General features: G+C 40.8%; 2 protein-coding genes across 7 annotated transcripts in view; one reads left to right on the top strand and one right to left on the bottom strand.

Annotated features, from left to right (window-relative positions):
* Positions 1–38,851: 38,851 nt before the first annotated feature.
* On the top strand, positions 38,852–114,162 carry LOC124262238 (platelet-derived growth factor subunit B-like). Of its 6 annotated transcripts, XR_006894529.1 has the most exons (9): positions 38,852–38,896; positions 48,052–48,752; positions 89,723–89,809; positions 99,100–99,376; positions 109,867–110,135; positions 110,875–111,104; positions 111,881–111,991; positions 112,955–113,104; positions 113,863–114,162. XR_006894529.1 is itself a non-coding variant. In XM_046696718.1 (7 exons), exons 3-6 carry the CDS (start codon positions 109,934–109,936, stop codon positions 112,958–112,960), a joined length of 549 nt encoding a protein of 182 aa, XP_046552674.1. In that variant the 5' UTR covers positions 94,750–94,855; positions 99,100–99,376; positions 109,867–109,933; the 3' UTR covers positions 112,961–113,104; positions 113,863–114,162. The 6 variants fall into 6 exon arrangements, 5 of the variants coding, with proteins under 5 accessions (XP_046552674.1, XP_046552677.1, XP_046552675.1 ...); XM_046696718.1 differs by lacking the exons at positions 38,852–38,896; positions 48,052–48,752; positions 89,723–89,809 and adding an exon at positions 94,750–94,855; XM_046696721.1 differs by lacking the exons at positions 38,852–38,896; positions 48,052–48,752; positions 89,723–89,809 and adding an exon at positions 95,459–95,474.
* Positions 114,163–133,121: 18,959 nt separating this feature from the next.
* Positions 133,122–144,179, bottom strand: part of LOC124262241 (tubulin beta chain-like) — a 20,763-nt gene continuing 9,705 nt past the window's right edge. Inside the window, exons 3-9 of the mRNA XM_046696723.1 lie at positions 143,321–143,431; positions 142,935–143,179; positions 141,829–142,036; positions 141,314–141,556; positions 140,471–140,656; positions 137,863–137,981; positions 133,122–133,461 (exon numbers count right to left, since the gene is read on the bottom strand). Of these exons, the coding sequence (XP_046552679.1) occupies positions 133,399–133,461; positions 137,863–137,981; positions 140,471–140,656; positions 141,314–141,556; positions 141,829–142,036; positions 142,935–143,179; positions 143,321–143,431 (1,175 nt within the window). The 3' untranslated portion in view covers positions 133,122–133,398. The remainder of the gene's footprint in view (positions 133,462–137,862; positions 137,982–140,470; positions 140,657–141,313; positions 141,557–141,828; positions 142,037–142,934; positions 143,180–143,320; positions 143,432–144,179) is intronic.

The following is a 144,179-nucleotide window of genomic DNA, read 5'->3' as shown; positions in this document are numbered from 1 at the left end:
AAGAAAGACTTAAGGGCCCTTATGCTGTATTCCGCGCTTGAGTGTACAATTTGTGTTACCGATGGGTTTTTAAGACTGATTTTTATACAGATCGGGTGATAGGTAGAGGCTGTATTAACAGTCTAACAACTCAGTCCATATTTGAAATGTTTACGATTATATTCTTCTGGAACTTTCTAGGACTAACCGACTTTGTATAAACGCATGTGTCATAGTGTGCAGACACGCCTAGGCTCTAGGCCTAATATACACACTGTGAGTCAGATGTCACAGCACACTATACCTGCATGATCATATAAAGATACCATGAATCAGCCAGATTGTGAATCAAAATGTATGAACTAATTATTTTTTACATACAGTCCGTTTAATTAGATTCTTGCTTGCTGTTCTATTTCTTCAAACACACGAAGACAATTTTGTTACATTTATTCGTTAAAACGAAACCCGTTTTGTCGGGCCAAATCCAGTGTTTAAGTGTACTCTTTCTTTTGCCAGGCAGTTTGTTAGGAAGTTCTTAATGCGCCAATAATATGACTGTGAACCGTTTATGTGGAAATGATCCATTCTGGATGATTTCAATGACGTCGACAGCCTTGAACGTCCGAACATCATCCACTAATAGTTTTGCTGCTTACGGCTGAATTCGATCAACGCCTGGAACAAAGTCATATACAAATTCTGTACATTAGCCGTGAAGATTGTGTTTCAGCGACCCATGCTTGTCGTAAGAGGCGACTAACGTTACGGCATCGGTTGGTCAGGCTCGCTGACTTGGCTGTCACAGGTCATCGTATCCCAATTGCGTAGAACTGTTGATCACTGGATTGTCTGGTCCAGACTCAATTATTTACAGACCGGCAGAATATAGATGGAATATTGTCGAATGTGGCGTTAATCATAAAACAAACATACAAGTGTGTACATGGAGCCGGTTGCTTCCATTTTGAATAGCAATTAAACTCAAGAGCATTCAATATGATTCATTTTATCAACTCAATGGATGTGTCGTATTTTATGGACCCACATACTTTCGTCACATTGAGTGTTCCCCATGCACATCTTTGTACTAGGGATATATCTGATTTGAGATATCCGAAGGCGTCACAGCAATTTATCCCGCGTTGATATTATACAATTATAGACTGGTGAAGAGGTCAATACCTGTTTATGTGGACCTGCGAAAAGCCATATTGACCGAGGACCTGTTCATAAAAACAGAAATTGACCGAATTCACCAGTCCATAATTGTTCTATTATGTAATTACCGAAAAGAAATCTTCTAAAATCCACGACATGTCCATTTAGTCAAGAAAAGTACTTTTAGTTTCACTACAAACCAATAAAGTTATGTCCAAAATCCTGTGACGTAAACAATAGAATGACGTCATAGCTTGACGTCATAGTAACTTAAGTCAATATGACTTTTGGTCGGACCTGAGTTGGAGTCAATATGCTTTTCTGTCGACGGTCACGTGACCACCTCTAGACCAATCAGGTAGTCCGAAATATATGCTTACATAATAATTCTTTATGTAACCTTGATCTAGTCTGATTCCAGAAAAAGCATCTCAACTGAAAACTTCTGTCATTTCAGGTACAAATATCATGGTTATTGCGAAACATATCAGTTACAAACAAGTGTCATATGTGAATTGAAAATCTACTCAATGCAGTTAATCGCTGACTAGGGTGCTTTCTGTTGTCATGTTCCCTATTACAAGTAATGTTACCGTTTTATATCAAACATCTATGCACCCTCACACACCTGGCTCGCGTGCACAGGACTGATTAAAAACATCAACAACAAAAACACTGACACAAAAGAAAAAGGAAAAAAACACCCCAAAATCCCAAAACCACCACCAAAAAAAAAGAGAAAAAAAGAGTCAGTGCCAAAAAATAGTTTGTACAATACATGTATGCGTCTCAAGAATTCTGATGGAAACCTACCCGTTTGTCAAATTGTTAATGTAATCGTATGCTGGGGTCGACATACCCACGTTAGCCTTAAAGCACCACCACTAATATGGCGTACGTGACGTATGAAACATACTGTGAGTGTCACAAGGCTTCAACACATAACTTGGGGCCTTTGAAAATATTTCACATGCTCTTGAATCAATATCAAATCCTTTCCTTAGAAATCCCGAGATAACCACTGATAAGCGATATGCTAAACTTGAATGATATCTCCTTTCTTTGTTGAGATAATTCCTTGGCGAGGAGGCCGCCGAGTTTAACTGATTCGGTCACGTACGGTTCAATATGACATTGACCTGCGAAGTTTATCAAGAATCTAAACCATAAAAAGTTATTTTTTTAATATTGTTCCTGTGTATATTTAATGGAACTATGTATAGATGTAAATCTTACAAGGTATACAGACTCCGATGTTTGAAGAGTGATTTTTGCATCGACGGGAAATGTATTTCACTTGATAACCTCGTGGTTGAGTATAAGAAACACGGTAATGTGTAATTGTTAAGTTCGTAATAGCCAATAGCTGCAGATATCACACCTGTTGTTGAAACAAACAGCCTTTATGAAAATATACGTTAACTTCGGTTGATGATAAATATCAAAACACATACTCATTCACACGTATTTGACACCGAAATTAATGTAAATATGAACACAATTAAAAAAACTTTAACATAAGAAAATATGCATTTCATGGAGTTAAATAATTAAACTATTTTAACACAGTTGATATAAGATCTATGGCGTAAATACCAGATCTGGATGATCACAAGTTTATATGAAAATGTGGTTAATGAAATTGAAGAGAAACATAATAATTATTTATTTGTGGACGTTTGGAATCCTAGAAACTTCGGATTGTAGCATAGTCGCGGGCTTTGGTTAAATTTGACATTTTTTGCTTGTTTTTGTAATGGCGACAAAGCGACAATGAAAAGAAACGCATAGGCGTTTTGTATTTCTAAAAATCTCTTAATTACTAATTGTGTTCAAACAATCGTCAAATTATGTAACAAAAGTGTTGATAACATGATTTTACACTATTGCACAAGTGATAAATCGCCTTTACCTGAAAATGCTGATTTTGATGAGATTTCTTACAAGAATTAAAAAGGCATCGCCACAACGCAACAGAAATCACCTTCCAGTTGAAATTGTGCGGCAAAGAGCATGCACTGTCTGGCTATGAAAATCCCGATTGCTTTCGGAAATCTGCATTTCGTTTTGAAGGAGCTTCAAGTTCAAATCAGTGCGCCACGCCTTGACGCTGCGACACGGAACATCGCCATTGAAAGAATGCATGCTTGAGGTTACCAATTTTCTGTTGCCAGGCGTGTGATCGTTAGTCTGAGCTCGACACCACTGCTTGCAGCTCGCTACAACCAAACAGGTATAACAAATGACCGTCTCCGTACAGGCAGATCTCGAGTCACCACTGCAGGCCAAGATCGGTACATCCGGGTCCTACCTTTGTGTGCTCGTACTGCCACGGATGAGAGCACAGCAGCCAGGGTGCCTGGACTTCGGAGGCTATCCGGTCAAACTGTACGGAACAGGTTGAGAGAGAACCAGGAGACCCGACGTCGGGACCATGCTACGTGGTCACGATCGCGCTCAACGTCTCCGTTATCTAAAAACTATCCACTTGGTTGTATAGACATTACCTTCCTCTAAACTGATGTAAAAATTCATTTACTAAAGTCTATTTGTGGGCGAGTTATACATGTTTGAAAATACAACAAAAAACATTTTCGCAACAAATTTCTGGGTTATGCGTTTCTTTTTTGGAACAGTATACTTTTGAAACTGTTTATACCTCAATGTAGTAACTCCATGAATTGGGATTCCGGGCTGTGATCTACTGTTTATAGCCCGATGTATTAACTCCATGCATTGAGTTTCTGTGTCGTGATATACAGTAACTATAGAGCCCAATGTATTTACTCCATGCATTGAGATTTCGTGTCGTGACAAACTGTTTATAGCACCCTATATTTCCTCTTTACTTTGAGATTCCGTGCCGTAATATACTGTTTATAGCCCAATGTATTTACTCTACACATTGAGATTCAGTTTCGTGATATACTGTTTATAGCCCCATATATATCTACTCCATACATTTAGATGCCGTGTCGTAAGGGACTGTGTATAGCCCCCCAATGTATTTACTCTACACACTGAGATTCAGTTTCGTGATATACTGTTTACAGCCCCATATATATTTACTCCATACATTTAGATGCCGTGTCGTAAGGGACTGTGTATAGCCTAATGTATTTACTCTACACATTGAGATTCAGTTTCGTGATATACTGTTTATAGCCCCATATATATATACTCCATACATTTAGATGCCGTGTCGTAATGGACTGTTTATAGCCCCATATATTTACACCATTCATTTAGATGCCGTGTCGTAATGGACTGTTTATAGCCCCATATATTTACTCCATACATTTAGATGCCGTGTCGTAATGGACTGTTTATAGCCCAATGTATTTACTCCATACATTTAGATGCCGTGTCGTGATATACCGTTTATAGCCCAATGTATTTACTCTACACATTTAGATGCCGTGTCGTGATATACTGTTTATAGCCCCATATATTTATTCCATACATTTAGATGCCGTGTCGTAATATTCTGTAAGGTAATGTGTGAATCAACTCTATATGTTGCATTGAGATCACGTACACAGTGTGATATTCTATGCATAGACCAACAAAGAGATCCCGTGTAATAATATACGGTGTATTGCCTCATGTACACTGTGAAATGTGTTTCAGCCAGGGCACGTTCCTAGTCCCATAATTGTTATGCATTTAAAATTGAGTTTAAGAGATGAACATATTTCAAGTCTAAAGGTGAAAAAAATCCTTGGTCCCCCGTCTTCATCCCCTTGAAATTCAAATGAAATTCATGGGTAATTTATATAGGGACGCTATCAATTTTTCTCCTTCAATTCAAATATATGGAAGTATGGGGAATACACTTTTTAACTATCGAGGGATGAGGGGTCATAGGAGCATAATCGGATGTACTTTAATGTGAGCTTCCGCTTTCAGTATGCTTACAATATCATTACAACAGCGACACAGTTATGAATTTAACACAACGTTTCAAAAACGTCGGCAGGATACGAAAGTACATCCCCCTTGTTTGTAGCCCTTGTACCATGGAGCTGACGTGGATTTCAACTTTTCTTGTCATCCTTTTCTTAGCGAGGTGTATTTGTAGTAACTACATTTATGGTTGATATTTGCAACATACTGTTGGAGGATGTATATGTGTCATGCAAGTGCCAAATCTGATTGGCACATCTAATTAAAAATGTATTATGAAAGTTTGACTTAATACCCAATGATGTGTACTTATGTTTAGATTGTGGAGATGTACTGTTTGTGATTAGGTGGTGTTTAGACTGTCAGGCGAGAGATAATTACGTGTGTTTAGACTCTAAACGTGATTAGATAGAACACATCAAATGCGTATTCCGTTTTGGATATAAACACGTTCGCACGCATATTGTATGTGTTTAAAAATGTAAGATCATTTACGTAATATTACACTGATGGGAACCAGGAAATAGCATCCGCATCGTTTTCCATTATAACGCGCACTCAGTGCCTCTACCAAGATCACCGGTGTGATCAGGAAGGCTTGTGTCGGACGACACTCACGCACGTCTGTAAGGGATTGGGCTCTGACCTGAAATGTTACAATTCACAGGAACTGACTACGTCATACTATGGTTTGTGTGTTTCATTGACGTGCGTGTTTGTTTTGTGTGTTTTTTGGTTATTTTTAATGTTTTTGATTTGTTGTAAGTTGTTTGATTGTTCCCATTAGTATTTTTTGTTGGTGTTTTTGGTTTTTGTATGTTTTTGTATTTCTGTATTTTTTTTTGTTTTTGTTTATTTTATTTCATTTTGTGTGTGTGTGTGTGTGTGTGTGTTTTCTATGACATCCATTCCTATTTACGATGGGCATAAGATATTTACCCCAAACTATTTGAATCTGAACACAATAACTTCATATCACTGAAAGTCTGTTTAGTATCTATCACCACTTTTATGAAGCCCAGAAGGTTTGTAAGTCAAACTCACTCACCTAACGCATACACCCAAAGATATACCGTGACACAACATATGTACATGTGCATGTACGCACGTGTTTGTGATAAGGTTTTTCTTGATAAAACCGTTAAAAAACGCCCTGAAGGTGCTCAGATTGAGGGAAGTATATATATATCAATCGACCATCCCGGACCTTGGCGTTGGTACAAACGTCTCAGTCCGCGGACCAATGAAATGGGTTCATTTTTTAAGATTCCCCTTCCTTGATCATTTTGCAACATTTCACGTAACATTCTCAACACAATCTTGTAATAAACAAAGTTATCTAACCATTTGTATACAACCGGAGCCCCCCGTCAGCAAAGCCAGTAAAACAAGGTCCTTTGAAAGGATTATCAAAAAACAATTTACTTGGAAGGAGGGTCTTTTTTACAAGATGCGAAAAGAAAAGTATCAGTGGAAGTTAGAGGGCATTTTGACCTTGTAACGTCACCACGTGTATACGTCCGTCCGGTTATGTATCCGTAAAGTGAGCTTCTATTCCTTGTATATCTAGATCTTTCACTGGTATGTCGGATATTCTTCTAGACGGGATATATAAACACGTTGACCCATCAACTCTCAATAACTTCCTCATCACGAATGTTCAAGTTACAGAGGCTCATTTTTGTCATTGTCATCAGCAGATTTTCAAACATGGCGTTCACTTTGAGCATAATGTACTAGGAGGCTATAGCTCGTCCAACTCTGGCTATCGTTGACGGCAGAAACTTTCCCTGACAAAAACACAAAGAACAAAACAAGTAAGTTGTAAACGTTCAAAGTAATGTTTTGGACTGATTTTAGATCACGAGTGTTTGTTTCCTTTGCTTAGTAGTGTATTGCGTGTGTCATCATTATGAAACAGCGCATATATTTGCCCCTGCTTTCAGTCACTTGTCTGTCTGGTGCTCACTCTATTATTCACAGGTTGTGATTTAGCTGGAACATTACTGACTCGGGCGTTACACGTGTTGAACCACTCACTTATTCTGAATTTCTCCTGTCAGTCGTCAACGCTTCTCTATAATTAATTGCATTACAGAAACTGATTTATGATTAGGCACTGCGTCCCTTCGTTTTCCGTTTTCGTGAACACGATCGCTGCATAGAAATAACGTGTTACCTTTCCAGATCTGAATTCGGTCAGTGTTGGTTAGGTAAATTATTAGTGTACCAGTCTTTAGGCTCCAAGCATCATGGTGGGAACAGTGAGAGCTTGAGTTCACATAGATAAGCTTTTTCCTGAAAGCGACACACGATGAAATAGCTCCTACGTAATATTTGACATTTTCCGCGATTACTGTACTGTGTCTGGTTACAGTCGTTCGTGGTAGGAGATCGTCACATTATGTTACAGTGAAGTAACAATGAAAGTATACCATACGTTTTACACGGAAATACCACGATTAAGGAAAGACTTGATGATCTGGCACTGAAAGTCACTTAATGGGCATTGCTAATAAATAATGTTTGTAATTACAAGTATTTGTGTTTTGTCATATACTCGAGCTCATGCCAATAATGGCTGTCACCCCTCCCCAGCCCAACCCCCACACACCTTACACCCCCACCCCACACCCCCTCCATTTAAAAACATTGTAGGAGGTGACAACCATTATTGGCATGAGTATATATTATTTCATGGAATCATCTTTTGCATATAGAATAGATAGAACATGTCATTAAACAGTCCTTTAAATTGAAGGGATACCTTGTATCACACCACACTTCTCTAAAAAGAAATAATCCATTTCTCTCAATAATACTAACTATCAGCCCTCAGGGAAGTTACCATATAATTTATTCAAAACAATAGTACGTATTTAGATTACAGTATTAAATAAAACAGTTCGAATGAATTAATGCAACGTTGTATTAAATCGTCTCTCGCGCCCTCTACCGGCATTATTTCAAGCGAAGCCCACGGAGTTATGGAGCGCTCTTTACGAATAACCTACGCGCAACTTGTGATTGAAACCAGTCCGCCAAACACCAACAACACCGTGTCCGACAGTGTTCGATGTTTTGACTGTTTTCATTCCATATATGGCAAATGGTCTCTGTTTGGAAGCTGTTCGCCTCAAAGTTTCAATTATCGATTTCAGGCAAGTCATACGGGATAATAAGTCTTTTATTGTATCAATAGGAAGCTAAAGTGAATGCATATGCCCCAATATATATACAAAATATTGTCGGAAATGTGTGAAATTGTGCCTTTAAAGTGTGCTAATATATGATCATGTAGATGTCATATACAGCAGTGCACACATGCGCAGAAGATCCAGTACAGTGACAAATTTGCACACGGAATTTTTTATGCTGAAAAACAGAATCAATGGAAGACTTCTTAATGAAATGAAGTAATTGAGACATTTCGGTCAATAATTGGATCATACCCTTTGACATAATGTTATAAAAGGTGTGTACTGAAAAACATGAAACTAAAACGTACGATACAACATAACTCAGTGAAGTGTTTAAGGTTTACGAGCCATCGACAACACGTCTGTTCCGCATTGTAATACAAAGAGTGGCGATATTGAACTATGAAGCTTAAAATGTCAAGTTCATTACGTTCGCTGTAATTGGGTTCTTAATCAATACTGAAAGCTCGTGCCAAAGAAAGTGTACACCGATGCTTCGTGGCGGATGCAAATTAAAGAGACAGTTATTAGATGGGGGTGTAACTGATGCGGGTGTCATGGTTGCGTTTTGGACCTTAAGTTTGCAGTAGGTCAACAAGTAAACATGGTACCGTTTTCATTACGTTTGTAATTATTGCACAAAACCGGTAATCAAGACTATCCTTTCTTTTCATAGCACCTATGCAATAATCCTTTGCTCTGATGTGCAGTTGGGGCGCAGTAGGATGAAGATGACTCGCCTCATGAACGTCTGTGTGATATTCTTCTCATTGAGTGACACGTGTACATCCTGGTTGAATTGATCTTCAGCAACCCATGGTTGTCGTAAGAGGCGACTAACCCTCTCTGACTTGGTTGACACATGTCATCGTATCACAACTCAGTGAATCGATGCTCATGCTGTTGATCACTTGATTGACTGGTCCGGCCTCGATTATTTATAGACCGTCACCATATAGCTTGCATATTGCTGAGTGCGGCCTAAAACTAAAGTCACTCACTTACTCACTTCTCATTTGTAAATACAGTAAACCGTGTTTGTAACGAACTGGGTTTTTGTCCCGACCACTTGCTGTTTACCTTAGTCGAATAAAACGGACTATGGTTAAAACGAACTATGTTTATAACGGACTATGGTTATAACGGACTATGACTATAACGGACTATGATTATTGCGGACTATGGTTATAGCGAACTATGGTTAAAACGGACTATGGTTATACCGGACTATGGTTAGAACGGACTATGGTTATAACAGACTATGGTTATAACGAACTATGATTATAACGGACTATGGGTATAACGGACTATGGTTACAACGAACTATGGTCATAACGGACTATGGGTATATCGAATTATGGTTATAACGAACTACGGTTACAACGAACTAGAATTAGTTGTCCCTTTGAGGTCGTTATAACCTGTAAATTGAATTGATGTTAATAGCGCGTCTATATTAAGTCCGACTGTATTTTGTCCATAAGGTTTTAACCGCACAAGTTGCACGATGCAACCTCTATATGCGCGATGGTTAAACCGAATGAGAATTGTATAGCATAGGTTTGACTGACAGTCATTTTTAATTTTAAGTATGTTTAGACTTTATGACAAACATTTACATACATGAAGCAAGGCGTGGGTGTGTTTATTACATTTTGATCATATGTCAACATATTTCCGTGAAAGGTGCCCAATGGTCACGTGATAAATTAAGGCGTTTACCTCGTAAAAATTTTGACGTTTTGTCAACCATTGGTTCAGAATAACAATAAGTAGCAACACCTCTCCAGTATGCCCCAAAAAGTTGATCATGCATAATGAAGAGGTGCTTCAACAACAACATCAATAACAACAACATCCGACATATTTTATCATTAGGTCTTTAAACATCAATGTCACTGTTGGTAACGCCTTGGAATATTTATTGCGATAGTATCGTGAAATGCAAGTTGGGAAGTTAACGAAACTAAAGGTAAACACTCTATATAAGGTATCCTTCTGTTAATTTCTTTTCACAGGAAAATGTCTCAGAATGTTTCTCTTGCATAAGGTTTATTGTGACCTGACCTGACCTTAAGTGAATTTAAAAAGTATCGCTCTGTCTTATGTTTCTCCCATAAAAGGAAAACGTCAGTGACAAACGTTCTGCGAACAGATGATCCTAGACACTGAGTTAGTTAACGGAGATTTGATACATGCGCCAGGTCTGGATGTATGTTTAAGAGTGACATATACGAAAGGTTAAAGTCAATTGTGGTGTGGAGTTACACCATTTGCGGCATTCGGAGAGAACTCTGTTTTTCATCTGCAACATATCTTTTCATTGTGGAAGAAATTTTTATCAATGACAAAATCTTTCAATGTAAATCCACATTAAACCTTAGTTAGAGTGAGTGAGTTTGGTTTTAGGCCGCTTTTAGTAATATTCCAGCAATATAACGGCAGGGGACACCAGAAATGGGCTTCACAAGCTGTACCCATGAAAGGAATTAAACCCGGGTCTTCAGCATCACTAGCGAACGCTTTAACCACTAGGCTTCCCCACAGCCCAAACTGTAGTCAGAATATCGAACGTTTGCTATTTCTTCAATGATTGATTTAAGTGAGTGAGTGGGTTTAGTTTTACGTCACTTTTCGCAATATTCCAGCTATATCGCGGCGGGGGACACCAGGAATGGGTTTTAACACATTGCAGTCATGTGAGGAATCGAACCAGGGTCTTTATTGTGACGAGCGAACGCTGTAACCACTTGGCTACTCCACCGCCCCGGCTGTTATAAGAATTCCTGTACGACACTAGCGCCGCAGATGTCTCCCTTGTGATTGTCTGTCAGTTGAAGAAACCCGATGAAATAACCTCTAGGGAATAACACAGACCTAGAAGCTGAGAGGTCAGGGTACAGGACAAAAGTTTTCCGTATGATTCATGTGCACTTGGTGAAACACAAAAACCAAGAAACTTGTCAAAACTTGCATTTCATTCAAGCAAGGAAATTTAAATGTATCCTATTTTAAGCAACCCTGTGTCTGTAGCCTTAATACACAGCTGGCGGAAGGCGCCGAAGGAAGCCACTATGAATGCCTTGTCTCAACATAGGAAGATTCGGGGGTAAGCGTTTTTCAGGCACTGAAAAATGATTTCAGTTTATATCTAATTATAACTGAAACTTGTTTTTTAAGCGTAAAGACAAAACAGAAGCTTCACGAAACTTACACTCTGGCGGTAAAAAACGAGGCATGTTAAATTTAAAACATGATACGCCAATCGAAAGAATTGTAGTCTGGTGTCAGCTGGTAGACCTTGAAATACCTGGTGTACTATATTATATATCATAGTCTCTTCATTTGTTATGGTTGGTGGTGCTGGTGAGATGGAGTGGATTGCAGCTGCGCAGTTATTCGTCTCATATGACTGACCCCATAAATGTCCCATTTGAAAAGCTTTATTTTAACTTTAATGTTTAGATGTATACAGGTGATAGCACTTCACACAGATAAAAGTGTCAGTCAATGGTTTCCAAGCTGCATTTTTTCTAATTTGAACAATGTTAAAAGTAACGTTTCAAATGTAATAATATTCTTAAATGTCGTTTCATAATATTTTCCGTTATACAAAATGAAAATTTATCTATTTTGGTGTTAAAAAGTAAGATCCTAAGACGCAGTTGAAGTTAAGGTTACGTAGCGGGCCATGAGAGACAAAAGTCTAAATGTATATCACATGTCGTATGTAAAACGTGAGTGCGCATCCGAGAAATGGATTTTGGAAGCGGATGTGAATGTGTCTCTGCCAAAACATGAAGCTATGTATTTGACAAGAAAGGTAGGATACTTTATGGGACGTTTCGGATTTGTTGGTTTCCAGTTTACTTGCTGGGTGAAGGGTGGTGCTGATGATTCTGTCGACTGGTGGTTGAACTCGGTGAATGATGTATAAGGTGCTGGATGTCTGTAGGGATAGGGGTAGGTGGTGAATGAGAGACTGACGGCTCGTCTGGTGAGGGTGGAGATTATGCCCGTTTTGGCTCTCATGGGTTGGTTAGTGCCAATCTGTATGCATTATAGCGGAGGGGATTGGTTTACAGTAGACACTGGTTTGGTGAGATTCTGGACACGAGGACATCTAGAAAGGGAAGTAGGTGTTCTGTTTCTATGGTAAACTGGAGGCGGGGGTGCCGTTGCTGTTGAAGGAGGATTGCTTGGTCTTGTTGTGCAATGACAAAGGTGTCATCGATTTTCCTGTACCAGCAGATAGGTTTGATGTTATGTAGATGGGGCGATTGGGTAGCCTAGTGGTTAAAGCGTTGGCTCGTCACGCCGAAGACCCGGGTTCGAATCCCCACATGGGTACAATGTGTGAAGCCCATTTCTGGTGTCCCCCGCCGTGATGTTGCTGGAATATTGCTTAAAGCGGCGTAAAACCAAAACTCAGTCAGTGTTATGTAGATTGGGAACAGATTTGAGCCTATGGGCAAAGCAATGATCTCACATAGCAGTCATCGTCTATGGTGAAGAAGGTGGAGGTGATACAGGCTGAAAAAGCATCCGAACCAGCACCAATCCGTGTCTCTCTCATCGTCATAGGAAAGACCACCCACTATAAGAGCCGTTTCCTGAGCGACAAGCCCTCATTGAAACCAACTTCACCGGTTCTACACCACTGAACAGCCTACCGAACGCTTATGACAGGAACACCTCAAAACAACAAGAACCAAAGGTGTTGTCAGCAAAATCCGTTGTGACTGCATGTGGCGAGTTCCGTGTAGTGAATCTTCCTGGCCCAGAAACGTCAGAATCAAAGAACACTCAACATCAACCGCATAATCAGGGGAAATCTCAGCCATCTCTGACCACATCAACAACCGTCCTGCCCAAACAACAATCAGTGAGACTATGTTGAAACATTATCAAAAACCTCCACCAATAGAAACCTGGCGGAAGCATTTCAAATCCGCCGACACAAGCCCTCAATCAACAGAGGCCGAGGATATCTCATCCCACCCGCCTACGATGAAGTGATAATACCACAGAACACTCCAGTTATCATTGAATACACAATGTCAAGCAGAAAGAGGTCAAATGTAAGATATGTTATATCTGGAATTACACCCTTTTAAAGGACAGATTCCAGTATTTTTGTTAGGTTGAATCCCATGCGGGATTCGAACCCTCACTCTCAGAGTCAAGCACCACTCAGCCACCGCAGCTTTCACAAAATTGGAAGCGAATAACTGTTGGTGTAGATCACGTTCTTTGTGTACCCTTTCTACATGTGTAAATTCTCACAGCTGCCTCGGCCAAAAACTATAAACATACTGTGTCATTTAGAAAGTGTTCAAATTTAGAATATGTTATCGTTTCTAATTAATCGTGTCACCTATGTATAATTTGCCTCGTGAACAATCGGCTGCCACCAGATGCTTCAATCTGCATTTATTACCATTATACATTGTGGTATGTTAATCCATTTCATTCATACCATCGCGTTGCCTTTGTTAATCCCTATATAAGTCTGTTCTGTGCTGTAGTACTTCTTTCTTGCGTGACAACCGTATAAAATTATATACCTAAACATCGCAACATAATATATATATAAAGACGTTGTCATCCATAAAGTATCCTAAAATTCGTATTACTCATCTTCTAAAATTTGACATTAATATTTGTAATGAGTCTGATGAATATTTGCATTCTGGAAAACCTGCAGAAGCCAGCGTGCACTTGCTAATGGCCCGTGAAGATCCTGGTTAGAATTGGTCTCCAGTAACCCATGCTTGTCGTAAGAGGCGACTAACGGGATCGGGTGGTCAGGCTCGGTGACTTGGTTTACACACGTCATCGTATCCCAATTGAGTAGATCCATGCGGGACTGTCTGGTCCAGATTCGATTATTTACAGACCGTCGCTGAATGCGGCGTTGAACAACAAACTAACCAACCAACCCATATTAACTTCATTGTACTACCCATTTTCAATATAATTCATTTCTCTCTGTTTTGTTCAGTATTGCACTGCGCACTACTTACTCAAAAAAGTGAACTTTGACATTTCCATCTTACTAATAACATGCGGTCATATCATATTTTGCCATACTTAACTTGACTTGAAAAGGTGACGCACGACCTTTATGTTCAATACTCTGTATATTAATAAAATATATTCATCATTTATTTACTCGGTGCAAATTCAAAAGATTTATCTTCACGTATTTTGGTTTTGATTCACATGGAGACTAACAAATGACTCACTCTGGAGATATTAGTCGATCCATAAACCAACTTGATAACAGTCCTAGTAACCGTAGACGATTCAGGAGTTGGTTCGTATTATGTCGGAAGATCCAATTTACAGATCAAACCATTCAAGGAGAACTCTCTCTACATGTTTTGTTTTGAAGGCACTTTTGAGCTCTTGAAGAGATGTGTAATCCAACCATTTGGTTTTGGATATGGTTTCGTAGCTTTATTCCTTCTTACTCAATCGGGGTACAGGTGGCCAAACAGTCTAATGAACCACATCATCCCCTGCAGAGTTATGCCCCTTAGCTTCCATGAACCGCTGGTCGCTCTGATCTTGAACACTCGTGTACCATGCCCGAGACTGTTGGGTTTGGGTTTGCTCCGAGTACAAGCAAACAGCTTGTGATATATCTGAAATATTGCCACTGTATCACCATATCAGTGACAATATCGGTGTTGATCGGATAGGAAGGTTAATAGCATTGATAAAAGATTGCTGTCGATAAATAGTCCATTAATTACATATTACTTTTTTTCTCAGATATATACAACCAAATTTCTTGTTTTCGGTATTTCAATGTTTGCTTTTAACGGTTGATGACGTCAGTTTATTCGAATGTTAGTGCTTCTGCTTTTTATTATCTGACTTATAATAACATTTCTGTAAAACGACAGTATCTCCGTGGAGATCCGTGGTTATCTACTTTATTGAGAGGAGAAAATGCCTAATCAAACATCCGTTCATAGTCTGTATAAGGTAATCGTGTATACATTCACCCAGTACATGCTCAAGACGTTACAAAGATATTCAGTCTCAAAATATCCTTAGTTTGTCCCACGTTGAGAAGACTATCTCAAACTTCCCTTCACTGAATTCTAAATTGATATAGCTAGTATCTGTTCCCGAACGAACCTGTGTTTGTGTCGACTACGATTAATAACACGAATTCGGCTTGCGCAGTTGCCTCGGTGTCTGTCTGCCACCACAGCTGTCTGCTTCAGCAATTGTCCCTCCAGAGAGCCACATGCCAGTGGTGGCGGGCAACTGACGGCGGGGGAAGCGTGGTCGGATTTACATAATACTTTACACACTTCCGTGGTGTTTCGGTACAGGAGTATCACGCATGTCAGAAGCATGCTAAGGCTGTGAATTACCTCGAAATACACAGTCGATTGTTTCTGAGTAGAGAAAAGCACTTGCTGAAAAAGAAAACGTTAGCGTATTTATGTATGTGTATGTGTGTGTGTGTGTGTGTGTGTGTGTGTGCGTGCGTGCATGTGGATGGATGAATGGACGTGTGTTTTGTGGGTGTATATATTGACGGATTGATGTGTGTGTGTGATGGATGGATGGATGTGTGTGTGGGGGTGTATGAATATGTGGACGGATGGATTGATGTGTATGTATGTGTGAGTGTGTGTGTGTGGATGTGCGTGTGTATGAATGTGAGGATGTGTGGACGGATGGATTGTTGTGTGTGTATTTGTGTGTGTGTATGAATGTGTGGACGGATGGATTGTTGTGTGTGAATTTATGTGTGTGTGGATGTACGTGTGTATGGATGTGTGTGTGTGGATGTGCGTGTGTATGAATGTGTGGACGGATGGATTGATGTGTGTATGGATGTGTGTGTGTGGATGTGCGTGTGTATGAATGTGTGGACGGATGGATTGATGTGTGTATGGATGTGTGTGTATGAATGGGTGGATGTGTGGACGGATGGATTGATGGATGTGTGGACTTATGAATGTGTGGATCAATGGATGGTGGCCTTTTACACAATGCATTCTCAACAGCATTACACTTCAAGGAATTTGAGAGTTAGGCTTATCTCTTTTAGCAACGCTAGGGATTTCACAGATTTCAGATAGGACTTGGATGAGACATCCAGTGTGTTTTGTTCCCTTCCTGAAGACCCCTCTTTCAAAATCCTTGATATTCCTATGCCAAACGCGTGGCATCGAACACTGTTACAGGTGGAACGTGCTAACACCCTCACCATCAGGTCACCCTATGTCCCATATATGAATTTCACACAGACAGTGTGAGACATTGACATACTGCGGGCGACACCTGTTGGGACACGCGAGACGCGAAATACGTGGGTACGTTATATTGCGTAATCCTTCGTGTGTCAATTACGCCCGGTGTTCTGGGAAGTGCAAAGTTTTGTCAAACCTGCGTACGGGATTGTGTCGACCGGCACGTGGTCTCAAACATTGATTGCTTCTCCGGAGCGACCCAGGTAACCAGCTGTCGGGGGCGACCGGTTCGTGTCACATTCAACCGCGGACTTTTTTCTGTGGCCTTTCTCTGTGACCCGCTCCTATATCACTACATCAAAATCGAATTGTCTCTTGTTAGACACGTCCTGTGGTAGTTTAGCATGAATGTGAAAGCATGAATGGGAATGATTGTAAACCCCTTTCAGCCAATAGGTGGCGCTGGATGTGAGAACCGTGCGCAGCGGTCACAGACGGGGAAGTGATTCGCCTCACGTACACCGGTATAACGACAGTCACAGGGAAAATTTCATTCAGTGAAAAACTCAAACAAATGACGCATACTCCCAAATCGATAAGAGTGAACGTGCAATGTTGAAGGCACGCCAGCTGTTTGCGGTCACGTCTACGTATGAATGAGTTAAATTCACATGGGAATTTTCAGATTGTCTTCTTATATTATGAAATAATATTTTGATTATAACTTTTGAACTTTAACTCATAATGTCCAACCAGCAACTGAGATTATTTCTTCCTAATATGCATCCATTTCAACTAAAGTAGACTCATTTTACTTCAGTTTAAAGCTTTGAGATTTGTTTTGTTTTCCTATTAATAATGTTGTTTAACACTTTCTAGAAAATGGTTCATTGTATATCCCAGTAGACCATTCATTGATTATTATAAGTAAGAACCACGGGGAAGAAGGTTCCTTGGGCGAATAATGATGAAGAAGACGAGTCAGCAAAAGAAGAGTTTGTGAATGGAAAATGTGATGTATATTAAAGCAAAAATAGATTCCAAATGATTTTCTAAAGGACATAAATACTTGTATGGAACTTATTGTAAGCCTGAAGTCATGTTGCCTTGAAGTTTACCCACGATCAGATGTTGCTTGTTTGTGGAACTCCTCACTTTTCTCGATCATTAAGATGTGTCGAACCCATCACCGCTGGATAACAAAGACTTGGCATGACAAGCTGAGCCATAGTCTTTCGTCCTTGATTTTGACCTTGGTGGAAACGTTCTTCCGACAATTATTGAGCATTCGTTTACTCATATCTTGGATGACCTGGTTTGAGTACACATTCCAGGATGGAATTATATCAACAGCCATATTTTGCCTACTGGACAGCTAGCTAATTGTAAGCTGAAGGGACCTTTATCAACTCGTAGGAAGTCAATGAAGAAGTCTATAGACGAGACCCGTGAATGGAATGACAACTTTCATATCGAGGACACTGGTATCCAAGCCATGGTAGACGCCTTGCCATGACTGGTGGTTAGGCATTGTGTTCCTTACCTGAACCTGGATCCGTGGTCACAGGTTCGAGCCGTAGATGTGGTTTGACTGCTCCATGCCTGTTCTGTCTTTAAACATGTAAAATATCTACACCGTGGGTCACGTTTTCTCCAACACAAACTGTTTGGGTTTAACTTGTGCTTGTGAAAATCTGAATTAGAAGTGGTCTTCAGCAGCTCGACTGGTATCGCTATTGTGGATGATCATGATGAAAATCCACGGACCTGTATGGTACAGACACGATAATTTGCAGATGGACTTTTGAATATGCGGCGTGAATGAATGAATGAATGAATGGATGGATGGATGAATGGATGGATGGATGGTTAAATAATGAAAACCAACTGCTTGGTTTTTTTCCAGCTTTGAGGGCGGTGGGGGTAGCCTAGTGGTTAATGCGTTCGGTCGTCACACCGAAGACCCAGGCTCGATTCCCCACATGTGTACAATATGTGAAGAGCATTTCTGGTGTCCCCCGCCGTGATATTGCTGGAATATTTCTAAAAGCGGCGTAAAACTAACCTCAGTCACTCAGTCCAGCTTTGAACAGTATATCATTTGTACAGATAATCGTACTCGTCTGTCTTCGGAGAACATGTATATATCAGGAAAAGTTGCTAAAAGTTATGTCATCCCACAGAGGAGGTAGATGTAATTATATATGTGTAAATGTACGGGTCAGCTTACCGCACCCGATTACGTCACAGTGAGGCTATATGTCGTCGCTACGAAAAGAGGCTTATCAAGGCTTCGTGCTTACTTACTTCAAATTAGCATAATTGACAGAATCAGCTTCATGATAAGGTCTGGTGCCAGGTATCTTGATTCTAAAGTTAATTACTGTTTTAAACCTATAAAAGAGCATATTTCAGGTGCAAAAAAAGAATTCCATATTATTGGAAAAATGCCTGAGTGTTTATAAGGAACCAAACTTCGTTAACTTGCGTAGCAATATAACTTATTATATTATTGGGTGCAAATTCATAAAAGCTCCTTCTATGCTTAACACTGCATGATATGAAAAGTTACTGCCGATAACTGCGCATTATGACAAGAGGATATCGCTTTCTTTGTTAGAACAAATTTGATGAACTCAAAAGGAAAAATTGAAAGAATGATACTTTACAATGTTTCTTTGGTTGTAACCCAGACGAGTCGTATTTACTTCGTGTATTGGATAACTGTCCTAAACGTCACCTGATTGAAATTCAATGCGTAACTGACAGTCAACAGGAATGTACACATATACTCAAAAGTCAACAGATGTTGACTTGACATATGCCACATGCGTAATAATCTCCTACTCGACAATGTCGTGCAGTGTCACATGGTACCATCGTGTCACGCCGAGCAATGTATCATCATATAATAAATGTACACAGAATACCGTGTCGTACCAAAGTAAGTACCACAACCATACCACACAATCCAAAATGCGTTACACCGTCTCATACCAAATATCTGGTACAATGCCAAACAACACAATCCATATAACGTCACACTGTGTCATACTCAGTCTTATACTATACCATATTACACAATCCATATCACGTCACACTGAGTCATATTCAGTCTTATACCATACCATATTACACTATCCATATCACGTCACACTGTGGCATACTCAGTCTTATACCATACCATATTACACTATCCATATCACGTCACACTGTGTCATACTCAGTCTTATACCATACCATATTACACTATCCATATCACGTCACACTGTGTCATACTCAGTCTTATACCATACCACATTACACTATCCATATCACGTCACACTGTGGCATACTCAGTCTTATACCATACCATATTACACTATCCATATCACGTCACACTGTGTCATACTCAGTCTTATACCATACCATATTACACTATCCATATCAAGTCACACTGTGTCATACTCAGTCTTATACCATACCATATTACACTATCCATATCATGTCACACTGTGTCATTTTCAGTCTTATACCATACCATAATACACTATCCATATCACGTCACACAGTGGCATACTCAGTCTTATACCATACCATATTACACTATCCATATCACGTCACACTGTGTCATACTCAGTCTTATACCATACCATATTACACTATCCATATCACGTCACACTGTGGCATACTCAGTCTTGTACCATACCATATTACACTATTCATATCACGTCACACTGTGTCATACTCAGTCTTATACCACACCATATTACACTATCCATATCACGTCACACTGTGTCATACTCAGTCTTATACCATACCATATTACACTATCCATATCATGTCACACTGTGGCATACTCAGTCTTATACCATATTACACTATCCATATCATGTCACACTGTGTCATACTCAGTCTTATACTATACCATATTAGACTATCCATATCACGTCACACTGTGTCATATACTCAGTCTTATGCCATACCATATTACACTATCCATATCACGTCACACTGTGGCATACTCCAGTCTTGTACCATACCATATTACACTATCCATATCACGTCACACTGTGGCATACTCAGTCTTATACCATACCATATTACACTATCCATATCATGTCACACTGTGGCATACTCAGTCTTATACCATACCGTATTACACTATCCATATCATGTCACACTGTGTCATACTCAGTCTTATACCATACCATATTACACTATCCATATCACGTCACACTGTGTCATACTCATATACCATACCATATTACACTATCTATATCACGTCACACTGTGTCATACTCAGTCTAATACCATACCATATTACACTATCCATATCACGTCACACTGTGGCATACTCAGTCTTGTACCATACCATATTACACTATACATACCACGTCAAACTGTGGCATACTCAGTCTTATACCATACCATATTACACTATCCATATCATGTCACACTGTGTCATACTCAGTCTTATACCATACCGTATTACACTATCCATATCATGTCACACTGTGTCATACTCAGTCTTATACCATACCATATTACACTATCCATATCACGTCACACTGTGGCATACTCAGTCTTATACCATACCATATTACACTATCCATATCACGTCACACTGTGTCATACTCAGTCTTATACTATACCATGTTAGACTATCCATATCACGTCACACTGTGTCATACTCAGTCTTATACCATACCATATTACACTATCCATATCACGTCACACTGTGGCATACTCAGTCTTGTACCATACCATATTACACTATCCATATCACGTCACACTGTGGCATACTCAGTCTTATACCATACCATATTACACTATCCATATCACGTCACACTGAGTCATACTCAGTCTTATACCATACCATATTACACTATCCATATCACGTCACACTGTGGCATACTCAGTCTTGTACCATACCATATTACACTATTCATATCACGTCACACTGTGTCATACTCAGTCTTATACCACACCATATTACACTATCCATATCACGTCACACTGTGTCATACTCAGTCTTATACCATACCACATTACACTATCCATATCACGTCACACTGTGGCATACTCAGTCTTATACCATATTACACTATCCATATCATGTCACACTGTGCCATACTCAGTCTTATACTATACCATATTAGACTATCCATATCACGTCACACTGTGTCATACTCAGTCTTATGCCATACCATATTACACTATCCATATCACGTCACACTGTGGCATACTCAGTCTTGTACCATACCATATTACACTATCCATATCACGTCACACTGTGGCATACTCAGTCTTATACCATACCATATTACACTATCCATATCATGTCACACTGTGGCATACTCAGTCTTATACCATACCGTATTACACTATCCATATCATGTCACACTGTGTCATACTCAGTCTTATACCATACCATATTACACTATCCATATCACGTCACACTGTGTCATACTCATACCATACCATATTACACTATCCATATCACGTCACACTGTGTCATACTCAGTCTAATACCATACCATATTACACTATCCATATCACATCACACTGTGGCATACTCAGTCTTGTACCATACCATATTACACTATACATACCACGTCAAACTGTGGCATACTCAGTCTTATACCATACCATATTACACTATCCATATCATGTCACACTGTGGCATACTCAGTCTTATACCATACCGTATTACACTATCCATATCATGTCACACTGTGTCATACTCAGTCTTATACCATACCATATTACACTATCCATATCACGTCACACTGTGTCATACTCAGTCTTATACCATACCATATTACACTATCCATATCACGTCACACTGTGTCATACTCAGTCTTATACTATACCATATTAGACTATCCATATCACGTCACACTGTGTCACACTCAGTTTTATACCATACCATATTACACTATCCATATCACGTCACACTGTGGCATACTCAGTCTTGTACCATACCATATTACACTATCCATATCACGTCACACTGTGGCATACTCAGTCTTATACCACACCATATTACACTATCCATATCACGTCACACTGTGTCATACTCATACCATACCATATTACACTATCCATATCACGTCACACTGTGTCATACTCAGTCTTATACCATACCATATTACACTATCCATATCACGTCACACTGTGGCATACTCAGTCTTGTACCATACCATATTACACTATCCATACCACGTCAAACTGTGGCATACTCAGTCTTATACCATACCATATTACACTATCCATATCATGTCACACTGTGGCATACTCAGTCTTATACCATACCGTATTACACTATCCATATCATGTCACACTGTGTCATACTCAGTCTTATACCATACCATATTACACTATCCATATCACGTCACACTGTGGCATACTCAGTCTTATACCATACCATATTACACTATCCATATCACGTCACACTGTGCCATACTCAGTCTTATACTATACCATATTAGACTATCCATATCACGTCATACTGTGTCATACTCAGTCTTATACCATACCATATTACACTATCCATATCACGTCACACTGTGGCATACTCAGTCTTGTACCATACCATATTACACTATCCATATCACGTCACACTGTGGCATACTCAGTCTTATACCATACCATATTACACTATCCATATCACGTCACACTGTGTCATACTCATACCATACCATATTACACTATCCATATCACGTCACACTGTGTCATACTCAGTCTTGTACCATACCATATTACACTATCCATATCACGTCACACTGTGGCATACTCAGTCTTATACCATACCATATTACACTATCCATATCACGTCACACTGTGTCATACTCAGTCTTATACCATACCATATTACACTATCCATATCACGTCACACTGTGGCATACTCAGTCTTATACCATACCATATTACACTATCCATATCAAGTCACACTGTGTCATACTCAGTCTTATACCATACCATATTACACTATCCATATCATGTCACACTGTGGCATACTCAGTCTTATACCATACCGTATTACACTATCCATATCATGTCACACTGTGTCATACTCAGTCTTATACCATACCATACTACACTATCCATATCACGTCACACTGTGGCATACTCAGTCTTATACCATACCATATTACACTATCCATATCACGTCACACTGTGTCATACTCAGTCTTATACCATACCATATTACACTATCCATATCACGTCACACTGTGTCATACTCAGTGTTATACCATACCACATTACACTATCCATATATCTTTTTGTCACACTGTGTCATACTCAGTCTTATACCATACCATATTACACTATCCATATCACGTCACACTGTGTCATACTCAGTCTTATACCATACCATATTACACTATCCATATCACGTCACACTGTGTCATACCCTGTCTTATACCATACCATATTACACTATCCATATCATGTCACACTGTGTCATTTTCAGTCTTATACCATACCATATTACACTATCCATATCACGTCACACTGTGGCATACTCAGTCTTATACCATACCATATTACACTATCCATATCACGTCACACAGTGTCATACTCAGTCTTATACCATACCATATTACACTATCCATATCACGTCACACTGTGGCATACTCAGTCTTGTACCATACCATATTACACTATTCATATCACGTCACACTGTGTCATACTCAGTCTTATACCACACCATATTACACTATCCATATCACGTCACACTGTGGCATACTCAGTCTTATACCATACCATATTACACTATCCATATCATGTCACACTGTGGCATACTCAGTCTTATACCATATTACACTATCCATATCATGTCACACTGTGTCATACTCAGTCTTATACTATACCATATCAGACTATCCATATCACGTCACACTGTGTCATACTCAGTCTTATGCCATACCATATTAGACTATCCATATCACGTCACACTGTGGCATACTCAGTCTTGTACCATACCATATTACACTATCCATATCACGTCACACTGTGGCATACTCAGTCTTATACCATACCATATTACACTATCCATATCATGTCACACTGTGGCATACTCAGTCTTATACCATACCGTATTACACTATCCATATCATGTCACACTGTGTCATACTCAGTCTTATACCATACCATATTACACTATCCATATCACGTCACACTGTGTCATACTCATACCATACCATATTACACTATCCATATCACGTCACTCTGTGTCATACTCAGTCTTATACCATACCATATTACACTATCCATATCACGTCACACTGTGGCATACTCAGTCTTGTACCATACCATATTACACTATCCATATCACGTCAAACTGTGGCATACTCAGTCTTATACCATACCATATTACACTATCCATATCATGTCACACTGTGGCATACTCAGTCTTATACCATACCGTATTACACTATCCATATCATGTCACACTGTGTCATACTCAGTCTTATACCATACCATATTACACTATCCATATCACGTCACACTGTGTCCTACTCAGTCTTATACCATACCATATTACACTATCCATATCACGTCACACTGTGTCCTACTCAGTCTTATACTATACCATATTAGACTATCCATATCACGTCACACCGTGTCATACTCAGTCTTATACCATACCATATTACACTATATCATATCACGTCACACTGTGGCATACTCAGTCTTGTACCATACCATATTACACTATCCATATCACGTCACACTGTGGCATACTCAGTCTTATACCATACCATACCATATTACACTATCCATATCACGTCACACTGTGGCATACTCATACCATACCATATTACACTATCCATATCACGTCACACTGTGTCATACTCAGTCTTATACCATACCATATTACACTATCCATATTATCATGTCACACTGTGGCATACTCAGTCTTATACCATACCATATTACACTATCCATATCACGTCACACTGTGTCATACTCAGTCTTATACCATACCATATTACACTATCCATATCAAGTCACACTGTGTCATACTCAGTCTTATACCATACCATATTACACTATCCATATCATGTCACACTGTGGCATACTCAGTCTTATACCATACCGTATTACACTATCCATATCATGTCACACTGTGTCATACTCAGTCTTATACCATACCACATTACACTATCCATATCACGTCACACTGTGTCATACTCAGTCTTATACCATACCATATTACACTATCCATATCACGTCACACTGTGGCATACTCATACCATACCATATTACACTATCCATATCACGTCACACTGTGTCATACTCAGTCTTATACCATACCATATTACACTATCCATATCACGTCACACTGTGTCATACTCAGTCTTATACCATACCATATTACACTATCCATATCACGTCACACTGTGTCATACTCAGTTTTATACCATACCATATTACACTATCCATATCACGTCACACTGTGGCATACTCAGTCTTATACCATACCACATTACACTATCCATATCACGTCACACTGCGGCATACTCAGTCTTATACCATACCATATTACACTATCCATATCACGTCACACTGTGTCATACTCAGTCTTATACCATACCATATTACACTATCCATATCACGTCACACTGTGTCATACTCAGTCTTGTACCATACCATATTACACTATCCATATCACGTCACACTGTGGCATACTCATACCATACCATATTACACTATCCATATCACGTCACACTGTGTCATACTCAGTCTTATACCATACCATATTACACTATCCATATCACGTCACACTGTGGCATACTCAGTCTTATACCATACCATATTACACTATCCATATCACGTCACACTGTGGCATACTCAGTCTTATACCATACCATATTACACTATCCATATCACGTCACACTGTGGCATACTCATACCATACCATATTACACTATCCATATCACGTCACACTGTGTCATACTCAGTCTTATACCATACCATATTACACTATCCATATCACGTCACACTGTGTCATACTCAGTCTTATACCATACCATATTACACTATCCATATCACGTCACACTGTGTCACATCTGATCTAGTACCTGTCACACTACACTATCCATATCGCATTACATAGTGTCACACCAAGTCTAGTACCATACCACATTGCACTATCCATATCACGTCACACTGTGTCACACCTGATCTAGTACCTTGCCACACTACACTATCCATATCACGTCAAGCTGTGTCACACCAGATCTAGTACCTTTCCACACTACGCTATCCATATCACGTCAAGCTGTGTCACACCTGATCTGGTACCTTTCCACACTACACTATCCATATCACGTCAAGCTGTCACACCAGATCTAGTACCTTGCCACACTACACTATCCATATCACGTCACACAGTGTCACACCAGATCTAGTTCCATGTCACACTACTCTATCCATATCACATCACACCATGTCATACGAAATATCTGGTACCATACCAACTTACACTATCCATATCACCTCACACCGTGCCACACCAAGTCTAGTGCCCTGTCACACGACACTATCCATATCACATCATTCCGTGTCACACCAAAATCCACAGAACCATACCACAGTACACAATTTATATCACATAACACCTTGTCATACCACGTTTAGTACCATATCACATTATATTATCCATAACACATCACACCGTTTATAGTTTTATGTCAGTGATTGTTCACTGGACTCTTTTCCAAGTGATGTGGTATATTGCTCCTTAACCAATATTGGGCAATATCATATCATCAGTGTTTCTGAAATGTAGGTTGAATTTCATGATCAAATTACCTTGCATTAATTGCAGAATTTCTGACTCGAATGCATAAAGAAACACATACACAGCGGGTGGAGCACAGTCAGTGCCCATGGGAAGGCCCGCCTCTTTGATAAAATGTCCTTACCTTACAAAGATGGGGTGAAGTGTTCAGATATAACCGCAGCACCGTATGCTCTTCACCTACGAGTGACACGAAATGCGAGATGTTTTCTCTAAAGTAAGATCTTACCACAAAATACAGTGCTAACCGGGAAATGGAATAATTAACTTCTCTGTCACTAAGTCATATCTCGTGAAGGAAGACGTAGCTTAGTCAATGATAGTTCTTAATTTTGGATTTTTATTCTTATTCGACTTTCAACACAGATCCATAAAATCCTCATCTGGATCATTCAAAAGTGTAAACCTTAATATATTAAATGGACTATTCTTTTCAAATGAGATGGCATAGTTTTTCACATAGCTGTGAGACTTTGGTGCGTGAATCGAATGTAGATCCTGGTCGTGACGAGTGAAATGTCTGCCGGTAACGCTAGGTGATAGCGATCACACTTGTGTCTGCGCTCCTTGGGGCGGTGGGGTAGTATAGTGGTCAAATCGTGGGCTCGTCACGCCGAAGACACGGGTTCTATTCCCCATATGGGTACAATGTGTGAAGCCCATTTCTGGTGTTCCCCGCCGTGTTATTTCTGGAATATTGCTAGAAGCGGCGTAAAACTAAACCCATTCATTCACTCACTCAATCACTCACTCTGCGCTTCTTATGATAGCAACCCCTTGTGTCTAGGCTTCTGTCGTTTGGTAAAGCCAGGTGATAGCCACCCCTTGTGCCTAGGCTTCTGTCGTATGGTAAAGCCAGGTGATAGCCACCCCTTGTGTCTAGGCTTCTGTCGTTTGGTAAAGCCAGGTGATAGCGAGCCCCTTGTGTCTGGGCTTCTGTCGTTTGGTAAAGCCAGGTGATAGCGACCCCCTTGTGTCTGGGCTTCTGTCGTTTGGTAAAGCCAGGTGATAGCGACCCCTTGTGTCTTCGCTTCTGTCGTTTGGTAAAGCCAGGTGGTAGCAACCTCTTGTGTCTGTCTTTCTGTGGTTTGATAAAGCCAGGCGATAGCGACACCCTTGTCCCTGGGCTTCTGGCGGTTGGTAAGGCCAGGTGATAGCAACCCCTTGTGTCTGGGCCTCTGTCGTTTGGTAAAGCCAGGTGATAGCGAGCCCCTTGTGTCTGGGCTTCTGTCGTTTGGTAAAGCCAGGTGATAGCGACCCCCTTGTGTCTGGGCTTCTGTCGTTTGGCAAAGCCAGGTGATAGCCACTCCTTGTGTCTGCGCTTCTGTCGTTTGGTAAAGCCAGGTGATAGCGACCCTTTGTGTCTGGGCTTTTGTCGATATTTAAGGCCAGTCGATAGCGGTCCCCACGTCCCTATTTAGACACAATCCACTCTCCACATTAATTGGTTGGTTGGTAGTCCAGCGTAGCACATGTGTTTGATGGCGTAGCGGCCACAACAACGCAATTTACTCTTTCCTGGTAGTACCAAACTATTAGAGAATCACCCCAGGTTAACAATGGTTTTGCAAACTGAAGATAGTATATACAGTGAGATCAACAACAAGCTAATGTCTATAGACGCAAACCATTGCTACAGCTAAAACTATATTTGTGCCTTGTAAAGCCAAATGTCTAAATCAAATTTTCTCTTGTAAAGCCAGCCCTGTGGCACTCTAAGCAGGCTGTGAAAGCATGAATGGGAACGGTTGTCAACCTGTTTCAGCCAATAGACGGCGCTGAATGTGAGAACTTCCGGTTGGAGTCCGTGTGCAGCGGTCACAGACAGGGAGGTGATTCGCCTCACGTACACCGGCGTAGAGACAGTCACAGGGAAATGTTCATTCAGTGAAAAACTCAAACAAATTGCGCGTGATTCCAAATCGATAAGCGTAAACGTGCGATGTTGAAGGAACCCCAGCTGTTTGAGGTCACGTCTGCGAAGGAATGAGTTTAATTCACATGGACAGTTTATCAGAAATACTTTCTTATAAAATATTATGAAATACTTAATTGACTATAAGTCTTAATCTTTATCTTCTCCCTATGTATCCAACAGGCAGCTGAGATTATTTCCGCATTGAATGTAAACATTTCAAGCGATGCTGACATGTTCTTTACTTCAGTTTAATCGGCAAGGTTTTGTTTTTGTCTCCGAATAGGGTCTGTTTCCTCCTGAGAACAGCGTTATACCGCGTGACTCTTTCTGCCGTTTGCTGCACTGCTCCCCTCTGTGTAAACGTCCCTTGGTCGGGAAGTGTAGACGGGGGATATTAACACATGTCCCATATCCTCATTCTGAATCGGTTCATTCTTTAATACAAACAAAGACCATGAGAGTGCATGTTCCTTGTGCGTAGAGTGGTGAGAAAGATGAGTCAGCAAATTTAGGGTTTTATGAATGGAGACTTTTCACTGTAGTTCTTATTTTGTGGCGGTTTTTTTTCATTTCAACGTTGCGCATATCACAGAAGAATGAATAACAGCTTGATCACATTTAACATTTGCAATACATCCTGACAAAAATTAGCCTGTTTCATAGAAATGAAAGCAATTTCATCAGAAGTTGATTAATACGTCTTTTCTTATATATTTATGGAGGCGTATCTAAGTCGTTAAGATGGCGATTAACAATTTACACGTGCATCTTAAAGCAAGACGCACAATGTGGATGTCTGTGTGTTTGTTTGGAGCATGATCTCACATGCATGTAGTTTATAATGTGAACAGCACACAATAATAGTTTAGTCGTCAGTACACTTTGTACTGCACACAATAATAGTTTAGTCGTCAGTACACTTTGTACTGCACACAATAATAGTTTAGTCGTCAGTACACTTTGTACTGCACACAATAATAGTTTAGTCGTCAGTACACTTTGAACAGCACACAATAATAGTTTAGTCGTCAGTACACTTTGTACTGCACACAATAATAGTTTAGTCGTCAGTACACTTTGTACTGCACACAATAATAGTTTAGTCGTCAGTACACTTTGAACAGCAAATAATAATAGTTTAGTCGTCAGTACACTTTGTACTGCAAATAACAATTTTACAATGACCCGATGAAAAGTATGTCGCAAAAAGGGATGACAAAAGACGAAATTGCCTTACATTTAACGGGTATAGAAACACAATTATCATCTCTCCGGTTATCTACAAAAAAGCAACATTTGCCACGGTGTCCTCCCAAAAGTTAGACGCGTTAAGACAACAAAGGCTATGGTTGGTTGCTCACTTGATTCCACAGACCAGGGCAGGCAGTAAAGGTTCCATCCATATAGATGATTTCAGAAGACTGCAAGGCCTGAAGACTATCCATGGTGCCAAATGCCAGGATCTTATTGTCATCACCAACTGAAAACAGGAGGAAGGGTCGACCATCTGCTGTCTGCGTCCAGGAATCTTGAAGGTTCACTTCCGATCTCGTCTGCGGCAAAACAGGAATTGTCTTCTGTCGATGGCGGTATATAGCACTGCTCCTGTTCGGGAAGGATGGCATCAATGGTATCTTATCATCGTCCAAGTTCGTAATCTCGTTGTTGTAGAGGGTGTGCATCAATGTTGACTCCTCCCTCGCTCTCTTCCTCGGGTTGCTGACAAACCGGACCTTCTGGCTATCCTCTGGCGGATGATTATGCTCCGTCGCATTCCTCAAAACATTTCCGACTGTTGTGACTCTGCCTCTGCAAGTTGACTGGACACACATCCAGTGTACACAAGACTGTCTCTCGACATTCTTAGTGTGTAGATAACCCTCAAATAGGACTTGGGTGCTACCTTTCCGTGACATAACAAACTCAACATTGCGAAGACCAGCCATGTTGATGTCATGTTAGTTTGTTTCCAACATTTATATACTATGCTAAGTGATCTCAAATTACTTGTCTCATATCAGTGTCAATTTCAACATTTACTTCATTTCATCTTAACAAACTTTCTCTAACCAAGAACACCTTAATCCTTTCTAAGTTGAATACACAACACTTTAATCGTTCCCATGGGTAAGTTCATTATGCCAGACAGGTAAATGTCGTGTGTTGTTTTAACTAATTGTAGGGGTACTGGGATGTAGGGGTAATGGGATGTAGAGGTAATGGGATACAACCCTGAGGTTCACTACACTATTACCTTCGTTAATTAATGGACTTGTCCAAATGTACTAATCTAAACACAAAGAGAAGAGATTGTGGATAATGACAATGACTTTATTTGACATAAAACCAAATAAGTTATTTCAACAGGATAATTATAAATGATCTATGGATGACTTTGTAATGACTTTATTTGGCATTAAAAAAAAAGAAGTTAATTTAACAAGATAATTTAAATGGTCAATCAAATCATTCAAGATTTAAGATTTCACATCTTTCACATCATTCACTATACAGGCAAGAATATCAACCAAGTCTGAGCAAATGCCCAACTGCATCGAGGAACTCCATGTTTGTCACCCCTCCTGCACGCAGTCTCTCTTGCAGACGCATCAGCCTGTTCTCAGTTTCCCTGTAGACCCTCTTCGTCTTCCACATCGCCAGTGAACAAACTCTCCCCTGACTCCCCTGTTCTTGGTGTATGTGTGGCCTTGAAGGAATACCTGAGGAGTACCCTTATGTGACTTCACGTATTCTACTCTCTGAAGACCATCGTTTGTTCTCAACCATTAGTTAGTTATTTGCTTTATTTAACGTCGCACGCACAACTAAGGTAAGAAAATAAAATAATATGAAATAGGTAAAGAGTAATAGAGATATGGAATGTAATATATATGTAGTGTAATATATGATTATTGTTATTGTTTGAGGACAGAAACCTGTTTAATTTGATTGTATTTTGTTAATATGTTGCTCTACAACCAACCCATGTTTAAAAACATGTTTATCAAGTGAATAATGATGAACATATAAAAGGTTAAAAAATGATTTTGATAAAAAGAGAGAACTCATTTGAAAAGTTAAAAGAACATATATACATATTTAGAACAATTTTTAAAATGGTAAAAAGTGGAATTATTGTATTATTGTTTTTGTTGCTAGATTGTTTGGTATAATTTTGTATGAATAAGATATTTAGTGAGTGGTACAATTAATTTGGGGTTTGTTACAATGTGCTTAAGATCAGAAGAGTTAGCATTATTAAATTTGGCAAGTGATACATTTGCCGTTTGAACATTTTGAAAACACATTTGGAGAACCAAGTGATTGAGTAAGCCAGTCAACATTACCATTCTGATCAAAGTATTTCTGTACAAATGTGAAAACCATCTCGTTACTGTACGGGACGGGTTCATTATATATATCAGTGGGTAAGACTAGGCTGTAATCACAGTAACGCCTGATTGATTTGTCTGACAACTGGGACGTCTGACTTTTGGGACGTCTAACTTTTGGGAGTAAACCTGTGCCACGGGTCGGTCGTCAAAGGGTGATATCGCGTCAACCATGTTCGGTTTATGTATCTTTGGAATCGATACCATACTGCTAGAGAAGCAGCTCGCACACTTCAGACTTAATGGTATTAGAATGGTGCTCAACCGGTTGACGTTTTATAACATCCGGCCCAGACGTCCATCGGTACGTCTAGTCTTGCCTCCGCATTAGGGCCACACTCACCTAGCTTGGTGAAGACAGTATCTGAGGTACAGAAGACTTGGACAATGCAGATCACAGATACGTCTAGGTTTCATCTTTGCAGTTTTATTGGTCGCGAAATGGCTTACAGAACGTTTTAGAAACGCTTGCTTTCCTCATAATCGTCCGTTTTGGACTGGAAATGAAATGGTATGGGCTAGCATCACTCGGGAGAACAAATTTCATCATTGTTAAGAGCAATTTGAATGACGTACACTATAGGATGATCTTTCGAGATCATGTTTCACCTTTCGTGTACAGGTGCTAAGGATGTAACATCACATTGCAGCAGCTTAATGCCGGTCCACATATTACACATGTTGCAACAAACTTAAGGAGGGAGCCTAACACTGCTGGATTGTCATGCCCGGCGGTTTCTCTAGGCCTCTCACTAACCTTGTGGGCTGAGATGGAGAGACGTCTGCGACAGGAACAGAATCAACAAATAACACCAGTTCAGATGGGCCAATCTTTGGTTAACTTTTGGATCAACATTCTCTAAGCTGTTTTTAATCATCTGTCGTCGATCAACGCAAATGGTTGTCATTCCCGATATTGACATTGTCAACTGAGTTGTCAAGGAGTGTCGCTCTGTCTCCTGTCTCTAGATATGTCTACAAATTGCGTCACAGTTCCTTCAACACGACGTGACGTCATACAACTGAACAACTGCCTGGATTTAGCCTCCATGAATCCAAAATATAATTAAAACTGTCTTTAAATTACCAGTGTTTTGATTGTTAACAAAGTGGCGGTATCCGTAGACGTCAAATTATTCTGGAAAGTATAAGCCAAGGGATATCAAGTGTTGAGGATAGGTTTTCGTGATAAATATGCGTGTCAGCTTGATGTAGGAAAAACTCCTGAGGCGCTGCAGTTCCCAGACTTTTAAAAGATTGGCGAAACCCTAGATAATAGTATGATCCTGATAACCTAGAAACATAGCCAGGTTTGAGATTAATGTGTCCGGGATTCGAACCCACTATCATAGGTTACTGATGTGCCCAGGGGACGCAGCATCGAATTCCGTCTCCTCCTGCACCAAATCCAAACCCCACCCCACCCCCACCCCACCCCCACCCCCAACCATCTCCCTTCACCCTACCGTTTCCAGTGATTAAGACCAGGGATACACAGTCTCAGACGTCTGAATTCTACAACCATTCCAAGCCTCACTTCCCAGGATCCTGCAATGTAACAATACGCTTTCTGAAAACCATCATTGTACCGTATAAAATGAGATCATTATTGGACCCCCGTATGCATTGGTAATGCGTGTGTGGCTTGAAAAACGTCGAAACGAAATTCGCCTCCGAGTCAATTATTTACCGCTGTGTTGCGAGCAGTAGTTCTCCCTAAGGCCCCAACATCTTCGTTCTCGCCCACCCTCAACCAGCTCACGTAGCAGGTGTCCTAACTCAGACGTTCCCTCGCATATAAATCAGGAGGAAGATGCACATATGTTTGCGCACAGATGTGCGCAGTGTAGGGTCAGCTTACCGCACACGATTACGTCACGACGAGGATACATGTCGTCGCCGCGACATCGTAACGAGGCTATCGCATCTGATCAAGGTTTCGTGTTTACATACTTCAAATTAGCATAATTGGCAGAATCAGCTTCGTGATAAGGTCTGGTGCCAGGTATCCTGATTCTGTTGCCGTTACATCTCACACGCATGGCCATGTGTTGCGTTGGGCTTGAGCAGACTTTTACCAAATGATAATTCAAGTTAATTACTGTATTTAAACCAAAAGGGGGCATATTACAACTGCACCAAAGAAACTCTTTATTTCTTTTGGAAATATGCGTGTTGGCTGGGGAAAGAAACTTAAATGGTTAGCTTGCGTAAGAATATGTCACAGTGATTTACTTATCACATTATTGCCTTCATAAAACACCCCTTTATGTTTAACACTGCATGATATGAGAAATTGCTGCCGATGAATTCTGATTGAACATTATGTCAAGGGGGTTATACGAAAGCTGTCAGAACAAAATTGATGAACTCAACTCCATGCGAAACCTAAACATCGAGAGGTAAACTGGATTATGTATTCTACTTTGTCTCTGTTAAAGTGCTTCTGTGGTTGTACCACAGGTGAGTAATAGGTTTGAGGTGATTGACCAAAACATCACCTGAACCATATTATGATAGTTCATGTATTTAGGACGAGGTGAATCACATCGACTGCTTTATTGTGAAACTCACAGTTACCAAATATGTACACGAACACTCGCATATCAAGAACTCTCGTTGTGCATTTTCACAAGTGTCCGATTTCGCTGACGTCACAGTATCTCACCATGCAGTGTCGTGTAGTATCACATCGTACTAGTGTATCAATCTGTGAAATATCTCACCATGCAGTATCGTGCAGTGTCATATCGTACTTGTGTATCAGACGGTAAAGTATCTCACCTTGCACTATCGTGTACTATCACATCGTACTAGTGTATCAGTCTGTAAAATATTAAACCATGCAGTATCGTGCAGTATCACATCGTGCTAGAGTATCAATCCGTAAAATATCTCACCAAGCAGGATCGTGCTGTATAACATCGTTTTAGTGTATCAGACTGTAAAACATCTCACCATGCAGTATCGTGCTGTATAACATCGTTTTAGTGTATCAGACTGTAAAACATCTCACCATGCAGTATCGTGCAGTATCAAATCGTACTAGTGTATCAATCTATAAAATAATAGTAATTTCCATTTGTAAAGCGCCTGGTATCCATCTGTCTAGTTGGTCACCATGCCGTATAGTGCAGTATCACACCGTATCAATCTGTAAAACATCACACCATGCAGTGTCGCGCAGTATCACATCGTACCAGTGTATCAATGGGCACCGCACCGCACCGCACCGCACCGCACCCCACCGCACCCCACCGCACCGCACCGCACCGCACCGCAATAATACAGTGCAGCACAGTAAAGCACAGCACCACACTTAGCTTCTATTGCACCGCACCGCACCGCACCGCACAGCAACGCAACACTGTAAGCACCGCACCGCAAATCAACGTATTACAACGCACCGCAATGCAAGGGGTCGATCTCGACGCCGCACCGTATCATAGTTGCATTCCGTCCAACCCCATATATTTTCCACCACGAAATATATTAACAGTACATTAAATCGTCCCAATATTCAATATCGTTCCCTGCAAGACCTTTCCCCATCTCACCCCATCTCACCCCATCTCACCATTAAAATCTGTCGTACAACTCTGTTGTCCGCGCTGACATTGGGTCAGGTGGCAGTAGAAACCCTTTCTGTAAGTACATAGTCAATATGTACATGGTTGTATCTTAGACCACGCGCATATCGACGCATACTTGTATTATCACCATCAGCAGCAGCAGCAGCAGTCAAGCTGCATATTGTGCACATAATTCACAATATAATATTGCACGTCACTTGATACTTGCAACATATTGTGTGGCACTCCCCCGCACACCATCTGTTAACTGTATCCTCTTGCGTCATCATAACAGAATCATATTAGTGCCGCCTCAACCAACTCCCCCCACACAACAACTGTTACACACAGTTTTCGACAATTTCATCATGTTGAAAATATCAGCGGCAAGGGATATCAGAAACTATCCATCACTATGATCACGGGAGCAAGCACGAATGCTTGGAGTGGAAACACGTCGTGGTTTGGAAGTCAAAAGTTAAGGTCACCTTCGTCGGGAATAGCTATGGCATAATACAAATCGATTATACCACAAGGATACCAAGGTGAATAGTAGAACAATATTATACCACGAGGAACACTTTTAAAGATAAATAGTATACCAATATTGTACTACGAGGAACGCTTTTAAAGGTGAATAATCTACTAATATTGCACTACGAGGAACGCTTTTAAAGGTGAATAGCATACCAATATTATACCATGAGGAACACTTTTAAAGATGAATTATACTAATAGTATACCACGTGGAGCACTTTTAATGGTGAATAGTATACCAATATTGTACTACGAGGAACACTTTTAAAGGTGAATAGTATGTCAATATTATGCTACGAAAAACACTTTAAAGGTGAATAGTATACTAATATTGTACTACGAGGAACGCTTTTAAAGGTAAATAGTATCCCAATATTATACTGCAAGGCACACTTTTAAAGGTGGGTTATATACCAATATCATACTACGAGGAACGCGTTTGAAGGTGAATAGCATGCCAATATTATACTACGAGGAAAGCGTTTGAAGGTGAATAGCATGCCAATATTATACTACGAGGAACACTTTTACAGGTGCATAGTATATCAATATCATGCGAATATAATGAAAAGACAGGGTGAAACTTTCAAGATGAACACCTTCGACAAACCGACGCCGCCTTCCCCTTCATCAATAAAATGGGACATTTGAAGAAGACCAAGAAATATTTGCTGCTACAGGGTTTGATAACTCCGACATTGTGCATCCTTCTGGCTGTATCGTCTTATGGACATGTAGTAATTGCCTACGCCTCGGTGGAGGTAAGCGAATCCTGAGGCTAAAACGTAATCTATACGGTTCTCGATGAGGCAGAATGAAAACCCACTTCAAAATATTAGTTTAGAGCATTATGTTTACGTTTTTGGCTCGGTTCCAATATTTATTCCTTAAGTGGTTTCCGGGTAATTTCCTCAGAGATGTTTTCACAGTGTTAAAATTTTGTAAACACTGGTGGTTCGTTACAAGGGCTAATGGGTGAGAATGTTTAATTCCCAGGCGAGCTGACTTCAATACCTGAGCTGCATTGGCAGAAGCAAACAAATCTGAGATGGGATTTGTACAATTTTGCCTTATCTGGAAGTCCGTATTACAATTATACATTCTGTTGTGATATAACTTCGAGCTATGATGTAGCGGTTACAAATGGCATGGAACACTCACTCACTCACTCACTCACTCGCTCACTCAGGCGCAAGCCTTAAAGATTGCGGCAAGAAAAGTGCAATTGCGGATCTATCCGAACGAAAGGTTGCGCGGTCCTTTTACAAAGGGAAACTATCAAGATTTCCTTACCACGTATTTTCCCGTGTCCTGAGGGTTTCGAGTTCGAATCAGGGTTAATGAAGACTTCCTAATTGTTCTCGGCAATAGAAAACACTCTCTGATATGCGATGAGAAATATATCCCGAAAATAATCCTGAGAAATATATGTCCATTGTACTACATCACTAACGTTCGTTTAAGAATCAATACGGAATAGTTACATGCCAGCCGTTCGCGAAAAGAAACGTTGCTCACTCATAGTTCGATATTCTGAAGTTACATTTTATGCACTCAGTGCTGGCTAAACCCTGCATCGCCTCAACGTTGTATGGAGCTTTCACGCTCACCTGCTCTTACATTGATCGCTGTCGAAGATTGATCGTCAGTTGTCTGAATGTTGTGTGACGCAGGTGTGCAGAAAATCAAAATCGTCTCTTTTAACAGGAAAGACTCCTATATAGGACTCCTGAGCATGACTTGTGTCCTGTAGCGAATTTATAGACATCCTAGCTTATGTAACAAAACAATGATGCATTCACGTTCTCAAGCTTCATAAAGCCTTTCTCGTTAAGGGGTTAAACTTTCATAACGCTTTTCTCTTGGCCTGGAACAAAGTACATATATTTTTCTTTTATATAATGTCAAATTACAACTTCATTGAGTTAAACCAATATTCATTTCCATTGGAGAAAAATGTATGAAAATTCGAACGACTATCGGTTTTAATTAAAACCAATACTTGAAACGATTGAACACCCACCCATGTAGAGCCCCATCAATTGACAGGTAATGCTTAAATTTTTGTGACCAGTGTTGCATCACTCCTTCTGAGATGTCTAGCGTGTTTTGCACGTATATGCAGGCGGTTGCATCATACTTCAATGTTATATGCACGGTGTAGAATGTTGAAGTGGCATACATCGTGAAGGCTCCCCAGGTACCGGTTGACAGGTAGGCCGATGTCTGTTCCGGTCGTGTTGATATATTATACACGCTGTGCTTGCATCATCATCAAATTATTAATAAGCATCTCATGCTTATGCTAATTTACCATGTGACGTAGTGATGTTTAATATTCTGAGTGGTTGGTTCTCATTGTTTCCGTCTTTGGCGTAATTTGTCTGTTACAAAAGGAGATACTTCAGGTATTTTGATTGAAATATCGAACCATGACTATTGATTTAACAGAGATTGACATATGGTTGTTGATTTTGATGAAATTTTGTTACGAAAATGTTTAGATTGTATTTCACATTTGCACTTCTGGATGTTGGGTAATGAACAGCAAAACTTGAATTATCCAGACCCTGTTAATCCGAACTCATCTTTTAACACACCTTGTAACATCTGGTTAAGTTTGCTGTCATCAGGTTTTCCTTGCATCAGCTGCTTCATCTATTTTGATGTAAGTCTGTGTGGTGATCGGGTAATCTTTAGTTTACCATTTATTGAATCCGGGCATTGATTTTACTGGTCACCTGTTAAACAGGAAAGTATTTATCTGCTTTCACAGTTTATACAGGCATTGGTTTTACTGGTCACCTGTTAAAAAGGACAGTATTATTAGCTTTCACAGTTAATCCAGGCATTGGTTTTACTGGTCACCCCTAGTGTACAGTACACAACCCTGTGCACTCAAAAGAACCCACGAATCCGTTGGTATATGACCAGATGGTGGTCACATGAATGCGTGCAAACGCCTAGTGCGGGAACATCAACGTGCAGTAAACGTGGACAAAGTACTGTGACTATGTGTCCCAGTCCACCCAACTGTGAATGGGTACCAAGTAAGGATAGGAAAGCCGCAATAACTCGGTGCGCCCAGTGGCTGCAAGAGTTGTTTGATCCCCATTTAGTTCCGAATGATAATACGATGTGCCGCCGAGATTGACATCCAACGATGGTGAGTTGGGTCATCCTGTATAATTCAGCCCCAGACACTTTACAAACAATACTTTGACATGATTTGTGAAACTTTGTTGCCAAAAGAAATGTTTACACGGGACATTTTCATGGTTTTCTGCCAATTCAGGCTTATATTTGACGTGTTACTTTTCAGACCCGAATGTGTCTTGAAATGAATAATCTGTGATATTGTTTTATCAGTGCACCCCGAATCGTGACAGTAGTAACCAAAAGAACGACTTGATTATGCATGATTTATCTATTTTAACGATGTATGTCAAGTCAGTAAATATCTGAAACTTCTCAGAATCGAGTTTATGAAAACATTCTTTGAACGTGTTTCACTGAAAGCCCATCCTTATTACATGGCCTTTATTTGGAAACTGGCTGATGTTGATGCGGATATACTGATGAAACTACCCCGGGTATGTTGTCATAATGTATTCAGTATGTCTTCATCCCACATGTGCCTGTATCGGAAATCCTGTCAGAACATAAGGGTGACCTATTGGTCTCATGGTCAAGAGTTAAGTCCCCCTGCAACCAGGATCTGGTGGGATTTTCTTCCCAATTTTGGTCATGCATTGATACTGCTGTTGATTTATGTTGATTAAACATTCCAGATGTCGAGGCGGTTGGGGCAGCCTAGTGGTTAAAACGTTCGCTCGTCACGCCGAAGTCCTAGGTTCGATTCCCTACATGGGTACAATGTGTGAAACCCTTTCTGTCGTCCCCCGCTGTGATATTGCTGGAACATTGCTAACAGCGGCGTAAAACTAAACTCACTCACCATCTGACATAATTCACCACCGTAATGCGTCCCGTATTAATTACTTTATATAACTATTACAAGAAGCTAATATCTCTTCCAATTTTGGTATTTTTAAAAGTTATCCCTACTATTTAAGAACATAATGTTATCAACCCCCATTGCAGTTCTTGTCCTTGCTATCTTATCAACACTGCGTGATCAAAAACCGAATCCTACTTAGATTTTTTCATGAAATCCTCTTACAAAGATGAAATATTGTGTCATTAAAATATCTTACCAAATAACCTTAAGTGTGTTCTTTGTACACTTTACAAAAGCGTACAGTTTTCTGAACCCTCTAAAATTTGTATTAGCCAACTGCAAAAGAAATATTCTTGGGTCAAGTATATCATATTACTGTAGCTTGGTAAAGAATGTGGTCTTCCATATCACTTGCACAGTGGTGGATATTTTTTAAAGTTAAAACTGCAATCTCCTTCAGTTTTCATGTACGTTACCGCCAATGAGGTATATCGTTGACATCATCAACAACGTTTGCAAATGTCGTTGTCGTAGGACATGCCTTTTTAATAATACCTCCTGATAAGAAATCAATATTGGGAAACTTATTTTCATCAGTTTATGCATGTGCTAAACCTATTGTAGATTTCTCTTCATATCAAAATATCATAATCATTAAACAAACTACTCTCAACGTCTGTTGATATTCCCATTACGTTTTGTCACCAAGGCATATTTTTATTATTGTTATTTTTTCTATTCCTTTTCCCTCAAACTAAAAATGTGCAAAGGCGATTAGTGCTAAGTGATAAGCAGTCTTAATGCTTTTAATCCACGGGAGACAACGACGAGTGGAGATTTGCACTCCAGTTGACTAGACGCCCCCAGGGAAGGAATGTCACCTGTGACAGTAATTCAATATGGCCGTCTGACATGGCGATTCTCACTACGCATGCGTAGAGATTTGAGGATAGTGCTTCATGTTCGAACCCGTTCTGTGCGATCTTCTGCTTGAAAGCGATATTTTGTTTTCGTCGAGGTTTAAGTGTTATTTTACACTCGCCTAATGCTGATTTTCCACTCGGTTTAACGCTATGGCTTCCATCGTGACTGGACGTACCTGTGACAATAACATTCTGCCATGTGCACACGAACATGTGAGAGGCTTAAGGGACCCAGGGCGACGACAGGTATTAATGCGATAATGAAAAGCAAGATGTTAACATATTTTAATAGTCGAGATTTCTGAAAGCACCATGAAAAACTGTGTACCTGCTAAGTGCACGATGCTGTCATAACGATTGTAAATGTTTCACAACAACAAGTACCTCTATTATTTCAAATATGACACATGTCATCGGTTCCCAATTGCGCAGTACGATGCTCATGCTGTTGATCACTGGATTGTCTGGTCCAGACTCGATTATTTACAGACCGCCGCCATATAGCTGGAATATTGCTGAGTGCGGCGTAAAACTAAACTCACTCACTGCTGCTGCTGTTGCCACTGTTTCTGTTCCTACTTCTACTACTAGAACCAGTACTACCAGTAAAGATCCAGGTAAGAATTGGTCTTCAGCAACCCATGCTTGTCGTAAATTCACGAATAACGGGATCCGGTAGTCAGCCCAGCTGGTTAGGTATGCATGTCAACGTATCTAATTGCGTATATCGATGCTCATGATTTCAATCACTAGTTGTCTGGTCTAAACTCTGTTATCTACAGACTGTCGTCACTCAGTCGGAATATTCATGAGCGCGGGGTTAGACAACAAACTATAGACTCACGTTTAGTCCCTGAATACATATAAATTTGATAGTAGCAAATAAACCCATTTAAATTGAAAAGGAGCCCCAGTGAGACCAGAGAACCTGAGAAAATCTAGACTTGCTTTAGTTAGGGCTTTAGCATTGCAGGGAGGGCAAAGCATCGAGGAAATTAATATGGTTCAGGGACTGTGAGACAGACTAAACAAAATACTGCTACTACTCCTACTACTGCACCAACTACTATTAAGACAAGAACGACGACTACTACCACCGCTACTGTTCCCACTTCTACGAATGCTACCGCTTATAGCAGTAACAAAATATAAAACAATAAATAAAAATAAGAATAATCGTTTTCTGACATCTATAACACAAACTAGTACCTAGCTACCCGACTCTTGCACATAGCTCTGATTATGACTTTAGCTCTGTGAACACCATGCCGTTCTCGTAGGTTTTTTATCTGAAATGAAGCAAATTAGCGTACAAAAAACAACCGCACAACTGTAAACATTAAGTAGTGTTATCGCGCCGAGGTGAGGGGCCGGTGGCACACAGCCACATATATACCAGATCCCCGTGTATCTGAGAACTGTGCAGCTGGGCATAAACGCCCAGTAGCCGTCTGTGCATATATAGGATATACCAGTGCAGTGCAGTTCCACTGAGACATTGATGGGGCGGTGGGGTGGCCTAGTGGTTAAAGTGTCCGTTCGTCACGCCGTAGACACGCGTTCGATTCCCCAAATGTGTGGTGTTTCCAACCGTGATACTGCTGGAATATTGCTAAACGCGGCGTAAAACTAAACTCACTCACTCACTCACTCATTGAGACACTGATGGACGATTCTGACTGATACACACACCTAACCCTGACACGGGGGCACCTTTCCTACTGGATCTCCAGGTTTTCTGAATGTGGTGATGTTTGTGGGGTTGGTATTGGCAGTTAATGGAAACTAATTTTCTGCTGACACAAAATCTCTCCTCTACTAGTGTATAATGATAATTATAATAATAATAATAATGCAGAAGGCTGCAGTGTTGGGGAGTCTTCATATTCTCCGGAAAGTTCTTGGTGGGTTCGACTAGGCAGCGTTTCCTGGGAGAAGTCCCATTCGCCGTCTGGGCTACGTGTAGAGGGGGCAAGGGCCCTGAGCTCAGATGAGCCTTACCAGCCTGACTGTGCCAGGATCACCCGAACCCTCTCTGCTGCATACAATCTTTAATCTGTAAAACATAATAATAATAATAATAAAAATAATAATAATAATAATGAACATAATCTGTAAAACATAATAATAATGATGATGATGATGATAATAATGGTGATGATGGTGGTGGTGGTGGTGATGCTGCTGCTGCTGATAATGATGATGATGATGATGACGATGACGATGACGATGATGACGACGACGATGATGATGATGGTGGTGGTGGTGGTGGTGATCACGACAACAACTACAACTACAACAACAACAACAAAGGAATCTATATTCTAAATAATCTACCCAGACAGTTCATTTCAAGGAATAACAGTTTCAGCAGCAGGTAGTGTCTCAGAAATATGTTCAAAACAGTTTCAGCAACTTTTGAACATCCCTGTTTATGATTTATAAGAACACGAATCGTGATACTTCATGGCAACAATATACATCTGAAATGTGTTATCGTAAACTCCCTGGTGTTCTTGAACACAAATAGACATATAGCTGTAGATCCTCGTAAAGCAGGGAATGCCATACCCACAGTGCGTTAATCATGGGCTCATTTGGGCGAATTAAGAAATATTTGACATATGAGTTTTGAAAGTTGAAACTCTCAAGAGTTTGATAACCTGGTAGAGGGCTATCTCCTTGAGTAACAGGAATACTTATTTCCAGAGCCAACATAAGCAAACGTGGGGCGGTTGTGGTAATGCAATTGTGACCGTGTGTTATCAGAAAAGGAAGCGTACAGAATTATGATGGTAATGACAGTGGTGAAGGTGGGTTGTTACTGGATTTGAGTGTCGACTGTCGTCAAACTTGCAGGGTTTGGTATGTTGTGGTTTGGGGTGTTAAGCAATGTTAAGCAATGTTAAGCCATGTTAAGCCATGTTAAGCCATGCCGTGGCATGGTGTGCTGAGTTCTGCTGTGCTGTGCAATACTTCTGTGAAATGAGGGCCTAATACATACCGTTATTAGTGTGTTTACATTTCTGCAAGATCAGTCGCTGTAAACGTTACCTCCGGCACAGAGGGTATATTTAAGTCTGTATTACTACGCTACTTTGCCAACGTTGGATGCTGGTACCACAAAGAGCCTGATACCCGGGCTTTTCCATGTCTCTGTTTTTACAGGGTCTGTATTATGTCCTTGATGCTGGACTTTACCATGTCTCTGTTTATGTAGGGTCTGGACTTTGTCCTTGATTTTGGGCTTGTCCATGTCTCTGTTTATACAGGGCCTAAACTATGTCCTTGATACTGGCCTTTACCGTGTCTCTGTTTATACAGGGTCTGCACTATGTTCTTGATGCTTGGTTTTACCATATCTCTGTTTATACAGGGTCTGTATTATGTCCTTGGTGCTGGACTTTACCATGACTATACTGTGTCCTTGTACTGGGCTTGACCGTCTCTGTGTTTATGCAGGGCCTATACCATGTCCTTGACGCTGGGCTTTACCGTGTCTCTGTTTGTAAAAGGTCTGTACTACGACCTTGATGTTGGGCTTCCCGTTGTCTCTGTTTATACAGGGTCTATACCATGTCCTTTATGCTTGGTTTTACCATATCTCTGCTTATACAGGGTCTGTGTTATGTCCTTGGTGCTGGACTTTACAAAGTCTCTGTTTATACAGGGTCTATGCTATGTCCCTGTACTGGGCTTTACCGTCTCTGTGTTTATACAGGGCCTATACTATGTCCTTGATACTGGGCTGTACCGTGTCTCTGTTTATACAGGGTCTGTACTATGTCCTTGGTGTTGGGTTTTACCGTGTCTCTGTTTATACAGGGTATATACTATGTCCTTGATGTTGGGCTTCACCATGTTTCTGTTTATATAGGGTCTATACTATGTCCTTGATGTTGGGCTTCACCATGTCTCTGTTTATATAGGGTCTATACTGTGTCTTTGATGCTGAGCTTCACCATGTTTCTGGTGATACAGGGTCTATACTGTGTCCTTGATGTTCGGTTTTACCGTGGATCTGTTTATACATGGTCTATACTATGTCCTTGATGTTGGGCTTCACCATGTTTCTGTTTATATAGGGTCTATACTATGTCCTTGATGTTGGGCTTCACCATGTCTCTGTTTATATAGGGTCTATACTGTGTCTTTGATGCTGAGCTTCACCATGTCTCTGTTTAAACAGGATCTATACCATGTCCTTGATGCTGGGCTTTACCGTGTATCTGTTTATACAGGGCCTATACTATGTCCTTGATACTGGCCTTTACCGTGTCTCTGATTATACAGGGTCTGCACTTTGTTATTGATGCTTGGTGTACTATATTTCTGTTTATACAGGGTCTGTATTATGTCCTTGATGCTGGACTTTATCATGTCTAGACTGTGTCCTTGTACTGGGCTTTACCGTCTCTGTGTTTATGTCGGGGCTATACCATGTCCTTGACGCTGGGCTTTACCGTGTCTCTGTTTGTATAGGGTCTATACTATGTCCTTGATTTTACCATATCTCTGCTTATACAGGGTCTGTATGATGTCCGTGGTGCTGGACTTTACCATGTCTCTGTTTATACAGGGTCTATACTATGTCCTTGCACTGGGTTTTACCGTGTCTGTGTTTATACGGGGCCTATACTATGTCCTTGATACTGGGCTGTACCGTGTCTCTGTTTATACAGGGTCTGTACTATGTCCTTGATGTTGGGTTATATCGTGTCTCTGTTTATACAGGGTCTATACTGTGTCCTTGATGCTGGGCTTCACCATGTTTCTGGTTATACAGGGTCTGTACTATGTCCTTGATGTTGGGTTATATCGTGTCTCTGTTTATATAGGGTCTATACTATGTCCTTGATGTTGGGCTTCACCATGTTTCTGGTTATACAGGGTCTATACCGTGTCCTTGGTGTTGGGCTTCACCACGTCTCTCTTTAAACAGGGTCTATACTGTGTCCTTGATGTTGGTTATATCGCGTGTCTGTTTATACAGGGTCTATACTATGTTCTTGATGTTGGGCTTCACCACGTCTCTGTTTATACAGGGTCTATACTGTGTTCTTGATGCTGGGCTTCACCATGTTTCTGTTTATACAGGGTCTATACTGTGTCCTTGATGTTGGGCTTCACCACGTCTCTGTTTATACAGGGTCTATACTGTGTCCTTGATGTTGGGCTTCACCACGTCTCTGTTTATACAGGGTCTATACTGTGTCCTTGATGTTGGGCTTCACCATGTTTCTTGTTATACAAGATCTATACCATGTCCCTGATGTTGGGCTTCACCATGTCTCTGTTTATATAGGTTTTGCATACAGGGTTAAATTCTACTCCGCTTAAATCGGATTCTAAAGAATCACCAATATCAGTACGTTATATCGTTATTCATTCCAGAAAAATGGTGTTGACATTGTATTCGTCTCAACCGAATATTCGATACATACGACTTCGCTATATCAGAGTTGATCGAAATGCTCGCATGCCGTTATTCTTTCGAGAAGAAAAGGTACTGACATTGTATTCGTCTCAACCGAATATTCAATACATACGACTTCGTTATATCAGAGTTGATCGAAATGCTTGCATATCGCTATTCATTCAAGAAAAATGGTATGTGCATTGGAATCGTCTCAATCGAATATTGATACAACCGACTTTGTTATATCAGAGTTGATCGTAATGTTTAGCCAATGAAAACCCTTTCTGCTCCAGGGCACTCATATTGCACTATTAACAATACTTAATGCACCATTGCAGTTCAAATGTACTGAGACGAGAAACCTCATCGCCAAATGAATACCAGGCAAGATAACCAACTCTGTTCCACAAACCCGCAGACCTTTCATACCCTTTGGTCGAAATGTCACCACGCTGAACTAAACGTTTTACAGTGTACAAGGTCTTTTTTACAACAATTGTCACGATCCATTCTACAAAATGTGGATTTAGGATCGTTGGGTAAATGAAGAATGCTGTATACGCGCAGTCAGATGAGAAGACGCTCTTCGGACTGTACAGCAGCGGGCTATTAGTTAACGCTGATGTAAGGGGCTAGTGGTCCGTGCTAGCGATATGCGACGTTTGTTTTACCACAGGCTCGCTCTATGATTTAGCACATTTTGTCAAAGCTGACAGCTGCTGGTCCGTCAGAGTCATTGCTTTGACTAAATTGTCCTCAGCTCCTCCTGTAGGAACAGACATGATAGATGTATGAACGTTTTTCTCAGTGATTCAATCAAAGTAATGGATACGGTGACTACACTTACTCTGTCTCGGGAAGGTAAACAACAGAGACAGATTAAATTCTCGTGTACACAACATTGAAACAATTTTTGTTCCAGGGCAAAATGACAACCCTCGTGAGCCTGTATTATTTTCTGTAGACTTTTTTCACTTTTATATCTCCAAGTGGCTTATCGTTCGAGCATTGGCCCTGGCTCTTTTTTCCATGCAGATAAGTGAGGGTATCTTTTTACCTCTTTCAGGCGACCCCTTATGCCATGCGCACGCGACTGGGATTCCATAGCAGACGACACACAACGGATATATACCGAGAAAGTGAAGTGGCTACAACTCTTCAAGGATTGAAACGGGCGAAGGAGTTATGAAATTTGCTGTGAGCTTTGGTTGTGAGAAAAAGATCTGGAAGAGATTTCTTTTGGTGTAAACAAAGTGCATATATATTCTGTGTGTTCGAAATGTTATTGAATTGGGACAGAAATATATATTTGAAAAGTGGTCACATGACGAGATGAGTTGACGAGACGATGGATGCCGGTGCTATATAATATGGGAATTGATATCACTCGAGCAATTGGAAATGTTCGCTGGGAGTGGACGCACTTGCCAGTTTAGCAGCGTGCTTTTCAAGGAAATATTGGAATTGGTTAACTTTGTTTTATTTATTGGGAAAGGTGGATTGGTGCAATAAACGCGAATACTGTAATTTATTCTTCGGGTGGATATTACCGACAATCCCTGTGTGGAGTATGGGAGTTATAAGAAATACATATGAAGAGGAGTCGGACATAGTGATCCCTGTGAACGAGCCTTACAATAGTGATTGTATCATACCAATGGAAAGTGTATACGACCGACTGCGCCCCCCACCCCCATCATGTGGGTGTGGCACGCGCCCAACAACAACATGTGATAGAGAGTCTTCCCCAGCACGGAGCAATTCCTGGTAAGTAGTTTTTTCTTAAATATATTAATATTAGTTTGACATATATACATCCCTTTTACAGAATGTTTTATTCATTTATCAAATTGAATATTGAATCCAATTATGATTCGTTAATTTACTTTGTTCACTTTTATAAGACACATTTATTAACGTTCCTATTTGAATATTATTCATATGTTATCTTACAACCATGTTATATTAATTGCTCATTTAAACAGTTATTCATTCTCCATCTGTGTAATCGCTAATCCTCTTCCATGGGCCTTGACTATGCATGAATATTTCATTTCATTACGCTGGAATATGTACGATGACATGTCTGCTTTTGCACGTAAAAAATCGATGACAGTGACCTAGCTGCGTGAAATCCTACCCATGTGTTTACTAGGGCATTTATGACGAATTAGACATATTCACAAGCATACGTTACATGCACTGCTTGTCAATAACAGCGTGGCCAAAGTTGGTTTATATACAGGCCCGTGTAAAAAACACTGATAACAGTGGCGACACTTTAGACATTTTCACGTACATTTCAATACGTGGTGTCGTATTTCATAGCCTGCATATTAATAGCAGTGAAGGCTCGTTTAGTGTTAATTGCACAGGGCAAGGTGTATATTTCATGTTCTGAAGTTGTTAAAAAATATGCGTCTACATATCATTAGCAGTTGGGATTGTCTAGTGTTAGAAACCATCCACAAGGGTAGGTGAGTCAGCACATTTCTGAGGGAAATATGATAATATCTATGGTAAAGGAGTATTAGATACAGTGTAATTCGATGGCTGCTATGTACAACATGCATATTCACGTTTGATGTACATTGCCTAACAAAGTATGTCAATAGCAGCAGCGTTCGGCAATTTCCCAAGGATACAATACTGGGAAGATGTGATTTCATGGTTATAACAAGCACTACACATCACATGCATACATTTACACCTCAATGCTGTTCGGTTTTCGGATTTCATAGACTGCCTTGTCAATAACAGGGTTGTCGAAGCATTTCATCGGCACATCCCATGTTAATTACACGGAGAAAAATGTTGTCAGTATCGAGTTGTCAGATAGGTTAAACATGCTGCCCACTGTGATCGCTCGCCGGATAGTTGTGTTTTGTCCATCATCGCGTGTTAATGCAGCAAACGGTTACAATGCACTCGCATCGGGCTAGGTTCAAAGGATGTGCAGCACGATCATGCCAAGTGGAGATGTATGTTTCCTCCCGTTACGTGAGCTCGACTCGAACCACGGCCTCTCTAACAACAAAGCAGTTGTCAATTTCATATTCAGCAAGTATTTACGTCAAGATCGCTTTGTAGAATGCTACCTGGAGGTTCGGTAGTTTGTGTGGGGTGTTATGTATGTATCATATCACAACGGATAAAGGATTTAGGCTCTAAATCGCCATGGTTTAAATATTAAGGCACGAGATCTGTGAGTGAATGGATGTTATTTAATGCCGCAGATTGCAAAACACCGACTATATGCTGCGAGCTGTCGTAAGGGACCCCTCATAATTTATGGCTAAAGGGTTGGGGGTGGGAGGTGTGATGATGATTTTGAGGGGGGTCACCCATTTTGTCCTGGGGAGGTAGGGGGAAGGGTCATCAATTTTGTACACATGTACAATGGGCGTCAGCAATTTGTTCATACAATTCAGACAAGTAGACCACCTTTACGCCGGTTCCTTCGTCATTTTCTGACCCTACGTGTGCACTGTGGCGTGTGGACTGTTTTGTACATTTTTACACATTTCTTTGCGAGAGCAATGAAGTGTAATTTAACATGTTTACCTGAATCAGTGGCGTCCGTGTCTGAGCATCATCTCATTGTATGTGGTACATTGCTCTTTAACTTATCTTATAGACTGGTTACTGATAGGAATTGCGTGGCGTCATCTTTAATCACTGCCGTATTGACATTTCCCATATATGTACACACAAAGAAGGACTTCTTAAGGATATAAATCCTTAACGAACAAAATAAATTTTATAAATATACATTTGAACAGTTCAAACAAAAGTAAGCAAGGCACTGCATAATTTAATAACATAAGCATATGTAACAGGTAGAAGCTTTTCTGATCCTTACTTTAAGAACTCCGCACGACGTAAGTGTTTGACATTCCGTTTCGAGTATTTGCTATTTTTCTCAGAGATCTGAAGTCGGCATACTTAAAACGCACAAGCAAAACAAAGTGTTTTGCTGTAACACTAATAACCACTTGACTTGAAGAGGTCAATTTGAAGGAATAGCGTATGTACTCGGAAATAGTGCCCCTTAAACACACATTTTCTTATGCTAATTGTGACGTTTAAAGGTTTGGTGTAAATACGTGTTACTACCGAGTCGATAAGAAATCTATGTTTCTCTCGGTTGCCGTTGGGAGTGGCAGGACGAGGTTTTAGAAAGAAGTAAATGTTGTTTTATGGCAAGGCACTATTTCAAAGTGAGTGAGTGAGTGAGTGAGTGACTTTAACGTCGCGTCGACGTTATTTCAGCCATATAGTGACTCTAGATTATAGTAATATGCCATGTATAATAATTTGTCCCGTGTGGCATATTGACTACTAGCCTCAATACACCTAATGTTCATTTCGTACAGCGAAACCTTTTTAATACAAATTTACCTAAAATAATTTTGTACCATTACAAGTTTTTGTTAACGTTATTGCGCAGTACATCGGTTTAAACGTGGCTTGATGCAGGAGTGATGCAAGTCAATATTTAGAACACTGAAAGAGAAAATACTTTTGAAACTGGTCCTTAGTTTAATAATCAGGAACCTACTTAGGTGGGCAGCTTTATTGGAGAAATGTCCCGATTAATGAGATTTCGATGTAAAGGGGAACCTTATTCGACCAAAACGCATCTAGCTGTTAATGAGAGGAACGTCTACTCATGTGCACATGGATGGTATTTAATTTGGATGCCCTGGTCATCGAATCTTCGTGGGGCGGTGGGACAGCCTAGAGGTAAATATTACCCCACATGGGTAATATGTGTGAAGTCCATTTCTGGTGTCCCCCACCGTCATATTGCTGGAATATTGCTAAAAGCGGCGTAAAACTAAACTCACACACTCCTTGTCAAATAGCCTCTTTGCACCAAACCCTCTGTCAACTATACCACGGACTAACCACCTATCAAATCTTCGGATTAACGGTTCATTATAACAGAGCTTACCTCCGGATTACCGGGATTTCGCACTTGCTCGACCTCTATTTGTAATAAAGTGAGAAAAGATATATTTATCTGAGTGCTTGAGGCGTTTAAAACAGTGTGATCATTACTCCAGTTCTAATGACAATGCTAACAAGCTATTCACATGAAGGAGGAGGACCGTTAACCCAGCTCGATAAACAAAACAACAGGTGAACGGAGGTCCTTATTCCTCATCTGGTTTATTGTTTACAATACTGCATGACGTTTCAGAAAGAGTTATTCAGGCAAGATTGCGATAGCGGAGGACTTAAATATTGTTTCTCTGATACCACGTCTACGATGGCCGCCTATATATTGTTTTATCCGTTATCCAAGACGCACGTGGCACATTATACTGGCAACGTCGTACGTTTCTCCGTTTGAAACGTAAATCTTTCACAAACACCCTCTAAAGCGTAGATTCTTTTTCGAAAGAGGACGCCCAACTCGTAGATGATGTAACTGCCTGAACGGCTAGAGCGGCTGCGTGTTTGCGTGTATTTAGACCGCGAGGCATCCGGCTCGACAATCCGAAACCCTACACAACAGTTATCGAACCTATGATAAGTACTCGTCATCTAAATATGATATGCCATTTGAAAGGGTTATTAGCACGAGGCCTCTGTATTCTGGTGGGTGAGCGAGGCAATAGCGTAGGCGAGGGAAAGACCCTGTGTGGAGTTCTGGGGAGTTGTTTCGCCTGTAATACGGAGTGTTTGAAAGTAGGCTATCTTGGTTTGTCTGTGGTCTTCGACTTAACACCCACTTAAGACTTTGCGTTGGGAGTGATAGAGAAAATTTTATTTGATTCTTAGTTGATTTCGGTGAAATTTTGTTAACTCGATATTCAAGGAATCTGGAGAGTAAATCGAGTAATCCGAAGTTCGAGATAACCGGAGTGTCAAATATGACTAAGTTATGAGGTTCTAGGATTATGCAGAATTCAAACTTCAATTCGGTGGAAACTCGTAAACTCGAAGTCCAATGAACATCGAATGTTTCTCGAGTTATGGGTTGTTTATGACTACCGATACTCCAAAGTTACATCGTTTCCAACGATACACCAAAGTTACATCGTTTCCAACGATACACTGATAAATAGAATTCGGAATGACGGAATGGTTTGTGGAATCTGGCTGATACTAAATGTCATCGTCAGAATGAAAGTCTAGAATAAGCAAATATACATATTATAGAAATTGTCATACCACATTAAATGAATATTTATAGGGCCATGTTGATTGGTCAGAAAGCAAACAGCAAACCAAAAGAGAAAATGTCAGTGTGGGATGGCCTTTTAATTGCTCAACATTTAATGGAGTTAATTCCACGATACACCAACACGATTCCTTATATTGGGGCCATTGGAACTTCTGGACCGCCTAAAACGAATGGTTGCGTGCAGTGGTGACAGACGGTGTTGATCTTTACTCGTGATGTCAACCATTAGTTTGTCTGATCCAGACTCGAGTATTTACAAACTGATCTTAAAATTGGCTCATTGCCAATATAATTTACTCACTCACTTATAATATGTTTATGTAAAGGTGTGTAACGTGTTCTTAAAAACGTTGAGGGGGCATAGATAGCAAAATCGTCCAGAGTGAGTGAGTGAGTGAGTTTGGTTTTACGCCGCTTTTAGCAATATTCCAGCAACATCACGGCGAGGGACACCAGAAATGGGCTTAAAAATCGTCCAGAAGGTCGTAATTCGGTTTGTAGTGTTGAGTCCTTTTGGCAGTCTAGAACCCTCGCAAGGGTTCGAATCCGTGATCCGCCGCTTCCAGAATGATCGTAGACCTTCATTGCGTTTCTGACCTGCTCCAGTTTGGCTGGCATATCTTCATGCTGCGAAATTACTGTTTAAAGCCGCTCTCAAAGTTTTAGGTTTTCAAACGCGAATAAATACTGTTTGTTCCTGCGTCAAACACTTGATGTAGTTTTAATTATAATGTAAGGGGACAATTGCCTCAATGGGTTTTTTGAATGCAATATTTTCAATCGAAAGGTAATTCTGTCTGATTAACCGTTGACAGAATATACAAGTGCTACCCTCCTTGGAGAAATTCTTAATTCATTAATATCCATGAAGAGCAAACATTAATCTTATCTGGTATTGTGGGAATTTAGATACGAAATAGAGAATGATATACTTGATCGATTTTGGATTCATTTAATGTTATCATTTAAGCTGAAGATAAGTAAAGGATTGTGTATCTTGGAAACAGGACTGGCATCACTAAGGCCAGAGTCCCCTCGTCTGGTACTGTGCATTGAAATACTGTAATCATCCCCACGCCACTAAATCTACTTTTAATTACACGATGTTTGATGTCGCTGCCATAGTAGTTAATACCCCTGGGGTCCATGACGACATGAGATAATATCAAGTGAAGATTTATGACAGACTGCTAATTCAATTTGGCATATGTTATATACCTTAGGAAGATCGGTTGATTAGGATTTCAAATAATTGCTGATTTACGACGGTGTGATCGACGGCTTCTAGAGCTGCACTTACAGCAGACAGAGATGGTGAGATACCAGCTTGATTTAATTGTAGAAGTGAGACAGTTGGGTATGAAACAACATTGAACAGTATATGTTTATCTCACGAGTCTCCCGGGGTATTGTGTTAGGGTAGCAAAATGAACGAGTGAGTTTAGTTTCACGTCGCTTTTAGCAATATTCCAGCAATATCACTGCGGGGGACATCAGAAATGAACTTCGCACACTGTGCCCATGTGGGGAATAGAACCAGGTCTTCGACGTGACGAGCGAACGCTTTAACCACGAGGCTACTCCAACACTAATAGCAAAATGAAGCGGACCTTGGATCCACGGGCGACGCTTGGTCTTTTGAGGTCATTATAGGGATTACTTGGATTCGAACCATTCGTGACCCTTTACAGCATGAGTAAATGAGTGTGTAGGCTGTCAGATATAGTCCAGCCATAGCAGGGCAAGGGACTACAGAAATTAGCCATACACATTGCACCGATTTTAGAATCGAACCGGGTCTGTGACGGTACAAGAAAACGCTTAACCCTCTTGGCTTTCCCTCTTAAGTGTAAAATTCTGGCGCGAGATAGCTGTGTACTGAAATAAACCTAACGGTTAGGTTTTACCTAACAGTAATTTTAAGAATGTTGTTTTTCATAATAAACTCCCATAATCAACTGGTATCCCTCTCAGAGAGTTATCAGTGTAAATAACAGTGTAAATTAGAGCATCCCTTATCGACAAAGGCGGCTCGCCGTATCGATGCTGTCGTTAGCCATGTAATTATACCGTCACGGTGCTCGCTTCTTTCACCAAGGTCAACCTACACAGATTTATGCGCTATTGTATTTCAACACTTTGGTTGTTCCGGCGCACTGAATATAAACACAGTCACAAATAGGTCAGTAGTGCAGGTCTTTTGTGATATGTTGCAAGTGCAAGCCCTGTTTACATTGTGTACGTTAAGTTCAGTGTCCGCAAACCAGACTCGTTGACACTTTTGTTCAACAACATGATGCGGCCATGACTCTTATTTTGCTATTCATCGGAATGGGGCCTAGAGAATGTTTTCAAATTTCATATCCAGAATCTTTGAAATTGAGATTTAACACATTCGTGTATAAAAATATAAAGTCGTGAATCATTATCTGTTTGGGAAAGATTCTACGTGAAGAGATTCAACGCTGTAGATTTCTATTCAATCATCGATGACAGACACCGAGGCAATGGATATCCTTGTGGGCCACACATGTCGGATGATATGAATCGTTTTTAAAGCAAAGCAAATATTCAGTATTCACTGTGACTGTGCATATACACTTGAATTTGGTCCCGACAGATGCTGTTTAATTTATTATCATTCTCTAAACCGGCACGCCATCTATACCGGCATTATTTGTCGGTCCCCACGAGTGCCGGTTAGAGGGCTTCCACTGTAGTTGTTTCTGATTCACAGAACATGACACTTTTACACACACACACACTTTTACACACACACACACACAGACACACACACACACACACACAGAGAGAGAGAGCACTACTAGACTAACGCTTAGTCCCTGAATATGTATAATTTTGATAGTAACAAATAAACCCATTTAAAATGAAAAGTAGCCCCAGTGAGTTGGGAGATTCTAAATCTAGACTTGCATCATTTAGGGCTTAAGCATTGCCGGGAAAGCTAGTCAGAAGGGAAAATAGTGTGATCCAGGGACTGTGAGACAGATTAGTGCATAACGAAAAAGCCAGAAACTGACATATATTCATATGTGTCTTTTCTCCTTTCCACACAATGTAAAATATGTTTGCATGCTGTCACGGCAAAGGCTGATTTTGATGGTTAATGTGCACTGCGCTTCCTATAAAGGGTTCATTAATGCAGAATATATGCATCCTAGTTTTAACAAGCGTGCCTGAAACATGTTACATGTTCACATCAATCTATCTGTCTACATGTAGTGTAGCATGTTTGTACACAGCCGTGCAGTGTGTTATTCTTTACCCATGGCCGTGTGAATTACAGAGCTGCCCCTTTAAGAAGGCAAATAAGAAATGTATCAAGATATACATTTGACAGTGCCTGATAACCAAAGGCACTACAGCTGAGAGCAGGGCCACCTGGCGAAGGACCAGGGCCCGCAAGCCCCATACGGGAATTGTTAAACGTCAGGCGAGCATCACCTGTGGGATTTATTAGACGAAGTGCGCATTACTCATCTATGTGTATGAAATGGTAAGGTACCACCGAGGTTCCCATTTCAATATTAACTTATTGTTTCAGAGATATCTATGCAAAACAAACTCGTAAAAAGTTGGTCCCTTAATACGTGTAGATTACATTTGAGCAGGTACATTGAGTAACTCCGTGGCGATCTCATTGTGAATGTTTGTATGAGGTTTTAGAGTTTCAGGTAGGACTGAAACAAATGTAACTAACTCAAATGGTTTGTGATGGATGAATTTAGGCGTCACTTTTTTCCGATATCACGGCATCCTCACATAGAACTGATCGAAAGGGAGACTGGGACACTTTCTGTAAGTCAACCTCAGCGCTGCGTTCATCACACGCCGTGTTCGAGTGTAGGAGATGCTGTAAACAAAGCCAAAGTTGTCTTTCAGAACGGAGCTCTGTTGAGTGAATGAAATTTTACAGCTTCTCCTTAAATGTTTGCACACGCAGGCGGGTTGCATGGATTCTGGAAGTCTAGGAGCGATGAACTTCTCACAGCATGATGCATTCAAGAACGGCAGTGTCATTGATACCAGGCATATCAGAAGAGCGAGGTCTTTCTGTGTATAGTATGCACGGACTATATCATGCTGTTGTTTATATTCAGAAAAAGATAAATGTATGCAAGATAATACCGAGACTTTTCTGAGTGACCATGGAATCAGAATCTCTATATGTCTGTGCAGGTTTTGTGTGTGGTACATGCTGTTTTTACGTAGGACATTACTTTTAAAAATGATATGTTACTAATCGAGAAAGCCAGCCCGAAACCCTCGTTTTCAGGATGGTCAATTGATCATGTGATCCCTTGCGGAGACATACCATCGTCCAGATCAGACACTGTATTCAACTGGACCCGGTCCACAAAGGCATCTTAGTATTACGACTGTATTAACCCACTCTACTTAACACAGACTTAACGTGGCGCTAAATTCGCTTAGTTGAACTGGGGTAACATTGGTTCGTAAAGCATCGAACTCTGCTCTCCTATTCCAGTGTAAGATTATACCGTATATTAATGGTGGGTGGTTGAGTCGTAAGTGCTATTCTTTGTTAGGTCGAAGGTCAAGGTTCGATTCTCTGATGAGTAAATATCGCGACCTAAGCGTACCAACTATTTAACTATGAATCTGTAGTTGAGTGAAAGAGTGAATGCCGTTTCCGTCCAGTCCGATTCTCGAAAATGGTCATGGTGTAGAAACCGTTTATGGCGACCTATCAGGTTTTAGCAAATAGATGCCTCTTCGGCGGTCTAAGGTAACGTTGTCCCTTGGGCACGCCAGAAACCTATGACCGTGGGTTCGAATCCAGATCAGCCCTTTTATGTTTCTTGGTTTATCATCGCCATATCAGTGCTAGTTGCTTTTACCAAGATTAAAGTGGTGAACATCAGAGACTGAGACTCACTTGAGACTTTCTTCCACGGCGATATAACTGAAACAAGGCCAAAGCGGCGTTGAGCCCATCTCACTCACTCCTTGCCCAAAAGAAGTGCTGACGTCAAACTCTTGGTGAGAAAATCAGATCCAATCATTCTAAAGCCTTCTGGCTAAGCAGCTCAGTTCAAGAAACACTTCAACCTTTTCGAGAGTGCGTGGTCTTCGTTGACAGAAACATAAGTGTGATTACAAGGATACATAATGAGCCCATGATTTAATGAAAGTCTGAGCCTTGAGAACGTGAGGAACACTCCCAGAGCAGGACATTGTCGTCCCGGAGTAACGCGACCACTTCTATCAGTAAATAGAAGCTAGCTCCTTTACCAAATAATCGCAAAATCTGTCTCTGGCACGCTACAGAAAGGAATATTTATTGCCTTACGGCGGCATTTAAAACTACTAACTATCAGATCGAGAGTATATCGCAGTGGTCCCCGTCTCTTATAGTCTCTGAAATCATTTTGTCAGAATGGTTGGGGCCAAGGGTCAAGGGCTGGGAGATTAACTCCCCTTGTAGGTTACTATAGTCAGTAGGTTCTGAGGCTCTTCCTGGGTAACTCAATCCACAATGCAGGAGATAGGGTCTACCTTGTTAGCAGAAATTAATGAGGTTTTGTTATCCAGTGTTTAGGGTCGGAGTTGTTGTGGCCTTTGAAGGTGGATCCCTGCTGTGGACATAATGCTGTCCGTGATTTCATATCCTCTATATTTGTTACAACGCAATATTTGCGACCTCTTTAGAACTACGTCAGAACGTAGGATCCTTTTAAGAATTCAAACAAGAAACATGAAACCAGCACATAAAGGATTTTGTGGTTGATGTGGATTAAATCCGGTATTAGAGAAATCGACTCAAGTGAACCAATACGTAATTATATAGAAATAGCCTCAAACTACGTGAAACAGAATATTTGGTAACAGCTGTAGTTAAACAAAGTTAATTGTCTGTTATTAAGGACATTAATGGTAGCAAAGAGTTCATGTGAAGAAGACTGAATAAGTGGTTTAATGTAAACTATAGCTGTATAAAGCCAGCATGTTGGACATCGACTCTACCAAATAGTTGTTCATAGATCATCAACGATGTCCACTGTTTTTCTTCATTTTGGATATTGAGGAGCACCATTAAAATTCGTTCAACACCACTCCCCAAGAATTTGTTGTGGCAAGAAGCTGGTATACTGCGATACATGATGGAATCATTTTAGACCCCTTTGGTTTCTGATAAAACCGTATAATATGAACATGTTTGAAGATATTGCGTTCTAAAATGTAAATATTTTGGAGAAGAAATCATTAAGGGCGTACACACTTGTTGTTGTTGATACTATTTTTCAGATGATGCTTACGCTCTGACATATTGTCTCACTGCCAAAATTTCTTTACAAGAAGAGGCAATGTACTGGCTTGAGTAGGCATCATGTTAGGTTTGCCGTTATCGCCCGGCGTAACGGGACATCCTCAGTGACAAGACTCTTCACCGATACAATATACGTGTCATATGCTACAATAGATTCAATCTTTTGTCTCTGTTTCCTCTACTTCTTTGATGTCATAGTAGAAGATAGTAACATGAGTGACCTGCCCTTGAGACTGAATCCTGGCAATCCGATTCCAGAACAAACCCTTCATTGTTGTCTGATGGTTCTAGGGAATGGCTCAATGACTGACTGATAGTTCTTTAATGTCGAGAACGTATCTCTACCAGACAGCTGACGCATTTTTTCGGTATCAAGGTGTTACTGATAATCTACGCGATGGACAATATACCCTTTTTTCATGAAACCTGACATTTTAACAAGGTTCGTGATTAGCGATCGTTTCCCCACGGCGACCGACGGATTATAGATCTCCCACGTTTCCCTGATACAGCTGCTTATCGTAGTGTCTACTTTAATGGAAGATTATGTGTTGGTTAAACATGTCTCAGACATCAAGGATGGACTTTATCGCTTTATCATTCCCCCAGTGCTGGTTAAATGCCCACTTCGTTACTCACCGCAAGAAACCTCCCTCCTCACATATGTAAGATGAAAAAGCTGTAATATGTAATGTTATTGTGTGTTTACCTAGTAACCTTGTTGTGATACACCTAATTAGCTTTAGGTAGCTGGGCATTCATTCAACTGAATTGCTTATGTACCCTTCTTATACAAACAGGGGCGGTGGAGTAGTCTAATGGTTAAAGCGTTCGCTCGTCACGTCAAAGACTCGGGTTCGATTGTATCCATGTGAGGATCCCGTTTCTGGTGTCCCCCACGCATATTGCTGGAATATTGCTAAAAGCGGCGTAAAACCATACTCACTCACTCTTATGCAAACATGATCAGTAAATGTATTACAAAACATAATGTTTGCAGTATTACGTGTTCTATTAACCGGTTTGTTTGTTCCCACCCATACAGACAAGATCAGCTGATGCTTTAATAAATATTACGTAACAACGCATGCGCTACTATGGGTTGCCGTACACTGTCATCTTATGCGGACAAAAGTTATTGTTACATTATACATTATAATAATAATTATAAAAAGAATACATTACACAATAACAAGAGGAACACCTTTATGGATATACACCTTCTTTATTGCAGTAGATACGACGTTTCGGTGTAGATCCTAACACCGTTATCAAGCAACGAGGATCGAGGATCTACACAGAAACGTTGCATCCATTGCAATAAAGCAGTTGTCTATCCATAAAAGTGTTCCCCTTCATCATACCAGCTTCTAAATACTACTTAAAGACGAAACTTTTCAACAGTATACTTTATCAGTATTTTCAAAAGTAGTTTTCGTAGATGTGAAACATAATATATAGTCTACGTGTTCGTTTCTACAAATACCGTCATCAACCCAAAAGTTGTACTTGTCTTTGATAAAGTAAGATAACTTTTGGCATTTGACTGATTCATCGTCCTGTACAAATCCAGTTCCCCTCTTATAAAGAGAGATTGAGGGCTCTGTCTGTAAATTTCTACACAGAATGAGCGTTATACCGGATGTTGTGTTCAAGAAGTTGAACAGCGAAGGAAGTGTCATGATGTAGAGCGTCATCTCTTTTGGGCGCAAAACAGATCTTATTCATGTCTTGATAACGTAACATGTGCGTGTTATCGTAGACTCTGCAAGCACCAGCCGCCATGTCTCGGCATGGCGGTGCTAGTTCCCACACTGCACTGGTCGATACTGATTTCCTGACAAACTAGAATTTAAACGTATTGCTGTGACCGTCAAGGTCACCGGATGTCAACACAAGTGAACATCTGTTGGACCAGATAATCAGATACGTCGACGTCAAACTCAGTACATTATTAAGCTAGGCTTTCCGCGAAGAATGAACTGCCATTTCTCAAGGTCATGCATGTTATTTCCATGTGATGTTCCTGTTATTCCTGTATGATATCACTGAATGGTAGTCACGATATATATGGCTGAAATATTGCCAAAGTGACGTTAAATATTAACTCATTCACGCACTGAATGGTATTATCCATACATGGTGCATATCCTTTGTGGTTTTATCTTATATTTTTTAACCCATAGCAGGGAAATGTTCGGATAATAACATGATAAAGGGATAACTTCAGTTAGGATGTTATTTTTTCATGGCACCGTCTCCAAGTTATCCCAAGGTTTATATCAATGTTATGTCATGTGATTTCAGCATATATCAATACATTGTGTGGTGAAATGTACATTTGATCGTGACATACCCTATATACTGATATTTGTGCAAGGTATCACATCTACACATATTCCTGCGGTGAGCACGATGTACCAGCTCCTAATTCTCAACGAATCGTCGCAGGTTGTTATACATACCTCTTTATGCTTTTAACAATACAAGTACACAAAATGATTATAACTTGCATGATTCATGGTATTTTGGCTGGGTGGTCGGGTTTCACTGATGCATAGTTGAAAGTGAACTTGTTTTGTTCGTTTGTGGTTTGTTTTTAAAACTCCCTTGTCAAAGCTTCAGTTTCGAAGAATCTGCGGTCCAATACGAGGCACGCCATGCTGTTATTTGTATTGGAGCATCAGAACAAGTTGAGTTTGACGCCGCTTGAAACGTATTTCTGTTACATTCCCACGTGTTGGCTGAATGTGAGACGAGAGTACAAAGCGGTGCAGGTGATTTCGTGAAACCCATGTGTCTGAACGAGGAGCAGGTAAACCATGGAACATGATCAGGATGAGTCTGGGATTCGAACAAATGATCGCGGGATCCAAACTGGTCTAAAGTATGAAAACCTGCATAGTGAACAGCAGCGGGTAGAGCAACTTCTGAAAGTAATGATTTAACTCACTGAGAAATACGCAGTGAAGAGTAACGCATAGTCTCTGAAACCGGTCTCTACAAAAAGTTCTACATCAACGGATTCATTAATGCTATATTCATTGTTAGCGCTCAGAGCATACCTGGTGTGGAGTTTGGCGCTAAATAAATGGACACATTATTATTATTATTATTAACCAGTCTAAGTAAACTTAGGCTCAGTATTATTCGTTACACTGCTATACTGAGTCTAACAAAACCTGTGGAAGGTCGCGTCTGCTGACCTTTTCAATGGACCAATCAGAACACAGCTACCAAAATCGCGAAAGTTGACATTCGCACTACCTTTTGAACTTTTACCTCGAAAAAGTTTTGTACCCGAACGATTCCGAATACTATTTTCCGTACGATCGCTTCCGAGTGATGCACATGGAGCACGCCACAACAGTGAGTAAACAGTCGCTGAGAATAGCGTTTTGTCAGTATTCAAGGATGTCAGCTTGCGGAAATATTAGCTAATGATAGCTATGTCAACAGAAACCCAAAAGCGTATATTCTGCAGGTCATATATGTGTGTTTTATGCGGGTTTTCATTTGCTATGAGATCAGTGTTGGCGACCGGGGAAGAGAAAATCCATTTTGTAAGTCCCGCCAAACCCTAAATAATGGCCGTTGTCTGATTGGTTAAATCCGTTCGGCCGTCTCGCGTTTGACTGGACGGTCATAGGTCGCTCAAAGGTTAACTGACGCGACCGTCCACAAGGTTTTGTTAGACTCAGTATAGCAGTGTAACGAATAATACTGAGCCTAAGTTTACTTAGACTGTATTATTAACATATATAATTTTGATAGAAACATTTAAATTGAAAAGGCGCCCCAGTGAGATGGAAAATGATCCTGAGGAAATCTAGACTTGCTTCATTCAGACTTTAGCATTTCAGGGAGGGCTAGGCAGTAGGGCAAATCATGTGGTTCAGGGACTGTGAGACAGACTATACCCAGTTCTGCTCCACAAGCAGATAGTACGGTTTTGAATTGTAATCCGTGGATAATTGTTATCTGTGAGGCGGGTGCTTCTGAAATGGCAGGCCATGCTTACATCCTGTTCCATTTCTGGTTTTCAGTGATTCATTCATATACTTTTCACCGCTTCATCCGTTATAGAACCCGTTTCTTTGGATGATCGAGACTGGTTAATCTCTGGCTTTGACGTTATATATTTACATTGGGACCAGTGGTTGTGTCATCGCTTTCAGCAGATGTGGATCGAAGTTCATGTCATCAACTTTGTGGGGTCTCTCATTGGCCATCATGATGCAGTGTAAATATTGTTGTCTGCAACCCAATCTCTCCTTCACTGTCCGACCTATTTTCTGTGTGTAATGTAACAACGCTGTGACATATGTTTAAAAGTATATCACATTTCGTTAACATTGGCTGAAAATGAACTAAATCGTACTTGACAGAAACAAAAACTTGAAAAAACACCAAACTGAGCGAAACTCGAGCCTCCGTTCACGGTCCTCGAAATGTGCGTCAAAACAACAGACAATAGGAATATCGCCAACTTCAAGGTTGCTGCATGTAAACCAAACCTCAATGAAAAAATGCAATAAAACACTCTGTCAATACTTCTGTGTTTATTACTGCATGTATTTGTTTAAATCTACCGAGGCGTGTATCTAGATGACGATAGAAAGCCTTATAGGTGGTGAAAAAGAAAAATATTATTGCCATCGCAATGGTTGAAATTAGCGTAAAAGCATTCCTGAATTCAAACATAAAATACGACTTAATACAGTTTCCCATATGTTTCTAGCGCAACGTATATTTTAGATTTTATCAGTTTGATACATTGGGCGATGAGTGAAATACCGACTCACGTCTTATTGGCTTCTAACCGTAAAACAACACCTCGACAAAGGCAATTCCGTGAGACTTATCGCCAGGCGATAACACTGCTATCCTTAAACGCTGACGAAAGAAGACTGTAGATCAAATGCAACCGGTCGTTATGATAGAAGAAAACTATTAAGATGTATAGGTCCAAACGAAATCTTATCGCAAGCTTCAGTTTACCAACGCTACCTCACAGCTAATATGCTGCCTTTTGAAGTAAGACCTTTTGGCTGATCAATTTTATCGTAATACTCATTAGACAATCACATGTGTTGAAAGATAAGCCCACAGTGATACAAACATTCGTGCGTTCTTAGACACCTCAAGAAGGATAGTTGCCCCCTTGAATGAAAACCAGCTCAAGAATATTGGGGTCGGGAGATATACTACGTGCTAGAGGTTAATCTTCAAAGGGATCAATCGTCAGAGATGTCCTTCATATCCAATTTGCGGTTTAATACATAGGTGAAGCTGATTAAGACGTGTCATGGAGACTGATATATAATGCCTGTGTGTTTGTGCCACCCCTTTCAGGAACAGGTGAAATCATAAAAATTGAACGAAAACATTGATTTTACCAAGTGGTGGAATATGTTAGTGTACAAAAAATAAATGAAACAATTGGAAATGCGTGTTCAACAGTATCATCGAAAGTTGAACTTGGATTGATTGGCTTAAAGAACCTCTGTCTTCCTAGCGAGCTCATATAAGTACGTGCTAGGATTTCCTTGTAGGGCATAAGTTGAAAAGAATGTGTGTGATGTCCATCATGGTGACGTGCTTCAGGTAACCAACTCAATATGTATACATGGCAGTAGCTGATCTAAGGTCATTTAACATTCCGATATATGTTTGCCAAAATTACCTCTTTCTTAAATTACCGAATGGTACGCCAGTGCAATGGTATATCACCAACTTTAACAATACCATATTGTACCTTCATGTCTCATTGACGCCAACATATCAGGCCTCGTACAGGTTAACGATCTGCATGACAAAACCAACCATACCAGTTTCTGTTGTATCCGACAAAAGCCCTGTCATGTCACATTATCTGATGGCCACGTTATCTTGGTATATCGGCCATGCTTCATACTGTTTGTGAATTGTTTTACCCTTGCACTGTCATCCGCTAATCTGGCGTTGACAAGGGGAGACCACCCAGGCTTAACTCGTATCCAGTCAGTAACTGTACGCTGAAGGCGTCATTCGACACTAGGATTTCATGGGTGGCATAAAGGAGGGACACCTTTGAAGTGATGACAGCTACGTAAATTAGTCCTCTGGTTTATTCACCGTTCCGCATTTGAAGCTTCATTATTCAAGACCTTTTTGGATGACAGTTGATGTCCTTGCAATGTTCTTTTAGATGTCGGTCATTCAAGGAAGGCTAAAAATTCTGCCAGAAACTCATATGCTATTCAGGATCATTTTTAGCGTGAAAACTCCATATTGGCGTACCTTGTCAAATATTGGGTAAATGCCTTGGAGAACAGAACAGAACAATTAGTGCAAAATGTATAAATATTATTTTTGAAACAAAAAATACGATAATCATAAAACATTAAACAGCACAATGAATCAAAATTAATAATTATTAAAAAAAATTGCAGTGAAAGAAACATACGATTTGAACCAAATTTTCTGCCGAGTTGATTGAAACAGCGATACGAATAAATCCATCGTAAAGTTAAAGATACGGACAAAATATACTAAAAGTATTCCTATAAAACACCGTATCATCCAGTATGGATGACGGATATATTACTGACCAACTTTAAAGGTAAAGGCCAACGTTGGAACATCAACACCACTAATTACGCCTGATATATATATTGGTCAGCGGTTGCTATCGTAGCGCTAAGTCGAGCCTGATAACTTTGGCAAACAGGTGTGGACGGAAGATATTCGTTTATTGGCTGCACAAGGCAATTAACGATAACCCGAAGGTGGGACACAGGCACGTGATATGGTCTGATAGGCAGCAGGGGGCATCAGAGAGACGTCACTGTCATTTCTTGTCTTACCGCCATCTTCAATTACGTCAATGGACGTCTCGGCGTTATCTCGAATGAAACGAAATCTCGTTAGCAGTGCTTAGCTACGATGAATATGTATCAATGGTTCAGTATTCAAAATGCTTATTATGCCAAAAATGCAATGATTATTTGAAGTTTGACATGGCAAAAGAAAATACTCGTTATAGACATACTTAATACTGAATATAATCTCAACAACGTATTATCGTTTTGAATGCAATGTGTACTCAATGACCTAGTGTTGAAGAAATGATTTGCTAACAGGCTCATATCGGGTAGGTTTATATTGTCATTATTTTGTTTTATCTCATTTCAGGATAATAATATAATTCTTTGTTTAATAGAATACATAGAAATAATGTCTATATAAAATGTGGCGTCGATATTCGTCACAAGTTGAACCTTTGGTTGGTTTGACCTTTGCTTCTTGTGTAAACCTAGCACACACTACGACTATCAAGGCTGACAATCAGCAATAAGGTAAGTTTTTGTCGTTTTGTTTTTATATGTCAGCAAAGTATGTTTTTGTTTGAGCTTTTAACTGTTTTTTTTCTGATCGGTCAATAATCTCCAGCCCGTTTGTGGGACAATGCCAGACTGATATTGAAAATAAATACGCATGAGATATGAAAACTTAAGTGAAAAGTCAAATAAACCTGACAAATTTGTGCGTGCTCACGAATGCGATGAACTCCGTGCCCCCGTGTAAGATTTCATCGTGAGGAATCTGTGTATTTATTTACCTCAAATATATCAGCGGCGTTGTATTTATTTACTGGATAAGTAAATCATCAACCAATTTTCAGTCTGACACAGCCCAATCGTTCTGGTATCAATCTCGGGGGCATTCATTCATCCAGAGCGGCCATGTGTGCTCAGAGAATTTGAATTCCCATCTCACTCGTCCTTGTTTTTGGAAGAGTATTACTGTATGGGTTTCGGTTATGTTGTCGTAGCGACATTTATTGCCGTCTTGGACAAACAACAACACATGGTGTTGCATGAAGGACATTCCTGCCAGGATCGTGGGAATGACCTTTATAAGGTCAAGGCGACAAATGTGTGCGTTGGTGGAGAAATGTGCATTTGCGGTGAATTCGTTTGTGACAATGCAACAGAATCAGCTTCAGAGTCAGATCCCCAAGAGCAACCACAACCACCCACCTCCGCCATTTCTGTATACGTCAGCATTCACTGCACGTGATTGTAGAGTACGAACAGTTGCGGTCAAAGGCCCTCGTTCGCAGAAAGGTTTACATTAGGAGGACGAAAAACAATAAACGGACGAAGCAAGCAATTTGTTGAACAGTCTGCAGTTAACACAATCTTTTTAATCCTCTCAGTATTCGCCACCTGTGGGAAACGTTTCGAGAAAAAGAACAAATAAAAATTGTCCTGTGGGTCTTTGTAAAATATCATTGGATGCGGTTATCACCTTCTGATAGCTTACCACAGAGAAGCACGAACGCTTGTATAGTCTATCTCTACTTTAAACTTGTATACAGCGGCATCAGCCACTTCCTCCAGAAAGGGGTTCTGTAAATACCAACATCTTATTTTAGTGGAAAGGAATTAAGTTAATCTAGTTGTCATGGAAATATTTGTTGCTGTGACAATGATTTGGTTGGTTGGTTTGTTGTTTAACGCCACACTCAGCAATATCAACAGGAGCACCAATCTATTGTGTCAACCAAGTCAGCGAGCGCCACCACCCGATCTCGTTAGTCGCCTCTTGCGACAAGCATGGGTTACTGAAGACCAATTCTAACCCTGCTCTTCACGGGTGCGTTGACAATGAAATGTATTCCGAGTTTCCTGCCCTTGCTCTGTACAACAACCCACAACGATTTGCAGGATTGACGATGACGCTGATTGAAATGAGAATAAGTCATTATTCACCAGGTAGTATCTTGGCTGGCTACTTCATGGAGAGTCTTGTTCGACACTACATTAGCAATGAAGAGCTACAACCCTTATACATGACAGGATACGATGGTCGTAAAGGGATTACTAGGGTTTCTAGAGTCTTGCACATATAACAAAAATGCAAAATTACACAACGTAACAAGCTAACACTTTGCCAACTCTACTAGCGCGTTACCGAGAATACAGAGATTAATTCCATTATGATATATGGAATCGATTCAATCATATACTTGGGGGCGGTGGGGTAGCCTGGTGGCTACCCCGCTAACAATTTCACGTTGTCACAACGTTGTGCTTTCGTTGTTACAGCGTTATTCTTTGGACTCCCATTTACGTTGTCACAACGTTGTGGCCTGACGTTGTGATACGTCATTTTTACGTCGCCACAAGGTTAATTTATTTGATTCTGACGTATTTTACGTTATCTTAGCGTCCTATTTAACGTTAATAGTTGAATAGTTTTCTCAGTAGTTAACAGTACATAAGAAACAAAGCAGAAATTCAACTTCAAACTTCAGTGTTTATTATGTGCATCTTGTCTTGGCCTTGTTTTTTAGCTGTAGCTGTATAGTGAAGAAAAAATCTCAAAGTGAAAAGTTTTACAGAGAATTATCGTGACACCAAGTTATAAGAAACGTTGTTTTATAACGTTGTGATAAGCCCCAAGCATAACGTTTCCTCAAAGTAAATTTGCAACGTTGTTATTACATTGTGATATTATACAATTATAGACTCTTGTAGAGGTCGATATCGGTTTTTACTGACCTGAGTAAAACAATATCGACCGAGCTTCTCAGGTCAATAAAAACCGATATCGACCTCTACAAGAGTCTATAATTGTTTTATTATATAATGAAAGAGAAACGGGTTTTAACATAAACTTTTAATGCACACACTGTGCCATCTATCCGAGTGATCTCATTGGCTGAAAAGCGGGGGAAACCCCTTCGTACGAGATTCCTTGCCTATTTTTAGTAACCCAAGTCAATATCGTAATTTATCAGAAAACTCAAGTCAATATCGTGTTTTGTAGTCAATCATGTGACGGTCTCTTGACCAATCGTGGTACAGGAAAATTACTACCTATATAATAAAATGTTATAACATGACGTAACGTTGTGTCATGACGTTACCAATCTACAACCTTCCACAACGTTGCGAAAACGTTGTGTGCTAGCTGGGTAAAACGATCGCTCATGACGCTTAAGACCCGGGATCGATTCCCAACATGGGTACGATGAGTAAAGCCGAATTCTGGTGTCCCCTGCGGTGATATTGCTGGAATATTGTAAAGCGGCGTAAAACCCAACTCCCTCACTCTATCATATATTTATCGATGTTATATGAGGCTATATTCACTTCTATACAGACTGAAGTAAGCATCAGAAATATGTGTCTGGTTAATCGCCGAACGAGTTCATCAAAACTTTAAGTGAGTCATTATCACAATATTTGTCAGTATGCCTTCGTCTACCAAAAACTTGCTATCAATTTTCCCATGAAATCCAACCCTTCGTACCCGGGGAAGTCCGAGCTTCAAAATATCATTATGAAAGCATTACGTTGTTTCATTCCAGGGGACAAAGCTTTGACGTTTATGATCTTGTTTGCGTCCTTAAGAAAACACATTGCACATTTGCCAAACCGGGGCATCAAGTTCGAAATCTAAACTCTCCTTGATCCATACTCATTGCTCCGTCAGGGGGAAACAGATCAAGAATAATGTGCGTACAGTCAATTCAGTTGATTTGCGACACATCTGAATAATAATACGCATTTACAATTTACGACTAAAAAGCATTCACAATGTGAATGAAAGATAAGGACGAGGTTTGGCTCGGATTCCCTCCAGCGTACGTGCTCCTGACGAGTATCAGTCTGAGGAGCGAGACCCTCCCAGCGCATCGGCGTATGCAGTTTGTTTGTTTTGTTAGCGGCCGAGTAGAACTATCGCACCCCGCACTTTGAGAAACAACAAATAAATCGCATCCAGTACCTACCGCACTACGTGACGAATGATAGGGTATCGCACGGAGACCGGTGGGTACTTTCTGTTTGGGATACTGGTATTACGAAATATCGCAACAGCGACGTGAGGAATGAGACGAAGCTGTTATCTCCTGGCTTGGATGTGTTTGGAGTTCTTTGCCGTTATGTAATGTCTTGACAAAACCACAAAATGTTCGTCCTTGTATTTGTGTAATGTTCATTATTGGGAAATATGTCGAAGAAATACGACAGATGGGGTGATTTCTTTCGCTGTTTTCTTGAAGGCAAATATGATTTCAAGAGCAGGCCTCATTACTTTGTTGTTCCTGCTGTTTATAACTAAAATGAAATGTGCTGAACTGCAAAATGTCATGTGCGGAATGGCAGATATGCTATCAGATTATGTTTATTGTGTTTAAATGTCGGACATGCAGAAGACATACTCTTGGATATAGTTTGGAAAGTGCTTAATGTGAGCGGGTGCTCTCTTTCAGCAATATTCCATCGACGATCCCACAGTGTAGGACACTAGAAAAGAATCACTCAGTGTACACATGTCGGGATCGAACCCACTTTCAAACTCAAATATCTCGAGATATCACTAGGATCAAATGTTTGTATCGCGATCAGTTGTTACAGGGGCGGATACAGCATTTTGAGAAAGGAGGGTATACGTAACAGTTCATTTTCACCTGAGACCAAGTGGATCCGTGTATGATTTTAATAGTTAAAACTTTCAGTACAAAAAGGATGGTGGGGTGGTGGTGGTGGTGCGCATCCATGCATCCCCACTCTGGATCCACCTATGTATAAGTTCATCGTTTGACCAATGATAATCGAATGCGGGGGTCGAATCCGTCCTTTGGTGTAAGCGTACGTTAGCCCAGCGTTCGTTGAGCTATGTTGAACAATGACAGAAGGCATGCCTACAATGCCTCGGTGCATAGATGCTGAAGCCTGCATTTAGCTTCTTAAGTGCCAGGAATTTTCAAACGAGCGTGGTTGATTGTTTACGCTACGTTCCTAGTGTCAGCCCACCCACCCCTTACATTACGTCAATATATCGTTAGGCACAGAGAAGGGTGGTGTTAAATGTATTGTTGTCCTTCCTAACACAATCTGATGGTTCATGCTGAACACTCGCGCTGACAGCTGCGATGCTCACGGGGTCGACCAGTTTGCTTCCTGGTATAAATGTAAGTGAGTAGTTGTGTTCGATACAAATATATCCAAGAAAGCCCCTGCAAGTCTGGAATATGTGACAAGTCTAGAGTGCCACAGTTTCAGGAAAATGAAGAAAGTCCCTGGCCTCCTTTTTATTTCATTTTATGATTATAATTTAGAAACCGTTTTTTTCTGTAAAATAGGTTAATTTCAGAGACTAGATGGTATGTCGTATCCCAATTGCGCAGATCGATGCTCATGATGTTGGTCACTGGATTGTATGGTATAGACTCGATTATTTACAGACCGCCGCCATATAGGTGGAATATTGCTGAGTGTGGCGTTAAACAACAAACAAATTAACTAACCATTAGACGGTTATGTCTACCTTGCAGTAAATAAACCTGAAAATACGCATGATAGTTATTCCTGCAAGTTATATACTTGTGCGCACACACACACACACACGCACACACACGCACGCACACACACATACATATATATATTTCAATTATTAGATGAGGTAATAAATGCACCAGATATATATAGGACGTCATACCTGTACATTTGGACTTTGTATTGAATGAGAAGATGTCATGCTAGGTGAAAAAATACGACCTTAAAGAACGATCTTCGAGCTCAATACATGAGGTCCAAATGCACTAGTATCGCGTTTTGTATGTATCACATGCCCTGTTCATGACACAGACGGTTTTAATCTAACTCCAAACGTCACTTTTCAACCTTCCGCACTGAGGTTACTTTGATCTGAGTATGACTCCACGCAGAAGACGTATCACACATGTATACGTGACACGTCGTTCCTCCGCCTGACGTCATCATTTCAAGTGCCAGGTTCTGATCACCAAAGAAACAACACAGAGAAGCATCTGACACAACACAACTTCCTTTCGATAGCTATAATGTTTCAAAGATTTCATTTTCTTGTGTCTTGCTGAACATTGGAAAAAAATAGATCCGGCTGCCGCGCAATACGGAACTCGGAGTGCAATACGGATTTCGCCTAAAAACAAAATAATTAAAAAAAACCACAACAACTAACAAATCAAATGAAAACAAAAGCAACAAATAATACAAAAACAAACACACTCATCGATATTTCTGTGTCCAAGTTTTGGCTATGTGTTCTTAATTGAATGCATGGGCCTATAGTATTTATATGCAGTAATAAAACAATGCTGCATTGCATTTATTAAACTTATAGTCATTGTTTCGGATTGAGAATCTGTCAAAATCTTTATAAAAGTTGTAGTTTTAGGTGATCCTAAACATACCAAATCTTGGGAGATGTTTCTTCACTGGCCGACTAGGCATTGCATTAGGTCTTTTGGCAAGCACTGTGTTTTCCGTTTCATTTCATAAGTAACTGAGTGTATGGAACCTCGGCAAGTTGAATTTTTCAGGGACTTTGTTGACAACTTTGCCATAATGATGCACGTGTTCTTTTATAATTGGTTAATTTTTAGTTTAATTCAGGTTAATGGTTTATTCAGTGTTTTGTGCATAAAAAAACCCACGTCAATAGTTTCAGTGCACAAATATGCTTCACTCTGAAAGTCAGAGAGTCTTTTGTATTCCAATGTCGTCATATTTTCTGCACCAGCTGAACATATATGATATATCTATGTACTTCATGTGTGCTTGATAAACACATTACGGGGCAGGTCCTCTTGAATAAGCATCCTTGTTTCTGAAACAGTTAAAAAATGCGCCAGGTACAAAAACATGTCAGAGCAATGTAACGTATCGTAAATTCTGGGTTGTAGCGGCCTTGGTGTATTTCTGAGCACGTACACCATTAATGATGCGAGTTTGCTTTTGCTGAACTTGATTGTGCATGTGGTACACTCCATGTCTGAATATGGTGAGAATGTGAATATGGTGAGAATGTGAACGAAGCAAGCTTTATGCTGCTTGAAATGCGCCGCGATGTCACAGCTCATGATTTAGAAAAGTGTTTGTTGTTTCTTATGCAGCAATATTCCAACTGCACGATGGCACGCTGTAAATAATCGAGTCTGGCCCAGACAATCCCATGATTGATATCATATGATATCAGTGAATGGTATAATTGTGGCACGATGGCACGCTGTAAATAATCGAGTCTGACCCAGACAATCCCATGATTGATGTCATATGATATCAGTGAATGGTATAATTGTGGCACGATGGCACGCTGTAAATAATCGAGTCTGACCCAGACAATCCCATGATTGATATCATATGATATCAGTGAATGGTATAATTGGCACGCATCACTCAAGTCAGCAAACCTGAACACTCGATCCCGTTAGTCGACTCAGTTCTAACCAGGATGTCCGAATGTCCACAGGCAATGGATATGAACACACAAGACTGGACACACATAAATAACAAATTCAATAAATATCCACCATATTGAACTCTACATTTGGTCCGGTATTGACAGAAATCCGGATAGGTTAGAGTCCGGTTTGACAAGTTCCATTGTGTCAGATACCTCAAAAAGATGAGTGAATGATTCCTGCATGCAATATTACAAATGCATCCCCTACAGGGCACACAGGATATAGGCTCCTCACACTGTACAGCTACCACCCGAAGCAAAAACGGAAGTGCAACGCAAGCATGTAAGACGAGATTTATGAGTATTTTTTCATAATGAATTTAATGAGTACTTCTGTAACAAAAATGTTCCTTACAAAGCCATATGATAACGCCTGTTTCAGTTCTAAAGTGCCCATACGACCAAACGTTACCAAACCATGGTATGACAAGATACATAGATGGAATGATTATTCCGCTTATACGTATCTACGGTGCTTACGTTTCTAAGGAAGACAGGGGCGGTGGTGTGGCCTAGTGGTTAAAGCGTTCGCTCGTCACGCCGAAGACCTGGGTTCGATGCATGGGTACAATGTGTGAAGCCCATTTCAGATGCCCCTACCTTCAGATGGCGGGAATGCTTTAGTTGCATAAAAGCGGCGTAACATATTTCCCCCTAAATCACACACACACTCACTCATTCACTTCAGGGAATACATCATGCCAATATTTGGATAGTGTGCCAAACAACATAATTGTTTCAAGATGAATTCGAACTTTGCACTGTAACCGTGAGGTAAACTATTCTTCGGTATTTATGTAAACTAAGAAGTTACCTGTTTAGTCCTAATTTCAACATTAACAGGCACTTAGTTTGTTTCAATCATAACATGAGTCAGTTACACATGGTTCAAGCATTGCTTCATTTCCCCATAAGGGTATAACGTGAGAAGTCCATTTCTTCTGTCCCCCAGACATAGTATCTCATTGGCCCTATCCACAAACCGTTCCTAGGACTACGGCAGTCGTAAGTCTATGATAAAGTATGGAGTTACGATAGATCGTAACGCTACCCTGGACCGGAACCCTGCGATCTGTTGTTAAAAGCCCATTCACACACCAATCCTCATTGCATAAACCCAGTTAAAACCTTTCCTCTGGAGATGCGTTACACAATTTTATTCATTACGTGTGACGTGAGGTAGTGTTTACCCTGACACAAATACATCGACCGACTGTATCGCGGAATAAAAAAGTTCATCAAACGGAGACTAGAGGTGGCACAGTTTCAGATAATACCATCGTTAAATGAAAAATGTCTCACGAAAAGGATTCTCAGGCTTTCCTCATTAATGGGAAAGTAGGCCAGTGTTTACGTTATTTCAAGAAAACTGTCTCTTGAAAACGCGTGAACGTCAACGTGTGTCCTTCACGTCTTGTGAAGGTCAGTGACTGACCTCACGTCGAATTGTATAGACGTATATCGTGTGAATTTCACGTTAAAAGTACATTAGAATGCATGTAGATGCAAAAAGCCTATGCCATCAGCGGGTTTGATGTCCAAACAGGACAGGACGTTGTTGAGGAAATGTGGGGCACGTTGTACGTGTTGATTGCCGTTCCGTCAGACGTCTGAATGAGTAAGTGGGTGAAGAATAAACATATCTGAGGGAGAGCAGTTCCATGATGTCATTATCGACAAGGCAGAAATATGTCTCTGGGAGAAGCTACCGACGTCTCATCACGTAGGCGCTGCTGTCGTCACTGCTGGCGGCGATGCTCTCTAAGTGCAGTTCACCCACTACGTTTTTGCCATCTTACATTGCGTATGTTGTATGCGACTGGCGTTAAGGTCACACTGGGGTCACAAGAAACCCCAGTCCCCCGTGATTTTCGTAAATACATATGTGAGATATGCGGCTTGGCTGCGAGCTGTTTTGTCTGTTTCAGTCTCGATTTTTCGCAGACAGCGCGGATATTACGGATTTCGGTGTAAAACAATATTCATTTGATGAACCATGAAATGAGGTTAACTTTTATGTACATAGTTACTTAGTATATGTACTTAGTATAATCAATGCTGCTTCGATTCCACATGAGTGAGTGAGTTAGGTTTATCGCCGCTTTTAGCAATATTCCAGCAATATCACGGCCGGGAACAACAGAAATGGGCGTCACTGTACCCATGTTGGAATCGAACCCGTATCTTCGGCGTGACGAGCGAACGCTTTCACCACTTGGCTACCCCTCCGCCCCTATTCCACACGAACCATTTAAAGTCGTGATGATAAGTAAAGGATGGCTGCTTCCCCTACAGTATTCCGCTACAGTAAATGCCCCTACCTCGACCACCCAACTCCCTCCCCAAACCCCCTTCACAAACAAAAAAGTATTCAGAAATAACTAAAAAATGTAAAAAATATTTTTTTTAAATTTAGAAATATCTATAAAGATAACCCACACTTTATCATGTTTAACGTAAAACTGTTAGATTCATATCCAACTTCCTCGCTTTAAAAAAACACCTTCGAACACTCTACCTTTTGATCGGTTAGTTTATGGGTATTTATTTTCGAAAACCCTTAGCCAGTAGTTGGATGAAGAAAAATATACATGGTTCTTCCATGGAGTGTCGATTGGACGAGAGAAAAATAGATCAAATTCTGTATTTTCCGGTGACATTTAACGCAATGTGACATGAACGTGACACGAATGTAGCAGGAATGTGAAAACAATGTAATGGCGTCTACAAGGGAACAGAACCACAAGTACAAGTAACGCTATGAATAGTAATTATACATGAACCGTTCGTCAAAGTCAGGCCAGGAAACAATTTCTGAAGTTTTATTGAGTTTTAAGTTCGGTGGTATCATAAAAAGCTTCAAACTGGAATTATTATTTTTTCCACATTCTTGATATTTAAGGCCGTCTCATCCGTAAATACCAAGTAATAAAAAAATGCCTGCGGCAAACTTGCCTGCTACTCTTAAACACTGACTTTCGACAATCGGAGCGCCAAGAGCGCTTTGTTGAACTTTGTTGGTCCCGATACATTATACTGTTTAAACTCTCACCCATTTTTGGGGTGTCGTATATGTTCTACATTCTTTCCTAAATCATTTTCTATGCTTACTCCACTTGATAAAAGCTCAGCGTGTAGATATTCTGGTAAATTCTTTAACTATAATTTCACTCTCGCAAATTTGAAAACATCTCCTTGCTGCAGACCTCAGCTCGAGCGTCTTGACGTACATCAATCACATCGCTCATTATCCGCGTGCACGTTCAACATTGAGCCATTCATAGCTGGAGCAAAGCCTCCCCGTGAAGGGTCAACCGGGGAGCCCCTGAGCTCCTTCATGACGACAGTGTTCAAGTTTCTGGGGGGTAGGGACATATCTTGGAGGGTAATTCCCATACACCTGTTGGCGGCATGTGGACCCCGGGAGTCGGAAGGGGAATCCCAACATCACACGGCGAGGTCACAGGTTAAAGAGATATGTCTTGAGTATGAAAAACACCTTTGAAATTCAGATTCCAACCTTGGCAAAATGCATAGATGTTTGCAGCACCATGTTGCGAGGTTCAAGGTGGCCGAGTGGTATGTGAGAAGTATGCGTTTCTGTTCGCGAACATATGGCCAACAGACAAGCGATTAAAGTGCCAGTGTAAATGTGATATTAAACATATGTCTAAACGTTGGATGGCTTTCAAAATACAATAACTTGGTGTATTTAGTTATACAATTTCTGTGTGACTGACCACACGTCAAACTCATTATTGTCTCAGTAGGCAAACCACGAAATCAATTTTACAGTTTATGAAAGTCTTATGGAAGATTTTATGAAATGTGAACGCATACTTTACCTCGATATGACATTTCAAATGATCGACGTATATGTCACCGTCGTAGGGTGTAACATCGACACTCCGCCTAGGACAGAGAAACCGTGGTTTAATTCGAGTTATGTTGCTTTTGTACGCTTGACTCGATCTAAGCGTAAGTCCTACCACCCAAAGGACATAGGATAAACGCGCTTTGATTCGAGTTCCGTTGCGTTTGTACGCTTGTCTCGAACTAAGCGTAAGTCCTATCACCCCTAGGACATAGAAAACATGGTTTAATTCGAGTCATGTTGCTTTTGTACGCTTGACTCGAACTAAGCATAAGTCTTACCACTCCTATGACATAGATGATGTAATTCGAGTTCCGTTGCGTTGAGACGGATATGCTTCATCAACGTGACCGCCATATAGCTGGAATATTGCTGAGTGCGGCGTAAAACTAAACTCACTCACTCACTTCATCAACGTGATCACTGAATGGTTTTCATATCAGAATGACGTCGCCAGAGTGAGTGGGCTCTGTATAACGCCGCTTGATGGGGGAGGAAGTCTCAAAGTAATGTAGACATTGACAGAACATGGCGTACGAGTTAGTACAATGGTGTATGCTTGACTGTTATTAATTCCATGTTAATTTATGTATTGTGTTCATTATAGAACGATGAAGATATATATTTATCAATATTATTCATTATCCCTACAGTGGTGTAGCCTGTCCAATATTCTCGAACCCCCTCCCTTACAGCGTTCATTCATCTTTTTCTAGTCGAAGAAAAAATCTCCCAAAGTATTAAAGTGGAAAGTGTTAAAATAATAAAAAGCAAGTGGATGTTTTCAATGGAGAAAATCCTACTAAATAATCCCTCGTATCATTTTAAAAACTTTCTAGCACGAATTTTCACGTATAATCGCAAAGGCCTGGATCTTGAACGTAAAAAGAGTGAGCCATAACAATCTAATAAGAGATTGGTTTATAAGAAAAATTGTCAAAGATTTGGATGTATATTTTAGGAAATTTGCAGGAAATTTCTCACAGGACCAAGTCGTGACTCTACCACTCATGTTGCTTCGTGTCTCAGAAACAGGGAAACATACGCCTAACCCGACTCACGTTTTTGTCTCGCAAGTGTTTCTCTGCTACCGTCTTTGCATGCACACATGCATTTCCAGGAATTCCTGGAACTAGCCTGACATTTACTGAACACAATGCAAACAAATGCAGATGTGCCGTGTAAATATGAGTGTAATAGTTAAAACACTCTTCAAGCAGGTTGGGTTCTTGTAGAACTAGGAGGAATATATCCATGGATTAAGCAAGAAGCCCTCCTCTCGCTCTCGCAGAATCTTCATTATTGTAAAAAGACTTTTAAAAGCCTCTTTCACAAAGATACTTGGAATTACGCGGAAGGTTTAAAAAACAACACACACATGGATATAAACCTTCTTGTTGATTGTAACACATGTATATGAGCAGAAGCATATTCACAGAATTGATGTTTTATTTTGACATGTGAGACAAGTGAAGGGTTAAGGAAAAAGATATCTCATTTTACTGTTTCGCAGCAGTGGAATTAAGTTAACAGTAGCACGTTTTGCAATTGCTGTAGAACAAATGCATTTTCATGAACTCTGCGATTGTCTTGAAACGGCGGTAATCACTCCGCCATGCTATAAACTGAAGTTACCGAGCACCAATATGTAGGTGAAACGATATATCAGACATGCTGAGAATACAGGAATGGTTCTTGAAGAGGAATCAATGACAGTTATTTTTGGTCTGGGGAATTTTATAGTTGTTTTGTTTAACGATTTTAGAGTAACTTTTGCGAAACCTTTTGACGAATAGTGCCTCATGCCTGGAATCGCGTTTTTCTCTCTCACAAATTCATCAAATAATATCTGCATATTGAATAAACCGCACGTAAAAGTTCCGTGTCCAGGAATTCCATAACCACGTTCACACAGACATCGTGGCTCCTGCAAACCTCAGGAGACGTGACGATGTTCGTGGGACAGTGAGCTGTCAAAAGTTGCGGTGTTGTAACTACTTTTCTGAGTTGTAACTACTTTTCTGAGTTGTAACGAGTTTACTGAGTCAGAGGAGTTGGCTAGGTTAGTTGAGTGGTAACGAGTTGACTGGATTAGTGGCGAGTTGACAGGATTAGTGGAGTGGTAACGGGTTGACTAGATCTGTGGAGTGGTAACGAGTTGACAGGATTAGTGGAGTTGTAACGAGTTGACTATATCAGTGGAGTGGTAACGAGTTGACTGGATTAGTGGAGTTATAACGAGTTGTCTGGATTAGTGGAGTGGTAACGAGTTGACTAGATCAGTGGAGTGGTCACGAGTTGACTAGATCAGTGGAGTGGTAACGAGTTGGCTAGATCAGTGGAGTGGTAACGTGTTGACTAGATCAGTGGAGTGGTCACGAGTTGACTAGATCAGTGGAGTGGTAACGAGTTGACTAGATCAGTGGTGTGGTAACGAGTTAACTGGGTTGGTGGAGTGGTAACGAGTTGACAGGATTAGTGGAGTTGTAACGAGTTGACTAGAGCAGTGGAGTGGTAACGAGTTGACAGGATTAGTGGAGCTATAACGAATTGACAGGGTTAGCGGAGTGGTAACGAGTTGACTGGATTAGTGGAGTTATAACGAGTTGACAGGATTTGTGGAGTTGTAACGAGTTGACTAGATCAATGGAGTGGTAACGAGTTGACTGGATTAGTGGAGTTATAACGAGTTGACAGGGTTAGTGGAGCGGTAGCGAGTTGACTAGATCAGTGGAGCGGTAGCGAGTTGACTAGATCAGTGGAGTGGTTACGAGTTGACTAGATCAGTGGAGTGGTAACGAGTTGACTAGATCAGTGGAGTGGTAACGAGTTGACTGGGTTAGTGGAGTGGTAACGAGTTGACTGGGTTAGTGGAGTGGTAACGAGTTGACTGGGTTAGTGGAGTGATAACGAGTTGTCTGGGTTAGTGGAGCGGTAACGAGTTGACTGGTTAGTGGAGTGGTAACGAGTTGACTGGGTTAGTGGAGTGGTAACGAGTTGACTGGTTAGTGGAGTGGTAAGAGTCCACAGGGTTAGGTGAGTGGTAACGAGTTGACTAGATCAGTGGAGTGGTAATAGTCCACAGGTCTAGTTGAGTGGTAACAAGTTGACTGGGTTAGTGGAGTGGTAATGAGTTGACTAGATCAGTGGAGTAGTAATAGTTCACAGGGTTAGTTGAGTGGTAACGAGTTGACTGGCTTAGTGGAGCGGTAACGAGTTGACTAGATCAGTGGAGTAGTAATAGTTCACAGGGTTAGTTGAGTGGTAACGAGTTGACTGGCTTAGTGGAGTGGTAACGAGTTGACTAGATCAGTGGAGTAGTAATAGTTCACAGGGTTAGTTGAGTAGTAACGAGTTGACTGGGTTAGTGGAGTGGCAACGAGTTGACTGAATCAGTGGAGTGGTAATAGTCCACAGGGTTAGTTGAGTGGTAACGAGTTGACTGTGTTAGTGGAGCGGTAACGAGTTGACTAGATCAGTGGAGTGGTAATAGTTCACAGGGTTAGTTGAGTAGTAACGAGTTTACTACATCAGTGAAGTGATAACGAGCTGACTATGTCAGTGAAGTTGGAACAAGCTGACTCGACTTGACTGAGTCAGTGGCGATATAAAGAGTTGATAAGGCCAATTTATCATACTGAGTTGGATAGAGTCTATGCTGTGGAATATTGAGCCAGGCTGTAGATACAAGTTTTGCATGATGTTAAAGTGGAGAAAGCATGTTTGGTGGGGTATCGGTTGGAGATCAGGATTGAATCTGACGATGTTGGTTGTTGTAGTTATGTGGCACTGTCACGAGTTCCGGGGTAAGGTGAAAAGGGTTTAACAACACTCAGTAATTACAGTACTCGTACATGCACGTGCGTGTGTGCGCGTGCGTACATGTGACTGTGCGAGGTGTGTGTATATGGTGTGTGTGTGTGTGTGTGTGTGTGTGTGTGTGTGTGTGTGTGTGTGTGTGTGTGTGTGTGTGTGTATGAGCGTATATGGTGCGGATACCAGGCAGTATAACACCAAGTACCATCTTGTAACGTCTCTCAGTTGAAAATCGAACCCGCTTCCCAGGCAGATTCTCTGTCCACCTGACCACGGAGGCACGGTCGGGGATACACATCACTAGTTGCTGGTACACTGGCCGAGTCTGTGTGTGTTTCATCTTAATTGGCGCGGGAACATATTACTGTTAGCATACCGATCGCATGTGTTCATAAAACGGTATAACGATATGGCGCAAACACCCAAAGTTGACGGTATAAGGGAACGGATGCGTGACTTGGGAAGGCGGCATGTGTACCCTGGAATAGTTTGAAAAAAACCTTATTTCTTCCAGTAGAAATTAATGGGACTTCAGAGTATTCGCTGAGAAATGTAGGGTATGGTTACGGGTAAAACGTATGTCTTGAAGACCTGACAGAAAAGTAACCTGCCCTAACCAAACACCAAACTCCATCAGAAGATAGCGAAGTTGCGTCATGTTAATCTATACGACATCACTTCGCCATCAGTGTTCGCTTCCCAGAAATGTTCCTTCTTTGAAGTCATGATTACAGTGGGAATGGGACGCATGCGATAAGATGCAATCAAACATATGTCGTGTTTCATCAAGCAGAAATTCCAATCAAAATATCTGGTTAACCAACTACATCAAGTACACGCGTACCAAGTAACAACATATAGACATATAGGGTGCAGGTGCACTTACATGCGGGGGTGATTTCGTCCCAGATCTAACTACGACTTTCATCGCGCTAGATTGCGTGAATATCCACGAAAGCACGCTCCCCACTGAATCAGAATCATATAGCGAGTGTGTGAAAACTGCTTTAAACCCTTTTTCAGACGTATCTGTCATGATCAGGTGCTTTTATCTTTTTTCCCCAAAATAATTTTGTCTACAACCTAAACATTAGTATTTCACTTACGTTTGCACAGTATTATACAAAGGGTGAATATTTCACGAAGTTAAGCGTCAGACACCCCAAACTTCAAAGGCAGAGTGTATGTTCACGTAGGTAAACGCTTTCAGACGGTCCTAATTGAGTTGTTTATGTAAATTCTGCATTTCCCCACAGGTTCCTCGAGTATCACACTAAAAACTAAAGATTTAATTATACTTCAGAGTATTATTACGTAAATCGAAATTTCTGCTGTTAAAGTTATCAGCATTGGTTGCAATATGGTTTTTTTTATTTAGCACAGTGCAGTACGTGCAGTACGGAGTATGAGTAATAATCTTGTTTTAAGCCATGTTTATACCAACAGCATGGTGAGAGAGGGTTTTACACATTTACCCTTCGTCGGTATAGAACTTCGGAACAGTTTTATCCCTATTTTGCATTAAAACTGTAAAGCGCAATTATTCATATTAAATATTCATTGTTATGTACGTATGAATGGTTTTAGAAGGGTGACTCACAGTGCAGGGCCCGTATTCTCGAAACGTTCGTAGCCCTAAGAATTCTTAACTTTGATCGTAGCCAATGTGTTAAGAATGGGCTTAAGACGTTCGTAGGGCTACGAATGTTTCGAGAATAGCTGGCCAGATTTCTGAGCTGTAGCTGTTCTTTGTGCTGAGATACAGAACAGAACTCTTAATAATAATAATGAATAGCATTTATATAGCGCTAATCTCCGAAAGACTCTTTGCGCATTTCTTTCACAAAAATGGGACGGAATGGACAGATTAAAGGAAAGCTTGTTTAAACAAGAATGTTCTTAAACCGGTCTTGAATGAAATTAGAGAAGGGGAATTGCGGAGTTCATTTGGGAGAGCATTCCAAACTGAGGGCGCACTGTATTTGAAAGAGCGCTGTCCTACTGACTTTAAGTGAGTGAGTGAGTTTGGTTTTACTCCGCTTTTAGCAATATTCAAGCAATATCACGGCGGGGGACACTAGAAATGAGCTTCACACATTGTACCCATGTGGGGCTGACTTTAAGTTGTACTTTGGGATATTTAACAGTTTCTCACTGGAAGAGCGGAGAGTTCGTGGAGCCTTGTAAGTAGAGAGCTCTACTAGAGCTAGTTAATGCTTTCAGGCTGTTATACAACAGCATATGAAGAGAGAGAGAGAGAAACATCGGTGTAAGTAAGCAGAAGAATCGGGAGGTCAGACTTGTTCCGATTCCTTCATGTGCACCATGGGGATGGATCCTGAATACAAGGTCATTTTTATGCAATATGAAACATAATTCCATTAAAATAAAACTGATAAAACGTAGCATGCCGGTTCAAGGATCCAAATTCTAGGTGTATCTACAGGAAACTACGTTCCTCTTTCCCTTCATTAAAAAAAAACTCAAACACGGTTTAGTTGGTGTTTTCAAATCCCACTCTATAAGACCGTGGCGTATATCCGTTTGACAACACATGACAGTCCAGGCCGCCAGTTGTAATCTTTCGGGGATGTAATTATCCACAGTGACGCCAAAGGACGCCCCCTATAGCGTTTTATTTCGATAAGGGAACCCCACGACAAAACAGCACCAAAAACACTTCCACAACCAACTTCCAATACGGATGGTACAAAGTTAGATATGTAAGTTATGTAATCGAGAGCAATAATTTATTAACCGTCAATACAGATGAAAAAGGCATCTGATGTCTTCCTCCTTCTGGTAACGTCATCATCAGCGACATACTCCTCACCAACGGGACACGGCGGTGTGATGTTTGTTGAGCAGTGCATGTGTTGACTGGTGGGGGTTCCTTTCCTTTACCAAATAATGTCTTACTTCATCTGCGAGGATATTTAAGACATACAAGTGCATGTTTCTTTTCAATCCATGGTTCTTCTTGCTGAGGTTAAAACTGGGGTTATTGGGGTGTAAAATCCATTCTACAGAACTATCGGTTTTCCGTTTTTTCACTAAATGTTTCTTAATGTGTTCAGGTTTGTTCTTCTTGAAGTCAAAAAGCTCAGTTTTTCCAACTTCTTCCTTGGATTACTAACAGCGGTGCTCAGCTTTGTCGTAGTAATGCCTACAAAAGCATGATCTTATCCCTGTCCCATCAGCTAGCTGATGTTGGTTTGGGCAACCTTCCTCAACAAAAGGTATCACCAACCTCAATCCATACTTCCAGGGGCGTAGCTACCATTATTGAAAAGCCAGGGCTTACATATGATTGTTGCTAAAAAGGTTGGGCAAGCCCTCACTACTATTTAAGTATAAAACTATCGGGCTTACACGAAAACATTGGCTTGCTCGCTCCTGACTACCACCTCGCTCACCCTTGATCATCAGCATCACCGACCTCAGAATTTGGTCTCGCCATCAACAGCATGATTCACCATCACCAACATCGTCCGCTACAACCTTCAACCATTTACGACTTCAACGCTTCACATCATAACCCTTCAACACCAACAATCCCAGCAACCACCACAACCACGAATCAACATGAGCATCAATCCCTACCATCATCAGCCACCAACATGAGCATCAATCCCTACCATCATCAACATCCAAAATGAGCATCAATCCCTGCCATCATCAACCACCAACATGAGCATCAATCCCTACCATCATCAACATCGAAGATGAGCATCAATCCCTACCATCATCAGCCACCAACATGAGCATCAATCCCTACCATCATCAACCACCAACATGAGCATCAATCCCTGCCATAATCAACCACCAAAATGAGCATCAATCCCTGCCATCCTCATCCACCAATATGAGCATCAATCCCTGCCATCATCAACCACCAACATGAGCATCAATCCCTGCCATAATCAACCACCAAAATGAGCATCAATCCCTGCCATCCTCATCCACCAATATGAGCATCAATCCCTGCCATCATCAACCACCAACATGAGCATCAATCCCTTCCATCATCAACATTCAAGATGAGCATCAATCCCTGCCATCATCAACATCCAAGATGAGCATCAATCCATACCATCATCAACCACCAACATGAGCATCAATCCCTTCCATCATCAACCACCAACATGAGCATCAATCCCTTCCATCATCAACCACCAACATGAGCATCAATCCATACCATCATCAACCACCAACATGAGCATCAATCCATACCATCATCAACCACCAGCATGAGCATCAATCCATACCATCATCAACCACCAACATGAGCATCAATCCAAACCATCATCAACCACCAACATGAGCATCAATCCCTTCCATCATCAACCACCAACATGAGCATCAATCCCTTCCATCATCAACCACCAACATGAGCATCAATCCCTTCCATCATCAACCACCAAGATGAGCATCAATCCCTTCCATCATCAACCACCAACATGAGCATCAATCCTGCCATCATCAACCACCAACATGAGCATCAATCCCTTCCATCATCAACCACCAACATGAGCATCAATCCTTCCATCATCAGCCACCAACATGAGCATCAATCCTTCCATCATCAACCACCAACATGAGCATCAATCCCTTCCATCATCAACCACCAACATGAGCATCAATCCCTTCCATCATCAACCACCAACATGAGCATCAATCCTTCCATCATCAACCACCAACATGAGCATCAATCCTTCCATCATCAACCACCAACATGAGCATCAATCCTTCCATCATCAACCACCAACATGAGCATCAATCCCTTCCATCATCAACCACCAACATGAGCATCAATCCCTTCCATCATCAACCACCAACATGAGCATCAATCCCTTCCATCATCAACCACCAACATGAGCATCAATCCCTTCCATCATCAACCACCAACATGAGCATCAATCCTTCCATCATCAACCACCAACATGAGCATCAATCCCTTCCATCATCAACCACCAACATGAGCATCAATCCCTTCCATCATCAACCACCAACATGAGCATCAATCCTGCCATCATCAACCACCAACATGAGCATTAATCCCTACCATCACCAACCAATATCAACTTCAATCTGTATATCAACATTAATTGCTACTGCTTCCATCAGCATCAACAACATATGCCACTATCAACATCCAACATCCACAGCATCATGTCGGAATAAGTATGCTGCAGCTTATAGCAGTGGGAAGTTTTGGTAACGGAAATACATGAAACTAAAAAAGAACCAAATAATGAAAACTGCTGTGTAAGCTAAATCCCAAAGTAAACCAGGCAATGCTTCATTACTGAACCAAGCATTACAACTAAAAATATATTGTTCCAACGCGCTAAGAGTACATGCATATTGAAATGGCTCAACCGGTCCACACCTGCTCTCATAAAATATCAAAACACGATTAATTCAACACTGCAACGCCAAACACCGTCGGGTGTGAACTAGTCATGGTACATTTTCTCATTTCCGCTCAATTAAAATACCTTTAAGATCGCTACTAATACCACTCTTTTGGCAACTCGATTACGGTTGGAATGATAATGTTGATGTTTACATACTGGTTTTGCCTTGGTTAATTCGAGTTCAGATCGGTTTGTACTTTGTGCTCTATTTACAAAGGTTAAGAGGTCACAAATATTCACAGGTAATCCTCACCAACAATAGTGGTGTCTGAGGTCAGGTCTTGTCCCAACTCTCACCCGATGTGGTGTGATCGCTGTCTATTTTAACCCACCTCGTACGATATGAAAATAAATGTAGAACCATCTAGGGAATGTAGCGTAACACATATTCTTTGTCAATACTATAAATGCACACCATCTGTCATCTCAAGCTAGTGTCCTTATTGTCCGCCAAGATAGCAGACGACATTCAGGAGTCAGTGACCTTAAGGACTGCGTCTAGCATTTTCCATGTTTTCATGAACAGAATCTAATCTGGGGTACACTTATCGACCGCCAAACCGTACATCAAACGGAGAACGTTTTTTTTTTATTATCGTGTCCCGCGAAATGAACTCTGCGAACTGCTGTCACGTGACCCAAGCCTTCCTCATACTTTCGCATGTTCCTTCTTCACGCTCTGGCAACCTGGGCACCATGACTCCGCCGTCTTTGTTGACGTTTTCCCCTGTAAATATGGAGGTCGCATACTTACAGCGCAAAGCCTATGTTCATGTAGGGATGTTACTTGAGCTAAAAATACGTCTGTCTCGCGCCGACCTCTCGTGTCGAGAGGTCAGTAGACCAGGCTGGTGCATTTGTTGCAGCAAGTCTCGCGCGAGTTTGCTCTGTTTACGCCTGAGAACCCGTGACTCTCATTAATAGCTTACTTAAATGAACCGCGCAGTAGATACATATTTGGTAAACGCACTTAACCGTCATTGTACAAACCTTTCTTTCCTTCTAAGTTTAGACGGTACGAATTTACGACTTGTAGCGCAGCAGGCTTAAGGCAAGAGCGTTTCGGGTTGGGTGGTATCAATTAGACTTTATTTAGCATTACCTGGGATGGTAAACTCTCCTTTGTACCTGTCTGACGTTTGGTTAAGTTAAAAGACCTTCTTCAAGATGCATAATACATTTGGCGTGGGTGGCTGAACACAAATCAGTGTCGTCTTCTATAACAGTCTGACTCACCGCCAATTACACAGATGGTTTATATTCATATTTAAACTTCAAGGCATTCCTCCTCCAAGTCCATGTACATATTTGGTGACAGAGGTTTTCATGAACCAAAGTTAATAGTGTTTTTATCAAGCCATAATCTGAAGATCTTTGTGAAGATTTTATTTCATGCTTTCAAATTATGCAGGCTTTGCGCACAGCGTAGCTTATGGCGGATGCCGTATCTGACAGCGCTATGGTTGGGAACACTCGTGACATGATGATGCAATAGGCTGAAACATGCTCCACATCGCATTTCGCGTATTTCATAGGTTTTTACATGTAAAGACGACATTTTGACAAATTCTATTCAATTTTACTACTACTATTTTACTACTAGCCAGATGTTAACATATTTTAATAGTCGAGATTTCTAAAAGCATTTCTATGAAAAATTGTGTACCAGTTAACTCCACGGTGCTGTAATAATGGATGTTAAAGTGTTGATCAATATTAATGTGATTACATGGTGAACTCTACTACTAATTCTGCTACTACTGCAATTACTACTACTACTACTACTACTACTCTAATTCTGCTACTACTGCAATTACTACTACTACTACTACTATTACTACTACTACTACTACCACCACCACCACCACTGCTGCTACTGTGACTACTGCTGCCCTTCCTGTAGATTCAACTACACAAGTAGCATCCTACTATTACGTCTAGTACGTAGCTGCTAAAGTCTATTTCTATTACTATAACATAAATAACTTATTGGCTCTACGTCAACTACCACATACGACGCACCCTACTACTACATCTACTATCACCTAGCAGCTTACAACTTCAGATGTGCAATGCTACAACGTCTGCTACTGCATAAGTAGCACCACATCACAGCGTTGTCTACTACATCAGCAGCTCTCTACAACTGCGTCTATTACTGTTAAATAAGTAGCTTATTGCTTCTACGCCCGCTAGCAGACAAGACGTACCCACTACTACATCTACTATCACCTGACAGCGTACTGCTACGATGACTACTACTACAAAAGATGCACAATATTACTACATCTTCAACTACATAAGAGGCAACCTACTACTACATCTACTACCCCTATATAAGTAGAATACGACTACTACGTCTTCTTCAACTACCAGGGGCGGTGGGGTAGCCTTGTGGTTAAAACGTCCGCTCGTCAAACCGAAGACCCGGGTTCGATTCCCCACATGGATACAATGTGTGAAGCCCATTTCTGGTGTCCCCCGATGTGATATTGCTGTAATATTGCTAAAAGCTAAACTCACTCACTCTCTTCTACTACAACATAAGTAGCTTCCTACTACTACGTCAACAACTTATATATAGGTAGCAGCTTACTACTACTATTACTACTACTACTACTAGTAGTAGTAGTAGTAGTAGTAGTTGACTTGACTTCATACGTAGCGCCCTGCCGCTGCAGCTGCTACTACTCGACAAGAAGCACCCAGCTACTACACCTGCTGCTACATGTACATGTAGCATTCTACTGCTACGTCTACTACAACGTCATCCCTACAACTACTATAGTTAGCGCCCCAGTCAGTAACCCTGCGTGCCGTTGCACATTTCAGGCCCTCAGGCGGTGGTCGGAGACGGGCAAGGCGATCAGTGGTGCTCTACACGGCAAATCATTACACCACCTGTCTTCATCATGGAAGGTAAGACACCTATATTTCATCCATCTGAATAGTTCAGTGATTCACTTTGCTCTCACTAAGTAATATCAAGGTCGACTGTTATACACCCGTTTTAAAATTCCATCAGCATTCTACCTATGAAGATCCGGGGTAAAATTGATCTTCAGTAACCCATGCTTGTCGTAAGAGGCGACTAACGGGATCGGGTGGTCAGGCTCGCTTACTTGGCTGACACATGTCATCGTATCCCAATTGCGGAGATTGATGCTACTGCTGTTGATCACTGGATTGTCTGGTCCAGACTCGATTATATACAGACCGCCGCCATATAGCTGGAATACTGCTGCGTGCGGCGTAAAACAGCAAATCATACCATCGGTTTACCATCGTAACTTGAATGTTGTTCATCGCACCAACCACTTGTTTTGTCTTACGCTGTGTGGGTAACTTATAGGCTTTGGAAAAAAACATTGACTGCGGCGTTAAGCAGTATTCATTCTCTCACTATCTTTACACATTCTCCGCACGAATATCATTTCCATTCTATAATTAGGTCTCCGGTGATCGGTAAACCACGTACTACAACTGATAGAATGAAAGCCAGTAAAGGTGCATAGAGAAATACGTATTTCCAAATCGTGACGTGATGAAGGCACCGAAATAATGCGTTACAGATGTTGGCATATGATCGCTTCGCTGTTTACGGACATGTTCAAGTGTTATCGTCTGAGTGTTTCCAATATAATTTAAATAAATAATTTCCGTCTGTGAAATATCTAATTTATTTGTGGGATGTGTTTCCAGTTGTGTAAATATCCTTTTTTGAGTTTAAAACGATTCATGTGCTGATAACCGTTTTGTGTATAAATATCGTTTGAGAAATAACTACTTTGTTTTTTGAAAAATTAAATAAATCTTCCTGTCTTGGAGCGTGAAATGACGTCATATCGTGTGTTCTACTCGCAGAGAAGCTAACATGGTTTAAAATAATTTCAACTTTTATGACTCTGGCAAATTTAGACTTTCCAAAAAGATTAGGGCCGGTTCCTCAAAGCCGTAGTAGCTAAGACTTACAGAACCTTCAGTGCTAAGATCTCGATCTTGAAGTACAGGGCCTAGATTTTCGAAGCTCTTTTAGCGCTAAGATAGTCGTAAGTTAATGTTAATGTATGGCACTTACGACTGTCTTAGCGCTAAGAGAGCTTCGAAAATCTAGGCCCTGGTTCAGACTGGGGTCGGGTTAAAGTTGATAGGTTGCATTAGTTTGTTATTCAATATCATTTGTGTATTTGATATATACATCAGTAGTTTGTACGTAGATGAGATGCATAACCAGTAAAGCGGTTTAGGTGAGTGAGTGAGTTTAGTTTTACACCGTACTCAGCAATAGTCCAGCTATATGGTGCGGTCTGTAAATAAGTCGAGTCTGGACCAGACAATTCAGTGATCAACAGCATGAGCATCGATCTACGCAATTGGGAACAGATGACATGTGTCATCCAAGTCAGCAAGCCTGACCACCCGATCCCGTTAATCGCCTTTTACGTCATGAATCACTGAAGGTCAATTCTAACCCGTATCTTCTCGGGTCTAAGTAAGGCGGTTTAAACCTTTACGAACTACGTATGTGACGTATAAAATATAAATAAAGGTGAACAACTATTTTAAAAAGTGATGATATCATGTGCTCGTGAAAAGGGGAGCGTATCCTGCTCCACCGGTGCTACCCGTAGTAAATACATGCAGAGGCATGTCACTCGTTCATTTGAAAAATACACGAAAACCGATAGAAGTCAAAATAGGGAATTGCATCGGGCATCTTTTTTGTGACTGATGCGTTAAATTTGGAAATGACCTCTACTTATATACCAGAAAACCTTTTGTATTCACTTATAGTAAGTAAGGAATTGATATACTCCACTTATGGACCATGGACCATACACCACTTATTTCAAAATGAAATCTCCTTAACACGATACCTTCGGAGTTTCGAATAGATGTCGAGTTACCTGAAGCTCTAGACAATAAGAGTGCAGATATTTTTGCACCTGTGGGGAATCGAACTTGGGTTTTTCGTTTGGATGAGCAAACGCTCTAACCACAAGACTACCCCACCGCCCCTTATTCGATCTGGACTACAGGGATGCATATATGGCAATAGCGTCCCAATTTATTTATCGTATGACACCACACTCGAGAATATGTCATCTATATGACGGCGGTCAGTAAATAATCGTGTCTGGACCAGACAATCCAGTGATTGACATCATGAACATCGATCGAGCATACGAACACATGTGTCAGCGAAGTCAGCGATCCCGTTAGTCGCCTATTACGACGCGCATGGATTTTTGAAGATCAATTAAGCCCGGATCTTCATGGGTCTTTTGTCGGTAAAGAGTAAGGCATGTATCATACATTTGATGAGATGATAAATTGGACCAATATTAATTACGCCATACTGACAGACAATACACGTAAACATCGAATATTGGTATTCGATGAGAGCAGGTCGCTGAAGCACCCAAGTGATTTACCTTTAGTTTGTTGAGCAACAGTCCCCTACAAAGGTACAATATGTGATGACAATTACTGAAGTCCACATTGTGATTTGCCTGAAATATTGCCAAAGTAGCGTAAAACCAAACACATTGGATCCATCACAAAAAAACGGGGATACGAGCAGTCACGTGATATGACGATATTGAGTACTGGTGTTTCTTCACGGCGTTTTTACAACCCTACTTCCGAGATCCTTACACCATCATGACCCGTGACCCGCGGAACCCGGGTAACCTAAAACCCCGATTGGCCTTCTCTTACTGGGAATCACAAAGCTCGCCTCCATATCTCCACTGAAGAGAAGTGATGTAAAAACGATGCTAACATCCTTATTACTCATTAAATCAAAGATATGTAAATAGTTAATGTTACAGATATTTATTCATGAGATGATATGTTTTTATGTAAATGTTATTACAGCTGTATGTTTGATATGACATGATTCGATATAACGTTTATGTATACAGTATCATCTAGGTCCTACATACGATATATGTAAACAGTTAGCACTGAAATCACAAATCTCGCATATGGCTTTAATCCATCTAGATACCTGTACATACAGACACGACATGCAGATGTATATCTGCAGATGTAACTTCCTTTGTGTAAATAGCAGTATGTGGCGAGGTACGTTTATTCAGAATCAAGTTTAACGAGGGCTGGGGTTTTGGGGGTGTATGTTGAGGGGTGGGGTTAACTGATATTTTCTTGTAAAGATATCAAGAGAAAAATAAAGCAATATTTGGTACTGGGGATACAATATAACACAACTCACCACATCATATCGGGACACCTAAACACAATCCATGCACTAGACAACACAACTCACCACATCATATCGAGACACCTAAACACAATCCATGCACTAGACAACACAACTCACTCCATCATATCGAGACACCTAAACACAATCCATGCAATAGACAACACAACTCACTACATCACATCGAGACCCAACAACACAATCCATGCACTAGACAACACAACTCACTACATCATATAGAGACACCTAAACACAATCCATGCACTGGACAGAGCGATGCACTACTTCACATTGAGAGACCACAACACAATCCATGCACTGAACAACACGATGCACTACTTCACATTGAGACACCACAACACAATCCATGCACTGGACAACACGATGCACTACTTGACATAGAGACACCACAACACAATCCATGCACTAGACAACACGATGCACTACTTCACATTGAGACACCACAACAAAGCCAAAGCACTGAATAACACAACACACTACATCACATCGAGACACCACAGCACAATCCATGCACTGAACAACACAACTCACTACATCATATCGAGACACCACAACACAATCCATGCACTGAACAACGTGACACACTGCTTCACATTGAGACACCACTACACAATCCATGCACCAGACAACACAACTCACTGCATCATATCGAGACACCACAACACAATCCATGCACTGGGCAACACGATGCACTACTTCACATTGAGACACCACAACACAATCCATGCACTGAACAACACGATGCACTACTTCACATCGAGACACCACAACACAATCCATGAACTAGAGAACACAACTCACTACATTATACCGAGACACCACAACACAATCCATGCACTAGACAACACAACTCACTACATTATATCGAGACACCACAACACAATCCATGCACTAGACAACACAACTCACTACATCATATCGAGACCCAACAACACAATCCATGCACTAGACAACACAATTTACTACTTCACATTGAGACACCACAACAAAGCCAAAGCACTGAATAGCACGACACACTACATCATATCGATACACAACAACACAATCCGTGCACTGGACAACACAACTCACTATATTATATCGAGACACCACAACACAATCCATGCACTAGACAACACAACTCACTACATTATATCGAGACACCACAACACAATCCATGCACTAGACAACACAACTCACTACATCATATCGAGACCCAACAACACAATCCATGCACTAGACAACACAACGCACTACATCACATGGAGACACCACAACACAATCCATGCACTGAACAAAACGATGCACTACTTCACATCGAGACACCACAACACAATCCATGAACTAGACAACACATCTCACTACATCACATCGAGACAACACAACACAATTCCTGTAAGCACACCATATGTTTACACCACGGCAACTGACGCATATGCCAGCCTACGGCTACAGATGTCCCCTACATGCGGCCATCAAGTACATAACGGCCAGTAATTCTATTCAGTTAGAAGGTCAGCTACTGATGTAAAGTTATTCAGCTGCATCTGATTATGTATCTTGTCCCTGAGTCATCTATGTAACATTTTCAAGTGGTGACACTACACAAGCGAGACACCCTTCAGCACACGTAGAAAAGAATACGAGCTTTATACGATTACACTGGCGGAAAGGATATTAACAGTTGATGTCTACTGAATCAGTTGATGTTGTAAGGCACTTGAAACAGCCGTGTTGAGGTATGTGTGTCTACTGTGTTGGTGGCCAATATGTGCTTACTTTAGGCACTAATCTTTCTTTAGAACACTTTTTTTCTGTGTAGATGGCGACGAAATTCGACTCATACAGATTCGTGTTATGATGAGTGTTATCTTTGTACACGTAAGTCACTGGTGTCTCTTGTAGCTGAAATAGTGTTGATTGTGGCGTCACACAACAAGCAAAGCAATAAGGGATATGTTCATTGTCTACCAGGTTAGCTACAGTAGCCATATCGGAAGTCTGAAAACTATTCCAGTCGCTTGTTACCCGCGTCGACAAATCCCAATGCCTCATGGCACTGACAGAGTTAGGAGGAAGGATATGCTTTTCAAGGACTAGTTTCAAAGCCAGGAATTGTCGCCTTCATAAAATAAGCCCTTGGTAAGAAGTAGGGTCGAAGGTCAGAACCTTGTCTCATTACTTCAGCTTGCAAACGGCCTAAATGAGCAATTTGAAATGAAGCATGTGCAATATTAGGAATACGAGCATATTTAATTCGCACCAGATGTTGACTAAATAAACTTGATCATGTTTTTGCGAGACGCGTTAAGACACCGTGGGGCGGTTTGGAAGTTTGGGCTTGAGGCATTCCACTTTGTGAGTACTGTATGCGACCTTTTCCAGTTTCTTACTTATTGCAATGTATACCTTATGTAAGATTGGGAATAACTTATTGCTGCCATAACTGTGATATTCATTCACTTTTATTCTGAAATAGAAATGTACGTGTTCTTATGTACTAATTGTTGAAGCCCATTCCTTGTGTCTCTCGGCGTGATATTGCTGAAATTTTGCTAAAACCATACTCACTTGTAGTGTTCTTAAAATGTTTAAGATATTGGTATGACGTTACAAAAGACCATGTTTAATTTCTACGTATATGTATGTCATTATTATAGGTTTAATATACCCTTTCCTTACAAGCATTGTCATTAGGTAACGGTATAGTGCTTCTTTATCTTAAAATGTATGTCATTATTATAGGTCTAATATACCCTTACCTTACAAGTATTGTCATCAGGTAAAGGCATAGTGCATCTTTATCTTAAAATGTATGCCATTATTATAGGTCTAATATACCCTTACCTTACAAGTATTGTCATCAGGTAAAGGCATAGTGCATCTTTATCTTAAAATGCATGTCATTATTATAGGTCTAATATACCCTTACCTTACAAGTATTGTCATCAGGTAAAGGTATAGTGCTTCTTTATCTTAAAATGTATGCCATTATTATAGGTCTAATATACCCTTACCTTACAAGTATTGTCATCAGGTAAAGGTATAGTGCTTCTTTATCTTAAAATGTATGCCATTATTATAGGTTTAATATACCCTTTCCTTACAAGCATTGTCATTAGGTAACGGTATAGTGCTTCTTTATCTTAAAATGTATGTCATTATTATAGGTCTAATATACCCTTACCTTACAAGTATTGTCATCAGGTAAAGGTATAGTGCTTCTTTATCTTAAAATGTATGCCATTATTATAGGTCTAATATACCCTTACCTTACAAGTATTGTCATCAGGTAAAGGTATAGTTCTTCTTTATCTTAAAATGAATGACGTTATTTAAGGTCTGACGTTACAAAAGGCCATGTTTAATTTCTACGTATATGTATGTCATTATTATAGGTCTAATATACCCTATGACAAGATGGATACAAGAATAAACATAGTTTGTCTCACGGTCCCTGAGCCCAATTACTTTCACATTATTGCACTCTCTGCAATGCTAAAGCCCTAAATGAAGCAAGTCTAGAGTTGTTAGTCTAGAATAAACAGAATACCTCTAGTATTTATATCGGTGTGTATGTGGTGCGTGTGTGTGTGTGTGTGTGGGGAAATGAAAGGTATGTGTAAGTGGGTATGAACGATGTCGTATGCCTTTGTGGTATATGTACTTTGTTATCAGAGATGTCATTTCCCATCGGTTATTTGAATATTATTTAAAAGCTCCCTATACCATATAATTGTATGTATATCGCCAGCACGACACCACATGTTCATAGCTGGAGTGTGCATGTTGTTGCTGCAATATATAGTTAACATCTCTTCTTCAGTTCAGTAGTCCTACATAGGTAGATTGACATATACAGTCAACTCTGGTTATAACGAACACGGTTACAGTGGATATAACGAACCAGATGTGACGATGTTTGTCTTGGCTAATTGCTGTACATGTTTAGTCGATATGCTTACAACGAACAATGGTTATAACGAACTAAAATTTGCGGTACCTATGGTTCGTTATAACCGTATCAGGCGTGTATTTATTGCTGTAAGATATATGTTTCTGGTATATGTATCTCAACGGTAATACGTGGAAAGGAACAGTCCATTTCTTCGCGATATTTATGTGTTAAGAGTTGGAATCTGCGTTCTGCGTTCTGCGTCCAAAACAATGCACCGATCTACAAACTCAAAATTGCATCTCGAATGATTGGTTTGAAGTTTCGCGAATGGTCACAGAGAAAGTACTCTTGTCCTGACAAGAATAACCTCACACACTCCAATGTCATCGAACGCTTGAATGTGTGTGAATGCATATACAAGAGTGCCAACAGGATGTTATTCAGTCTTCTCAATAGACATTCGATAAGAATAAAGTTTCATTGCAGTTTGAATACTTGATTTCTTTTTATACCTTTGCGAGTGCTGACTTGAGTCGCTGCACGTCTCATTAATGACAGGTGAGCATACGTGTGAATAGAGGATGATGCAAGGCTCATGCAAAGTGAAGCAATCGTTGTAATTTAAATACCACACAACGTGGCCCGCATTACATCGATCTATCATTTCACTCTAGGAGTTCAGGTACACCTTTTTTCCATTTTCACACTCTTACGTATTTGGGTTTTTTAGTTGTATTTTTTCACCATGTTATAATCTGCTTGGATGCACTTTGCGGCTCATTGCCAGTTGAGAAATAGATGTGGCTTTTATTTTGGTGTTACGGTTCAAAACATACATTAAATTTGCTCAGACATTCTCAGGAGCGAACTCGACACAGTTAATTGAGAAGAGTAGGTATGTTTGGTTGTTTAGCGCGTCCTGTTTGTTAAAGGTATGTACGTTTTACGTGAACGGGTATGGTTTTCCGCCAACCTACGGCACAAACTCAGCAATCCTAGTTTAACGTGTTAAGGGAGAGAGCGGGGAGATCTCAATGGATGAGTATGCTGGCTTACATGACATGCACGATCCAAAGGAATGTCGGAAGCGCGTAGCCGGCGATTATGCCTCAATTCTCGAGTTACACTAAGTCCTCAATGCGCGTATAAAAGACACGGATTCTCTCCAGGAACATATTGTGTTATAAGGTGGCATACCAACAGCCAAGGAGGACATAGGTCTATTGAACTGGAGTTGGACAATCGCGACATGTGTTCGAAGTGTCTGTGTGATTCCTGGCAACGGGTCATGACATCATCTGCGTGTTTGTCTGAAAGACGTGCCAGCTGGGATGTCGTGTGATTGTCTATTTCCGACAATCCGACGAGGCCACACGCTTTGGTAGTCTTCAATATATAGAACGGTGGCCACGTGGCTGAGCCTAACCTGTACTAAGGACCAATGACTGTCCTCATCATCTGAATATGAACTTGAGGATAATATGACATCCGTTAATAGCTGTGAACCCAGGAGTGTCGACTCGCTGTAACATATTCTCGCCTGAAGGTAGTTATCAACTTTACGAGATTGTTATTCAAATTTATTATCTCACGTACAAGCCGATGGCCTCGTGTTCTTATATTGTGGCTAGATTTAGATCAAAAGGCATTTTTGTTTCGTTCAACTCATGTTTAGTATGACAATTAAAGTTGTTGTATGTCGGTTTGTGTGTTAAATCACAAAGGTAGCCTACTTAGCGTTCCCTTATTGTCGAGGATGTATTCATGGCTTTTTGTATCTTAATGAGTGCAGTTCTGCAGGACCTGACTTCCGTGTTTAATAATGCTAGTTCTTTTAACAAGGAGGCGATGTTGATAAAGAAGCTATCAAGTACTGCGGCGGTTATTAGGGACGGTTAATAACTCCTCAGAGCTTCACACAGTGTGTCCCAGCCGACAGCCCCATTGAAGAGATAAACTCAATTTTAAATATCGTCAGCTTCGAGAAAATGTTTCTACTATCTTATGCAAGGTCTTCCTGTGGAGGTTGAGACGCCGATTCTTGTGTTGGAAATGTGTTTCATCATGTGTTCCCTTTTCTTACAGTGTTCACTGGTCAACTGGTCAACCGGAACCGGATACTGGTCAAACGGAAGTGGAATTACCGGAAGTTAAAAGTAAAAAGGCAAATTGTGGACGGGTTTGCTGTCCTAAATGCGGGGCCAGAGGACATTGGAATAAGTCCAAAATGATGCGAGTGACGGGTCAATGTATTTTGTTTCTAATAATAGCTTCCTGTGGTGGTTTGATCATAAACAACAATTTCGGTTCGAGCGAACACGCACCAGGAATAGTGGATATAGTTGAGGCAACACAATTAAAAGTAAGTATATCTTACTATTACCTTACTGAAAACAACGCCCTTTTTTGGAATTAATTAACTGTCGTTGAATTGAGTTTAAATAGTTGATGGTTTGATAGTGTTTGTAGTTTGTTGTTTTATACAGTAATACATCGTTGGTCTGGATCTCGTCGATCCGGATTATATTTTATATATATTTTGTTTTCTTACAATGAATTCTCAAGAGCCCTGATCCTGTTGGTACCGACGTTTCCTGACAATGTTGCTGTGTACAACAAGCAGAACATTACCCATCCTCAATTTCGTTTCTCGGAATGCTTTGATTGGATTGAAAAGGTCTCATGCTTCATGAATTTATATAATTGGTACCTTCTCTATATTTGTGAATAAAACGTGGCAACTGGTACGATCTAATAATTTGTGTAATGTCATATGATGCTAAACCTTGGCTCATAAAAGTAGTGTTTATAAACATCAAACAATTACAAATGACTAAGTCAATATACCATATGTAAACATAAAATCGATATTTATCATGATTTCCACGTGTAATGGTTAAATACCACGCCACATGTTTAATGGTTGAGTATCGTGTATCCATAAGTGAGTCTTTTTACAAAGCATTAAGCAGAAATTGATAGCGATCGAATCTCAGGTTTTTCAGTGTTCTGAATACAAATAAAGGTTTTCATGTAGAAATTGTTAAAATTACTTTTTTGTAATATGCGATGGAAGTATTCTTATGATAATGGTTAGCTATTTCTGCGGATTATAGTGATTGGCAGTGCACGGATGTTTTAAAAAAACAAATGATCATCTATTCAGTGTTTCAAATGCATCTACGCAAACGTTTGTTTTTAGTGGTCCGTAGTGTGATTTCTCTAACCCCTTCACACAACAAAAGCTCCTGCGTCCAAGAACGCAGGAATGTGCCTCCGTCTTATCTTGGAAACAGACAGGTGGTAAAGTTCGTTTTTGATTTTGTTTTGATAGGTTTCCATGACAGCGGATGGGATTATCATTTCAGTTTAGTTAGTCATCCTGACTGATTAGCTTTCTTTTATCAAGATGGCGTTTCTGCAACCATGTTTGAACATGCGCAGGACTTTGATCAACATTTTTGTTTCCGGTTTTTTATGGAAGTGATAGAAGCTTAGCCTGAGACGTTCCCGATTCATGATGTTGACGTAGTTCGTGTTATTGATGTTGACGTTGAACATAAATAGTTGGTTTTACCAGAAAAAGGTTTAATTAGAGGTGTAACATATATTTTAATAATGAAATATAGTTAATATGATTAAATTGCCAACATCTCACTTAATAGAAAGTTGGTATTGTTTCATACACTGTCCAGTTCTGAATTATGTGAATGTGAAAGGCTCCCCCTTTCATTGTGATAGATTTCAAGTTGCCAAAGGGACACGAGCATGTACCTTTATTTGGGACACACCTAGGTACAAACTTTTAACACACCCTTTTAAAACAGGTTGCTTTGTGTCATTCAAAAAACGACATATGAATGACATGGACACTCCCTAATGATCGATCTAATCCTTATATAAATACCTTGTAAATTGAATGGGTGGTTTTCTGTCCTCCTTTCATGAACGAATATCACCTACAATATGTTTAAATATCACTCCCTGTCGAGAAGGACATGTTTACCTGTCGTCTCGGGCGCGGTGCAGGCCACACCTCCAGATAGCGACATTTCTATTCACCCATTGTAGCTGACGAACTATTCGCAATAGCGTGGCTGATCGAGGCTGACACGCTGAATATGTAGGTGCCTGCTTGATTTTATTCGTTTTAAATATACCATGTAGGGAGTGAGTTTAGTTTTACGCCGCGTTTAGCCATATTCCCGCGGGGGACACCAGAAATGGGCTTCACACATTGCACCCATGCGGGGAATCGAACCAGGGTCTTCATCGAACGCTTTAACCACTAGACTACCCCACCACCCCTATATTCCATGTAAGAAAATAATACATGTTTATATTATATATCTCAGATATGTTTCATATCTAGTTAACAGGCAGGTACATGAGTGTTCCATTAAATGGAATTGTTATCGTCGAAAAATGAATGTCCGGGTTTGATATGCTGCAACAATACGTCTCCCCTCTGCATATACGATTGTATATGGTGCAACAATACGTCTCCCCTCTGTATATACGATTGTATATGCTGCAACAATACGTCTCCCCTCTGTATATACCATTATATATGGTGCAAACATATACACATTGTTAATGTACATGAACTTACACGTAGGAAACAAATTTATATTGACATTATGTTGTAATATTTACGTCATGCAAAAGATGTTGACCTTGCACTGTTATGCCGAAATTTTGAATTTAATAATGTCGGATTTAATAATGACGGATTTAATAATGGGCTGTCTACGCTGTTTACAAATAGTTCCCGACTAGGAAATCAAGATACAGTTAAAATGTCAGAGGTATAGGAAAGCGGTATCCACGCTCTGATGTGATGACAGTAGTCTATATATTGCCTTGTTGTGGTCCACAATGTACGGAATGTAACCACACGCAAAAGTGGAATGGCCATGCAAAACCCGCTCATACTGTTCACTGTCCCGCTAGCCTAATGCTTCTTAATGATGCAGGGGCCTATTTGAGCTTACTACGGACAGTGATAAATATATAATTAATAAATTAATTGGTATTGGTATTGATACCGACGTTTTCACACTGCCCATCTTATCTGTATTTGTGTTTCCTCTTGTCGCTGGTCAAAGTTGCTATTGCTCTTCAATCATAAAACACATCGAATTCAAACCTTCTCACTGAATGAATGAATGAGTTTAGCTTTACGTCGCACACTACAATAGTCTAGCTATATGGCGGCGGTCTGTAACTAATCGAGTCTGGACCAGACAATCTAGTGATTAACAGCATGAGCATCGATCTATGCAATTGGGATACGATGTTAGTCGCCTCTTACGACAAGCATGGGTTACTGAAGATCAATTCTAACCCGGATCTTCACGGGTCCATCTCACTGAAGGTTTCACTAGCAATGTCTGAATATGTCACTGTTAGGCTACACATGCCATACGTAGAAAAGTAAGAGTAAACAGGGACGTTGTTCCCCAACGTAAAAGAATTTGCAGTTGGGTGCGTGTCAAGTTGTAATACATTCCTGTAGCACGTTTCAAGGTTACGCGAAGAAGTTTTATTGCAGGGCCTCGTTAGCCACAGGTAAAATATTGAAAACGCAAAGCCTGCTGAGACTATTTACGCATTCCAGAAACTAAATAACATCCTGAAAGTACGTTCAACGGCGGATTCGTAATAACAAAGAAACGGTAACCTAAGGCCAAGTATTCCCTTACTTTTCTAATCAAATAATGACGTTGTACCTCTCTGCTATTTTTTACACATTCTATTTAGCGAAGCATCTATACCAAGGTAAACCGCTGTATTTATAGCACATCAATATACCGATTATAGGGCGTCCCAAGACCAAACCTGCCAGTTGTTCCACAAGTAAATTCAGCTTCGAATTCTGGCGAGAGTAAACACTGAATTAGCCTCAGTGATCCGAAAATACCTGTGTGCGGGGGCGGGGGGTGTTTCCTGTAACTCATGAAGACAGTTGGTTGAACTATAAACTTAGTATACTATGTAACGCTGCAAGTTAGAGTGCACATTGATGCTAGGAGGAAATATCCTTTGCTCTAAGATAGGGCCACGGAAGGCTCTCCTTATCACTTAGTAATTATTGATATTGCTGATAATCGAGTAATAAGCACAGTTATGAACCAGGAAGTACCATGAATAAAGACTGATATAGGGGTTGATAAGTTGAAATATATTTGGCAAATTAATAAATTGGGAAACAAATTGGAACATTAAGTTTTATGACTTAAATGTTAAGGACTAATTCCGCTTGAGTCTTGCTCTTTACGTGGTCATATCTGAAATTTTTATTAATTTGCACCTTTGGTTCTGTGGCCACAACACATGTAATTCTATTTTGAGACATTTTGTTTGCTTATTTCTTTGATTGTTTTGTTGTTGTTGTTGTTGTTTAGTGACCTGAAGAACAACATTTGTTGTCTGACGGACAAAGTATACACCTGCATTTCTAGGACATGCAAATTTTTAAGAATGCATCTTCAAAATTACTCTCTTTATGCTCATGATCCTCATAAACATAAGTAATATATTTCTATTTGTATGACGATTATCGCTGTGCTTGAAGTCTTTCTTTTCATACCAAAAGAAGTGATGTGTCAATTATAATGTAAAACGTCACCGACACAGAATTACCTGTCTCCAATATTCTATTGTGGGATTCCTCTGGACGTAAAAGGCAAAATAGAGGTTGGATTGACAGCACAACCCCAGCCTAATAGACGTAGTGGTGTACACCTTTAACTGTTCAACAGTCACATTTGTTTGCTGGTTTGCACGGACATTGTATCCGTGGTTATGTAATTATAATGTGTGAGATGCTCGAGGAACAAAAACCCGAAACAGCCCTACACAGCTAAACTTACAATGTGCCCTGAAAAGAGATTTTCGTTGTAAATGAACTTTATTTTACCACCAGAGGGAGATAAGATATGCGTGTTGCTATAGGAACACACGTGAAACAGACAGTAAGGCAGACTTCACGATAATACTTGACTAAACGTTTACTTTCAGTATTTCCCTCTGCGGACGAGGCACCGAGCCATCAAATAAGAATCCTGCCTGGGGTACCTAGATGAAGATAGGCAATTGAATTTCGTATAACTTGGTTCAACAGAGACATGTGCAGGAAACACCGATTACTGACTCCGAATACAGCCTACCTCAATATCAGCACTACTCTGATAATGGACTTTTAAGCGCAGTTCCACATTTCTGCTGCCTGTGGTGCGATGCAGAACTGCGCATTTCATTTAAAATTTAAAACCTAAAGATTCCCATGTCAAGTAAAAGTCCAACAATCAGCATTGCTTTTCATAATATCAAGTCGAGCTCGGCTGTATCATGTAGAAACTGATACACAACCCACGTGTCCATGGATCTGAGCCAATAAGTCACTTAACGGGATTGAATGTATTAAGTCCAACTCTAAAAACAGATTTTTATCAACTCTTAGGTCTAACATTGAATCCCATATTAAACATGTGCTTAAACAGCCCAACATGCAAAAATGACTAAAAATCCAATTCAGTTCAAATAACTCAAGTCTTTACAAGTTCAAAAGTTCGAATAAAAACTCTAATGCGCCATTGAAACATCAAACATAAAAAACAGCTTGGAAGACAAAATAATTTGCCTCTTACAACGCTTACAGGCTAAAACAGTCAAAGATAAGTGTTTATTACCGTCACAACGTTCCACGCGTTTCAAAACATCCTCCACTCATCAGTGTAAATGTCCTACTCACCTAATGCATACCGCAGAGAAGGAATCATGTAAACGACGGATGAAAAAGCCGAAATGAATCCCAAATGTTTATCCATAAACGAAGATGTACAATAAACAAGACCCTTCGTAACCAATTCCCTAATGCTGAGCTGAAAGGTGAAACATTACTGACAGTCGTCTAAGACAGTGTCTTACCAAACAGCACCATTCTATGACGGAGAGCGGTAATTAATTACGAAAACATAGGGTTAAGACAGGGTTGATTATTTGCTTCATAGCTTTTCATACATATTGTTTTTTATCCACTTCAATCATAGTCAATGAGAAAGATACTAGCCACATAAAGAAACTGTGCATTGTCAAAATATTATCCCAGTTGATAAGTACGATAACCATGCCAAAGGTACATATAAACTTTAATGGAGGGATCATGAGACAAGTCGGGAGAATTTCAATTGAAAAATCAATCACAATGACGTCAGGAGTCCACAAGCGGGACAGGGGTCAAACGACCATGTCACAAGCTCAATAACGGGTATGTCCACCATCGACATTGAGAACAGCAGTGCATCGACGACGCATAGAGCCTATCGAAGGCTTGTGGGATGTCACGCCAGATTCTCTCAAGTTCTGTTGCAAGGTCAAGGACGTTATCTGGCGGATGAGGAAGACGGCGTAGACGTCGATCCATCTCATCCCAAACATGCTCTATCGGGGAGAGATCCGGTGAATTTGCAGGCCAAGGCAGTAAGTCAACTCTGTGGTGTTGCAAGAAATCCATAGCAACCCTTGCGGTATGAGGGCGGGCATTGTCCTGTTGGACTGTTAACCCAGGGCCACGACGTTGCAGAAAAGGAATTGCCCCAGATCGAAGAATCTGATCCCTGTAGCCCACACCAGTTAAGTTGCCCTGAACAATCACCAAAGGAGTTCTTTGGCGTGCTGTTATTCCACCACAAATCATCACGGAACCACCACCAAAGCGATTCCTCTCCAAGACACAGGCCTGTGCATAACGTTCTCCCACGCGTCTATAGGCACGTTGACGTCCATCACTATGGGAAATGTTAAACCTGGACTCATCTGTAAAAACAACATTTCTGCACCAAAACAAGGGTATGCAGACATGATTTCGGCACCACATTGTCGATGACGTTGTGTCAGGTGGCGGGACGTCGTGGTCTGATCCCGTGATGACGCAAACGTCGTCGAACTGTGTTGGGGTGGATACGGCGAAGTCCTGGGATGGTTCGGGCAGTCATCACTACAGTCTGAAACCCGTGGCGAAGATGGGTCACCCTTATCCATCTGTCCTGTCTTGGCGTTGTTACACGTGGACGTCCAGAACGTGGCCGATCGATGACGTCATTTGTGCTCTGGTAGCGTCTCACCAGTGCAGAAATGGTGTTCCGGTGGCAGTGGAAATGTGCAGCCACTTGTCGTTGAGACATTCCCCCACGGACCATCCCAATGGCTCATGACGTTGTGCAGACGTGAGCCTTGGCATGCTATGCGTTTCAATAGCCGTTTAATTTTTTAGCGATCGCAAGGGCAGGGGTTGAGCTTTCCAAAGTGACAGTATTGTGTGGCATTCATTTGCTCCGTTTCTCTTTCCCTGGAATGCACGTGCAACAACATATTGCACGTCTCAAGGACGAACCCACTGACGTCACGTGCATGCATGTTGGATACATGTCACTAATCTCTGAGTTTAAATCCTTATGTGTCTACACAGGTTTGATAAATTTAGATTTTAATTTTTTGTATGCACAGTTTCTTTATGTGCCTAGTATATAAACATCTGACGTGAATATTTACTTTTTGACGTCTTTACAACAATCCTTTCATCCGTGATTTGTAAACAACCCTTGAGGTTCTCCTAACGAGAGTTTTCTTCACCATCACCCATTAAATTCCAGGCATATTATGTATTGAATGACAGAACAAACGTACAATGGATGTCTTCACTACTAATCTTACTTTGTGACGCACATATACACACTTAAACTGCTCTATGGACTTGCTTCGTCATTGCAAGTGTTTACTTCATGTATATAATTAACTTTGCCATATCCTGCCGCGCCCTCGTCGCTGATTGGTCGAACCCCCAACACACCCCCATGACATAAAGTTAACAAAGGTGAACACATCCTTTATCACTTCTTACACTGTTATTATCATACCAAAGATGATATGTAAATGCCAAAATGTCATTAAGTGTACAGACACCTGGTGCTTCCTACTTTAAGTCCTGATAATCATTCTCTTAACTCTGTCTCGAGATGTTCCTTTTCGCCAGGCTGTCTGCCGATCATATCGCGAGTGTAATCACTGAAGCATGCCAGTACGTTACAGGCTAGAGCAGTTGCGTCATCTTCTCAGGGGCTATTCTTTTTACCAACAGCAAAGTGTATGAACAAGACCAGCAACTACACGTGGCAAAAGCATGCAAACGATTATTTAAATGTGATTCTTTGAGAAAATACGTTTTAAATACCTTGCAAGTATAATGCTTAGTCATGCATTTCACTTATCGCAAAAGTTCCTTACACTTCATGTCCTTATTAAAATAAAAGATTAGTTCATTTGATCTTTATCAGTATGTCGCAACTACGTGGTATGCATGGATTCGTGCATGGTTCAGTCAGTTCGTTAAAAAATAAAAAGATAATTGTATGTTTGTTATACCAACTTGACTACATATCTGTGGATATCGAATTATTTGTGACGTTTGTGGGCGTTCATCTTTGAGATCAAAGCGAAACCAAAAGTATGGTATACACGTCAGTGACACTTTCCCCCCATGGTGATATCTTTCTCATTTATGCGGGTGTTTGTAGATCGACGTCTATGTATATTTCCGACAGACCAAAGGTCTTAATCTGAATTCAGCTGGGATTCGAACCTGAATTCATTGCGACCTGACAAATGGATATCGCGTTTGTTCCTGTCCTGGAACACCGTGCGATGGGTGCAAATATTTCTAATATGTGTGTGGCATTAGTTTCTGAGCAAACCAGTGACCGAAATCATGAGCAGCGTGCTACGTCATCGGAGCAAGGTGATAGGAAACATCCCGAACCTGTTCACCTCATTCTGTCTGTCGAATATTCCGACAATCATGTAAACAGAAGCCGCTTTCCGGAACTAATTGATCGATGCTGTTTGATCACTGAATTGTCTGGTCCAGACTCGATTATTTACAGACCACCGCCATATAGCTTGAATATTGCTGAGTGCGGGGTAAACCTAAAACTCACTCACTCACCCGAACTAATGTAATAGCAAAAGCAAGTTGCATCACATTCTTTCGCTCCACATTAAATATACACGGGGCTATTCGCTCCACTGAGTTAAGTTCAAAACGAAGTTCCTGTCGTAACAATTACATGTGACATGCTGAAGCTCACACAACGCATGTAAACTGCGACACAGGTATTTCATTCTTCACAGGATATTTAAAGTTGAACTATATATGGAATGTGTCACGAGTCGATGGCATGTGGTCCTGCATGTACCCAGCTGAACGCATCATAACGCTACTCCCCCTCTTCCGTCAGTAACGTCACAGGGTGTGTGGCAGGTCAATGTGACCCTCTTCCTCAAACAAGTCACCTTGCCAAAGGACAGATGTGACGTGAATACGTCTCGCTTATATTTACATGTTGAATATATGTTATGGGACTGATACGTCCGGCCTATATGTTCATGGTAATGTAGGCATGTTATTGTGGGACTGGTACGTCAGACCTATATGTTCATGGTAATGTAGGCATGTTATTGTGGGACTGGTCCGTCAGACCTATATGTTCATGGTAATGTAGGCATGTTATTGTGGGACTGGTACGTGAGACCTATATGTTCATGGCAAATGTAGGCATGTTATTGTGGGACATGTACAAGAATCGAAGGGGTTGCCGCACAAGGTCATGCCATTTAGAAGCGTTTATCACACGAAAGCCGGAATACCCTTAAGAATAAACGGTGTCTTTTACCAAGTTAAAATATATGTAGTCCTTGTGTACGTGCTTGTCAGATACTCTGCCTCTCACTGCCCAATGAATGTCACTATGACCCAGTAAATTAGCCCAAGATACCACATCCTTCCATTGCCGTGAGCCTTGTAAATGATAACCTTACAACAAATATAAATACACCATGGCGTACATTTCTGTCTCAGACTGAATGGCAAAAATCAGCCACGGTTGTATTTGTTATTTATCTTTCTCCAGAAAGCATCCCTTTCAGACTTAACCCCAGGTTCTTCAGCTCTTTGCTTTTGTCGTAACTGGCATTTCTGCTGTTGCACGGCCCTAATTCCGGCAAGAGAATGTCGTAAAAATGTCGCTAATATGAATCGCTACCGACTGTTCCTGGATGTGACAGTATAACAAATAGACATGCTAGCAGGTTTCAGGAAGGAATTTCACGTCACTTTCCAGGAGATGTACCTGAAATTCAAGGCAGTACCCCTCTACATGTTGCTGATAGACTTGACAGGGACTTTTTTTATCTTCTTCCTTTTCAAGTGAAACGTTGGGTAGTAACAAGATGATATTCATGCTGCCGAAATGCGTGTATTTACGAACTGGCCGGCTGAATGTATATCACTGTCACTGATGTCATGTTGTAGTTTGTCTGCCTTCAGGTGTTTCCTTGAACTTTAACTGCTTTCACTCGACCACGAATACCCATTACTTTCTGTAAACAAAAGCCAAATAACATAAGCCTAACTTAAATACATTAGGCTACTTTGAATAGTGATTATGTTAGCGTGAAAGGTTATTGCCAACGAAAGCGTAAAGTTTTCGGTATTCATAGCGGTTGTCCCCACTGTGAGGTAATGGAATTACTTTCACTCACTAACCTAACAAATATACACCCACACACATATTCACTCACTCACTCACTCACACACACACACACACACACACACTAACTCACTCTTACACACTTACACATACACACACACACTCTCACACAACTCTCTCACACACACTCACTCACACATACCCACACTCTCACTCACACTTGATCTTTAACCGTGGTGTGTGGTGATCCTATGATAATACTCAACTCACAAGCAAGTCTGACCAAGTTTATGTTTATTTCCAGGGAGTCCACCTACAACCTGTGCCTTTAAGTGAATTAAAAAGACAATTACAGCATACAAAAAATTACTATGACTTTTTTACGAATATTCCTGAATAAGAAAGATTTATCGAATGAATTGATAGACGAAATAGTGAACGCCAGGACTATACAGAAATTCCTAGGAGCGGAGAAGAAGAGTAGAGATTACAGCGAGGACTATGACGATGAGGACTGGGTTGTGGATGAAGAGGACATGCACATGGATGAAGAGCAGGATCGCCTGGATGAAGGTAAACACTAACTAGAGTCAGATAGGATGGCATAGAACGTTGTTGTTGGAGGGGATGTTTTCTCGTCTTGGGAGGAGCATGATGAATTGGAACTTTGAAGGAAATATTCTTTAAATGGGGTCCTTTTTGTGTTACCTGCTCATATTTATTCTTTGCGTCGAACGATGCTCGTGATGCTGATCACTGGATTGTCTGGTCCAGACTTGATTATTTACAAATAGCTGGAATATTGCTGAGTGCGGTGTCAAACTAAACTCACTCATATTTTGTGTTGATTGTCGAGTGTCCGTTATACTGAGTATTACTGTATGCCAATCTGCAAATCCTGGTTTAGTGGCAGCTAAAAAGTACGTACTCCATCGTCGCACATGTCCTGACATCCATTGATCTTATCTCCCACTTTTCCCAAGAAACCCATGCTTGTCGTAAGAGGCAACTAACGGGATCGGGTGGTCAGGCTCGGTGACTTTCACATGTCATCATCCAAATTTCATAGTTCCACATAGCTTGGATTATTGTTAAACAAACCATCTAACCAATCCAAGAAACCAGGTGTATAAGTATGTAGGCACCACCTCCGTGGCCTAATGGTTAGGGTGTTTGCTCGGAGAGTGGAAATCGGTTGTTCGAACCCCTGGTCGAGTTAAAAAGCTGATTCTCGTTGCTTGCTTTTCAATTAAAGAATAAAATAAGAGCTTGTCACCTCGGAGTTAGTATAGATTATATTTTGTCATTCCAGAACTTTCGGACGCGATGTATCATATTGAAGAAATGGCCAACAGTCCTCTTGGTGAGTGTAAGACGCCGCAGCCAGAGATTGTCAACGTCATAGACGAAGAAAACCGACACCGTGTCTACTTCCCACAATGCACAGTGGTACACCGCTGCAAGAACGTATCCGGGTGTTGTGGCGCGACGAACAGGGAATGTGGGCCTATCACCATAGAAGTCATCGAAAAATCCTTCATCGTAAGTCAGAACACCTTCTGTATAACTATCCTGTTCCTCTCCATGGAACACCGGGTGGCGAATTTGTCTATTTTGCGTACCAGAAACGACCCGGGGTTAGAATTTATCTTCAGTAACCCATGCTTGTCGTAAGAGACGATTAACGGGATCTTGTGGTCAGACTCGCTGACTTGGTTGACACATGTCATCGTTTCCCCATTGCGTAGATCAATGCTCATGCTGTTGATCACTGGATTGTCTGGTCCAGAATCGATTATTTACAGACCGCCGTCATATAGATGGAATATTGCTGACAGAAACCTCTGGTCGTTGGTTGAAATCCCAGAATCGAGCTAGTTATACTTCTAGAGCTTTCACCAGATTGGTAAAGTCTAAGACCTGTTTGGACTTTCCAATTCGCATCTCTCGATGCAAAGACCAGCTGGTACTGTTCTCTACGTACAGTGAAGGGTTGTTTACTATTCATGATTTACGACCGCTGTTTAAAGTTGGCCCTTAACTATACCGATGGGTCTAGAAATACCGGCTTAACCAACAGAATAACATCTGTAGCTGATGGTATTTTAGGCGAAGTCAAATGAATACCATTTTGATTGAATTGTGTTTCTATGTTGCGGTATTAATATAGATTCAGTTTGACAAGTGTACCCGTGAATTGCAAGAGAAATTATCAAAATATCCAGTTGAAACTTTAAAGAAATAGTTCAAGTTTGTATGATCAAATTATACTCACTCTAACTGAATTAATGGCATGTTATGATTTTTCTTAACGACAGGTCGTGCAGCTAATTGGAGACAATACCCTTCCAGACAAAGATATGGTCGAGAAGAAGAGATTTATCAACCATACAGAATGCGCCTGTAAGGAAAAAACAAGGTCTTCCCAAGTACGTATCAGTCTACTCGATGTAGTGACAGAACGGTGGTTAGGCTCGGTGAATTGGTTCATTGTATGTCACCCTACCCTAACTGCGTTGGTCGGTGTTCATAACATCAAGCACTTGATTGTCAGGCAGGTTAAATCATCTACATGTCACCGTCGCATTAATAGGACATGCCTACTGGGTGAGTGAGTTTAGTTTTACGCCTCTTTTAGCAATATTCCAGCAATATCACTTCGGGGAAAACCAGAAATGGGGAATCGAACCTGAGTCTTCGGCGTGACGAACGAAATCTTTAACCACTAGACTACCCCACCGCCCCACCAAAAATGGAAAAATGCTGTAGATACTGACATACAAGAAAAACGCATAATCATGTTTTCTATGTTCAAGTGGGGCGCTAGGGTAGCCTAGAGGTTAAAGCGTTCGCTCGTCACGCCGAAAACTCGGGTTCGATTCCCCACATGGGTACAATGTGTGAAGCCCATTTCTGGTGTCCCCCATCGTGATATCGCTTGGATATTGCTAAAAGCGGCGTAAACCCCAACTCACTCACTCACTCACTCACTCTGTGCTCAAGTCTATCTTGAGACATATCAAAGGAGTTTCGAACCCGAATAACGGCATTGTTATGGATCTTTATTCATGTCTAAATGAACAGAACATAATAATTTGTAAACCAAATATTACAAAAATAAAATTAATCTTTAACATTGTTTCAGTATCTTTGAATGAGACCATCAATAGAACATGTCTACCTAATATAGGGGCGGTGGAGTAGCCTAGTGGGTAAAGCGTTCGCTCGTCACGCAGAAGCCCCAGGTTCGATTTCCCACGTGGCTACAATGTCTGAAGCCAATTTCTGGTGTCCCCCGCCGTGATATTGCTGGAATATTGCTACAAGCGCCGAAAACCAAACTCACTCACTCACTCATTACATAATATATATATTTCATATTCATATTTCAGTTGTGACAGATACAAGTGTCCATTTCCTTTCATGATGATGCGCAAAGGGGTTCAGTGCGCATGTGACTGTGAACAGTCAGCTGATGAAAACAACTACGTATGTCAGAGTGTCAAAGATGGTTTCATACCGCTACAAGAAAGAGACTTAGCGTAAGCATCTTAAGACATTAAAAGACATCAATTCTTTTTATAGTGGTACAATGTATTTGAGTAAATATTAGTCACCGGGAGCCATTGGTGTCAGAATCGAAACGTTAAATGAGTCAGTTAGGTAAATATTGATATCTAAATTATCAAGAATAAATGTTGCTTAACAAAGTCTACTAAAAGTATATCTCACGTATACCATGTATGTATCTTTTCAGTTAAAAGTAAAAAATGATTGTTTCATACGGATACAAGAAAGATCTCCTTGATAACAGCAGATCCAAAAGAAACTTTTAAGTCTCTGCTAAAGACCCATCTATGCACTGCTGCCTTTCTGTATAGTTATGTGAACTATTTCCTTCCCCAATATTGCCAAAGCGCCACTGAGCATCTCTATGGTGGATATTACGCGCTTTATAAATACATTATAATTTATTATTATTATTATATCCAGGACTAGATTGGGCGATCGATCTTTATGGGTGCAGTCCCCACTCTCACGAACAAAGTTTCTCTTATATAAAGTCTGCACCTTCTGTACAGGCTTTCCGCCGCCTCCTTGAAACGTACCTATTTTCCTCAGAATGGTGTGTTCTGGAACAAGGAACTGACATTACAAGACTATGTGAAGCGCCTGTGAGCAGCCTAGCTGTAACTCGGCGCTATATAAATAGATTATTATTATTTAGAGAAATACTATACCTTATTAAAAAAATGTCTTGTGTTCTTACACAAAAACTAATGGCAAAATTTATTTTCAGGTGTATTAAGGCGAAAACGTGTCTAAAACCAGTTTGCACACATGGTACATTACATGTGCAGTCAGGTCACTGTCCGTCGATTCAAAATGATGGCCTTGGATCTCCATTCGATGTTCCGATAGAGCGACAGACGGATCGACATGTTCGACACTTACGACACAAGAAAGGGAGAAACAAGGACAAAGACTTAGGAAAAGGTCAAGAAAAAGCTGGGAAATAGTCATACTGTGTTGTCATGGTAATCTGTAACCATGGAAACAATCTCTACCTCTCCCTCCACCCTGGACCTTATACGCATTCAGCGACACGTAACCGACGTGACCTTCACCCTGAATTGTCACGTGACAGGAAACAAGTGCAGAGATATATATGTATCATAGATTTATATGACGTCATCGCACGCCAAACATAACGTGCACTCTCCCAAGCTCCATACACCAACTTATCTATACAGCACACAAGACAAAGGGAGGCATCTGTATATACGTGTATATGAAATCTGCTGTATAAAAGAAGAGCTGTGACGAATTCAGGACAATGTGAATGACTCTCGCCAGATTGTCGTACAGGAAGATTACTTTGGATTTCAAATGCAATTTTCGTTCTTACACATCTGCAAATGCTGCTGCGTTAACGTTATAAATGTCATTTCATGGAAGTGCCATACAACACTGTCAACTGTGATGACGGTCATACATCGAAATATACTCTCCACAATAAGAAACGCATAGGTGGTGCCACTATTTTCAAAAGTACATTTCGTGGATAGATAATAGCCCTGCTGCACAGCAACAGAAACATTCTTTTAGAGTTCGTTCCAAGTGATCAGAGCCACAAAATGGTCTCATTGAAGTTGATAGAGGTTAATATCGACGAACTTTAACATTTGCACGTAATCTTAGGAAACTGAAATAAAAGCAGTTTTCACCTGTAAATCATGCATTTGGGCAATTGTTTTCGCAACTATGCTAACGAAACTATTTTGAAAACTGGTCATGACAAGGCTCAGTTTTAATGCGAGAAAGAACGCTAATGTTTGACTTCAAGCTGGTAAATGACAAGCGCCACTCGCAATTTCAAATCCTTGGGCAAACGTCTACGTCTAATGCCTGCAAAGACTGTGCGTAACGTTCTCGGGTTGCTGTAATCAAGACGTTATTTCATCTCACAAATGGGGTAACCTCCAGTCACTCAAATCTAAATGATAGAACGCGTTGTTTTTGCAACCGATCAAACACAGCGTACCCCTTCAGACATTTTGCAGAATTCACAAAATGAATCTCTTGAAAACCACATATGCGTTTCTTTTTAAGCTTGAGTATTCGTAGGACATTAAAATGGCGCCGTTACGATGACGATGGTGTCTGTGATGTATAGATATTATATTTATTGAATATATTTTCTCAGTTTAACGATGGTGAGCGTATGAATGTTGAGTGATGTGTGAAATTAACCGCAACAGGAGCGACAACATGACACCGGAACAGCAGCATTCTGGTCTATTGCATTTATGAACATTTTATGTGGTGCTGATATTCTTGTAAACTTATTCTTGTTGTTGTCAATAAAATAAAATTAATCCTAACAAAATATTACAAAGCTTGTTTACTCTCCCAGAAGTTTCAACTTGGACGCAGAGTGAGCATTTACACACACGGACATTCATAGCCACACAATTACAACTTTTCGTATTCACTTGCTGGTATTTCCACCGACTACCAAAAAATAATTGCAGGGCGTAGGATTTAATTCATGGCCCTACAATGTTTACATCAAACAATGGTTTGGTTTGCGAGATGCGTCCAGTGGTGAGGAGGCAGCACGTGAGGTCACAGATTATGAGCAACGTTGCTATGAGAGGTTACTTGGACGAATGGCCAATACAGAAGCACAAGTCTCCATGTGCGAGTGACTTGTCCGAGTGAGTGAGTGAGTTTAGTTTTACGCCGCACTCAGCAATAGTCCAGCTATATGGTCGCTGTCTGTAAATAATCGGATCTGGACCAGACAATGTCAGTGATCAATAGCATGAACATCAATCTATGCAATTGGGATACGATGACATATGTCAATTCTAGCCCGGATCTTCACGGGTAGACTTTTTCTAAATATACCTCTGTTCACCCACCAGTTAATGAGTTCCCGGTAGGATAAGATAGCGATGCATACTCCACAGGGAGCTGATAATGAAAGTCGAGTGTACACTGTTGGATCCATTTACATCTTCAAACATACACTGAGGTTATGAGGTTGAACAAGTAGACTATCCCATCGTCATCATCATCTTCATTTTTTCGCTTGTCACGCCGAAGACCCGGGTCCGATTCCCCACATGGGTACACTATATGAAGCTCATCTCTGGTGTCCCCCGTCTTGATATTACTTGAATATTGCTAAAACAGGCGCAAAACCATACTCACTCATACTCACTCGAGATGAGATGACTAAAAACCTACCTGGACGGCCCCTTCTCGTAAATCACTTGCATGTACGTTTAATTAAAAAGCACTCTGTGCATTCTAAAAAGAAATGTATTCACATGAATCGTCGAGTCGCACCCGTCACGACCACAGCAGTGTCAGGTTTCTAACTCTCTGCAAGGTGAGATCCAGGCATCATCGTGCAGATAATATCAGAACACATTTTCTCCGTCATTTGCAATGAGAAGAGATAATTAATTTTTTATGTGTTTCCCTATCTTTCTGTGCCGCGAGGTTATCAGGGGAGATAACTTGGTATCGCCATATTATCTGAAATGCGCAGTGTCAAACGAAACACGCGTTGCAGGATTGGATTTTTCTATAAATCATATTGAGCTTGGGGTAAGGCCGGTAGTAGGTCGGGCGCTGGCTGTACGTCGGGACAGAACAGGTGGCGGCACTTCACGTCTTCCTGTTGACAACTGCTGGTGGCACTCCGATCTTCTCGGTTTATTCCGTTATGGACATATCGGTCAGATTGGTGAAGTGATTTTACACGATTGGACTGTAATCTGTCATATCACGAGGGTCGAGTTGGAACATAAAGATGTACTTTGGTTTAAGTAATTACGAAGTAAGATATTGTAATTAAAAAAAATTAGATCTATAAGTTTCAAATCAAATTATATTAAAAAATCGTTAAGTTTTCAACTTCTGTTAGATTGCTTTCATATTATGTGAATTAAGGCAGTGAGTGAGTATGGTTTTACGCCGCTTTTAGAGATATTCCAGGGGACACCAGAAATGGGCTTCACACATTATACCCATGTGAGGAATCGAACCCGGGTCCTCAGGGTGACGAGTGGACGCTTTAGCCACTAGGCTACCCCACCGCCCTGTATGGCCATGCAGGGAATCGAATGCGTGTCTTCAGCGTGACGAATGGACGCTTTGGCAATTGGGATACCCCACCTCGCTACATATGGCAGTGACGTGGACACATTTAGCATTTAAGCTTCTGGGATACTGGTAAGCCGAGGACTGGTGGTTGATGTCGAAATGGTGACTACTATACAAAACCGAACATCAGAATCTTTACATAAATCCGGGCAGTTTACGTTTTCTTGTTTTGCACATGTATTTCACTGACAGCAAAAGGGATCTGTCACACGTCCTTTTCCATTTCAATACAATCGTATCCGGCAGTAGGCCTACGTTTTTACATACGTTCGGACGAACGGGCAATTAAGCTAGATATAACGTCAGAAGGTGTAAACATTGTCTGATATCTGTGTTTTGGTTGGATTTCATTCGTTGACTGAGACAAAACCTTTTGATTTTAGGTACAAACCGGTTATAAAGGATCGTCCTTTTGGCTATTTCCTGGAGGGGAGGTAACTCGTTGTGATTTTGTATCCTATCGTTTGGAATAGACCAAGTTTACAAGTACACATGTACTGAAGTTGAGACCTATTTGCTTCTGTGATAGGGTGTACTTCTTGAACAACGTATTTGCGATTTTGGCGGGAACAGGACAGCTGAATATTTGTTTACTCCTCAATATTTTTGCAGAAATACTATCATGTTGGCTACCTGTACATAATGAAGTTTGCATCAGACAAACCATTGATTTTAAGCACATATAGCAACCATCAAGAAACCATCTCAGGTAGCACGGTGAATGGATGAATATTGCGTTATGCCGCATTAGCCACTGAGGTTGCTGATGCTGCTGAAAACATGATGATTGGAGTGAGTGAGGTTAGTTTTACGCCGCACTCAGCAATATTCAACCAAGCCAGCGAGAATGACTACCCGATCCCGTTAGTCGCCTCCCACGACAAGCATGGGTTACTTAAGGTTCATTCTAACCCGGACCTTCACGGGTCGAGGGGCGGTGGGGTAGCCTAGTGGTTAAAGCGTTGGCTCGTCACGCCGAAAGCCCGGGTTCGATTCCCCACATGGGCACAATGTGTTAAGCCCATTTCTGGTGTCCCCCGCCGTGATATTGCTGAAATATTGCTAAAAGCGGCGTAAAACTAAACTCAGTCAGTCAGCTTCACGGATCGATGATGATTGGAGGGATTGTGACGGTGTTGATAATTAATGATGCTGATATAGATATAGTGATGTTGAAAACGGATATTTACTGTTAAAAGGGCGGCAGTAGATAGAAATAATGATGGCAGCTATTAACCGTTGGTATTTACCGTTCAGAAAGTGTATTTAATGAACACAGTGTCGAAGATAAACATGTTGTTGTGTTAGCTTCGTCTTGCCACTCCTGCTTAATACGAGTGTTAAGTTCCCTCGGAAACATCCACTTGGCAAAGTGAAGTTTCTGTAAAGTAGCAGTCAATACTGAACGTGTTCTTGAAAAACAAACTCTAGAAAACATTTCAAGATGGTGCATTGCCGTTTTAAGACGTTGCTTCATTTTACAATGATTCGGTTACAAGTATGCGCTAATTCCCCAAATAGCCATATAATGGAGTAGCCATATATAGCCTCAGGCGATACAGAACATTTTGACTGATTGAGACCGTTGGAATCTGGCTTGCCTTGCTCCAAGGCTATACTGAATGCTGAGCAGATGGATCGACGGTAATTATATATAATCCATCCTTCGAAGAGGCAAGTCCAGATAAGCGGACAGTACAGTCTAAGGACCCCAGTCTGTTTTTTATTATATGTAAGAAATTATCATTTAAACTATTACTGGCAAACAAGGATAAGTTGAGCACCGAGCTGACAATTGACCCGGTCCAACTTATCCTTGTTTTCTGTAACATAATAAGAAGAGGATGCTCCGTTCAACAGCCATTTATTCCGGTAGCCATCTTGTATACCCGGTGCTCCTTAAAATATGTTCCCATGTAATTAGATCCGTAACCGGTGTTACCAAAGATAGTTACTCATATCTCCCCTTTTACTATTTTTTTAACAAAATCCAACAAAAAAACAATAGCATCTTACAGCAGAATGATAGCCCTTCAGTCTAATATAAAATAAGTTATTTCTCATTCACTCATTAGCATAAAACTCTGATATAACACTGCAACAACGCAATTTAAGTCATTGCTTCGATCAACTCGATTAACAGTCATAATCTCAAAGATCATATCTGCACGGAGGTTTAACCACTCTTCCACTGCTGGTGGTTTTCACAGTAGTTTGCTCCTCGATGTTCATGTTCATCTCAGTCTTTAGTGGAGTTTTAGGTGTTAGCTCCACATGTTGCTTCAAAGGAGTTTTGGGTGGAGTAGATTTACACTTCTTTGGAGACAAAGGTATCCCAGCTGCTAAACTGAATGGTTGAAGTCAATTCTATTTCGTCTCAGTTCGTTGCCTCCAGGCATGCCGATCTTGTATGATCTCGGTTGATCAAGCCTCTCTCCTTCACAGTAGCTGGAGACCATGTTCCGGATGTAGGTAGGAATACAGAAACATCCTGCCCAGGTTCAAGTTGTTTCTTCACCACACACTTCTTGTCGTACTGCTGTTTCATATGCTCTCGTCTATGTTGTAGCTGCTCTATGTTGTCATCGTCAAACTGTAGTCTCTGTAGTTTTCCGCTGCAAGGTAGTTGTGTTCTATACTTCCTGTTGTTCAGACACTGCGCTGGAGATGGAAGTTTGTTGTCAACTGGAGTCGTTCTGTAGGATAGCATCGCTAGATATGGATCTTCCCTGGATGCATCAGCTTTCTTCAGAGTGTTCTTCACAGTTTGCACCATGCGCTCTATGTGTCCGTTGCTCTGTGCATACGTTGGTGAGCTCGTCAAATGTTTGACTCCCCACTGCGTGAACAAGGTTGCGAACTCCATTGTCAGTAATAAGGATTTCAGGAATCCCATATTCAGCGATCACAGACTTCATGTGCTGAATTATTATTGTTGCCGTTGTAGAATCTAGCTTTCTGCAGACAGGAAATATGCTGTAATAGTCCGATATCAGCAGATATTGGTGATGCTTGTAGTCGAATAGATCAGCGCCGATTTTCTGCCATGGGTAACTAGGAACATTGTGAGGATATAGTGGTTCTCTGATCTGCTTCTTTCCTTGCTGCTGACATGTCCCACACATGCCAGTCAGTTCCTTGATATCACTGGATATCTTCGGCCAGAAAAAAGCTTTGTCCTTCAACAAGCATTTTTCCGTTCCAAGGTGACCTTGGTGGATGAGTTTCAAGATCTGTCCTCTCAAGGTGCTCGGTATTAGGATCCTATGTCCCTTCAGAATAATGCCGTTCTCTACACTCAAGTCTTCTCTGTACGTCCAGAATTGCTTCAGTTCCTCAGGACACTCCCCGATGTACTCTGGCCATCATCTGTGTATGACATCTTTCAGATGGCATAGTGTTTCATCTTTCTCTGTTTTAGCTCTGATCTCGTCAAGTTTTGCTGGTGATGCAGGAATGTTGCTGGTGATCGTGTTCACATCAATCACAGGTAAGTCATTTTCAGGAGATTCCATATTTGATATACGTGAAAGAGCGTCGGCCACAACGTTGCTCTGACCAGGGATGTATTTGACGTCAACGTCATACTTCGTCATTCTGAACAGGAGTCTCTACAGCCTTGGTGATGTGCTGTCGATACGCTTCTGCCAGATGCTTTGCAATGGTTTGTGGTCAGTCTCTACAGTAGCATGTTTCCCATATACATAATGGTTCAGTCTCTCCAATGGCCGTACAACACCAAGTAACTATCTCTCGATGTTACTGTGCCGCTGTTCAGTTTCACTTAGAGATCTGCTTGCATAACAAACAGGTTTTCCATCTTGAAGTAATACACAGCAATACCTTTCAAACTTGCGTCCGTTTGAATTACGTTGTCCTTACTCTCGCCGTCGTAAGCCAGCACAGGAGAACGAGTGATGATCGCCATTAGGTTATTGAATTAATTCTCATTCTCGTCATTCCATACAAATGCACTGTCCTTCTTCAATAACTGGCGGATCGGTTCTGATGCTTCAGCGATCGCAGGTGAAAAACGATTCAGGTAATTGATCATGCCCATGAATGTTCTTACGTCACTTGCATCTTTTCACATTCTTTTCCCTTTCTGTTTCAAGAGTTCTGATGACTGACTTATCAGTCACTCCTTTCAGATGACCAAACACAGAGTCCATCTTCTCTTGGAATATGTCACCGCTGACAGACAACCCAAAAGGAAGCCTTGTCCATCTGTACTTTCCCCAGGGGGTTGAGAATGTGGTAAGCTTGCTGCTTTCGTCATCTAACATGACCTTCCAGAAACCATTTCGAGCATCAATAATGGACTAGTGTGTAGCACCATTTATCTTGGGTAAGACATCGTCTACAGTTCGGACGTAGTATGGACATCGTTTCAGCAATCTATTAAGATCTCTCGGATCCAGGCAAATCCGCAATGAACCATTTGTGCGAGTTGTCAACACAGTAGAGTTGATCCAAGGAGTGTATTCATTCTCTACTTTACACAAGATGCCTCGGTCGAACAAGTCTTGTAGCTGATCCTCGTATTGCTTCTGTAGGTGAACAGGAATTTGTCTCGCAGGGTGTTGCACAGGAATCGCCCCATCATCAACTTCTATATGGAATGGCTCTCCAGGAAAGCATCTTTGTATTCTTTCAAAAGATAGTCTTTTGTCAAGGGAAATGGGTGCTTCCTTCCATTCACATCAAACAGTTTCACAGTCTCTGATTTAGTGTTTTAGTCACATGATTCTTCGATCTTTGCGAAGTTCTTCACTTCTCGAGACTCTTCACTATTCGCCATATTGACTGTTTGGAAAGGAAGTTCAAGCAATCCTATCTTCTGTGCTGTAATACTTCCCATGATTACACCTTTCTCCACATCTGCAACCTGAACTGTCACTGCTTCTGGTTTCTCAGTACCAGGGATATGGAAATACACCATACACGATCCAAGCTTCGTGACTTTCGTGCCACCATAAGCTTTCGTTTTCATTGAAGGTTCATCAAGCTCAAAGTCCTTTGGTAATATTTTCCTGAAGACTGACTCAGGAATAATGTTGGTTTCTGCTCCAGAATCTATCTTACAGTCGCAATACAAAACTGTTGTTCTCTTTCCTCGAGAAATACCCACTGTGAGAATAGCTTTGTCCTTGTCAGACATGTGCACAGTAACCACATCGCACACCGTATCAACATCACTGACCGTATCAATACTGTCAACTGATATCTGTCCCAGATACAGGCATGAACCTTCATCATCAGACTGTTCGTTGACAACCTGAACTTCATGGGCTTTCTTCTTTATTTTCTTCGTACAAGCTCTAGAGTAATGTCCAACTTGTTTGCACAAATAACACTTTGATTTCTTTGCCGGACATCCTGCACCATGAAAATGTTCTAACAGACAGTTCTGACATTTATTTGTCTGTGCTTTATCTTTGTTCACAAAAGACCTTTTCCCAGTACCATGAGATTTTCTCATCACAGTATTGACTTCAGATTCTGATGATAATGTCATTCTTTTCTGGCAGATTCTTCTGTTTTTTAGCTAATCTAATCACTTCATCAAGAGCTTAATCATTGCCCTTCATCAGACATTCCTTCCTGACCCTGTTTGAATTCATGCCAAACACAAGGTGATCTCTGACAAACCTCTCCTTCGAAGGATATCGTGCCTCATTCACAAGTGTTCTTACTCTGGTAATAAATTCTTCAAGTGAAAGCGTTCCCTGTTTGAGACAATGCAGTTCCCATGCTGCAATTATTTCATTCGACTGAATACATAATTTTCATACTTGTCAAAGTAGTTATTCAGTTTTTTAGACTGTTCATCAGAAAATGCCAAACTGTTGTAAATGTCTAGCCCACGTTCGCCAGCCCATAACAGTAAATAATTGCATTTCGTTTGCTCTTCAACTTTGACAAGTTGTCCCGTGAATATCAAATTCGCACATTGTTTCCAAACGTTGAATCTTCTGTACAGAACCTCATCATCAGTCCAATCCATCGTCGGACCCTTGTCGTACCACGACGAAGCCACGTGGTTACCAGTACCTCTGTTTTCACTTATGCCGATATCGAGATTTGGAGTCCAGAAATTACACAGAAATTCCACTTACATCAGTAGTACTGTCACTTCACGTACACCAGTGATGCTAATCTGTCATTTCTCCCCCTTCTCCGCGTTCAGGGTTCTTCTGACACCATGTAAAGTAATAAGAAGAAAATTTTCCAGTAATGTTTAGAGACTTGTGCAAGTCTAGCCTTTGGCGAAACTGGAACTATCACGCCGTCTGTAAATATGACATGACTTTGTTGAGAACTGGCTCTTATAAATGGCTCGTTAGCTGAGACAGGCCTTTTTTTAAGGTGGATTGGATCTTAAAAAGCACGTTTTTCTCTTTGGACTAGTTATAGGAAATTACTATCGTTATTTACATTAAGCCTTTTCCGCCTGTCATCTTGGTATGGTACGATTTTTACTGTGTAGAAATTACCAGATATCTGAAGTGTTTTGGTTGGGGCTCATTAGATTGAGACAGGTGGGCTTTAGAGACTTTAGATCTGAGTTATAAAGCCTTTATAACTAAGATCTAAAGGATCGTCTTTGGGGCTAGTTCCTGGAAGGGAGGTAACTCGTTGTGCGCCGCTTTTCCCCATCTATTTTTCTATTAAAGAACCAATAAACTTTGTTTTTTGTTACCCTTTTAACCATTACATATGAAAGATTTGTGGTTAGTCTTATGCGGAACACCAAATTTATTCTTTAAAAACCTGTGGTTAATTAATACCGAGCGATTAAAAGTGGCCAAAAAGTCGCCTGCTTCTCTCTCGCCCGCCAACGAAACCACAGACAGGTTACGTAACTCTGTCGCCAGAGCACTGCGTCATATGAGGAACGATTTTCAGTTAGTTGTATAGAAAGTGTGTAGCACGCTCATCATTTTGATGATTTCTCGACATCAACGACGACATGCCGAATCGTTGCTTTGTCGTCAATTGCTCCTAGGGGTCGGGCGATGGTGTCACCATCCACAGATTTCCACAGGACCCCGCAGATCGTGCTAAATGGGTTATGTTTGTGAGTGCGAAGCGAACGTTGTGGAAGCCTGAAACGATATCTTACTTGTGTTCAGATCGCTTCACGGAAGTTAAAGAATCAAAACTACTTACTAGTTGTAGTAAAATATGTATATGATTGATGACCATAAAGATTTTCCATGACACAACTTGTATCATAACGATTTCTTCCTCGGAAGTGAGGTTGTGGTCGAAGTAACAATAATATTGTAAGTAGTATTATATTGACACCCACCTCGCTGCCAGGAGAGAAATTGTTATGTTATACGCTTTGTCATGTAAAATCCTATTGGACATCAATAAAATACATATTTTACTACCAGTAGAAAGTAGTTTTGATTTTGTAACTCGGTGAAAACAAACCTAAATAGCATTTATCCTCAGACTGCCGGATGTTCCCGACAGGGCGCCGCCATTTTTGAAAATCGTAAAGTCTGTTAGAATTAATGAGATTATAGTTTGTTTTCATCAAGTTAGAAAATCAAAACTACTTTCTACTCGTAGTTAAATATGTATTGGAATCATAACCAAGCGGATTTTGCATGACACAACTTATAACATAACGATTTCTTCCACGGAAGCGAGGTGGGGGTCGAAATCACAATGCTGCGCGATAAATTTCTTGCTACATTCACATGGTTAATGTCCACTCACCAGTATGTAGATACTAGTCAATGTGCGTCTTTATATTGGGTCTTATAATCCTAATTAGTTTATTATCATACTTGTATGTATTTTGAAACTAAATAAAAAGCAGACGATCTGCTGATACTTATAGTGAATTTATAACAGAACTGTAATATCTAGACATTATATATATGCCAATGTGAATCATAATTCGCACACACACCCTAGTGTTGGTTGTCTGTCTCATTACACTTCACGGCGAAAACAATGATTCTGTTGAATGCTAAGACAAATGAATAAAAAACAAAATGCAAATATTAAAATTAAAACAGATTAAAGTTATAGGAACAATATCAGGCCATTACCTTGTTTGAGGAATGTATCCATCAATATCCACAAAACTGTTCCAAATGATGTGTCTTTTAACAGTTTAATATACGAAAAAGTGATAAATCTTTTCAGGTATTGGTGTATAGTCTCATTGGTCACCCAAGATAGCACACCTGGCAACAAATTGCTTAATGCCCGCCTTTCTTTAAAAACAGTAATTTAGTTAGCCAATAATGGGCAATCAATTAATGTATTTCCGGTTAATCCTTTGAAAGAAGGACGTTGTTTTTACGCAGACACCGACACGGCAGAGTGTATTCAGTATAGATTAGTAAATCTACATACATATACACTACCTTTTGACAAATCCGCTGTGTAAGATAAAAGTAATTAATCAATCAGCGTGTTATCGGTTAATCCTTTGATCGATGATTATAATGTTGAATATTTACTCCAGACACAAGAAAAGCCAAATGGGAACCTTTGTCGGTTAATCTAAGTGTGTTACCACTAATTATACCTGTTATAAATTCATTAACTAACCATCAAGTGAATGATGACAAATAACATGTGTAGGTTTATACCTCCTAACACGGGCTACAACAAGGGAGTATTAATTGCCGTATTGCATGTGAAAACTTATGGGCCGACACTGTTTTGAGAATACAAACAGATTTTTACATGACATGATTAAATATCGAGGTAAAAAACACAGAAATGGGATCAATTTGGATCAGTCATTATACAAATAGGGCCTAACGACACCAATCGATTTTGACAGAATCGTCTATGAAAACAAGTTGTAACTCGGAAACTAGGCAAAGCAGGAGACAAAATTAAATGACAGTAGATTGTGAGAACATATAGCTTTCATTTTCCACAACAATTGTCACGATTTCAGGTTTATACAAGCCTGTAAACAAGATAATTTACCCCCTAAAATGTAGATGAATTCTGCATCGGCCCTCAAAGCTATTCTTCATATGACGTCACAGAAACCCGCCGCTCTGATTGGTTGAAATTTCGTTCGCGGGTGAGAATTGTGCACTGTTGTCAAAAAGGTCGTTTTAAGTCAATTAAAGGTCGAAATGAGTAGTTTTAATGACGGGGTTTCATTTATAACGATGCCAGTTAGTTATTTATGTATTTGTACCCCGTAGGGTATATGTGATCTTTAACCATTTATCGCACAGGGGTTCAAATCACAGTTTGGACAATAATTTTTGAAAATAAAAATCTAGATTTTATGTAATGAGTGTAGCGGGAGAATTTTCTAAAAAATCCATTTCTTCACCGATTTCGTTCAAATTTTAAATATACATTTACGTTACTCATAACAAAACAATAATATACGGTTGCAAAAATCTAGATCTTTATTTTTAAAAATTATTGTCCAAACTGTGATTCGAACCCTTAACTGTGATTCGAACCCTTGTGATTTATCGTCTTGTTTCGTTTAGGAATTTCAAGGAACGTCGCTATATATAGCAAGTGTATAAACAATTAGACGCACATCCTAAATCCAACTACTTTTCATTTCTCATCTTATGGCTACTTTATGACTATGACTCTTTATAGCCATTTTTCAGATGCCTCTGTGCCAGATAAGATATTTATGAGCGTGAAGTAAAGGCAGAGTACAATCACATATCATGAGAATTACGATACATGTACCTTGTTATTATCATCAAGATTATCGACAATCATACACTGGTACGTTCACATCTGCTTTAATGTTATTTTGCCCGCACACAAATTGAACTAAATATTGAATATGTTTGAAATCAAGACATATAGTAAACTACACTTATATATGCAGGCTCTGAAAAGTAGGTTTTATTGAAATAACACATTCTATATATCAATGTGCTTTGTGTATTATACGGACCGGTGAAAAAAATTATCTTTGCCGGAATGTGTATCATTTCGAGGCAATTACACCAAAGCGGCACTGAGAGATCGCTGCCAAACTACCGAGAGCAGATATCGCATCAGCCAAATGTAAAAGTCAAGGTTAAATCTTGACCTTCGTGACCTTCACAGCGCCCCCTTGAGTAATCTGAACGAACTAAGGCGATTAAAGATCATCGATGTTAACCTGGGCTCGCTCAGAACGCTTATCGGATTGCCAGCGAACGTGTGTGACGTGTGCGTGGTCCTCGTGCCACACGTGCAAGGGAACGTTTGATTTGATCCTATGAAAAATTACCTTGGGGAGTTATGCCCCTTCGATTCAGGCACACCCCAGCTTTTAAAGCCTATAAATCAGCGTATCTCGGGTCGCCGCGTTGACCGAAAACACCATCTATCTGAAACACAGTCAGATAAGATTTGATGCGCCTTAATTCGGTGAAAGTTTCAGATTTTCCTTTTTATATTGTTTCGACATTTGAACAGATTCGTTTAACAAAAGTCCGTTCCCTCACACTCCCTTACTCCGACCGTAAACACGCTGTCTTCCATCTCGCCGGTGGAGAAGAAATCGTGATTCATCACTGAACCAGACCCGCCTCCAGTTTCTCAGGTTCCAGATCCGGCCTCTCAAATTAGGGTGACAACTGGCCTTCTTGGTCGAATCCCCATTTCACGCAATCGATTCCTGACAGTTTGGTCGGAAATTCTTCTCAAACCAGGGATGCGTTGTGCAGTCTCCACGGCTGTGACAAGACGATGACGCAAGTGAGCAGCCCGGATGTAGCGGTCCTGGGCTTGGGTTTTAACTCTTGAACGCTTCATTTGCGATCAGGGCGAAATTGGTCTTCAGGAAACGACCCCAAGGGCGATATATGGTGCTATGATGAACGTTGAAATGTCGGGCAACTGCAGACTGCGACTCCCCAGCTTCAAGGCTGCCTATGGCGATGTTTCGATTGGCGGCACTCAGTCGTGGCATGATGATTTCCAAAACGGATTACAAAATTAAACCTCAACGTTTGCCTTTTTAAAGTGACCAACACGGCATGTTTTTTTTCGCTTACTTGCACGTGCATGTTGCTTTATATGTTTTCTTGGTGACGTTTTGGCGAATATTTCTTCAAACGCTTCTAACACAAGGGTAGAGTTAAAATTGTTCGCAATCACACAAACATGACGTTTTAGAAAGAAATAGTATATTTGTATTGTTTTTGCCGCAGCTACATGAGTTCAATGTCATCAAAATCACCCATGTGTTTCTTTTTTTTTGAAGGGTGTAAATTGCCCATAACTTCCGTCGGTCGTTACATCCGGAAAACAGCTGACAATTTAAGAATCTCTTAGTTTTCAAAAATATTTTTCAGCAATGTGGGAGATTTATATTTCCTTTTTATGTTTTAAACAATTGGAGACAGCTGCGAGTATTAACCTCCACTAGACTACCGTTTATCCCCGGAATACATGCAATTTGATAGTAGCAAATAAACCTATTTAAATTAAAAAGGAGCCACAGTGAGACCAGAGATTTCTGAGGAAATCTAGACTTGCTTCATTTAGGGCTTTAGCATTGCAGGGAGAAGCATTGGGGAAAATAATATGGTTCAGGGACTGTGAGACAGACTAATGATTCACATACAGGTTGCTTACTTGGTGTTTTGTTTCAGGCACAACATCACTCAGCAGTATTCCAACTAAACGACGGCGGTCTGTAGATATTTGGATCTGCACCAGTCAGTCACAGGGTTGACAACATGGTTCGTTGGTTTGTTGTTTAACGCCTCACTCATCAATATTTCAGCTGTATGGCGGCGGTCAGTACCAGACAATCCAGTGATCAACATCATTAGCATCGATCTACGGAATTGGGATACGATGACATGTGTCAACCAAGTCAGAGCCTGACCACCCGATTTCGTTAGTCGCCTCTTACGACAAGCATGGGCTGCTGAAGATCAATTTTAATCGGATCTTCACGTACCGCTGACACCATGAACATCGTGACCACTCGATCCCGTTAGTCACATCTTACGACAAGCATAGTCACCTCTTGTGACAAGTTTGCGTTGGTGAAGATCAACAATTATTACAGAGGTAGGTGGGGAGAGTTAACGACAATAGTCCTGCCTTCTCGATATATAAGAACATTAATTTTACTTTCAGGAGGCGGACTTCGGATGTGGAAAACGTTCATTGAATAGGATTTTAAAGGAACTCGCTTATAACGAACTGACAGATATAACGAACTGCTTTTGGGGGTCCTGGACACTTGCTGTATATTTTAACCGAAAAGTGTATTACAAACTACGGTTATAGCGAACTAGAATTGGTGATTCTTTTGAGTTCGCCACCACCCTTGTGGATCTCTGCATCGATGTTTTTCTTCTTTTGTCATCAATTGATGATTCATTTTCTGGTAATAACATTGTTTGGAGTTTGTTCATTGTTTCAAATCACCATTTTACAATTTTTCATGTGTACATTTTTCTCGTGAGATGCGACAGTGAGATGTGTCCAGGAAGCTAGGTAAGAACAAGGGTTTGCTATTAGTACTTAAGGGGTTTGTTCAAGTTTATATACCTCATTATAGATGTGAAGAAGATTTTTATTAATTACATTGTACTCTGCATAGGTACTCGTGAATATGCGGGTTAGAACTGGTCTTTAGCAACCCAATGCTTGTCGTAAGAGGTGACTAACGGGGTCGGGTGTTTAGGCTCGCTGACTTGGTTCACACATTTCATCGTATCCCAATTGCATAGAACGATGCTCCTGCTATTAATCACTGGATTGTCTGGTCCAGATTCGATTATTTACACACCGCAGCCATATAGCTGGAATAATGTTGAGTGAGGCGTTAAACAACAAACAAAAGTCTGCACAGGAGTTCATAGTAATAACATATTTGCCAATTATCAGTCCAATCTTTGTCCGTTAGTTCGTTGTTATAAACTGAAATATTATCGCGTTTCTAAGGCTAATTAAAGATTGCATTTAAAGTGGTATCCGACTTTAATCCACTTCCAACTGGAATTAAGCACAACTACTGGTTTATGGTGTAAAAAAAAGTAAATAGATTAATGTTATATTTATATTGTACACGGCCAGTTCAGACTAGCTCCATGATGCTCTGCATGGAGAAATGTTTGTCAAATGCATCGCAGATGTATTTGATGTCAAACTTAGTGTATAGTTCGTACATATCCGCGACATGCCGATTGAAGTCTTGATCATTCGTCAGTGCCCGGTATGTTCCGGAACGGAAGTCGGCTTGGCAGAACATGAAACGAGGGGTCATGGCGTCTTCAGGCCGTTTGACACACACAGTATTAATTGAATCGGTGTCTGCTAACATTTAATTGCTCTCTTGTCACGCTTTCTAATGTTTGGAAATAATTCTTGTAGTCTAAGATGGACATCAAACCCCTTACTGTTGATATTCCGGGGTGACTATTTAGTATGTTTTCGGGGCGGTGGGGTAGTCTAGTGGTTAAAGCGTTCGCTCGTCACGCTGAAAACCCGGGTTCGATTCCCCACATGGGTACTATGTGTGAAGCCCTTTTCTGGTGTCTCCCGTCGTGATATTGCTGAAATATTGCTAAAAGCGGCGTAAAATAGTACTCACTCACTAGCATTTTTTCTTCTACTGTTGTTCCTCAAAGACGGTCTCAAGTCCTGGGCCTAAATATCGAAGCTGAGCTAAGATAGTCGTAAGTTAATGTTAATGTATGGCACTAACGACCATCTTAACACTAATCTAGGCCCTGATGTTCTTAATCAGTCAGCGTTGAGTTATGAATAAAACTAATCACTAAATTCCATGTTGTGAGAGATACCTGACCTCGGGAAATATCGGAAAGAGTAAGATATCAAGCATGATAAGGAAATTAGTGAGTGATTATAATTTGTTTTCAGATTTGGTTTGAGAAAGAAAAGTATTTACATGCAATGAAATCTTTCTGGGATACAGTTCTTTAATAAACCTAACACTTGCATTCATAATCATCAGGTGCAAATATCATTAGCGATGATAAACCTGACTAAAGGTTTCGACAAATATAGATCTACTCTACTGTAGATTAATTAGTTTGTGGAGAGGCAGTTCGGTAGCCTCGTGGATAAAGCATTCGCTCGTCACGCTGAAAACCCGGGTTCGATTCCCCACATGGGTACTATGTGTGAAGCTCTTTTCTGGTGTCTCCCGTCGTGATATTGCTGGAATATTGCTAAAAAGCGGCATAAAATAGTGCTCACTCACTAGCATTTTTTCTTCTACTGTTGTTCCTCAAAGACGGTCTCAAGTCCTGGGCCTAAATATCGAAGCTGAGCTAAGATAGTCGTAAGTTAATCTTAATGTATGGCACTAACGACCATCTTAACACTAATCTAGGCCCTGATGTTCTTAATCAGTCAGCGTTGAGTTATGAATAAAACTAATCACTAAATTCCATGTTGTGAGAGATACCTGACCTCGGGAAATATCGGTAAGATAGCAAGCATGATAAGGAAATTAGCGAGTGATTATATCCAAGTACAATCAACAAGATAACAATCGTTGCATTTCAGAGTGTATTTCCCGACATCAGTAACGTCGGTGTGGAGAAACAGATGCCTGTTACTGTGTCATATACATGTATCTACATTAAAGTTCCTACTTCTAGCTAGGACCCGTGAAGATCCGGGATGGAATAGGTCCTCAGCAACCCATGCTTGCCTCAAAAGGCGACTATGATTGTCGTAAGAGGCGACTAACGGGATCGGGTGGTCAGGCTCGCTGACTTGGTTGACACATGTCATCGGTTCCCAATTGCACAGATCGATGCTCATGCTGTTGATCACTGGATTGTCTGGTCCAGACTCGATTATTTACCGACCACCGCCATATAGCTGGAATATTGCAGAGTGCGGCGTAAAACTAAACTCACTCACTCACACACTTCTAGCTACCTTAACTAACCCTGTAATGAGGTACCTTAAGGAATTTGCCCTTCTTTCATTTGCAGTCTAATTACACAAATACTGCCATGGGAACATACAGCAGGACAATTTTAAACAAAGAACCCTCTGGCTACATTAGTAAGAAAGTGAAATGGTGTTACTGTAGGTTGGAGAAATGTATGGCATATTCAGTGTGAAACGGAAAGCTACATGCCTCGAACTATCCAATAAGAAACTATAAATAGTTACTCTTCCGGTTTCATGACGTCACTGTCGGGTCAGAAAGCGTAGTCTAATGCACGACCGAACATTGTGTCACAAAGTCAACCTTAGTGATAAATGAGATGTGGATGGTGGGTGGGTTGGTTTACGCCGCTTTTACCAATATTCCAGCAATACCACGGTTGTGGGGGACACCAAAAATAGGCTTCACACATTGTACCTATGTAGGGAATCGAATCCTGGCCTTCTGCGTGACCGCCTTAACCACAGGGCCTGTAAGTCTCACAGGCGCTACTTCCAAAATTAGGCTGGTTCCCGGCTCCCTTTGCGCGCGCCAACTTGCGAGATGGGGTCCAACTTACTTCCCGTACCAGATTTCCGGTGACAAGCGTATATTCAAGAACCAGTTCGGGTTCCAAATTGCGCTACCGCCAAATATGACTTTGCTAGACCAAGTGTACAACCATGTTTGCCTGTCACAGCTGTTGACAGTCGTGATAGTTGTCTAATCTGGGGATTGTCACATCGGACATTTGTTATTCCTGCAAGGATTATAGGTTCCCTGCTGTCAACTGACAACCATGAGACCAATCGAAACGATAGGAAACTTGTCACCCGAAGTACTAATTAGGTCTCGCAAAGTGACTCGACCTACTTACGGGCCCAATTGGGCGTCCCCACCCCTCCAGATGTGGATGGTAGGCACAGATGTAAGCTCCTGGCAAGATAAGGCAATGAGGACAATGGGGTCAAAAAGAGCACAACAATGGGGAATCTATATTTTTTTTACTACTATTGCGTATATAACGAACATAATAAGATAACACGGATGATCTATGAAAACTACGATACCAAAAGGACGAACATTTGTCTAATTTGATCAGGTGTTGTTAGTGGAGAGTCTAACATGTTTTGACAGTCTAGTTTGTAATTTCCTTCAATAAATATCTCACGGAAGCTATAATCAACAAGTAATAACAATTCTTGGACGGATGGTCAGAGTCGCCCTCAAGGACCCTCGGTGATCACGTGACAGTCATGTGGTTTTCTAACCCGCTTCCTCTGCTTCCTCTTCTTCGTCGAATTCGCCTTCTTCCTCTGCAGTGGCATCCTACAAACAGAAATGGTGGCTTTAGAAAATACATGCTTTGGTGAGAGGTTAAATATATGCTGGAATAATACCATGTGAAGTCAACGTGAGTCCCATGAATATCACTTAAAACCTGGGACGCTTTTTCGTGCGTGACTGTGAGTGAGTGAATTTAGTTTTACGCCGCTTTTAGCAATATTCCAGCAGTATCACGGCGGGCTACACCAGAAATTGGCTTCACACAAGATTGTACCTATGCCGGGAATAGAACCCGGGTCTTTGGCTTGTCGGGCAAATGCTTTAACCACCAGGCTACCCCACCGCCCCTGAGTGTGACTGAAACATGTACAGGTTTGATATGCTTTACTTGAAGCGTTATATTGTGAGTGAGTAGGTTGGTTTGCCGCCGCTTTGGGCGTATGTACACGCATCCATACCTTCTCGGACATTGTCAGGCAGATTTGAAAAGGCTTTATTTAAATAACTACCGTAGTGAGAGTGATTAAACGGCTTACACCACGAGGGCATACTTATTTAATACGCGTTTAATGTATTAGGCATGATGAAGATTATCAAGGTGAGTACAAATTTACTGTTTGTAAACAGAAGTAATTGCCCTAGGGCAGTTAATCAGTGGACAATGGACATAACTTTCCCTTGTGGTTTAATTATATGTACCCCGACTGGCACTCAATATAAAGGGGATGAAACAACGAGTGGCCATCTCGAGGTCAGTACATGCGGTCAGTTATTGAAACTCATTTGAGTAAACCATATTTCCAACCTGTGTGAGCCGGGGTTAATCAAGGATAACGTTGGGTAATACTCGAAATGCATGCATACAACCTCAGATATAGTGCACAGTGGGGAATCGAACCCGGGCTTTCGATGTGACGAGCGAACGCTTTAACCACTGGGCTACCCCACCGCCCGCCAGGAGAAATCACACAACCGCCATCAGAATCGCAACAGCAATTTAAGATTAACAGGAGATTGAGAAGTTTTTTCAATCCTTAGAAAAATATTCGCGATATGTACATTTTCTGTTTAATGAGAAAGTTCATAATAACGCGTAGAACATTAGTGAAGCAAACCATCATAAAAACCGACATATTGATTCACAAGTATTAAAATCTGTATGTCCGTCAAGCATGTCAGAATACATGTGTTCGATCAACATCTATATACATTAAAACGCATTTATTTCTTGATGGGTCACAAAATGAATTAATTATTATTCATTATAACGATTTTGTTCAATGAATCACAAAGTTAAACAGTAATTCCATAATAACGTATTTTAGACCGTAACCCAGAGGTTCAGTAAGCTGATGCTCATGACGTCAATCACTGGACTGTCTCGTCCAGAATCAGTTATGTAGTTGGTATATTGCTGGGTTTAAACAATAAACAAACAAAACAGCCACAACAATATAGGTGTTATCTGCATTCGGGCTCCATTTGTGATTCCAAAAAAGCTGTTGAGGTAATTGGAAGTTATATTGAAACGGACAGCAACAAAATCTCGAGCCCATTAAAACGTGTAAGAATGTATATGAGTCACCGACATTCAAGAGGAAAACAAATAAAACGATTTACTCACATTATAAAACATAATACGGTGCACTATGCGAGCATGGCACACAATTACGCAATTGCACGGACTTCAAGTGTCCCCATCAAGTCGGTATAAGGCACGTGCTGATGTCACGAGGGCAGGGATCGGGCAGCACGTGATGCTGCAAGAAGGGCGCGGTACAGTGAAACTACGCTTCCGCTCAGCTGACGCGTTTTGTTGAAACATAATCCCAATTTTCTAAGAATTCTTTCAGTTATACACATGTTGTTGTTTGTTTATTGGCCAATTATCCCAACTCATGTCCCCTAGACCCAGCCAAACCTGCACGGGCGCATGGTTAGGATAACTAACAGAGCACACTCCATTTCTTCGTTTCGTACGTCAATTATCGCAGTGTTTTGAAACTTAAAAGCAAAATGACTTTCCCATTATGAAGAAAAAGTAAATTTGAAACATGAATTTTGTTTCAACTGTGCAGCATGTTTGGCCGCGTGGGGCTATAATCACGGAGTTATCTAGTTGAAAGCTCATTACCTTACCCTTGGCTCTTCAAACGGGAAAAGAAGAGAATCTGTTTATGTGGAATATCTTTTTTTCTTTTGAAAATGGAGAATGTAGGAACGTGTTCTTAATTTGTTTTCCTCATGTGCCTTGTTCACTGCGCTATCGTTATACCTTTACCTCCTGGCGTCGAAATTAAAATTCATAGCTAAAGATAACGGTAGTAAATTATACCTTTAATGAGAAAATGCCGTTAACGGTATTATAATCATGTGAAAAACGATTTCAGATGTTGATACGCATTTACAATATTAAGAAGCGCACGTAAAAGGTATATCCCCAATTATGACTACCATTGCCACTACTACTACTACTACTACTACTACTACAGCTGCTGCTTCTACTACTACTACTACTACTACTACTACTACTACCCGGGAACCAGTAGCCCAGCCTCAGTCGGCAAATTCACTTTGACTGTTACCAGGATCCGCTTATGACAGAGATTCAGTTTCGCCACGATTACGATCCTTGGTCGTGTTTCCTTCTGCAGAAGTGACTATGGTTTTATGCCGCTTTTCCTAAAAACGTGTCTGTGCTACACCGACTACCATAATACCTCTCTTCCCAACAGACCCGTGAAGATCTGCGTTAGACCTGATCTTCAGTAACCCATGCTTGTCGTAAGAGGCGACTAAAGGGATCGGGTGGACAGGCTCGCTGACTTGGTTCACACATGTCATCGTATCCCAATTGCGTAGATCAATGTTCATGATGTTGATCTCTGGATTTTCTCGTCCAGACGCGATTATTTACAGGCCACTGCCATATAATAGGAATATTAATGAGTGCGGCGTAAAACTAAACTCAATCACTCTATCTCTCTTCCCAACATGCTGCCTCAATACATTTTGCGCTTACCACTCTACCACCAATGATATACATCAATGTACCCCTACAACATTTGGTATTACTAACTGACTAGTACCTTCCATGGATATATACCGTCCCTACTTCGACATGTACTGCAGCCGCGGCCGCGACTGCAAGGACGGTGATAGTCTAGGACGGCGAGTACTGCTCTCTCCCCCACACTCGCGAACCTCTTTCTGCGAGACATTAAACGTGTACCACGGGCCCTTGGCAAGTAGAGGTTCGTGCATATGGTTCGTGTCCGACTTGTATGTTACACGTTCAGGAAAACATGGTGATTTATGACCCTGCAGTCAAGACGTGAGGCATCAGATAGAGGGCGTTGCTCATTGCAGGAGACCTGTGTGTCAGAGAAACAACTGAAGGGAACACTCTGGGTGCTGAGAGGACCCGGATGGTCGTCCGAGTTGTGGTAGTCGTGGAACGAGAGGATGAACTGTTGCTGGTGTAGTAGCCGCGGTAGTGCGTAGGTGTGAAACGATACACCGATAAAGTTTCCGTGCAGTGATACGATACCCGATACGGACATGGATGTATCGATACTAAAGACATCTTAAGGAATTAAGGGATTTTTTTCTTCTTATTTAATTATTTATTTCCATTTTATCATTATTATTATTATTTATTTATTTTATTTATTTATTTTGTTTATTTTGTTTATTTTATTTATTTTATTTTTGGAGGGTCTCCCATTTTGTTCTGGGAAGGTAGTGGGGCCATCAAGTTTGTACACATGTACTAGGGGGTTAGCATTTTTGTACATAATTCTACATTAAATATTTCTGCTTAAAAATTAGAGGGGGGGGGCATTGATTTTGTGCATGAGATGCATAATATACTATTAAACACATCCATGGACGAACAAAATGGTAATTTGACTAGGAGGCTGTATTTCGAGTATTTCGAAACCACTAAAATAGAGGCCATGGTGACGAAAGGTCTTTGATTGTATATAGCCAAACACCTTTGTGTCGAACTTTGATGTGCCAAGCTTACCGCTGTCTCGAAATAGAAGTTTAGTCCCTGCGAATACCTTATTTATAGTATTATAGTCATCATTTTACGGCTTTGTCGAAGTTTGGATTACCCGAAGTATTTACGTGGGTCCCTGCAACTTCGACACAAAAGTGTTTGATTGTATTTGATTATCGAACATGACGTCGATGTTACTCGGGGTCGCTGATCCTATCTGCAACTGGCTTTGAATAAGTTGCCATAAATTGCTTCTGGTTTGTTTGACATACGTATTAGAAAAGCGCATTGCTGGTACAGAACTAGTTTAGAGGTACGGTAAGAGTGACCCGCCCTTGGTATATACGAAAAGCCACAATCGCGGGGTGGAAAGCCGCTCTTGAGAGGACTGACTAAAACGGAACGTTATTCTGTCCTGAATATAATAAGGATATTACCTGGTATTGCTGGTACTCCGACACCAAGTCGTTCATGTTGGACTCGGCCTCGGTGAACTCCATCTCGTCCATACCCTCGCCCGTGTACCAGTGGAGGAAAGCCTTGCGTCGGAACATGGCTGCAATGGGAGGATCAAACGTGAAGTAAAAGTAGTGAGTGAGTTGGTGTAACACCTCTTTAAACAGTTGCTTGGTTTGTTGTTTTACGCCGCACTCAGCAATATTCCTGCTATATGGCGGCGGTCGGTATATAATTGATTCTGGACCAGACAATCCAGTGATCAACAGCTCAAGCATCGATCTTCGCAATGGGGATACGATGACACGTGTCAACCAAGTCAGCGAGCCCGACCACACGATCCTGTTAGTCGCCTCCTACGACAAGCATGGGTTACTGAAGACCAATTCTACCCCGGATCTGCAAGGGTGTATTTTAACAGTCATTTAGGTATAACACGGTGTTTCGACTTGATGTGTTCGTGGATCAGGGGTTGGGGTGGGAGGAAGGGAGAGATTAGAAGAGATGCAGGTTATTTACTATTTTGCTGAACAAACCATTTTACGCCGTTTTAGGGGCACTTCGGCGTGACGAGCTAACGCTTTAGTCACTAGGCCACCAAACCTCCCCTTACAAATATAGATCCAGGTTAGAATTGGTCTTCAGCCGCCCATGCTTGTGTTAGGAGACGACTAACAGGATCGGGTGGTTTAGACATGACTTTGTTCATGCAAGTAATTGTACCCCCAATGCGTAGATCGATGCTCATGGTGTCAATCACTGGACTGTCTGGTCCAGATTTGATTATTTACTGACCGCCGTCATGTAGCTGGAAACTTGTGAGTACGGTTAAACAACAAATAATTATACAAAAAGAAACCAGGATTCGAACATACGATCATAGTTTCCTGGCAATGTGAAGGGAAGCAACTCTGCACATCGACTTGCTTCTCCCCATACGACTGGGTCACAGCCTCAAGACCCTTTTATGTAACACTAAATATAATATCACTACGACAAAGGCGAATGTACAAAACGATGAGGAAAACGTTAAATAAATTCAGAATATAATTAAACAAATGTCACTAAACCATGTTATATGTGAAATGTTAAGTAATATCTCTTAAGGTTAAAAGAGGAAATTCTACCATAAATTAGAAATTAATGTCAACTGTAACACAATGAACAAAGGTAGATGAGAACGGCCTGTGAAGGTAATACACTATCGCATGTTTCACGGGCTTCTTTGTGTCAGTTGAACTAAAAAAATGGGCGTTACATGTGTACTTGGAAGCTGAAATATCAAAGGCGTTTATTAATTTTCAATCTGAGTTTTCATAAATTAACCGCATGTTCATGATAGTTTCGCCTTTGACTAAATTTGTAACACACGGACAGATAATGTTCTGTTTTCACTGTAATATCACATGAATTATATCTTTCAAGTATTATCATATTTCTGGGGAGGATCAAATTGCATATTTTGCACAAACTGGGCATAAACTCAGCAACGTACTGCCTCCTATTGAAGAGTAATGGACAGATATCCCGCCATAAAGAACAAGCTTAAATTTTATTATGCACATTTCGTTTCCTTTGTCGCGGCATAATGCAAGATAACGATGTAACAGGCCATAAAAACGGAGGCAAGGAGAACGGGCGTGTTGCTATCTAACTCTCGCTGTATAACAAGCCAGATAGGCGGCATATCGTGCTTATGAAAAATAATAAATCATATTCGTGTTCTGGAATATCGTGTTGTGGGCTGCATGTCGTTTTTTCATGTGTGTATAATATGCAGGATTTAAGGCGAGAGAGGGTTGGCAAAATGATAACAAGTTTGTCTAAGACGTTTCATTATATTCCTGCTTTCGACCCATGAAGAGATCTTGAGTATGAGAACACACACTTATGTGTACGACCAACTATCATAGGTCGCTTTGGGTTTGGTCGGAGGTGTGTGGGTTGGTTTGGATACATGTATCGGTTTGAGAAAATATATTAATCAAAGTGAAAGGTGTGTCCAGACATTAATTCTGCCGATTCTATCTTTAAGGGATTGAGAAATAAATACTACGGCTTCAATAACATAATAATTGTATTTTTTACTACTAATAAGCATGATTTTTTAAAAATGATTTAAATATGCGATAAAGAAAGCTGTTTCTATAAGATACCGAGTCTGCATCATACACAAACACTGATGAAAGTTTAATTTATTGCCGAATTATCAAACTCTTACAAATTAATTTATTTTTAGTCCTAGGAATTTCTAACACATTTCTGTAATATTAGAACGAATGGACCTTTTGTGTAAACGTTATGAATTCATCATAGTTTCTTCATTACAAAAATTGCATTCATTTTGACACCTATAATCACTGAAGGTAACCACTCATTATATACGGTGTAAATAATCCGATGACTGTGTATACACATGCGTTTCGGTTTTGTCATTGTTCTGTGGTAAGACTTTCGATAAATTCGACAGGCAAGACCCCATTGAAATCGCGATCTGTTTGGCGGCAGTGCCTCAGTATAGAGTAAGGCTGCACGAGTAGTCTACCCTTCATAACAACACCAGCGTCTGTACGTGATCGCTGCTCTCACCTGTGAACTGCTCAGACACCCGTTTGAAGAGTTCCTGAATAGCTGTGGTGTTCCCGATGAACGTTGCAGACATCTTCAGACCGCGTGGCGGGATGTCGCAGACGGCGGTCTTGACGTTGTTGGGAATCCATTCCACGAAGTAGCTGCTGTTCTTGTTCTGAACGTTGAGCATCTGCTCGTCAACCTCTGGAAACAGCGGATCAAGAATGCCGGATATATTTTATACCCACAACCTGTGACGAGTCAAAAAGCTGCCTACCACGAAGCTAAAGGCCGTCTCCACTGTGAATGGGATTTCTCATTCCAAAGTGTATTCAGGGTCATTTCTTGAGAATAATGGTGTTGGGAGTCCGTAGCGACAAGAAACTAGAGAGTCGCTTGCGTGTTTGTCTGACATCAGTATTGGAAGGATACAGAGTTTGCCTGGCCTCGATTGTTACCCGAAAATCTTGACATACTGCACACATGCTGTGGGAATACCTACTCTAAATAGATACCCTTCCCGAGAAGATGGCGCTGACAGTGTAACAGCAGGGTTACCTGTCCTTAATGGAATCCTTCCTCTGAAGATGGAGCTGTCAGTGAACCAGCAGGAGTACTTACCCTTCATGGACATCTTTCCCCAGAAGATGGCGCTCACAGTGCAAAAGCAGGGTTACCTACCCTTCATGGACATCCTTCCCCTAAAGATGGCGCTCACAGTGCAAAAGCAGGGTTAACTACCCTTCATGGACACATTTCCCCGGAAGAAGGCGCTGACAGTAAGCCAGCAGGATTACCTACCTTTCATGGGCACATTTCCCCGGAAGATGGAGCTGATAGTGAGCCAGCAGGATTACCTACCTTTCATGGACATCCTTCCCCTGAAGATGGAGCTGACTGTGAGGTAGCGACCATGCCTGGGGTCACATGCCGCCATCATGTTCTTGGCATCAAATATCTGCTGTGTGAGTTCTGGGACGGTCAAAGCGCGGTACTGTTGACTTCCACGGGAGGTAAGGGGAGCGAATCCAGGCATGAAAAAGTGAAGACGTGGGAAGGGTACCATGTTGACCGCAATCTTCCTCAAATCTGCATTCAGCTGGCCTGTCAAATATCAACAGCTTAACCTTTGATATAGATTAACTTTAATTAGTATTGCTATTCAGATTTCTAACAATTATACACCTTATATCCAGACGAAATTTATGCATACATGTATATGTTGTTGATTTTGTTTTTTAAGTGGACTTTTAAATTAATATGAAGTAATATGAAGCATGTAAACCCTACTAACAATTATACGGAAAACTAATTAGATTGAGTTTGTAATTCTGAATACAGGTAACAGTATCAGTGACCTTCACGCGCCCCCCTACCTGGGAACCTGAGACACGTGGTGACCCCTGACATTGTGGCTGAGATGAGGTGGTTGAGGTCGCCGTAGGTGGGGGTGGTCAGCTTGAGGGTCCTGAAGCAGATGTCGTACAGAGCCTCGTTGTCGATGCAGTAGGTCTCGTCGGTGTTCTCGACCAGCTGATGGACAGACAAGGTGGCGTTGTACGGCTCCACAACTGTGTCCGATACCTGGAACAACAATACACACCTTTCTTATGTTCTGAACTTTGATATGGAGTTAGCCTGAGATCATTTGGCTGAGACCCGTGAAGGTCCGGGTTAGAATGTGCCTTCAGTAACCCATGCTTGTCGTAAGAGGCGACTAACAGGATCAGGTGGTCAGGCTCGCTGACTTGGTTGACACATCTCATCGGTTCCCAACTGTGCAGATCGATGCTCATGCTGTTGATCACTGGATTGTCTGGTTCAGACTCGATTATTTTCAGACCGCCGCCATATAGCTGGAATATTGCTGAGTGCGGCGTAAACCTAAACTCACTCACTCATTTGGCTGAAATAATACCCATGCGGCGTAAATTCACGCACGTATTTGGCAGTCCATGCATGTTGGATGCTGGCCATCTGACACTTAATTGTCTGTTAACATAATAAATACGCTAATTACACAGACAACGTTAACGATTCACATGTATCTCCAGCAACAACGTCTAGATCTATCCGTGAAGATCTGGGCTAGAATCGGTCTTCAGCAACCCATGCTTGTCGGATGAGTCGACTAACGGGATCGGGTGGTCAGGCTCGCTGACTTGTTTGACACATGTCACGGTATCCAATTGTGTAGATCGATGCTCATGCTGTTGATCACTGGCTTGTGATTATTTACATACCACCGTCATATAGCTTGAATATTGATGAGTGTGGCATTAAACAACAAGCAAACAAACGTTAGATTTAGACTTGGCTGGGCGTCTTAGAACGATTATCGACTTTCTTTCTTGATTGTATGTGATGAAACAATGTCAGACTCCATAATTTCTAGGTCTGTCTGTACCATATCTGCTTAAACAGTAACTGCGTTTTGTGAACAGGGTAACCAGTCAATGTCTTCGGTGTGTAATATGCTCACCTTTGGCGATGGAACAACTGAGAATGTGTTCATGATTCTGTCGGGATACTCCTCCCTGATCTTGCTGATGAGGAGGGTACCCAGCCCCGCACCTGTACCCCCGCCCAGTGAGTGAGTGAGCTGGAAGCCCTGGATACAATCGCAACTTTCCGCCTCTTTCCGGACCACATCGAGAACCGAGTCAATGAGTTCGGCTCCTTCCGTGTAGTGACCCTTGGCCCAGTTGTTGCCAGCTCCGCTCTGACCTGAAGCACCAGAGAGGTAACACTTTGCCATAGTTACTTTGTAACTTTCAAGGCTGATCTTTGGCTGAAGTAGTTTGAATAGTAGGATATGGGCAAATAAGGTTCATATTGCTTCCTGAGAATAGTGCCAGACAGACTTACCGAAAACAAAGTTGTCTGGTCGGAAAATCTGTCCGAAAGGTCCTGACCTGACAGAGTCCATGGTGCCAGGTTCCAGATCGATCAGGATGCTCCTCGGGACATACTTCCCGCCTGCAAAACACCAAACATAAATGATGATTGCAGTGAAAATACAAATTAATAATGGCAGTAAAACCACTATTTTGTACCAGTATATGTAAGTCTTGACAGAAATATGTATTATTCTGAGAAATTGGAACTATCTCCCACAGTATATTGTTCATTTTAGTCCAGGTCCAGACGAGGTAGCTGGTACAAATATTCACAATAATATTTGTCGCAGTTTTATTTTTGGCATTCAGAACTCTCAATTTATATTATTTTTAATATCAGATATGCTTGTTCGATTGTTACACTCAATCATACATATAATATAAAAGCTTCTTTGTATTTCAATTGATAACGAAGTTCACCTGACGTCATCTACGGAGAAGTTCCCAGATCTTCACGCACTGAGGTACCATTTGGAGTAAAGAGCAGTTATAAAGGGATTGATATGTATGCTTTATCAAATGTTAGGAGACTTGGTTTTACAGGAAATGCCATTTTCCCGAGCGTGATGTTGCATGATGCGATATGGTCATAACAGTATTTAAACTAAGAGCCCCGATACTTAATGCACTTTAAAAATTCAACGTGAAAAACGTTGACATCAATCGAAGCGAACGTACAATCCGCCACATTTCCACATCGGACATATTCGGGCGGCCTGCATTGAATTACATAACGCTTAGAGTCCATCTCTATCAACTTCATTTATGCAACAACTGCTTTAAACATGATGGTGTTGTAAGTGGTGTATCTGTTTCAAATCAATTAT

The sequence above is a fragment of the Haliotis rubra genome, unplaced genomic scaffold (assembly GCF_003918875.1).
Source record: "Haliotis rubra isolate DU_JTF1 unplaced genomic scaffold, ASM391887v1 Scf829, whole genome shotgun sequence".
Lineage (NCBI taxonomy): Eukaryota > Metazoa > Mollusca > Gastropoda > Lepetellida > Haliotidae > Haliotis > Haliotis rubra.
Note: the sequence above shows the minus strand (reverse complement) of the source record. Positions and strands in the feature narration are given on the sequence as shown.

Excerpts from the sequence above, each read along its gene's own strand:
- LOC124262238 (XM_046696718.1), top strand. The coding sequence starts at position 109,934 with ATGACTTTTTTACGAATATTCCTGAATAAGAAAGATTTATCGAATGAA. Across the intron at positions 110,136-110,874 it reads GCAGGATCGCCTGGATGAAG|AACTTTCGGACGCGATGTAT; the intron begins GTAAACACTAAC and ends TTGTCATTCCAG. Across the intron at positions 111,105-111,880 it reads TCATCGAAAAATCCTTCATC|GTCGTGCAGCTAATTGGAGA; the intron begins GTAAGTCAGAAC and ends TCTTAACGACAG.